The sequence below is a fragment of the Ascaphus truei genome, chromosome 3 (assembly GCF_040206685.1).
Source record: "Ascaphus truei isolate aAscTru1 chromosome 3, aAscTru1.hap1, whole genome shotgun sequence".
Lineage (NCBI taxonomy): Eukaryota > Metazoa > Chordata > Amphibia > Anura > Ascaphidae > Ascaphus > Ascaphus truei.
The window spans coordinates 378,905,027-379,045,967 of NC_134485.1; the positions used below are offsets into that span (position 1 = coordinate 378,905,027).

General features: G+C 40.9%; 1 protein-coding gene and 1 long non-coding RNA gene across 7 annotated transcripts; both read left to right on the forward strand.

The window, feature by feature from the left end:
* Window positions 1-8,633: 8,633 nt before the first annotated feature.
* Window positions 8,634-69,222, forward strand: PSPC1 (paraspeckle component 1). 2 transcript variants are annotated; one of them, XM_075592306.1, is made up of 9 exons: window positions 8,647-9,174; window positions 16,400-16,701; window positions 18,714-18,809; window positions 20,069-20,265; window positions 40,110-40,194; window positions 48,041-48,140; window positions 61,090-61,147; window positions 66,116-66,285; window positions 68,672-69,222. In XM_075592306.1, the coding sequence occupies exons 1-9, from the start codon at window positions 8,800-8,802 to the stop codon at window positions 68,858-68,860; spliced, it is 1,572 nt and encodes a 523-aa protein (XP_075448421.1). In that variant the 5' UTR covers window positions 8,647-8,799; the 3' UTR covers window positions 68,861-69,222. The 2 variants fall into 2 exon arrangements, with proteins under 2 accessions (XP_075448420.1, XP_075448421.1); XM_075592305.1 differs by lacking the exons at window positions 40,110-40,194; window positions 48,041-48,140; window positions 61,090-61,147; window positions 66,116-66,285; window positions 68,672-69,222 and adding an exon at window positions 30,649-31,561 and having other exon boundaries at window positions 8,634-9,174.
* Window positions 69,223-97,382: 28,160 nt separating this feature from the next.
* LOC142490261 (uncharacterized) lies at window positions 97,383-128,270 on the forward strand. 5 transcript variants are annotated; one of them, XR_012800013.1, is made up of 7 exons: window positions 97,383-103,652; window positions 104,201-104,227; window positions 107,622-107,705; window positions 109,926-110,002; window positions 121,420-121,529; window positions 125,527-125,669; window positions 127,937-128,270. It is a non-coding gene; the product is annotated as an uncharacterized LOC142490261 (long non-coding RNA). The 5 variants fall into 5 exon arrangements; XR_012800014.1 differs by lacking the exon at window positions 107,622-107,705 and having other exon boundaries at window positions 97,383-101,105; window positions 103,576-104,227; XR_012800011.1 differs by having other exon boundaries at window positions 98,060-104,227.
* Window positions 128,271-140,941: the final 12,671 nt, after the last annotated feature.

The following is a 140,941-nucleotide window of genomic DNA, read 5'->3' on the forward strand; positions in this document are numbered from 1 at the left end:
GAGGGATGCGCGCCACGGCAGCAGGGGGGAATATATGAGCAGAGGAACCAGGGCGCGGACGCCGCGATCCCTAATTCCTCACAGTACCCCCCCCTTCAGGATCGGCCTCAGGACGATCCTTCCATGGTTTTGATGGAAACTTCACTCGGAAGCGTTTGAGGAGTCCTGGAGCATGAATATCTTTCAGGGGTACCCATGACCTCTCTTCGGGTCCAAAACCTCTCCAGTGTACCAAAAAGTGGACTTTACCTCTTGAAAGACGGGAATCCAGTAAAGCTTGAATCTCGTATTCTTCGTTACCCTGTACCATCACCGGATCTGGTTTAGAAGTGTGGTCCGGAAAGAGGTTACTGGAGATGAATGGCTTGAGAAGCGAGGTGTGAAAGACATTCGGAATTCTCATGCTTTGGGGAAGTTGGAGTCGGAAGGAAACCGGATTTACCTGCTCCAAGATGGAAAAGGGACCCAGAAACCTGGGAGCAAATTTGATGGAAGGAGTTTTGAGATGGATGTTCTTGGATGATAGCCAAACCTTGTCTCCGATCTTGTAGTTAGGTGCCGGACGACGGTGACGATCAGCCTGGTTCTTGGAAGACAATGTCGCTTTCTGTAGTGCGGATTGGATTCTGAACCAAGAGTCCTGTAAGAGGGCAATGTGCTCGTCTACGGCTGGTATTCAAGAGGAATTTTTAGAAATAGGTAGACGAGCCGGATGGAATCCATAGTTGATGAAGAAGGGGGTCTCGCGGGTAGACTCATTCCTGGAAGAATTAAAGGCGAACTCAGCCCAGGTAAGTAATTCTGCCCAGTCATCCTGAGAATTCGAGACGAAGCACCTTAAGTATTTCTCGAGGGATTGATTAACTCTCTCGGTCTGTCCGTTAGATTGAGGGTGATAACCAGAAGAGAAGGAAGATGAGATACCCAGTCTCTTGGTGAAATTTCTCCAAAACTTGGAGACGAACTGTGAACCCCGATCAGACACGATGGATATGGGAATCCCATGGATCCGAAAAATTTCTTTGGAGAAAATATCAGCTAGGGCGGGTGAGGAGGGTAAACCTTTGAGAGGGATAAAGTGTGCCATCTTGGAAAACCGATCCACTACCACAAGAATGGTATTCATGCCATTCGACTTTGGCAACTCCACAATAAAATCCATCGATATGTGGGACCAGGGACGCTCCGGAATAGGTAAAGGTAAGAGAAGGCCCTGCGGTTTCTGACGAGGAGTCTTGTTCCGTGCACATACCGGACAGGACCGTGTAAATTCAAAAATGGTCTTTACCATATTAGGCCACCAGAAAGTGCGACGGATGAGGTCCAACGTCTTCTTGAATCCAGGATGTCCCGCCGAACGGACGGCATGTCCCCAATCCAGTATTTCAGGGATGAATTTGGGTTCCACGTATAAGGAATCTTTAGGAACAACCAGACCGATCGGGAGATTCTCTTGAGATTTGATGATCCTCTCCAGATTTTTGAATGTTATAGCTGCTAAGATTCTTTGTTTAGGAAGGATGGACTCGGTGGTTTTTCTGATCTCTCTTCCGAAGAGTATTGCCGGGAGAGAGCATCCGCTTTGACGTTTTTAGTGCCAGGAATATATGAGAGCACAAAATTAAATCTAGAAAAAAAAAGCGACCAGCGAGCTTGGCGGGGACCTAAACGACGGGCATTCTCAATATACAATAAGTTTTTATGGTCCGTGAGAATAGTGAATGGCTCTTTAGACCCCTCCAAAAGATGTCTCCATTCTTGAAGAGCCAACTTGACGGCCAAAAGTTCCCTATTGCCCACGTCATAATTTCTCTCTGCAGAGGAGAATCTTTTGGAGAAAAACCCGCAAGGATGAAGTTTATCTTGGGAAGAAAATTTCTGCGACAGAACCGCCCCAGCCCCACAGTCCGAAGCGTCAACCTCTAAGGTGAAGGGGAAATTCGTGTTAGGGTGTCGAAGGATGGGAGCAGAGACAAAAGTTTGTTTCAGTGTCTCGAATGCCGTGACAGCCTCTGGAGACCAAGATGAAGGGTCTGCACCTTTTTTGGTCAGTGCCGTGATAGGAGCGACAATGGTAGAAAAGTTGCGGATAAACTTCCTGTAATAGTTAGAAAAACTCAAAAACCGTTGAATAGATTTGAGGGAATTGGGTTGTGGCCAATCCACGACGGCCTTTAGCTTCTCTGGGTCCATGGCCAAGCCTTTGTTGGAGATGATGTATCCGAGAAAAGAAGTGGTAGACTGATGAAAGATGCATTTCTCCATTTTAGCAAACAACCGGTTCTCGCGGAGGCGTGAAAGCACAAACTTCGCATGGATGATATGATCCTGTAAGTTTTGAGAGAAAATAAGGATGTCATCCAGGTATACAATGACAAATCGATTAAGAACGTCCCGAAATATGTCATTGATGAAGTCCTGAAAAACTGCCGGTGCGTTGCATAACCTGAAGGGCATCACTAGATATTCGTAGTGTCCGCTACGGGTGTTGAAGGCAGTCTTCCATTCATCGCCCTCCCGGATGCGGATGAGGTTGTATGCCCCACGAAGATCCAGTTTAGTAAAGAGATTGGCCCCCTGAAGTCTATCAAAGAGTTCGGAGATGAGTGGGAGTGGATAACGATTCTTCACCGTGATATGGTTCAGACCCCGGTAATCAATACATGGTCTGAGAGTACCATCTTTCTTTTTGACAAAGAAGAATCCAGCCCCCGCAGGAGAATTGGAATGACGTATGAAGCCCCGCTTAAGATTCTCACGAATATATTCGTCCATAGCTTCGGTCTCGGGCAACGAGAGAGGATAAGATTTGGCTTTAGGCAAGGTATAACCAGGTACCAGATCAATCGGACAATCGTAGGAACGATGAGGAGGTAGAAGTTCAGACTGTGCCTTGCTGAAAACGTCCAAGAATTCGGCGTATGGAGAAGGTAACTCCCTCCGAGAACTGGATGTGTTGGCTAATAGAAAGGATGGTTGCTTGATAGAGAAAGAAGGTTCCTCTGACCTTGACCTCCAGTTAATAGGGTTAGGAGAAACCCAATCGATGAGTGGATTATGCTTCTGTAACCAAGCCAAGCGTGATAGGTGTTCCCGGGGCATGAATAACATCAAAACCCAGAGTCTCTTTGTGAGAATGAGTAGAAAGGGTGATAGGTCCGGTCTCTAAGGCGATATAAGCCGGGGTGAGAGGTCGATTATCAATCCCGACCAAGGCAACGGGAGAGTCCTTCCTGGAAAGCGGAATTTGATTTTGTTCAGAAAAGGTTTGATCTATGAAGTTCCCTCCTGCGCCGGAATCGACAAATGCAGCTGTGGAGGTGCGGAAAGTCGGTCCTGAAAGGGAGACGGGAATAGTCAATCTTTTGGGAAGTTCCCTTCTGGGAGGGGGACAAGGAGATTCAGTACCCAGAGAGCGCCCCTTCGTACTCACTGGGCTTAGTCGTTTCCCGGAGATGGTGGCTGGTTACGGGTACGCTGCTCAGAAGCTCCGCAATGATGGCACGACTCCCCAGTAGAGCGAAGTTGTCGTGACGGTGCCCGAGGTTGCTGAACTCCAAGTTGCATCGGCTCTGGAGCCTCCAGCGCCGGTAACGGGGAGAAGACGGGTCTCTGGTTAGTAGAGAACCTGGAAAAGGAAGCACGGAAAGGAGTAGACCGGGGAAGCTGACGCTGAGCGCGGCGTACCTGAAGGCGCTGATCCATACGAGTAGCCAGGGTGATGAGATCCTCCAGTAACTCTGGCCTGGTGTGGGAAGCAAGTTCATCCTTCAGAGACTCCGATAGACCTTTCCAGAAGACGGCGACTAAAGCCTCCTGACCCCAATGAGTCTCAGCTGCTATAGTTCTGAATTCCAAGGCGTATTGGCCCACAGGCCGACGTCCCTGTGTAAGCTCTAGCAGGGTATCAGAAGCAGTCTCTTGACATGCGGGGATATCAAAAACCTGTCGAAAGTCCCGTCTGAAGGCCGCGTAATCGCGGGTAATATCAGGGCGTAGTTCTCAGATCGGAGAGGCCCATGTCAGTGCATTACCTGTGAGCAGACTATATACGTAGGCTACCTTTTTCCGGCCAGTAGCATACAACTGGGGAGCCATCTCGAACTGGATCTCGCACTGGTTGAGAAAGCCACGGCAGGCGTGTGGATCCCCTGCGTAGGGCCTTGGAGCCGGAATCTTCGGAACTGAAAATGAAGTGGAAGATAAGTCAGGCTGCGCCGGGGGTGCAGCCGCAGGCGGTGCCTGTAAAGGGCGGTCCAGTACCTGTTGGGAGAGGAGAGCCACTTGATCCATTAAGGCCTGTATTTGTTGGTACATGGCCGTCATCATAGAGTCCACAGTCTGGTCTGCGTCTTGTGGGCTCGACATAATGTTACGCCGGTGCTGCCCGCAGACCAGACCCGTTCCTTTCACTGAGGTGAGGAACGTATAGAAGCACGCACCCGCAGCAAAGGGAGCGTGTCCGGAGTATGGTGATTTGGCGTTGCCAGGCCAGGTGTTATTTAGCTAGCAATACTTGCCGGTACCGGTGTAGAAATGCCGTTGCCGTTAGCCAAAGTCTGGGATAGGAGAATTCCGGAAGGTCGTTTGTCCAAGCAGGGGTCAAGAGCCAGAGAGAGATGTCCGCCAAGCCAAGTCGTAACCTGAGAGAATAAGAGAGAAAACGCCAGAGTAGTAATCCAAGTGAAAACTATGTCGAGCAATGAATGATCGGAAGGACTGGCATTATAAAGTGTGGCTGACCAATCAGAAGTGAAGGCAGACCTGGAGGACTGCGTGGAGCCATCCTGGATAGGTTCCCTTGATTGGCAGGCAGGTGAGGACTCTTGTCTTGACAGGAGATCATATTCCTGTGTTGGGGGCGGGTCTTCACTGCCAGAGCAGTGAATAAATTAACTTCGCCCGGCGCGCGCTGTTCAGGCGCGCGCCCGAGCAACATGGCGGCCGCGTGAGGTACTGCTGGAAACCGGGGACGCCGAGGACGACGGGGAACCCCCAGAACCGCCGGAGGTGAGTGGCGCTGGCGAGGGATGCGCGCCACGGCAGCAGGGGGGAATATGAGCAGAGGAACCAGGGCGCGGACGCCACGATCCCTGATTCCTCACACCTTCGTAGCTCGTAAATGTGTTAAACTGCTGTAATCTAGTCTGAAACACTAAAATTACTAAAAACTTGAGATCAAAGTATGGTTCAAAGTGTATGTTCAAAATGTCCTCCTGCTGAAATGCACGCCCGAAGACGAAAACGCCAGTCTGATTGCATAATCGATAACACGTTGATCCAGCTGCTCCCACGCCTGAATGATACCTTGGTTTTCTAATGAGTTTGTTCAGTTCTCCTAGCGACCATCCTTTATCGGGAAACATTTTATACACGCGTTTTGGACCATAATTCTTGCTCTGTATCAAGCACTTTTATAACGTGCTTATGTTCTTCACCAAACAGCATTTTTCCTTTGTTATGTCCTTGAAGAGGTCATCATGCCATCATCAATTCCAAGGAATATTTATAAGATTATCAAATAATTCTTAAATATAATAATCGACTGTGACAGACCTATAACTGCTCAAATTTTCATGAAAATGTTGTGAGATTTTTAAGATGAAAAATAAAAGGGGTCCTGTTTTTTCTGAACACAGTGTATAATCCGTACGAGGTATAGGCAGCACTCCACTAGAGATAGACTAATATGAGGATTAGGTGCAGGGGGACAGAGGAGGGACCCTAAAACCTCCTCAATAAAATGGAGATGAACACAAGGGTTCCCAGCATACAAAAATAATGAATACTAGACACAGGGTGTATGCCAAAAAAGAAAACTGTGAAAAAAAGAGATGTGCTACATACAACTCTGTGGTCAGGGCGAGGAGATAAAAATGGATGTACAAGCTTGAATGTGAAGCCTAAAAGGCTAAGTCCCCAGTGGCTGCTGCTGCACTCGCTACACACTAGAGCACAGCCCTCAATGGGGCAGGCACCAGTAGGCGTGTGTGCGTACACGCACTAGGCGCAATGCATGACCACCTTGGCCAAAAGATAAGATTTTTGTCTTTTGGCGTGGCGGCCGAGCTTTGGTCACGTCATAGCGGCGGTTCAGCCAATAAGGGCTAACAAGCCACCCGACATCATTGCTGTGCACCCCCCTCCCCACCCCCCCACCCCCGTTGGATCTCCTGCTCTCTACTGCAAGCACTACTGCAAACCACAGGTCGCGGCTGAAACAGGTGCACGCGCCGCCAGACACTCCAGTGCGTGTGCAGCCGTGACCACTGGGGCTGTAGCCTAAGGTGGAGGGAGGAGGGTGGGGGAAGGGAGGTTAATGATACCAGTAGGGAGAGGGAGAAATCACAATGGGAAAGAAATATGTGGTGAGCCGAGGGGGATGAAGAAAAAGAATTGTGCAAATAGCGCTAAAAGCTAAACAATGTATATATATGGTGAAAACAGAAGTTCAAGTGCATCTTTGAAGTAGTCACTTCACTTGGACTTTTATCAGACTGATTCTGGACACATTTTGTAGGCGCCGGTTTGTATTGCTTTTGTTGTGAGCCGAGGGGGCAATGTTTTGGGGCAGTGGGCATCTTCTTTAAGCCCATTCCCACAGACCCATAGGGCCTATGGTACTTCCCTTCAATCCAGCCACACACTCCTCCCTCAAATGGAATTAAATCATTATGTAACACACCAGCGTATGTATAGCCAGGTAAACACTGCACCATAGAATAGAATTAGTCAAATAATCAATCTACTCTGACCTACATACAAACGTGAAAATACCAAGTCACAATTAATCACTATTCTGTAATTTAGCAAAACAACACTAAGGCTGCAGTCCCAGTCAGTACTGCAGCACACGTGCCGGGGGGGGGGGGGGCGGCGCGTGCACAGTGCTTCACCGCGATCCTGGGACAGAGGGAGAGAATGCGACGGAAGGGGGCATGGCAAGGGTTTTACAGGGGCATGGCCATGACCTCATGCAGCTGGTTGCCCTCATTGGCTGAACCGTCGGCAGGGGCATGGCCACGCCTCCGTCGCAAACTGTAAGCTCAATTTCACTGTCTCACTGAAAACCTGTCGCGCACCACTGGGGACATTTGCACGACAAGGTAATAACTGGGACCGGACTGATGGGGGGGCGGTGCTTGAATGCACAGCGCACGCCAATGCGTGCGCTGTAGAAGGTACTGGGGCCGCAGCCTAACACGTGATCAGAAAAAACAAATAAGTATATCTAGTTTACTAGAGAATCAGAACAACTGCCCAGGCTCTAGAGTAAGCACTAGAAATCCACTAGAGAACAAGCAGGGAATAGAATACATAGCACAGCACATTGAGGTAAGTCAATAGGTTACAATTCGTGTCTCTGGGTCAGTGCGGTCCGTCTGGATGGAGTGACGTTGGTCACAGGGTATAATGTATTGTACTGTCTTATTCTTTATCTTTGTGCTTACATAGTCTGACGGTAGCAGAGTTATATTTTACTTCTGGCATTTGCGGTTATGTACAACAAAAGACAAAAATACCCAATGCTACATCCAATGTGACAAAATACATAGTTAAATACATAAATGTTAGTATTCTCATGAGTAAGGGTCATTTAGTTAAACCCTTTGACTAAAGTATTATAAGCCTGCAGCCACGTCACGGCGTGGTAATATGATTATTTGCCCCAGCTGATGTAAACTGATGCTGTGGGGTTCCATATCAATTTCGATGAAGCCAACCGCTCCGTTGGAATAATGGTTAGCCCGTAGAACAGCGGTGTGCAAACTGGGGGGCGTGGTGTTTACAGAGGCCCCGCGCTGAGAACGCGAGGCTCTGTAAACTTACCCGGCTCCAGTCACACGTCTCTATGACAATGCGGCGTCAAATGACCCCCGTTGCAATAGAGAATTGACGTCAAATGACGCAGCGGGTCACATGACGTGACATCACATGACCCCACAGCAACATTAGAGGCGGGTGAGGCGTGACCGAGGAGGAGATAAGTTAGGGGGGGTGGGCGCAGAGCAGGGAGCTTGCACTGTTGCCGTAGAACATAATTTCAGTACAAAGTATACAATGTATGCCAGTTAATCCCGTTAATAGTAATTTAAGGGAGGTAAAGGTGAAGGAATTAAAATCTGTTTTGACTGCTCAACAAGCAATCTTCAAAACACCCGTCACTAAATTAAAAGCAGCAATAAGAGCATCCCTTGGAGTGGAACATATCGCAATAAGATAGATAATATTTGAAGGGGAAAAATCGTTGAAGAGTCTATGCTGACAACTTTCATGAAACAGAAACACTGTGATTCACACAATTAAATCAATGTCACATGCTATTTGTCATCCGATAAAAGGTGGTTTGGAAACGCGTGAATTATGTTTGGGTTTGCAATTTGATGAGTCAACAGACACCAGAAAGAGTCAAATAAATATTTTTATATGCATATTTTTGTTTATCTATTCCAGGACAAAAGATACCCGGGTTGTTGTCGGACTGTAAAACACATGGATACAGAGAGGGGAGTGAGAGGGAAGACTTGTCACGCTCTCCGCCAGCGTTCGTTGACGCCCCGCCTACCTCCCCCTTGTGGATCACGTGACGCCCCGCTAACCCCCTTTGCGGATCACGTGACTCGAAGGGGTGGGAACACTTCCTAGACCGAACGCGAGTGACGTCGCGAGCGTTAGGAAATTTTCCACTGCGCCATTTTGAAGTGGTGCTGAGTGACGGAGCTCCTGCACTCCAGCCAGAAACAGCGAGGAAGCCGTTATTACACACATCTCTTCTACACCTTCACAGCCAGAGTCGCAATGGCGAATAGGAACCTGAAGCAAATACGGATCGAAAAGAACAACAACAACGGCAATAACAGCGTGTCGCCGCAGCAGCAGATGATCCCCGGGGGGAAGAACAACAAGCGCAACATGAATCTGTTCGACGTGGACCCGTCGCTGCTGCCTCCCAGGATGGACGATTGGGAGGAGGAGGAGGAGCGGGGGGTGACCATTGACATAAAGAGCTTCCTGAAGCCCGGGGAGAAGAGTTACACGCAGCGATGTCGACTCTTCGTGGGGAATCTGCCCACGGACATCACGGAGGAGGATTTCAAGAAGCTGTTCGATAAGTTCGGGGAGCCCAGCGAGGTGTTCATCAACCGGGACCGCGGCTTCGGCTTCATCCGCCTGGTGAGAGGACATTGGGGGGAATGGTGGGGATGCCGAGGGGGGGGGGGGAGGATGGCGCAGGCAGATGGTGTGCCATCCTGCAACCTTATGCACGGATAGAGATAACTGTTTTCATGTTACAGCGGCTTGCATATATGCAACGTTTAGACATGGCTGTGTACATGTGACGGCGGCTTGCATGATGATAAGAGAATCTTGTACGTTTGTAGTGATTTTTATGCACAGCGCTAGTTGGTGTAAACTGCGACATTGCGGGGTCTGTTTGGTTCACACGTGTCATTTTAGGCCTTCTATACTCAACCAAGCCATGTCCCTTTTTGTTGGGGTGGGGGAGGTGTATACATAAAGCTGAATACCCGTGGCTTGCGGGGGAGGGGGCTGTGGAGGAATAGAAGAGGGTGGGGATGTGGAGGAATAGAGGGGGAGGGATGTGGAGGAGAACAGGGTTGGGATGTGTATGGCTTCTTTTATATGACAGATGTTAGATGGTGAAATTTCTGCAGGGACCAGTTGGTGCTTCAGCCCACAGTCTGCAATGCTTTGCTTGCCCCTCATGGCCTCGTTGTATTAATGTGGCTTTGGAGCACTAGGTTTGTTGGTTCTGAGTGTACAACAAATATCACGCGGTGAGCACATTCACATAAGTCAGACAGGCCTGCAACTCTGCATTTTGCAATTATCTCTTGGCATACAATGCTTCCACTGTAGCCAGGGATTCTGGTTAATGATATGCAAATGAGCACAATGCCACCTTTTACTTAATGTCCATTTTATTTAACATGGATACCAATACGCCTACTATACCTGTCGCATAAGGCCGAGTATATAGTACTTGCTACTGCGACACGACCGCGTGATGTCAGTGATCGCTTGACGTCGGAAGATTTTGATATTTCCTGCGATCGAGGGCATGTGAGTGGTTAAGCCAATGAGGGCGAACAGCTCATGGCCACGCCGCCCGATCGCGATCTCTGGTCTCATGCAACAGAGTACACGAATCGCTGTGCGACGGCTGACATCACGCGGTCCAGTTTCTGTAGCCCCTGCTATCAATTTAGCCTAACACAGCTTTTTAGCACAGTCTGGGTTAATGAAGTGCATAACCAGTAAACCTACGCAGACAGCTGTTTGTTATAAGTTAAAACGTATACAATCTGTTTTTCAAATGTGGGTGTTTGGGGACATTTGATGACTTTGGTTCATGAAGTCGTTTCGCTGTATATTTTAAATATTTTAGTTTTTTATTGTTGGATCTGCTGTGGAACATTAATTATTTGTAGATGTCGTAAGTTTGGAGAACTGCTGCAGTTTTCCAGGTCTCTTGCTTTTGATGGAGTAGGCCGGGATTATAGTGGCGGCGTGCGCGCGTGACGTTGTGCCTGTCGTTCGATCGAAACCTGCACTGGCTGAAGGAGAGCTGGAAGCGATCGGGAGGTGTGGCGGATGCGTTAGGCCTGGGACATAGTACGGCGAGCCGCGCTGAGCAGATGCACTTACCCCCTGCATCTGTCATCAGCGCGGCTTTAGCAGCCGCTTCCGCATGCGTGCGGAGGCTCAGGTATTTTGGAGAGACGGGCAAATTTAAAATTTGCCGCTCAGGGAAGCGGAGGAGCGGTCACGTGACCGCACACGTCCAATGGGAGCGAGGGACGAGCCCCGCCTCCGATCCGCCTCCCGACACACCTATGCACCGCCCCCAAAGCGCGCTTACTGCCTCCTCTGCCAGGACACCAAAAAGCTCCAGTTTGAGCAGGCGAGGCAGAGCAGGAGCGCTGATCAGCGCGGCCCGAGGCCTTACGCGGCTGGTTCGTCCTCATTGGCCGAGTCACTAACGTGATGCTGACGTTGTGTGGAATTTTTTTTTTTTAAACATTTGTGTGGCAGCTCTGCAGCAAACTATGTGTCTACATTGGTTTACATTTATTTGTTCCAACATCAAGTATAATCGTGGCCTATGGTCTTTAAAATTCTCTGCATCAGTACGCAGCTCAGCCAATCGTAATGCGCGCAGTGGCCTCTCGACTTCTACGCGTTTCACACTTGCGTGATTCGTCTGGGGTTAATGTGTGGAGGTTGCTGGTGTATTATATAGCCCCGTAGATCCAATCACATTAAGTAACATTGTGATTGTATCCACTTTAAGCCTTTAAACATTAATTCAAAAAGGTACTCAGCCGATGTATTTTCTGGCATTAGACTGAACTTCAATCACATTGTATGTACTTACATATGTTTTAGTACAGCTAATGTGCATTACTGTTTGGTGACCTTGCATACTACTGCTAAAATCAATGACCTTAAGATATAAAGGGCATCTCATATTTAAGCATGCATAAAAATATTAATTTATAAAATGACAATGTGAACACTATAAGTGAAAAAATAACTAATATTAACAGTGTCTAAGCAATGTGATGGTGAGGGGGTATCCAGGCCAGTAAATAAAGGCATTATGCTCAGCTGGGTGCCCCTGAGCCATATGGGGGAATTGTGATTGTCAGCTCTTCAACCCAATCATCGCATGTAACTGCATTGGTAATTAAGATGTTTATGTATTTTTACTGTTCCAGGAGTGCCAACCAGCGGAGAGGTGCAGGGCGTGAGTTTCAGGGGTGATTTTACGGTAAAATGTCAGGATGTGTTTGGGTAGAAGGGGGGGGGCAGTGTTGCAGGTTACCCCGAAACATGTACTCGGGAAACCCCCCCAGATTCCTGAGGCCATGAGGAACACAGACCACCGGAAAAATCCTCCCTAGAAAGCAGTTTACAGCTCACTGCCAAATCTCTCTGCTTCAGCACAGACCAGAATAGTAAGACTGGGCAGGGAATTAAATTGCATTCAAAGGTATATGCATATGGCAAGGTTTCTCTGTATAAGTGGAAAAGAAAATGGTTTTAAAAGTACCCAAGGTTTATATTTTTTTATTAAAGTAAGGTTCAGAGGAAGTTATTCAATATGGATAAAAATCCATTTGCATGGGAAACTGGTTACTCCGCCCTCTGAGCTTCAAAGGCCACCCAGGATATATATGGAGGTGTTAACCTTTTGTTAGCAAGGAGGGAAAAGGAGGAACCACCCTGGCAAGTTGTCCCCCTTCCCTGACTTTAAGACACAGCCGGCATGGGGGGAAAATATGGCGTTTGTCACACATGCGCAGTTGCTAGGCTGAAGCTTACAGTGCCAGGCTACACAGGACTTGCAAACAGGTGTGGCTCCGCCTGGTTGCTAGGGAGATCGCTCAGGCGTTTTGATTGGGCTGCAGGTTTTCTGGGAATGAACCCCAGAGGTATTATAAATCCTGACACAGCTCAGTTAAGGCCTGGGACATGGTAGCACAGACGTTGCGCTGAGCACATGACCTTACCCCCTTCATCTGTAACCAGCTCGGCTTTAGTATCCCCTTCCGCACGCGTGCGGAGGCTCAGCAAATTGAAGGAGACAGCCAGATTTAAAATTTCGGCACTGAGGTGAGCGGAGGAGCGGTCACGTGACCGTAACCATCCAATAGAAACGAGGGACTAGCCCCGCCTCCCGTCACGCCTTCGCCCCGCCCCCAAAGCGCGCTCACTGCCTTGCCTGCCAGGACGCAAAAAAGCACCAGCTTGGCAGGCGAGGCAGAGCAGGAGCACTGCTCAGCGCGGTCCGAGGCACCATGCCCGCGGCCTTAGTCATCATGCCGTAACAAGTTTTCATCATGCTGCAAGTTTGTCATACCATCTAAGGATTCATGCAAGAAATATCTAGGCTTCAAGATTTTGAAGTTTCATCACGAAAGAAGCTGTTCCAGCGGAGTAAACAGAAGTGGCAAAATGCGCTGCTGACCAAGGAATGTTTCAAGCTCTCTTTGCAAGCAACTCCCCGCTCCTGGGAAATTGCTACTAGAGATTTCGTTTTGGGAACATTTTATTTAATTTGACCCATTTCCAGTAAGTGTATTTTTCACTGTAATTGTAAACTAAGCTGTGTGTATGTTCATTCTGCAAATTACAATTTATTTTATCTTTTGCTTTGCTCAATCAAAGGATCCGGGTATTTTGGTGTTAAAAGCACTGGTCTCCCGTGACAAGCAACTACATACTACATTCTCATGATAGTTTATGTACTAACATTATATAATCTCTCTATATATATATATATATATATATAATTGATGCAATATTCAAGGTGCATTATGATTGGAAATTTGTTTATTAACCCCATATGTGCATTGCAAGTGCTAAACAGTGCCATATAATAGACACCTTTCAATCCTGTATATTTATTTCTGTGGGAAAAGCCCATGACGTACAGTATAGGATTTTCAACTTTTTTTGAATTTTTTTTTATTAAGAAACCGTCATTTATTTTATTATGTTGGTTCTTGTAATCTAAGTATTGTCTTTTTGTATATTAAAGCCAAACTTTGTGATGCTTTCGGGCTCTGATTGAACGGGTTGCAGGTTTTGTAGACAGTCAGGTACATTTTTGGACACATTTTGCTACAACAAATTTATGCATGCATAGTTTCTTTAATAAACATGGACCTAATATTACGTATTTTATTTGCATTTGTTTGCGGTGGTGGCAGTGGATAGATATAATTTGCAATTGAATAAAGTGTTATTAATATTAACTAATTTGAAAGTACCTTACGGAGGTGAAAGGTGGGTTGGCTAGAGTAGCCATGTGTATTAACCCTGGTTACATATCTGTCACATGCTCACAAGTGTCCTATCTGTGATAGATGGTATATTGGGACGGAGTGAGGAGAGATTACTCATTTGCCGAACCTTTGCTGAAGGTGAAAAGTGGGCCAGCTAGAGACCTGTGTATTAACAATTGTCTGGTACGCACATCACAGGTGTACCGCATGTGATACACATAACTTCTTATCTTTGGCCTAAACTTCCTATTCGGCTTTTTCTCCATTTTCAAGAACCAGTTGGCAGCTCTGCTATAGAATTAAGCTTTTAAATAAACTGTCTACAGAAGGTACTGCATACACATTTCTTTGTGTCGTACAAATGTTGCACTTCCACGTACCAGTGTGTTTGCATGTCTCCCATTGCTATGTATATGTATCTATATCTATCACATAAACAATGTACTCCATTTATAACAAGCATGTAGAAAGTAAGGGTTCTTTTGCCTGGTCTTGTCTCCATTGGTGAAACTGCTTTCTCCTATCGCGGGGTACTTACTGCCTGGCATCCTTGTTGCCAGGGGATTCCCTCTGTCAGATCTCTGGAGTTGTGAAGCGGACTTCACCACTTCGCGCCACTCAACCAAACTTGATTCGCTCACGAGTGAAGGTTGGTTGAGCGGCACATCAAAGAGCGGTTTAAAGGGTACTATGGTAACCTCAGACTAGAAATTAAGAATGCTGATTCATATGTCTTTAAAAATGTATGTTTCTTTGTGGGATTGCTGCATTAACCTTTGCAGTGGTGGGAGGTTCTGACGGCACATGACAAACTCTCGCACTTCCAAATAATATGTTCTTGTATAGCGCTGCTAGTTTTATGTAGCGCTTTACAGAGACATTTCACGGGCACAGTCCCTGCCCTGTAGAGCTTACAAACTATGTTTTTGGTGCCTGAGGCACAGGGAGATAGTGATTTGCCCATGATCTAAGCCGCTCCTGATTTGATCGCTCTTGGAGACTGCACCTGATGAGTGCATGCCCGGATGCAGAATTGTAGGTGTCTGTCATCTATATATTTTTTTTTTAAATAAAAAACCAGCACAAGACCATGAATTTACCTGTCCATAGCTAGTAATCTATATTTTTCTGTTAATATATTTTTTGGATATTTTCAGTCCACGCAACAGAATTTGTGAAGTACCCTTTATCTCCCTGCACAGGTTCCCTGTAGCACTTTAAGCTTTTAACCTTCCCACATTGATGCATTGCAGGCATCCAGTAATTTATTTGCATTTTATTTTTTTCAGCGCACGTGGGCAGGTTACAGTGGCTTGTCATTGAATGACAATTAAGTAGAAACCTTTTTTGCAGCTAGTGTTTTTGTTTGTGTATGTAAAGTAAGCAGACAATCTCTAAAATGGTGCTACAAAAATCTTCGTGTTGAAGCAAAAGAGAGAAAATATAACTTTTTCAGAACAAATTTTGTTTGTGTAACTGATGCATTAATCTGTCGTGTAGATCAGCGGTGCGCAAACTGTGGGGCGTGACCCCCAGGGGGGGCGCGACACTGCCGACGGGGGGCAAGGGGTTTACAGAGGCCCCGCGCGCTTCCCGAAGGCTTAAGTGCCGGGGGAGCTGCTGGGCCTCTGTAAACCTAACTTACCGTGGCTCCGGCGGCTTCCTCCCTGCGGCGCCATGGCAACGCGGCGTCAAAATGACGCTGCGAGGTCATGTGACGTCACGTTGCTATGGCAACGTGACGTCATTACGCCGGAGCGCGGGTAAGTTGGGGTTGGGGGGGGCGCGGGAGTGAGGGGAAAGCCGTCAGGGGGGCGCAGGGAAAAAAGTTTGCGTCCCCCTGGTGTAGATTAATGTTAATCCCAAACGAATGAACTGCTTAACTGGTGCTGTGCAGCAGAGATCAGTTTTGCGTATTTATCCATCCTAAATGATTCTAGTTAATAGTGAGGATGAAAAAATATTATTTGATATACAAAAAATTCGCAAATGTATATTAGAAACTGGTTTCTGATAAGCAATAGAACATGCTAACCAATATTTATATAGTTCCTTTAGATATCCCTTTTTTATGGGGTGATCCTTCCTTGAACCAAAGTGCACTTGTAGTTGTTTGTTTTTAAAGGGTTATATCTGACCAATACTATATATAAAAAAAAGAAAAACCCAACAACCAAATCTGACGCCTATAAGCAGGGATGGAAATTTCCTGGGAGCCTAAACTGAGTTTTGTGGTACTGAGCGACTGGTCAGTCACTATCCCACAGCTGCTCCGTGTGCCCGATCCTGCTCTACTAGCACAACATCAAACAGGATCCGGTGCTGCCGGGAGATGAAACTGGCCGGTAACTCAGAGCGGCTCCACTTAGTGTGTAGTTTTCTGGTGGGGGAGGGCCAGAGAGTGGGCTGCCGTGGCGACAGCGGCTGGGGAGAGGCCCATCTTGCCACCCAACAACTTTTGGCTCCTAAAAATTCTAGCTAGCCCACCCCTGCCAAACAATTGGCTTCATATTTTCTATCCACCCCGTGCATGCAATAAACGTAAGCTTTCTTGTGACATTAACATTATTATTTTTCTTTAGGAATCAAGGACACTTGCTGAGGTTGCAAAAGCTGAGCTCGATGGTATGATCCTTAAAAACAGGCCACTACGTATTCGTTTTGCTACCCACGGAGCCGCTTTATCTGTTAAAAATCTTTCTTCTGTGGTTTCAAATGAGCTTCTGGAAGAAGCATTCTCCATGTTTGGCCCAGTTGAAAGAGCAGTGGTTATAGTTGATGACCGTGGCAGAGCAACAGGCAAAGGATTTGTGGAATTTGCAGCAAAGCCTCCAGCACGGAAAGCTTTGGAGAGGTGCTCTGATGGCGCATTCATATTGACAACGTAAGTAAGGTTATTGAAGGTACTATGTAAGCACAATTATTGTGTTCCTTTAGTGACATATAATTCTCATTAACAAAGCAGTCTTCCCCCCCCCCTTTTGTCATCTAAGAGATAAAAGATCAGTTTCCTATATTTATTTTTTTTGGTATATTGAATATTTTGAATTAATAGAATTGGGCATAGTTGATTGGCGCTATGAATATTCATATCTAGTCTATATAGATTTTGTGTGTGTGTCATTTTTATAAGGAGCCAATTCTTGGCAAACACATACCTCTTGAGGAGCATGTCTGAGATGAGATGCATTGTAAAATCTTCTGTAATTTGGTACAATTTTCAAATGACCTGAAAATTGCAGGGATACCTGGGAAACAAGGGTTCCTAGGAACCCCTGTTGAAAAACACTTTCTTAAATAATGAGCCTTGTTTTGACTTACTTGGGCTTGCTCACATGCATCCTTCTCTTAAACTGTTATTCCTGATGCTTCATACCCTAAACAAGGTAATGAGCATTTTGAAATTCCAATTTAACTCTAAACATGTTTTTTGTATATCCTTTTGTTATTTAAAATATGCAATTTTCTAAGTTTTCTTTTTCAGACTGCTGCTTTAAAAGCAAATCATTTTATTAATTAAATGTATTTTTTTTTTTAAAATGTGCTCTTTGAAGATGCACTTTTAAAGGATTTCAAATCAGAACATCTAGGCCTGGGGGCAGCAACCTGCGGCTCCCGAGTCACATGCAGTTCTTTCAGCACTCTCCTCCGTCCGCAGGTTCCCGTTTCCCAGCTGCTGTGTCTCTCCTTCACTGGGTTGCCGGTAGCTGAGGGCGGCTGGACGGCACTGGTCGGACCTCTTGTGACCTCAGGGCAGCTCCCCCAGCTGCTGGCATGCCTCCTGCACTGTCCCACGCCGAGCCGCTCGTGAGACAGTGCAGGAGGCGGGCCGGGAGCTGTCCGGAGGCAACAAGAGGCCCGACCAGCACTGGCCGGCCCCGCCCCCCCGCAGTTACCGGCAACACAGTGAGGGAGAGAGAGGCAGCAGCTGGAGAGATGCAACCCAGGACCGTGCAGGAGAGAGGCAGGCATGGTGTTGGTTGTGTGTGGTGTTGGTTGGTTGTGTGTGGTGTTGGTTGGTTGTGTGTGGTGTTGGTTGGTTGGTTGTGTGTGGTGTTGGTTGGTTGTGTGTGGTGTTGGTTGGTTGTGTGTGGTGTTGGTTGGTTGTGTGTGGTGTTGGTTGGTTGTGTGTGGTGTTGGTTGGTTGTGTGTGGTGTTGGTTGGTTGTGTGTGGTGTTGGTTGGTTGTGTGTGGTGTTGGTTGGTTGTGTGTGGTGTTGGTTGTGTGTGTTAGTATGGTGTTGGGGATTAATATGCTTTGCAGAAGATAGCCGTGTGTACCATTACAGTGTATATATTATATATTTTGTTTTATTTGGGGGGGTAGTGTGTGCGTGTGTATTTGGTGGTGGGGGTAGTGGGTATGTATGTATTGTGTATTTCTAAATGACAAACATAAAAGCAATGGAGAAAAAACTAAATAAAGGGACTTCATTTGAGATGCATTTTATTTTGATTAAAGTAAGTTTGTCGTATGTTGATGCTTATACAATATATACCTATTAGTGTGTGTACAGTATATGTAGGGTTGTAATATTCATGCATGTGTTGCGGTTCTCTGAATATTTTTGTCGAAGACATTTTTTATAAAATGGCTTTTCTTTGAAAGGTTGCAGACACCTGATCTAGGCAGTGCATTGTAAAATTGAGTGTTGGAATATGATATACATTTAGTGTAATAATTGTATCCAATATAGTATTTACAAAAGTTTCAATAAATAGTTCTGCATTTTATTGTCGATTTACTTATCTTTCTGCTCCTTGAGTGTTCTATTTAACATCTTTTAATGTTCTTAGAACAAAGTGACCAGTGAAAGTTTGCTTAAGTAGTTGATCTTTTCATCTCAAGTAGTATGCCTTTTTGCTAAGAGATTGATTTCTTGCCATTTTATTTAAGAACTCCTCGACCAGTTATTGTGGAACCAATGGAGCAATTTGACGAAGAAGATGGCTTGCCAGAGAAATTCATGCAGAAGAGCCAACAGTATCTTAAGTATGTTGGGTATTTTATATTCTCTGCAATCACCATGGTTTAAAATCATATTGTTGAGTTGGAGGTTTAGAGTAAGAGGTTACATCACTAGTAATATATATATATAGATATATAGATATATAGATATATATCTATATATATCTATATCTCTATATACAAAAATAGTATTCCAATACAGAAAATATATTGAACGTTGGAGCAAGATTCCTTCATATTAAGGGCACAGTTTGTTTAAATATTAAATGAATATTGCCTCTGAAGGGATGCAGATGTAAATAATTTGATAAATAACTATCAAAGCTTTATCACAAGTAAAGTACTGTAAAAAAAATATGCAACGGTGTGACTTTTAGTATAATAATGGAAACTTGATACTCACAATGGTCTCTGCCAATGTACTACAGGTTACACACTGAGATCTTTGCCTAAACGTTGGTCATACATTTGATGATGATATATTAATGTAAGTATGCAGAAAATTGGCATTCGAGCCTCCTATGCTACTATTGTTCTTTTTATCATCATTTGCACCACCTGTGTGTGCTCAGTTGGCTATCTAGATTCTCCATGTACATTAACAGTAGTTTCTATTGTGTGCACTGGAAATCTATTTATTACCTTAACCTAAATCTCAAGAGTGTGGAGTTTTTCTTTAAAAACAGAATGCCAATTCCATCATGTGTTTTTCAGTCTGGGGAGTTTTATTCTTCCTTTGTGTCACTGGTGAAAAGTTTCACAGGTCTTAAAGTTGAAAACCATTGCATGGTTACGCTGAAATCCTTTGAAAATGTATTGTAAGTTTGTGGAACCCCAACTAGTCTATTCTGTGTACGTAAAAATACTATTGCTGTGGTAGATATAGTTACATAGTAGATGAGGTTGAAAAAAGTTCAACCTATGAAAAATTTAGACAGATACTTTCTTATATTTGTATTGACAGTATATTGATCCAGAGGAAGGCAAACAATAAACCCTAGTGAAATATAATCTAATATCTCATAAGGGAAAAAATAAATTCCTTCCTAACCCCAATATTGGCAATCGTCTTTCTTCCTGGATCAACATCCTTCCCATGTTTACTTATATGGTATATCCCTGTATACCTTCCCTTTCTAAAAGATATCCAACTTTTAACCTCTTGCATATTTAATTTAGGTTATATGCCCTCACCGGTTTAGTCAACTGTTTTATGCTCACCTGCCAGCATCATAAGTAAAAAAAATTAAAGTTTGTCTTTTAATTTCATTGTGTTATTTTAGGGAAAGAGAGGAACCACCACGTTTTGCACAACCTGGTACATTTGAATTTGAATATTCCTCCCGATGGAAAGCGCTTGATGAGATGGAGAAGCAGCAGAGGGAACAGGTTGACAGAAACATCAGAGACGCTAAAGAGAAATTGGAGGCGGAAATGGAGGCTGCTAGGCATGAACACCAGCTGATGATGATGAGACAAGGTGAGAACTGTTGTAGTACTGCCGTAATGTGTGACTCTCACCTGCTTATTGCTGCGAATGTTTAACTCATGTTTTGGTATAGTAAATTCAAATATATATCATACTGTCTGGAACATGTTTGCCATGCAGTTAACATTTAAGTCAAATGTATTCTGGAACTAGTTCCGATACCCTCATATACAGACCTAGTTCAATCCACAATGCATTCTAATGTAACATCATTTTTGTAGTCCTATTTTGGTGTTTTTGAGCTTTGTTAGGTTTACATTTTATTATGGTCTATGTACTCTAACATTGATGGTGAAGCTTCATTATCATTCTTTAAGCCCAAAACATCGTTGGATAATCTGTAATTGTCATAATTTTAGGGAAATCCATTCATGCTGAAATTATACAGTTATTTTTTTTTTTATTATTATTTTAGTACGTTTGCAATAAAGTTTAATTGAACATTTTGCATGTTGGAATTTATAAAATGGATGCATCCCATTTATTGCAGATATTATTAATTATTGCACAAATATAAAAATTGTTAATTGTTTGCTTGATCTTTTAACATGACAGTAGTAATCTAGCCCAGCGGTGCGCAAACTGTGCAGGGGGTCCCCAAGGGGGGGACTGGAGATTTTTCTGGGGGACGCGGGCAGTTGCAGAGGCCCTGCGCTGTTCCCCAAGGCATATAAATTAAATGTCGGGGGATCGGGTGAGGCTTCTGCAAAGCTATACTTATCGAGGTTTCAGGCACCCGGTGACGCATCGTCATGGCAACGTAGCATCAAATGACGCCGCTGGTCACTTGATGTCACATGACCCCACATTGTCATTTGACGCAGGTCTAAGGTAGGATGGGGGGGTGCGAGCATCGAGGCAGGGAAGACAGGGGGACGCAGCAGAAAAAGTTTGCACTCAACTGATCTAGCCAACTCAATACAGCTAAACCCCGTTATAACGCGGTCCTCGGGGTCCACCCCGAGACCACCGCGTTACTAACGGGGTCGTGCTAATTTAAAAAAAAATGGCCGCCGCATCAGTGCATATTTACCCCGCGGTCCCGGCTTCCCCCTGTCACCGCGTGACAGGAGATGGGAGGGGGGATTCCCCTCCGGCTTCCGCTTCCCCTGTCACCGCGGGACAGGAGATGGGAGGGGGGATTCCCCTCCGGTCCGGCTCCCCCCCCGCCGCAGCACAGGGCCCTCGCGCCGCAATACAGAGAGAATCGCCTCAGAGAGTGCCCAGAGCTGTGGACCCGTAGCAGCTCCCGGCGAAAGCAGCAAGAACTTCAGAGCTTCGATCGAGCACTGGCGCCCCCCAGCTGCTCCTCTTGGCCTGGCCTGAGCTACTCCCGGTGTCCCCTAGAGGATCGAAGACGTGAGAGGCACTCAGACACCACCTCCACAACCCTGAAAGTTCCGCGAGAGCTGCACTCCTGATCGATTTCTCGTCTCCCCTCTGGCTGGAGAGGAGAGGCACCTCCCAATGGTACCACCCCCGACTAGCCCCCAACACCGCGAGCTACTATGGCTCTCTCCCCGCCCTACCTTCTCGCCGCCGCGGCTCTGAGGGCCGCTCTGACGAGGGAGGGGGTGCCTCTACCGCTGCCCCCCCCCCCCCCACACTTTTACAGCGAGTCTGGCTTCTCTGAGCTCACCCATCCCTGCCCCTTACTATCTCCCCCGTGCCCTCCCTGCTATCCCCTCCGTGCCCTCCCCGCTATCCCCCCCCCGTGCCCTCCCCGCTATCCCCCCCCGTGCCCTCCCCGCTATCCCCTCCCGCCCCTCTGGGCCGTTCACTTCCTCACCCGGTGAAGCCCCGGGCCTCTCCCCGAGCCTAGGGAGGGGATCCGGGAGGAGGCCGCCTTCGGCGTGAGTGCCGGTTGTGTCGCGCCTCAGGGGGATGGGAATATGCCAGATAGGGAGCTCTTACCCCTGTCTTTGGGCGCGGGGGGGGTGGGGGCGGTGCCGGGGACGGGAGGCGCTGGTGGCCGTCCCCGATGGGGGGAGGCTGGGGGTGCTGTCCCTTTGGCCACCCGTGTCAGCGGAGCGGACGGCGCGTCCATGCGGCTCCATGGAAGGGGGGACGTCACGTGGCCTGCGGTGGAGATTCCCGTGGCGACCTCAGCTGTCAGGTCTGTTGTCCTCCCATCTTCTTGAGGGCTCGTGGTCCGTGGGCCGAGAACCTTGGGGGCCTGCTGTTTCTCTCGGGTGGCCGCTTTGCTTCTTGCCCCCCCCCCCCCCCCCCATGCCCCCACGCGCTGCACCGGGCCACCCCCCCCCCCCCCCTGCAGCCACATGCCTCACCAATCATCCCCAAGGTAAGGCTGATTTATGTATATGTGTGTGTGTGTGTAGTGTGAGCAGTGTGTGTGCAGTGTGTGCAGTGTGCAGTGTGAGCAATGAGCAGTGTGTGTGCAGTGTGAGCAATGAGCAGTGTGCAGTGTGAGCAATGAGCAGTGTGTGAGCAGTGTGTGAGCAGTGTGTGAGCAGTGTGTGAGCAGTGTGTGAGCAGTGTGTGAGCACTGTGTGTGCAGTGTGAGCAGTGTGTCAGTGTGTGCAGTGTGCAGTGTGTGTGTCTAGTGTGAGCAATGAGCAGTGTGTGTGCAGTGTGAGCAATGAGCAGGGTGTCAGTGTGTGCAGTGTGAGCAATGAGCAGTGTGTGTGCAGTGAGTGTGTGCGCAGTGTGCAGTGTGAGCAATGAGCAGTGTGTGTGCAGTGTGTGCAGTGTGTGTGCAGTGTGTGCAATGAGCAGTGTGTGTGTGCAGTGTGCAGTGTGAGCAATGAGCAGTGTGTGTGCAGTGTGCAGTGTGAGCAATGAGCAGTGTCAGTGTGTGCAGTGTGAGCAATGAGCAGTGTGTGTGCAGTGTGAGCAATGAGCAGTGTGTCAGTCTGTGCAGTGTGAGCAATGAGCAATGAGCAGTGTGTGCAGTGTGTGCAATGAGCAGTGTGTGCAGTGTGAGCAATGAGCAGTGTGTGTGCAGTGTGTGTGTGCAGTGTGAGCAATGAGCAGTGTGTGTGCAGTGTGCAACAAAAAAAAACCCGGGAAAACCGCGTTATAACCGAATCGCGGTATAGCGAGGCGCGTTATAACGGGGTTTAGCTGTATTTACTTTTTAATGCTGGGAAACCAGAGATTAAAGGAACTATTGCTAAGCAATGTTTCCCCTCATTGATTGGCTCTCAGACTTTTTGTTTAATGATTGCAGTAATCCATGTAAGGTAGATTGAATGGAATACTGCACAAGTTAGTACTTATGAAACACAAATTCCATTCTCTGATCTCTCTAGGAGGGAACTGGAAGTAACAAATCAAATTGTTGAAGCTCGTTTCACAGCTTTTTGAATTACCCCTTAGCAAATCTTTTAAAAGTAATCCTAAATGTATGTTCATTTTTAATATATATATATATATATATATATATATATATATATATATATTAAAAATGAACATAAATAAATATAAATATATAAATAAATAAATAAAATCTGGATATTGCAATCTGCTCTGTCTCCTAATGATGTGACTTTTCAAATGGAGTCTGGAGTTTGGTATCTGTTTTAGTTCTGCATGACACCCGAGTTGAACAGTTAAAAGAAAAAAGCTTAAGCATAACCTACCAAGTATCAGTAAATAAATAAATTGCTTCTGTTTGGTTACTCCATCTATTGCATGGAAGCAGTTCATTTATAAAATTCAAGTCCCCAATTCATTCTCACTTTCACATCTGAAGTCCAAAACGTAATGATCACACCCAAAAAAGACCAAATGTCACAGAGGCAAGGGCTTGCTGAAGTAGAGTGAGACCACAACAAGGGTACCGACTGTGCAATGTCACCAGGTATCTTGTAGATTAAGATGAATTATGAAAATATGAGCTTTATTTGAAAAGGAGCAGGAGGGTACTTTTCTGTAAATTTGGTAAATTTCAGTACTCCAGAAGCATTTTCAATATATTTGTTATTCCTTAACATTTTAGCACCTGAAGAATTTTATATTGCATAAACTTTCTAAGGCCTCGGCCAAGGTACTTGCTTGCTGGCGGAGGCGCGCTTCCGCTCAGCACTGAGCCCCTACAGCCGCAAGGAGAGCGGCTTTAGTAGGGGCTCGCCTACGCTTCCGCAAGCCCGCGGAAGCGTAGGTCTTAGGGAAATGGAAAATTTCCCTGGTTGCCGGAGCGCAGGGCCGGTCACGTGAGCGGTTCACCCAATGAGCGGTTTGCTCCGTGACGTCACTGGCCCGCCCCCTGACGGCCGCAGGGATAGCACCCGCAAGGTCAGGGAAAGCACCCGCTTTCCCTGAGCCTCAGCGTGCCTCAGCATGCCAGCGGGGAGCTTTGTCGAGGCCTTATACATTACGGTGGCTATAATCTTATTGTTAGGTCAGTTTAAAAAGCAAACACAAAAAAATAAAACACTTTCGCGGTGTTAAAATCACATACTGGTTGGCACTTTTCCCAGTGTCTTGCATTTATTCAAGCTACTTAAATAGTTTTTACGTGGGGCAAATGACAGATGTATATGGAGTATGTGTTTTGACCCGGAGAAAATTGTTTTGTGTAAATTAATTTCAAAGGCTTATAAAGGGGGATCCATTGTGTGTTTTTTCTTAATTTTCATTATACAATTTAACGACACTGGGAAATATGATGAATCAAAGCAGCAAAAATGTTTTTCAAATGTGTTCCTGAAACGAAGGACAACCTAAGGTAAAAAATTTGTTTCTAATGTTTGATTTATTTATTTATAAAATGTTACCAGTAAGTAATACATTGGAGTTGCCTCTCGTTTTCAAGTATGTCCTGGGCATAGTTTAGATGATAAATAATACATGGTTACAATACATAGTTACATAAGTGAGCAGGATGTACATTATATACAAGACATTGCATGTACAGTTTGAGATACTATATAATATAGGCGTATGTAACGGTTACCAACCAGATTAAAATGTGAGACCGCTTTAGTTTTCAAAGAGTTGTGAGTCTCTGGTAGATTGCTCCAGTTTGGGGTGCACCGTAAGGAGGAGGAGCGGCCAGATACTTTGAGCCTTGGGACCATGAACAGTCTTTTGGAGTCAGATCTCGGATAAGTGCCGCATGTGGTAGGGGTGAGGAGCTTGTTCAGGTAGCTGGGCAGCTTGCCCAGAAAGTATTTGACTATATGAACTTTGCATCTAGACTCAAGTGATGTCCAATCTAGTTCTTTGAGCATTTCTCAGTGATGTGTGTTGTAGTTGCATTGGAGAACAAAATGGCATATTGAATTAGAGGGTATCAAGTTTGCTAAGGTGGGTTTGGGGTGCCGAGCCGTATACTATGTCCCCATAGTCGATAATTGGTATTAGTATCTGCTGTGCGATACGCTTTCTGACCAGACTTACGGAGGATTTGTCACTGTAAAGTACACCTAGTTTGGCATAGGTTTTGGATGTCCGGGTATCAATGTGCATCCCAAATGTTAAATGTGAGTCAAACCATATGCCCAAGTATTTAAAACTAGTAACAGAAGTTAGGGTGGTATTAGCGTTGGTTCTGATCTGGAGCTCAGTCATTGGAAGCTTTACAAATTTAGCCTTGGTTCAAAATAACATTGTTACAATCTTGTCAGTGTTTAAATACAGTTTGTTTTGGGAAATCCAATGTTCAAGTCTCAAAGTCAGATTGAAGTATGTGTTCAAGGTTGTAGAGGCTTGGATGTGGCTTTGATACAATTGTGTTAGAAAAATAAACATAAGCACCGTTTGTACCTCTTGCCCCGTTTGCTAAAAGGTTCCTGCAGTTCTGTTTATACAGTAATATATTACCCTATTTCCTCGATTCTAAGACGCCATCGATTCTAAGACGCACCCTTGATTTAATAAAAAAAATTGAGGAAAAAAACCCCACTATATTAAATGTGCAGAATTTTTTTTCGGGAGAGAGAGAGACAGGGAGAGAGGAGGGGGGGGGAGGAAGAGAGAGAGAGGGAGAGTTGGGGTAAGAGAGAGAGAGGGAACAGAGAGGGAAGAGAGAAAGAGAGCTGGGAAGAGAGAGAAAGAGGGGGGAAGAGAGAGAGAGGGGGGAGGAGAGAGAGGGGGGGAGAAGAGATAGAGAGAGAGAGGGAAGAGAGAGAGTGGGGGGGAAGAGAGAGATAGGGGGGGGAAGAGAGAGAAGGGGAAAATTGGGGGGGAAGAGAGAGGGAAGAGAGAAGAGAGAGAGAGAGGGGGGGGGAAGAGAGAGAGGGAAGAGAGAGAGGGGGGGGGGGGGGAATAGAGAGAGGGGAGGCGGGAGAGAGAGAGGGGAAGAGATAGAGAGGGAGAGTTGGGGGAAGAGAGAGAGAGGGAACAGAGAGGGAAGAGAGAAAAAGAGGGGGGAAGAGAGAGAAAGAGGGGGGGAAGAGAGAGAGGGGGGAGAGAGAGGGAAGAAAGAGAGAGTGGGGGGGAAGAGAGAGATAGGGGGGGAAGAGAGAGAGAGGGAAGAGAGAGAGGGGGGAAGAGAGAGAGGAGAGGGGGAAGAGAGAGAGCGGGAAGAGAGAGAGAGGGAGAGCTGGAGGGAAGAGAGAGGAAAGAGAGAGAGGGGGAAGAGAGAGAGAAGGGGGTGGGAGGGAGAATTGGGGGGGAAGAGAGAGAGAGTGGGAAGAGAGAGAGAGGGGGGGAGAGAGAGGGGGGAAGAGAGAGAGGGGGGAAGAGAGAGAGGGGGAAGAGAGAGAGGGGGGAAGAGCGAGAGAGGGGGGAAGAGAGAGAGAGGGGGGAAAGAGAGAGAGAGGGGGGAAGAGAGAGAGAGGGGGGAAGAGAGAGAGAGGGGGAAGAGAGAGAGAGGGGGAAGAGAGAGAGAGGGGGAAGAGAGAGAGAGGGGGAAGAGAGAGAGAGGGGGAAGAGAGAGAGAGGGGGAAGAGAGAGAGAGGGGGAAGAGAGAGAGAGGGGGAAGAGAGAGAGAGGGGGAAGAGAGAGAGAGGGGGAAGAGAGAGAGAGGGGGAAGAGAGAGAGAGGGGGAAGAGAGAGAGAGGGGGAAGAGAGAGAGAGGGGAAGAGAGAGAGAGGGGGAAGAGAGAGAGAGGGGGAAGAGAGAGGGGGGAAGAGAGAGAGGGGGAAGAGAGAGGGGGGGAGAGAGAGGGACAGAGGGGGAAGAGAGAAAGAGAGACAGAGGGGGGAAGAGAGCGAGCGAGGGGGGAAGAGAGAGAGGGGGGGTGGGAGGGAGAGTTGGGGGGAAGAGAGAGAGAGAGGGGGTGGTGGGGGGGAAGAGAGAGAGAGAGAGGGGGGGTGGGAGGGAGAGTTGGGGGGAAGAGAGAGTGGGAAGAGAGAGAGGGGGGAAGAGAGAGAGGGGGGAAGCGAGAGAGAGGGGGGGGAGTGAAGAGAGGGGGGGGGAAGAGAGAGAGGGGGGTGAAGAGAGAGGGACAGAGGGGGAAAGAGAGACAGAAGGGGGCAAGAGAGAGAGAGGGGGAAGAGAGAGAGAGGGGGAAGAGAGAGAGAGGGGGAAGAGAGAGAGAGGGGGAAGAGAGGAAGAGAGGGGGAAGAGAGGAAGAGAGGGGGAAGAGAGGGAGAGGGGGAAGAGAGGGGGGAGAGGAGAGAGAGGGGGGAGAGGAGAGAGAGGAGAGAGAGGGGGGAGAGGAGAGAGAGGGGGGAGAGGAGAGAGAGGGGGGAGAGGAGAGAGAGGGGGGAGAGGAGAGAGAGAGGGGGGAGAGGAGAGAGAGAGGGGGGAGCAGAAGAGAGAGAGAGGGGGGAGAGGAGAGAGAGAGGGGGGAGATGAGAGAGAGAGAGGAGGGAGAGAGGAGAGAGAGGGGAGGGAGAGAGGAGAGAGAGAGGGGGGGGAGAGAGGAGAGAGAGGGGGGGAGAGAGGAGAGAGAGGGGGGGCAGAAAGGAGAGAGAGGGGGGGGCAGAAAGGAGAGAGAGAGGGGAAAGAGGAGAGAGAGGGGGGGAAAGAGGAGAGGGGGGAGAGAGGAGAGAGAGAAGGGGGGGAGAGAGGGGAGTGGGGGGAATGGGGGAGAGAAGGGGGAGGGGAGAGAAAGGAGAGAAGTGGGTTAGAGATTGGAGGGAAGGGGAGAGAATGAAAGGTCACACACACACACACACACCACACACACACACACACACACACACACACACACACACACACACACACACACACACACACACACACACACACACACACACACACACACACAGAGAGACAGAGACAGACACACACACAGAGAGACAGAGACAGACACACACACAGAGAGACAGAGACAGACACACACACAGAGAGACAGAGACAGACACACACACAGAGAGACAGAGACAGACACGGGGTGGGGGAGGCTTGTGGTGCCGGCAGCACAGCTGTGAGTAGCAGAGGCAGACAGAGGGAACGTGGGGCATGCAGCAGCCACACACTGCCCCTCACCCGCCCTCCGCCCCACCACCCTCCCCGACTCCCACCCGAAATGAAAAAAATAATGAATCTCTCCTGTGTGGGACGGCACTTCCAACGAGCAGAGCGGAGGGAGGAGGGGGGCTTGTGGTGCATGCAGCCGAACATACATGCTCCTTTGGGGACCAGCACTTGGAGCAGGGGGGTGGGGTGGGTCTTGTGAGTAGCAGAGGCAGACAGAGGGCTTTTGGGGCATGCAGCCACACACTGCTGAATCAATCTCTCCTGTGTGGGGGGCGGTAATTCCAGCAAGGGGGGGAGCGCGGGGCATGCAGCCGAACATACACTGCTCCTTTGGGGACCGGCACTTGGAGCAAGCTAGGGGGGAGCGCTGGACATGCAGCCGATCATACACTGCTCCTTTGGGGGACCGGCACTTGGAGGGAGGGGGGGGGGTTGGTGGCAGAGTCGCGGGGCATGCAACGGGACACACTGCTCCTCTGTGTGGGGGGGGGGGCGGGGGTGGCAGAAACGCAGGGCAAACGCTGAAAGCTGCTGTGGCTTCTGCAGCGCCCCCTGGCTGTTTTTTTGTATGTGTTTTTTGAGTACATCGATTCTAGGACGCAGTCCCTATTTCAGACACGTGAAAAAGGGAAAAAAAGTGCGTCTTAGAATCGAGGAAATACGGTAATTGTCAACATGATTGCTGAGCACAGCATAGAATAGCAGTGGCGATGATGTCCGTGTTTACAAAACTTCAACTGGCATTTTACTTCTGGGTAATAGAATTGTAAAATGCTTACGTTGTGGCAGGGTGAGGTTTGTGAACAAATGCTAATGTTGGGAGTATTAAACAGTTATTGGAAAATATGAAGGCTCGGAGGAATCCTTTGTTAAAATACTGTTAGAGCAGCTAACTAAAAAAACAAACAAATTTGTCAATTTGGCCTCGGGCTCAAAATGATAATTGAGGTGTGTGTGTGTGTGTGTTACTTGAAGGCTTATAGTTTAGCGACAACTTGGCTGCTTTGAAGAATTGAGGGGTGACTGGTATGAAAAGCGTGAATAAAGAAACAAATCTGAGGATTATATTATCACAGAATGACAAATGAGTTTGATATAACAGGTGCACACAGGAGGAAGCTTCAAAACAAAAGCTTCCTGCAGAAATATGGCCTACAAGACATATTTATACCATACTAAAGCCTATGCCCCCTTTATGAGGTGGCTTGTGCGTCATTACATATGCGTATAAGATAAACAAATATGAATATGAGAACATTTGTTATTAAAACAATGAAAACATAGCAAAAATTGAGTCGGCTACAAAATTATTATGCAAGCTTGTAACCTTTCCCTATATACGCTGGTTTCTTGGAAGGGTGTATTTGACCATGAGACCCTCTCCCTGAATGTGAGAAGTGGCTGTTATCTTCTCCAAGGTTTGTGGTTAGCTGAAGGCTTTTCACAAAAAATACTAAGTAAAAGGAAGAAAAAGAAAATGTTCCTTTTAAAACTCTTATTTCATTCCAACTTTTCATGCAGACAAATAAACAAAATGGATGACAAGATCAGGCACCTAAGATGGATGCTATACAAAAATGGCTGCTTAGGTCCTAGTGCTGTTTACGTCAGCACCCTTTCCCCCCCCTTAATGTCCTTTTTTCTCAACTTTGTCACTGGCCTACAGGGAGTCTGTTATTTTCTAAATATTCATAGAAAATATTTGTGACAAAAAAACACTTCAATGTGCATAAAGACCTGCCGAACTGCTTTTTACAATCCAAGACCAATGCACTATATGTGGCTATGACTTGACTAATTAACCTTGGACTCCTAAGACTAATGGCATCCTGTTATTTTAGAATTACATTCAGATGCTGTTCAGAACTAAGAATCGTGTCCTTCAAGATATATACATATGCAAATGTTGTCTTTAGAACTCGAGTCTGGTCAGCAAGCTTCTTCTTGGAACATCAAACTATAGGAGATTAGTGAGTGCAAGTCGGAAAAACGTAATAGGACTATATATACGTTTTTTTTTCTTTCTGTTTTTAAATTCAGGTTTTACTCCGGAGCCAGCAAAGAGTGTTTGGATATGCGGTCACTCTCTTGTACAAATGGCACATGAGAGAGCTATAACAAGGGAATACGGAGAGCATCTTGGTCTAGGTCCCCAAAGGGTTCAAATATCGTGGTTTTTTAGAAGAGACATGGTATGGGATCAACTGTTACCAACTTTAATGCAGCTAGCAAGGGAGATTGGAAAACCAGAGGTACTCTTAATACATTTAGGAGGGAATGATGTTGGTGGCATCAGAGGTATAGACCTAATTAACAAAATGAAAGCGGATCTGTCTTTTGTAAAGGATGTATTTAAAGAGACAATTGTAGTTTGGTCTGAAATTCTACCACGTACAGCATGGAATGATACAGAAAATTACAAAGCAATTGATAAACTAAGGAGGAAAATAAATAAATGCATTTCTGATTATATGGAAAGTGTTGGCAGCCTGTCCATTACATATGTTGAATGTGAAAAAACTTGCCCTGGGTTCTCTAGTTCTGATGGCGTTAATCTGTCAAAGAGAGCATTGGACTTGTTTAACGTCCAGTTGAAAACGTCAATTGAAAGTGCACTGAGTTATCTAACTGGTGTGAAGAAATCTGCCAACAAATGACATATTAGTGACTCACTTTGGACACGAAACAGCCTAAGTAGACATTGAATGGTTTAGCAGTTGTATTTTAAAATAGTTTTCATGGGTTTTCCATCAATGTCTGGAATACAGTAATATCCTCCTAAAAGTATTATAATGGTTACCATGTATGAGGGGCTGACCCTAGCAAACAACTAGGACAATGACCATGTAAAGAATGTGTTGACTTATTCCTGCAGAAGTTCAATATTTGCAATGTTTAATTATTCAGTGATTTATATTGGTTATATGCATTTGTATTAAAAGTTGGAAATGTTTGTTCTAATGTCAGATGGTTTGAATCTAATATAACCCGATAGATGGAGATTAGCAACTTTGGTTGTGTGCTTCTGTGTAATGAATGAGAACTGGGAAAAGCTTCTGCTTCATATTCACACTTGAGCTGTAGTAGTTTTTAATGTGACTGATTAAACGGGGGGTGATCTCATGCCAAGCCACGCTCAAACAGCATTAGAATCATCTCGCCTTTGAGGCAAAAGCTGCATTTGAGGCAGAAATCTGAAAGTTTGAGGCAACATTTGGCGAGTCATTGGTGTAGGAACTTCCTATTCAGGGATATGTGACACCTGCACAAGACCCCTGAAACCATTTTCTGCAATGCTGCCCAGGATATTCCTGGTGGCTGGTGAGTGCTTTGATTTCAGAGAGCAACAAAATTCTGTAAGACTAATTTTGTCTTTGGATATTGCATATCCATGTGCCTTGGCTTAGAAGAAAATGTTTGTAATCGAAAGTTGATGCACTCCAGATTGTAGAGCCGAATGCATCCCCACAGGGTGGTAATTGTCCACAGTATTGTTGATTAAAACCACACACAAAAAAGTGATACATTGGAAGGAAAAGCATGGACAAATTTTGTCTGTGTGTTTTCTACATGTTACACATAATCTGCATGCAAATAAGTACCAGCAATCATGCTGCTGGTGGACTTTTTTTTAATTTATTTTTACTTTTTTCCTTCAAACTTTTCAGAAAGGTTGTCATCTTTACACCCTAATTTGTGTGATGGCTTCATAGCATTTGTTTTAATGTATGATGTAGTCTTCACAGTCTGTTTTTAGCAGCGGCTATGTGGCATGGGTAATTTTATTAGTGGCTCTTCAAATGTTTTGTTGAGCTCAGTTTTCTGCTTTTATTAGAATAAGAATCTTTACACTGCAGAATAATTTCTTTGAGTAAGACCACCGAAAAGCTGTCCCTTCGGTAAACCTCATTAATTTGGAAATTGAAAATCTATCAGGTATATGACATTATGTTGTGCTATAAAAGTTAATGAATGAAAGTAAAAAAAATTAAATGCCAATCAATGCAGCGAATCTGTACATTCTCAATGTGGTCTGCAAGTGGATTCTCGTACTTAAATGATTACTACAAATGTTTCAATCAGAAATGGAACATTCCAAGGCGCCTAAAATGTGAACCTGTTCCCTATGCTACGGCGCAGCACCCAACCGCTCTTGTGGGAGTGAAGCTTGGATATTGTGTTTCATGGGTCAGTCCTGTAAGGCAGCTAGCTAGGTCTTTCTATTCTGTATATTCACAGCACGTGGCAATTCATGCAGAATTAGCTTCTCTTAGATTGAGGATAAGTGAGCCAATGATCTAATTTGGTCAATCTAATTCATTGTTTTAAGGCGCCAGGTTAACTTTGACCATGAGTCACTAGCAGCATTAACGGTAAGTCTGTTCATAGAATGTCAGCCGTTTGAATTCGGAGTGTATACGTGGGTGGTCTCACTTGGCACTACATAACGGGGCTGTCAACAGCCCACCACCGATAAATCATTTGGATGCTAGGTCCTTGCAACTAAGCAATGCAGTTAAACCAAAGAGCAGCACAGAGAATAAATCATGTGATATTCACTCAAACGATCTACTCTGACTTGCAATGTAACTGCCACTGATTCCATCTGGCTACATTTGACACCATTGTCTAAATCAATATTATTTTTCAACACTATTGGCACAATATTTAAGATTAGCTGTTTATATCTTGAATATTTTTTTATATTTCATTGTGCCTGATTTTGTTAATTTGAAATATATGGTGTCTCATCCAATGCATACTGAGACACACACCGCTGCCAGCAAAGGGGGTCTCGGGCTCTTAAATTCCGATTTTTGTATCTTTGGTCCACCCCTGGTTTGTTTCTTTAAAAACTAATTTAATATCCTAAAATTGGTATAACCCACTTGTGAATACTTTATAGTATTGGATTTTGAGATGTGTATTTTGGTACAAGATACTGTCTAGCACCTTTTGGTCACGGCCATTTCACTGCGAACAAATGACCGGTGCTTTACCGTGACTCACCCCGCCGCTAATGTAAGTGTCTAAACTCCCAGCCCATACCCTAAACCCCCTTGCCCAACTACTAAAACCCCTTAAATTAACCCTCTACTGTAACCAGTAAAACTTACCTTGGAAGCGGTCGGCGGCATAGGTTCAGCTGCGGCGGAGGGTCCGTCTGCGGCTGAACGTCGGCTCGCTTATGGTCGCGGCAAAACGGCCATGACCAAATGGTCCCATTCCGCAAGTTACTTGCCTTTAACAGAGTGTCAGCCATGGACTATATCACATGGCTCCTTGTCGGGTGCTACTTGTGGTATGTCAAATGTATCTATGTATATGCTTTCTGAATGTACAGCATCACTTCCTATGTATGGTAAGTGGACCCAGAGAAAGCACTTAGTTTTTACATATGAAATATACTTTAGTTCAAATTAAAACACTGAGAAGGTCTGTGTTGGCTTTACCTGGAATTGCCCAGAGCATCTCTATTTAACCTTTGTGACAGTGGGCTGAGTAAAGCAATTGTGGGATCTGTAGTAGACATACCGTACAAATGCTCCTGTGGGTTCTCCTTTCTGTACCCTTCAGGAGATTGATAACTTTACTTTTTATTTGCAACAGTGACTGTGCAGGGGGAGGGTGGCTTAGTGTATGCCCATTCGAGTATTTAACAGCAAGTGATTGATATGGTAGAATTCACCCTAAATCTTAGGTTACAATTTTTGCAAACCAGGGCTGGAAATAACCGGGGTTTTTTCTTTTTCTTTTTTTTTTGGTTCAAGGGGAGCCTATAATATTCTATCAGGCAAACTGCAAATCAGTTTGTTTTAGTTGCAAATGTTGCCAAGAGAGCATCAGTAACTAGTGACACTGCAGAGCTGCGGCCGCCCACATCCCTACATTGCAGATACTCCAGCCTCAGTCCCATAGAGTAGCAGAAGAGGTAGGACGAGTGCAGGTCACTAGTGTTGAGTCCTGCTATCATCCAGCAGCTATAGTTGCACAGAGGCATAAGTACAGAGACTATGGAAAGTAAGAGCCTCAGGCAAAAAGAGGCGAGACTGGCTTTGTGGAAAGGTAACAACATGGGTTAGGCAGCTCCGAGGCCAAACTAGAAGGAATGAGTGGCTTGGCGGCAGAAAGATATACGGGGTATCCTTTGATTTTTATAACAGGCGTTGGTGTATTTCCTCAGCCGTACAAGATCTTTTGTAACACTTTCCTGATTGATAATTTGTTGCAAATAATCCCAGCAGTTTGAGCTGCAAATTAACAATGTTACCAAAGAAAAAACAGCGCAAAACCTCATGGTGTAGTATTAAAAATATATATTGATAATGTGACAGCAGGTGAGTATCTCGCGTACATCAAATTAGATCATATTAAGCATGGCATGTAATGGACATGTTACCCCATCGGCACACCGGCATGGTACACAACGGTCAGACAAATCGAAGAGGCAGGTCTCTCACAGGGAGCCGTCTTTGGAACCTCAGCTGGTGTGCAGATTGTCAGGTAGGGAGTGGGTATTCACTTCAATCCTTAGCAGCTCTGATACTCGATCAATCCCAGTCAGGAAGACGCAGAGCCCAGTGTGTGATAAGAGCTCGATATGCATATGACCTGTATATGCTCTGCGTCTTCCTGACTTGGGATTGATCGAGTATCAGAGCTGCTAAGGATTGAAGTGAATACCCACTCCCTACCTGACGTTCTGCACACCAGCTGAGGTTCCAAAGACGGCTCCCTGTGAGAGAGACCTGCCTCTTCGATCTGTCTGACCGTTGTGTGCCGTGCCGATGTGGTAACATGTCCATTACATGCCATGCTTAATATGATCTATTTTGATGTACGTGAGATACTCATCTGCTGTCACATTATCAATATATATTTTTAATACTACACCATGAGGTTTTGCGCTGTTTTTTTCTTTTATTTTCATCTAGTGTTTGTGGTTTGTGGAGCCAGTCCATGAAATACAGCAGCAGCAACCTCACAGTTCACTACACTGAATTATCAGGTTTTATATGTAATGTTTGTAACACTGCACCTATATTGGTTTTAAGTTGTTTATTTTTTAGGTATTGCGCATTGAGCTGTTTTTATGTAATCACACAATTATTACCTTATCACTCTTGAGCGCTGTATTGTTCACCTTTTTGTTGTAACAATGTTACCATCGTAATCTAAGAATAAATTGTAGCTGCTGAGTTACACTGACTGATTTGAAACTGAAATGCAGCCATTTACTGAACCCTGGGAAGCAGTATTTTGCTGATCGATCACAGGAGAACTAATCGATCGACAGTTTAGGTAATTTGTTTTCGGTAAAGGAAATCAAATGCTGCATCTATTAAAACAAAAGATTTTTTCTCAAACTGTATTGCCTCTTTAAATCTCCATACAGTATTGGCAAAATAGGTGTGAGATCCCAAACAATTAATACAATCTCAGTGCATTTCTTTTTCACCCTCCTTTTCTCTCACTTATAACATCACAAATCACACAAACATACTTGTATAGCCATATACAAAAATAATTTGATTACTCTCATCCAATCATGTTGCTTAGTTAAATTCTAGATGATAAAATTGCAGATGTGGTGAATGATGCAAAAATATAGGTAGCTGGCGCATCAAAAATAGATGAATCCTTTTATGTATGTATCTGCCTGGACCTCTGCACTGCCTTACACTTTGATAAACAGCACACGTCCCGAAACGCGTTGGTTTGGTGCTACCTAGGGGCTATGTTTTGATCCTATTATGGAATAACATTTTCTATTTTATTTGTGAGCCGCCTCCTGCTTTTTTGGCAGTGCGCTGCCTTTTTCCTATTTTTTCGTAGTGAATGATTCGCCTAAAGAAAAGATTGCATATGAATGTCCTTACTGTAACCGCATGTTTTTTAAGGTGTACAGGGTTACTGTCCAAGTTAATTCGAGAGCTCTCACGTCACCGTTTCACTTCTGGAACCCTATTTCGCTAATTCAATAGTTATAAATGTAAGATGTTTTACCTCCACTGTTTTTTTTTTTTTTTTTTCCCCTTCTCCCCTGTCCCCCCGTCCCCAAACATGAGCAGCTGGAGAATGGGATAAAGGGAACTTATCAATAGCATGGATATGCTCATGAATGCGTTGCTTGAAACGACCATATTTTAAATCGGAAATTGCATACGTGGTTTGGAATATATAGTACTACATGTTTGGATTGATGGCTTACTTTAATTTGTATGTTAATGTTTTTGATACTTTGCTTCACAAATGTGCTTATTTTTCTGAACCCACATTTAAATAACCTACAGGTTTGGGTAGAATTTTTTTTTTTGTGTTATTTTTTTTTTTTTTTTTACACAGATGTCTATCTAGAAACTAACACTAATATCCCTGATATTTTTAATTCTGTGATACACATACTTGGAGATGTTTGGAATGATTTTCCCTTAATACAGGATCACCTTTTAATATGAACCAATTTTTTCGTATAACTGAGATACTTGACGATGTGTAGCCACATGATATTTATATAGGGGATATATGTTTTGTGTATAGGATTTGTGAGCTAACAGCCCTAGAAAGAGCCTTAAGCAGGAAACGCATTAGGACTGTATTCATTGGTTATTGGTGATCTTTCAGCTGGGGTTGGATGATAACAAAAAATTAAAACTCCAATGATAAGGATTTTGCGATAAATATTTAATTGGTCTAAAAATGTTCTCGTTAATTAAATGTATCATCAAAATAATAAATACATTTTCTTTAGATTTACTATAACAAAAGAACCATCATTTCCAAACCCTTTCCATGTCGGCGCTTTACATTTTCTCACCTACACTGCTCCCATCACCCTAAAATCCCCCTCATTCTTCCACCCCATATCCCATCACTCTCACCCGTAGATGCTCCCTCCATTTAAACACATCTAATTTGTAAGAGAGATGCTGGGTGCTCAAATAGTTGAAAGATATGAAGTAAATGATAATGTCCAATTTAAAACAGAGAATAACTCCTAGTAATGGAGTGGGTAACTTAAAGATAAGAGAACAGTCTCCTTCGTGTACATACCCCTCCTGAAGGTAGCAATCCGCATATGAATCCCTCATTGGAGATATAACCATGATTGTGAAAGACAAAAAACTTTCTTTGATTCTTAATTGAGTCCTTGAAAATGTGTAAATTGTATTCCTTACCCACTCCTGGAGTTCTGTGTCTTTATGGGGCGTGACCAGCCACATGTAGAAGGATCCAGGTGAGTGAAACAAAGATTCGGCAGCGCACAGCCAGGGAGCCAGGTTCCAGTGGCAAAAATATATATTTATTGGTTAATCAATCGGGACTCACCAATGGTGATTAACCAATAAATATATATATTTTTAACCTGGCTGTGCGCTGCTGAATCTTTCACTCACATTTAATTTATAAAATGTAAAAAATATATAACACATTTTTTGCTAATTCTTATATATTTTTAGCATGTTATAAATTAGACGTGTTTTTTTAAATTGGGTGAGGGATGAGGGGTGGATGAAGGATTGATGGTGAGAAAAGGTGGAGTGCAGATATGGTAAGTGTTTGGAAATCAAGAGATTAACACTTGTTACAGGCCGCTTCCTTCGTGTGAAAGGGTTAATAAGAGGTTGGAGGAGAAAGTGGTTAAGGAGAGGTGTGATATTTGGGGGGTGGCAGTTGAGTCCCAGGGGGAGGTGGAAAGAAAGGGTGAGGGGTTGAAGAGTCCTGGTGGAGATGGAGAGAGAAGTGGGTGGGAGATGTAGGAGTCCAGTGGTGAGTGAAAGTTTAATCAACTTAATGTGACCTAGATTTCTAGGGGGTTAAGGATCCCAGGGTAGGAAGATGTTAAGAGAAGGGTGAGCAAGTTGGGTCCGGGTGGGTGAGGAGTTAGAGTCCGAAGGAAAAAGGGTTTAAGAATCCCGAAGGTGAAAGGGTGGGTTAAGAATACCAGAGGGAGGTGGGTTAAGAATACCAAGGAGGAGGTAGGGGTTGAGAGCCAATATGGAGTTGACCTTTCATGCTGCACGCTGTCTCACACGGAGAAGAGACGCTCTTCCCTCTTTGCAATGAGAAACGCATCTGGGAGGGAGTGAACAGCACGAGTCTGGTCTGGCAGCTCCTTCAGAGACTTCACACGTGTATCTGTTTTTCAAAGCAGCCAATTCTGACCCCCAACTCTTGACATGTAATAACACGATTAATAAATCATTCCCATATCGGTGTACTGTCAGATTGTATTATAAGTGGTATTACTTTGTACCAGTATATTACCCAACCTTACTCCCACCTATTGTGCTCTTTAAAAAAAAAAAAAAAAAAAAAGACGGAAAAAAATAGTCCATATAATTTATTAAGACATTATTTATTTCATGCCGAGGGATTTGTATATGTAGAGCATTGTCTATGCTATGCCAGCAGTTTACCACATTTTAATGCTGATCACTTCATTTGCATTGAGATTCAATAAAATATCTGTTGAAAAAAAATGTGTATTAGAATTATCAAAAGATCAGTTCTGCCTCTTTTTTATTTTTTTTATTTTTTTTGAGACATACTATTGCCACGATTTCAGTTCTGTTAATCATATCTTCTGCATGCCCCACTAAGCTTTCACACAAAAAAATGTCTACTTACATTGGCAGCTTATCTAAATTTCTCTCCAGTGAATGTTGTGATCTCCCAATGTCGTCTTATCAAAGGACAAAACAGGGAAGAGAACATACTATGTTACTGGGTGGGAGCGGACATTAAGATAGAAATGGAAGTACCCTGTCTAAAGGGGCATTCTTGTTAACAGCTATAATTTCACCCAAAGGTAATTTGAAGGCAAATTCATTTTGATACAGCCTTTTCCCCAAAGGGGCAGTAGCTCAGGGCTCAACTGAAAATGAGAAGGATGAGGGTTCAATAAGGTTGGAAAAGCTGATACAAAGGTTGCTGAGGGGAGGAACAAAGGCAGTCTAGATGAATGAGGTTTGACATGGCTGCAAAATAAAGCACATCCAATTATTTTTTTTGTTTAAAGGGATGGTTCAAGCGTCCCACCATAACATTGGTTTTATAACACTTCTAATAATGTAAACTAAAAAAGGGGGTCTTTTCTATATTTTGTGGGTGTTGACCATCCTAGTACTCCATTCTCCATTCCGTCAGGAACATTGAAACCCTGAGACACCTATCCGCCTCTGGGGACCATGCAGCCAGTTTGAATGCAGTGTCCTAGTCGCTCTGCAAATTGAGTAGCTGCAAGCTCCCCGGTGGTGAAGGGAATGAGACGAGACCAGAACAAACCTTTTAGTACCGGGATGATACACAATTTCTGGTAATACTTCTTTTTTTTTCTCCCTCCCCCCTCCTTGGGAGTTTGTGCTTTACATTACAGAACTAATGAAAAATGTTTACTGCTGGTTGTAATGCTCGTTTAAAAAAAAAAAATAAACACGGCCAGATGAAAAATGTTCACATATAGCTTGTTCAAGGCATTGTGCTTAAAATTTCTGCAGATCTGATGCGACGTCAAGAAGAGCTGCGTAGACTGGAAGAATTGAGAAACAACGAACTTCAAAAACGCAAGCAATTTCAGATGAGGTAAAGTTGGATTTTTTTTTTTTTTTTGCAGGTGTTAAAATTAAAATCCAAACTGTAGACACTATTTGTTTTTGTTTTTTGTTGCTAACATTAGGTATAATTTTAGCAAGCAGTAGCACAAAAACATTCCTTCCCTGTTTACCCTGGCAGTGGGCACGTAGGGCCCCATCCTCCGCTTGGTAGGACAGGAAATTGAATTCTTGCAGGTAGGCCATAAAGACCCCTCCCACTACCTGCAGATTAGTCTCTTTCCTGTCCTACATCTTGTAGCGGGTTTTATTTTGTTAAAAAGGACTCACCTGACTGTAATTGGTGCAGTAAAGCCAGGGAATCTCAACCTCTCTTGTCCCTGAAGCTCCGATCGACGTGCCCTGGTAGGTATCAAGACGGAGGCCTGCACAACCTGGCAGTCGCACGGAAGCGTCTCGGATCGCTGGGGCAGAGAAGCAGGGCTGTTTGGGCAATGCAGGCTCCGTGTATACCGCACAGGTGTCCAAGAAGGCAGAGGTGTGGGGGAGACGAGCCGGCTGGGCGCCTCGGGCAGAGCATAGCGCGTGCACTGCATCCCTCTGGCGGGCACGAGGACCGAGAGCTCGGACTGGGCCGACGTCACTGTGCGTCAGAACAGTGTGTGAAAGGAGCCCTGAAGCAGCCGCAGCATGGAACGCTCGGCAGATAGAAGAAATCGTCTCCAAGAAGCTGGAAGGAGTGTGGAAGCCAGCATGGACACTACTGGAAGTAAAGGGTTGCTGTCACTAGGTGAGTCCTTAGATGAGTTATACAAAAGGATTTGAGAGTGGATTGTAGGAACTAAAGGAATAGATTTTAATTTAAATATTTTTTTTTTTTTACACCTTTAGTTGTAGTATGGTTATACAACCAGAGAAAGGAACTTCTAAGGGGGCAGTAGAGTCTCTGCATCAGAAGAAAAAAAGTTGCTAAAATTAAGTGGGGTGCAGCTTGTGAAAAGCCAGCCTTAGGCCGCGCTTAGTGCCGACGCGATGCTGACGTTGCTGGAAAAATCAAATTGAAGTGACTTCCAGCGATCGCGACCAAGCCGTCACATCGCGCCTACTTCACCTCAACCCCGTTATAACACGATCTGTTGCAACACGAATCCGCTTATAATGCGATGTAAGCGTGGCTCCCAATTTCCATATTTATGAATACTTTACAACACGATTATTGGTGTCTTAAATACTTTATTATACAATTGTACATGATTTCTAACGCGATCCGCTTATAGCGCGATGTGATTCTTTGGACCCCAAGTACAGTGTTAAAAGGGTGTTGAGCTCTATAAGCGCACTCGACGGCGTCAGTACATTTGTTTTGATGCAACGTCACTGTCTCTGGCACACTAAACACAGCAATAGAGGTCAAGAAGTTTTGTGCAGACTGTCTTAAAGCTGCAGCAGGAGAGTCAAATGACCAGATGAGTACTTGTCTAGCTTGGATGAAAGATTCAGTAAAATAGTGTGTGCAGTGCAGCAAGCAGGGAAGTCACCGCGAAAGGGAGCAAGGTCTCAGACCAGCATGGATAAAGTAAGTGATTGCTCATCAGACAAATCAGAGTTGTTACCATATGTCAGCTGGGGAGTGTGATTCATCAGAGCAAGAAATGCAAACTCAAGAATCAGAGTGTGATTTAGAAATGGTGGACCCTCTTATAAAGGCAATGAGGGAAACATTGGAGCTAGAGGATAAGCAAGAAATGGTTAAATCGGATAAATTATTCGGGACAAGGGAGAAGACCAGATGTTTTCCAATTCATAAAGTGATCAAGGAGATGATACAGATGGAATTGTCACAGCCGGATAGAAAACTAAATATGCCCAAAAAGTTTAATAGAATGTATCCATTTTCACAAGAAGAGGTAAAACACTGGGAAGTCAGTCCTAAAACGAATACAGCAATTTCCAGGGTGTCAAGTAAAATTATACCAGTTGAAGATGCAGCATCCCTCAAGGATGTAATGGATAAAAAAAATGGATGGCGTTTAAAAAAGGCATATGTAATTGCAGGTACAGCATGCAAACCAGCGATATCAGTGGCAAGAGCAATGCGGATATGGATTGCTAATATATATAATAAGCATTGGAAAAAGGAGTGAAGAGAACTTCTGTTCTGAAGGCGTTGTCAGAAATCAAGTGGGCAGCAGACTACATAGCGGTAGCGTCACTGGATGCAGTGAGACTGGCAGCCAAGTCAATGGCTTGTACAGCAAGAAGAGCACTATGGCTCAGAAACTGGATGGCAGACATGGCTTCCAAGAAAAGTTTATGTAACTAGCCCTTTGAAGGAGAATTCCTATTTGGGAATAAATTGGATGCGATTTATAAACAAAGCGTCAGGAGGTAAAACCACATTTTTACCACTAGTAGAAATAGAATATATGGTCCTACATTCCATCAGACGGAATAAACAGTTATAGGGAAGCATGAGCATATCGTCCTGGAAAACCGTTTTCAGGGCAACCGTCATGGAGAGTTGGACAGAATAAGCTTTTTCATGACTCCAGAGGGAGAGCGTCATTTGCCAGTGAAAGTCTCATGTTGGTCAGGGTGTCCTGCGACTTCCAGTTGGAGGAAGACTGAACCAATTCGAAGCGACATGGGCCCAATAAATAAGACAGGTGGGTACTACAGATCATTACTTTGGGGTTCCACCTGGAGTTCAGACATTCCAAGAAGGGATATTTTTTTAAGAACAAAATATACTCCGACAAGAAAAAAATAAAGCAAATGAGTTTGATTTTCAAGGATTTATTACAGGCCAATGTAATAACAATGGTTCCTCAAAGACAGAGGAGAAAAAGCATTTATTCCAAAATCTTCTTGATAGCAAAGGCATCATGAGGATGCAGAGCAGTAAATACCTAATTACAGGTAAGAAAATTCATAATTCATTAAACATCATTCGAGAAGTAAAACCAAAGGATTGGATGATATCAATAGATCTAAAAGATGCCTATTTACACATTCCTATAGCAAAAAGACATGAAAATTTCTCAGATTTATAGTAAATACACTACATATACGGCTATGCCGTTTAGACTGGCAACGTGTCCCAGAACATTCACAAAGCTGTTGGCCTCACTTTCTGCCCCACACCTCTGGAATGCTCTTCCCCTCAATACCCGACTAGCCCCCTCGCTATCCACCTTTAAGACCCACCTTAAGACACATCTGCTTAAAGAAGCATATGAGTAGCACTGGATAATCATGGACACATGACACAAAGCTTGGCCTCCTGCAGACGCACTTACTAGTATTCCCTCCTACTGTCTCTGTACGTTCTCCCTACCTACCAATTAGATTGTAAGCTCCTCGGAGCAGGGACTCCTTCCTTAATGTTACTTTTACAGTATGTCTGAAGCACTTATTCCCATGATGTGTTATTTATATTTGCTATTTATATGACATGTATTACTACTGTGAAGCGCTATGTACATTTTATGGCGCTATACAAATAAAGACATACATACATACATAGCAGAATTAAGCAAAAGGGGCGTGGAGATTTATCCATATCTAGACGAAAGCCTGATAAAGTCACAAAAAAGAGAAAAACTGCAACATGACAAACATTGTCGAGTCTTTTCTAGAACAGAATGGCTGGATCATAAATGTTGTCAAGAGCCAGCTAATACCGACAGTCACTAAAATTCCTGGCAGTAGAATTTCACACGGTGGAAGGAGCAGTGCGATTGCCATACTCAAGGACCCAAGATATAATTGAATTCAGACAAGAACGCTCAGAACAGCGAAAACATCAGTAGCAGACTGCGTGGGATTCCTGGGAAAGTTTACTTCAACGTTAAACGTAGTAAAATGGGCAGGTCTATACGAGACCATTGCAACAAAAAAATTTACAACAGTGGAACGGAGATCCCAAGGATGTAAGACAAAAAATATTCATATACCAACACACAAAGGGGCTCATGCAGAGAGGAACGTTAAAAAAGTTTAAAATGGCCACAGATTTGCCGTTAGTGAAGGTGTTATGCAGAGAACGTCGTTAACTCATTTCGGCAAAAAAACTGCAAATTGCCAACTTTTCCTGGCTATTTGAAACTCGCCATACTAATGCACATATTGGCGTGTTCCAGCGATTCGGAGCTTCTGGGATACCACGCTATATTAGCATGGCGAGTTTCAGGTTCTCGCCACGAGTTTGGCGAGTTTTACAGCTCCGAAAAATTTTCAGAGCACTTTTAAAAATCGCGCCATTTTCTCCCGAGTTTAAGGATTTCTGGCTAGTTTTTTCGCCAGAAGATGGCGCTATTTCCTTATCTATGCTCTCTGCATGAGCCCCAAAGAGAGACCTAAGATGGTGGGAAAAGACACAGAACCTATTAAAAGGACATACGTTGCACCAGAAACAATGGGTAACAATCACAACAGACGCGAGCAGTGCAGGTTGGGGAGCCCAATTGGGGGACTTACTGGTACATGGTTCTTGGGCAACCAAAGAAAAAGTGATCATCAAACCTGCTGGAACTCAAGGCAGGGCAGGAAGCATTCCAAAGCCAAGTAAAAGATGGAAATGTACAAATAGTCAGACAACAGAGCCGTGATAAAATATATAGCCAAACAAGGAGCCAAAGACTGAGTCTAACATCAGAGATTCTATGATGGGTAGAAGGCTATGTTATAGATATACAAGCCGTACATATTCCAGGTCCGGAAAATATTACAGCAGATTTTCGTAGTCTAAACCTGATTCACCCGGGAGAATGGTCGTTAGACAACCAAGTGTTCCACAGGTTGGTAGAACGCTGGGGAGAGCCAGAGTTAGAACTGATGGCTACTCACTGAAACAGAAACATGGCAATAGACACTCCATGGCATCTTCCAAATATCAAGGAACTGATGCAACAAGGACCAGTATTTCACCCAGACCTCAAACAATGGCGGCTTGGAAATTGAGTGGGAGACATTAAGAGAAAAAGGATGTTCAGATAGAACAATAAAAACTTTGTTGGAAGCAAAAAAAAATAATCTACTTCAGTGTACTGTCTAATTTGGTTATGATTCAGAGACTGGTGTGTGAAACAGACAAGTTTTTTTTTCCCTCAATACTGACACACTAGTAGAATTTCTACAGGAAGGGTTTGATAGAGGACTCTGCCTCAGTTCATTGAAAGTGCAAGTTTCAGATTGTCCGCACTATTAGAGAAGAATCTAGCGACGGAGAGACTTCTTATTCGTTTCTTACAAACGGTCAAGAGATTAAGACCACAAGTCAAGAGTAGAGTGCCGTCATGGGACCTGTCACTTGTACTGGATGTTCACTATGCATCCATTCGAACCTATCAAATACCCTTAAAGTTGCTATCGTGGAAGGTGACATTCCTGATAGCTATGACACCAGCAAGGAGAGTGGGAGAATTACAAGCTTTGTCTTGTAAAGAACAGTTTCTGGTCATCCACTAGGATTAAACAGTGTTGCGACCCGTATATCACTTGTTGCGGAAAGTAGTTTCTCAATTTCTTATGAACCAAGAAATTGTAATTCCTTAATTTTGCCCAAAACCAGGTAACAAGAAGGAAGAAAGATTGCATAACCTTGATGTATTAAGGCGCTTGAAAACCCATATTGAAAGGGTGCAGGACATAGTCAGATACACTGTTTATCATTCCTGATGGACCAAGGATGGGGCAAGCAGCATCCACAGCCACTATGTCCAATTGGATTGTATCAGGAAAGCATATGAAAACAAAGGACAAAATCCTCCTTTAAATGTTAAAAGCCTACACAAAAAGAGCCATAGCCACTTCATGGGCATTTAAGGCACAGGCATCACCAGGAAAAATCTAAAAAGCGACAATGTGGTCTTCAATTAACATGTTTATGAAGTATTGGATATTCAGGCTTCAGCTGACGCAAGCTTTGGCCGAAAAGTGGTAGTCTGTAGTAAAATAAAGTGGAAAATGTAATCAATAAAATGGTTGAAACTGATATTGGCATTTGGGTTTTGTTTAACCTCCCTAAATAATACTGCTGTGGTATGTCCCTACGGTGCCCACTGCCAGGGTTAACAGGAAAAGAGAAAATGTAAACAACTTGCCGTAATTTTCCTTCCTGGAACCATGACAGTGGGTACACAGTTACCCTCCTTCCCCCCTCCCCCCTATGTATTCCAAATATATATCAGTTGTATTTTTCAGCTGAGAGAATCCAAAGACTAATCTGCAGGTAGTGGGAGGGGCCTTTATGGCCTACCTGCAAGAATTCCATTTCCTGTCCTACTAAGCGGAGGATGGGCTTAACCCCTACGGTGCCCACTGCCCTGGTTCCAGGAAAAGAAAATTACAGTAAGTTGTTTCAATTTTCTCTTGCGTATTTTCTCTTGCGTATTGTTACAGGGCATAACAATTATGTTTTAGTCATATTTACTGATGGCTTTTGGAGAACCATGACCAGCTCACTCCTTTATGTACATAAATGAATGCCACTTTCTGCTTTTTAGTTGTACACTGACAAAAGGTTTTATGTATAAACTTTCATGTTATATTTGTGTGCACACTAAACAAATTGCATATAGGTTAACTTGTGGTTGCCTTACGGCTGTACATAGGTATTTTCCAACATATGGTAATTTTACATTTTTATTCAATGTCGAGGTTGGAGAAACTACTTAATTACTTAATGGACATTTCTATGTTCGACCTAAATATACCAGCCACTACAAATATGCTTAATATGAGTTTAAAATATATTTAACCTTGTTTGAAAGCCTGACTATTCAGTTTTTAACTTAAAATGGAGAAACTCATCAATGCCAAAAGATATATATATATATATATATATATATATATCTATCTATCTATCTGGTAAGAGAATGTGATAAACGCAACTTAAACTTCAACTTTCATATTTCGAAACCTTTCCGGAATAAACGAGGAAAAAATGTAGTCTAGTATATTTTAAAATGGTGTATTTAAAATTATATCAATACTATTAAATATAGCACTGTCCTTAATTTTATTTGGTCTTCTGCATAATTCCCACCTTTTTTAAAGGGTATTTTATACAGAACCGTGAATTCAACTATAGTTAAGCTTGAAAAATACATGAGGTTTGGTACCTGTTGTCCTAGAGGCTAAAAATCAAGTAGTGTGGTCCTATGTAGAAGAAATTAGCACACCACTTTATTGGTATGCCAGTCCAAGTATAGAAAAATGACTTGATCTGTGGAGTTTTTCAAAAGCGCGATTGTGTGGTTGTAATAGTAAATTCAAACTTTATTACAACAAAATATTTTATTTTACTAGAAGACAGATATTTTCTATGTGTTTTCCGTTAAAAACAGTGTGGAATAGCACTAAACCAGAAATTATATAATCACCAGCCTAGTTTCATATAGTCATTTTTTTTTAATTTCATTTTTTTTCATCATGAGGTCTAGTAATACAACTTAAAGGGTATTTCACCCGTAGAGCCCCGGTGAGGCTGCAGGGCCAGTGCCACTGCCCCTTTGGCACTGCAATCCTGATGACGGACTGGAAGGAGTGATCACCTTCCGTTCCCCCATCAGTTCAGATCGTGTCCACCCAAAATGTGATCTGCCCTAGTAAATTAGCAGGATTTTTGACCCCAATGATGTAGTAGCTGTGTCTTGGGGTGCCCAAAGGGCTCTTAAAGATTTCGTTTAAAAGATTATTCCAATTCATTGCAACATTTTCCTACTGAAGTTTATGAAACGTGTATCTACTTTCATCCTTTTGTAAAACTGAGGTCATAACTCTTGGCGTGGCCATTCTTTGGTCTGGTTGATTGTAGAATAGAGTTGGCACCTTCAAACTAGAAGTACACTGATTTTTAAACTAAAATATTTTAGACATGAAGAGGAGCACAGACGTCGTGAAGAAGAACTGATCCGTCAACGTGACCAGGAAGATTTAAGACGGCAAGAGGCATTCAAGCCCTACATGGACACCGTAAGTAAAATAATATTGTAGTGTTAAATTGTGGAAACGAATATAGCACATCATTATTGCTGAGAATATGGACTGTCCACTTGCACACATTATACGTACAAAATGCTATATTGAAGTGTAGTCTTTTTTTTAATTTGTTTTTATAAACTACGTTTTTACTTTCAATTATAATTCCTTCTCTTCCCCCCTCTCTGTTGCATATGGTTGTAACAATAGACTTTCATACATTTGGACATTGTACTGTATATTGCATTTGTTGTGAATAATCCTGAGTTGTACTTCCATTCGTTTATTTTCACTGGTAACTACCGGAGAGCAGTTATCAAATATCGTTTTGTTTTTTAAAGACTTGCAGGATTTTGAATTACGAGTCAATGGTTTGTCAGTGAAGCTAATTGTGTGCAACCATGCCAGTTTGGGATGCTTCTCTTCTTTCTCTCTCGCCGTCCCTCTTCCACCCCCACATACACCCCATTCAATAGTCTTTCAGTGGCCACAATTGTAGTTACTTCTCAAATATAGTGCTATTCAAGCAAGACTAACATGCAGGAAATACACGCTGGGTATTTAAAGTTTGAAGTACTTCCCTGGTAAGGGGTTTCCCCAGGAAACCAGAACATTGGCTTTATTTAGTATCTTAAACCCCCATTCTCCCCCCCCCCCCAAAAAAAACCAGCAATCTAGTCTGTTGCATCTAAAACAAAAAGATTGGTGTAGTCTCAAATGATCATGTACATTTTGTTTGCCCAATGAAATGTTACCAGTTATCACAATTGAATTAAATTGATATTTTTACCCATATATTACTTTAAGTGGGGAAATACAGCATCAGTGAATGGAAACAAATATTTTTTTATTAGACGTTGGATAGAAATCTTGAAGTGTAGTTCATCATGCTTGTATGCGAATTCTCATGCAAGAATCAGACTGATTAAAAGTGTGTGTGCCCAGGTTGATTATTCTGTTAATACCGTTTCAGTTCTTTTGGGTACCTTCTGTGTTTGAATTTGTGTAATCAATTTTAGTTTAATTAAATTAAAAAAGACGTTCAAACTTTTTTTCAAACAAATTTGTAACCTAGTACTAAATTGTTTATAAATTACATGTTATCCACACAACTTAAACTGGATCAGGTTACATGCATTCATTATTTGAAGTGCAACATCTGACCTGATATTCCTTTTAACATTAGTTTTGTCCAGTTGTAAGAAATTGTAATATTTCAAAATTGACTCTAACAAACATTCTTCCCCATAAATAACATTTAAACATACTGATACAGCATGGCTTGTATCATTGTTATAATCCGTTGACCATTTCGTGATCATAAACAGTAACAACTGTTTTTCAATCGTAAAGTTTTAATAACTGGGATCATTAACCGTTTATAACGTTTTAACAACTGTTTGTAAATTATTCCTAATAAGTTGGTCGTATTGTTTATCAAGAATATAATCTCCATTTGGGTTTGGCAAATGAGCACGTTTCATTGTTATTTAGCTCTGCCACTGTAAATGTCACATGAGATCATAGCATGTCTAATGTAGATTTTTTTTTTTTTTAGTTTTGGTATTATCCAAAATCTACACTTCAGTTTTAAAGATTTGTTCTAAACTTGCAGGAGGGAAAAATACTCCTCCATTGTGAAGGATATGATATGACCTCTATTTTAAAGACTCCTTTTCACAATCCTACTGATGACCAGATGACAGAATGTCAATTGTTCACAACGATTGTAGGTTGAGACACGGGTGATGTTTCAATCCCTTTGTATTGTGACCGGTTTTCTTTGTATCAAGTACATTTATTTCACACCTTTTCTTTTTGGACCTGACAGGCCAGTCATTTTTCATTGAGGTGGAAAAATAACACACTATTTTTCTTCCAGTTCAGTCTTGGCTGTAATGTTAACACTTTCAGAAACCATTGAAAATGTATATTTTTCTGATGTAATATATTGGGAGGGGGCAGGGAGAGTCTCATTGCTATTACTTAATTTTGGTGGTGGGCATGTTAAGAAAAACAAGTAATCTGTGCAATTACTATTTGTTGGGGAAACCTTTTCAGTTTGGGACATTGACCTTGTAAATACAGTTTTATAAGCAGTAACTAACTTTTTGCCGTTTATAAGACCTCATAGGAAAATTATGTTCTTTGGTGTAAGAAATATATATTTCTATTGAAAAGCTAACTGCATTAGTTTTAAATCGGCAATCCTACTGATGATTCATATCATTTTCTTGGTTACAATACTATAAAAAAATGTTACAAAAAAAGGTGCAACCAGGAGTGCTGCTTTAAGCACTTCTGAAGTTACAGTAATGCGAGAACCTCATGCTTGTCAGTAAGAGCTTAACATTTATGCACATGTGCATGTCTGCAACTTCTTTCTTACCACATAACCCCTGTGGTATATTTGATATGTTATTTCCCCCGCAAAACAATGAGGAGACAAAGTGTAAGTTGCATTAATGTAAAAATGTTCATTCTTCTTACGTAATCATGTTAAGCATTTCTCCCTCCCCCTGGCATATTTTTTCCGTTTGCTCACTTTTCATGTAATGTAGTTTACAGCTTTATTTGTGTTTATAAATGGTATTGCATAGAAGGTTCATTTTCTTCATGAATCACAGGTTTGCTTAAGGATGTATCTTAACAAAGGGTTGTGACTGTTTTATTGTGTCTTCTAACTGCAAGTTGTACTTTTTTTCTTTTCTAACAGGTCATCTCTCATGTTGCAAAGTAAAGACCAGCTTACTTAAGTTGACGACTAATATTTTTTTGACAAGGCCAAATGAGCAAGATTTAGATTCTTGGTCTGTTAGTCACCTAATGTGTTGCATACAAGCGATCTTGACTGTGTGGGTTCCTCCTGCATTATTCAAGCACGGTTTTAATATTTTCTCAGGGAGAAAAATATCTTTTTAAAGTGATGTGGGATTTATAATTTAATCTATTAGTAGAATTTCATACATACTGTTTATCAAGTGAACGTAAATGGAACCAACACCGTAGCAGCTTCTGTATACTTGAACCTTTGATATAGCTTTTTTGTTTTGTACCAGAAACATACAATTGCATAATTTTATCTGCCAGTCATCATGTTCTTTTATGCGTTAGTGATGCAGTCAGTTTAGCTCTTTCATATAATACATGTCCAATATTTTTGGTCCTAATGGGCAACATTTTAAAGTGTTTTGTAATCCATCCTGGATACTAGAATATAGCTATGAAAGAATTTAGACCATATTACTAGTGCATACATCTTGTACTTTATTAATTCAAATACATTTTCTTTTCTCAAGTATTTTTGCAATTAAACATGGCAGTTAATTTGCTATATACATTGTGGCCTTTCCAGCTTGTTGCAGGTATCTTCCAGCATATGAATACAGCAATCTGTAGAAGTGCATTTTTATAGACTTTGCAGGTTGGCTCAGTAGGGGTTTCTCTCCCCCTCCCAATTATTCCTAAAAGTCTGTTGGGCATTGTTCCAGCTGGCATCATTCTAGCAAATATCATTTATGGACTATAAATAACCCTTTGATTTAAATGGGTTATAATGTAAATGCATACATAATACACCACCCCAACGAGAGCCGTCATTCTTAAAATAATGAAAAAAATCAAGCTTTTGCATTTTCTTCTTTTGGGAAAGGTAAACCTGGTAATATTGTTGCTGTTTTGAACCTGCATTGTGCATTCTTTGATGAAAAAATTCAGACACTTGATAAAGGCTATACGATGTATGGCTTCATGATAAAACCTGTAGCACACTGATCCTCATCCTTTCACTCTTACAGGATGGCGTCAAAGTTGACATAATTCTTGTTTTTGTGATGTGCAAAAACATAATGTTATAAATATAAACATATGCACTCTGCATAGCAAAGTTTGTGCCGGCTTCAAATCTGTAAAGATACCATTTTATTTAAAAAAAAACGAAACGCAATATTGAAGGTCTTTTTTTTCTTTTTTTCCCTCCATGTTTGGTTTGAACGAGTTTTGTAATTATTTTCATTGTCTCTCTGTTGCCAATATTCATCTTAACCTGGGTATTTATACATGTTATATTCAGGTTTGTACTACAGTTTCTTAGGCACCAATGGACAGACTTCACAGTAAAACCTCTTCAAATGAAGAATCTGGAAGTTTCTCAAATATTGGAGGGGGGGAGGCAAACTTCCATGTTTGCCATCCTACTAATTCACATTCTAGTGACAGTGGCGAAAGTTTGTGAACCCCAATGATAATTACTGAAATTCCATAGTTTTTCAATGATCTTCTTGAATCAAAACCATGTCTCTTGAAACAAAATGTATGAATTAGACAAACTGAGAAAGGCTAGGTCCCTGCTGCAGCCGGCGGCGTGCGCCTCCCACCAGCTCCTTGCCTCCCTGGCTGTCACAAGTGTCTACTTGCTCCCTGGTTCACTGCGTACTGTGACACGTCAGCCAACAGGGGCTTCAACAGGATTGTGATGCACCATTGCGACACGTCACATGGTGCGCCAGGGTACCAATCAGAGGCCAGGTATGTGACATCATTTTCACACACAAGGAACTCCCCTTTCTTTACTGGGCACCCGTGTTAGCAGAATTGCTATTGAAAGAGACATACGTTCCAAGACGCAGTGCCACAAATGACACAAATACTTTCATGGGTGTGACATTTAGGACTATTAACACGTGCGTTGTATTAGTCTCGGTAACACTGGTATTTAGAGATTCATTTATCTTGTAATGTATTTAAACCGTGGATAGGATGAACTGGGGTCTGACCTGCTGTCGTGGCCACACCCCCCGTCATGGCCGTGCCCACCCGACCCGTTTCGGCAACCCCCCCGCGCCTAAAAATGATCCCTGCATATCGCGGTGAAGTGCCATGCACACGCCGCGAGGACACAAGGGGGGTGCGCTGGCACGTGCATTGGGGCCTTAGCCTAAGAGTCAGGGTACGTACAAAAGAAAGTGAAACCGTGGTTTTATCCGCTAAATTAAAAGGGATAATTCGAATCGGGTGTTTAAATAATTAGAAAATGAAATTTGATGGGTGCTCCTAAATGAAGTGAAGAATCTATTGCATGTGTGTCTAATCAAACAATCAAGTGTGTAATCTGACAGAAGTACAAAAACTAAGTGCAATACACATAAAGGCCAAGTGAATTATTTACGTGGTGAACATCCTGACTAAGTTGAACAAGCGAAACGCATTGTCTGTGATTGTGGCTGACTACATTATCCCTGTGAGACGCATTCCATCCCTCTTCCACTCCCATCACATGACGACCAGAAGTTGCGAACTGGATGTATTAGACAGAGCTGCTGGAGTAATGGCGGCGGCGAGAATGCGGTTTTCCACAACATGATTTTATTATATGCCTATTTTTAATACATACTGTGTGTTCTTTTTTAAGTGCTTTTACATATAAAATGTTTTTGTATGGTTCACACTGTTCTTTATCTCTTCGCATTGAGATCACATTTTTCACCATATGAGAAGCAAGACGTTTGATATTGTCAAACTTGTGTGTCACGACTTATTTTGGGATCCCATTAACCCCTTTGAATACTTGGCCACAGTTTTTGGAAATGCCTGTTTTATATTTGGAAGAATGTGAGTGACCACCTCTAGGTTTTTCATTGGTAGTCCACATCAAGCTGGGAACTTATGACACTATATTGTATTTGTTTTTTCATATATTTGGTGAAATCTGCGCTCCCCCCAAACACCCCCCCCCCTATAAAATAATTAGGTAGATCTTCAGGGATGAGTTTACAAGGCCCCACCCTATATAAAGATCAGAAACTTTACGTTTGGTCTTCACCATACAGGTGTGTAGAAACAAGTCATGCCACGATCAAAATAAATCTCTGAGGACCTCAGTAAAGCAGTTAGTGTGTGCTCAACAGTCTAGGAAGTGTTACAAAACCATTTATAAGGAATTGGTGCTCCTCCAGACAAATGGAAAAAGTTCAAGACCACAGTCACTCTACTAGGAGCAGTCGTCCTACCAACATTTATCCACGAACAAACCGGCAAATCATTCTGGAAGTCGCACAAAATCCCAGAGTAACATCCAAAGATCTGCAGGCCACTCTCGCCTTGACCAAGTATTCATGACTCAACTATTAGAAAAACTGAACAAGAATGGTGTTCATGGAAGGAAATACAGGAGGAAACCCACTACACTCTAAAAAGAACATTGTTGCCCATCTGAAGTTGGCAAAAGAGCACATAGATGATCCATAAGACTTCTGGAACAATGTTCTCTGGACAGACGAGTTAATGGTAGATATAGTTTGGCCTCAATGAGACGTTTAGCGAAAACCAAACACGGCATTCAAACCAAATAACCTCATCATAGCTGTCAAGCATGGGGATGCGAGTGTGATGGTTTGATGCTGCTTTGCTGCCTCAGGACCTGTACAGCTTGCTATTTACACAACCTTTAAGTCTGCATTGTATCAGAAGATTCTAGAGGAGAATGTTTATCCATCCGTCCATGAGCTGAAGTTGAACAAAGTGAGTCGCGCATCAAGACATTGTTCCAAATCATACAAGCAGATATACACGAGTCACTGCAGAAGAAATTCCGTGTTTTAGAATGGCCTTGTCAAAGTCCAGACCTAAACGCCATCGAAATGTGGCGGAATTTGAAGCGAGCTGTCCATGCATGGATGCCCTCAAATGTCAGAGTTGAAACAGTTCTGTAAGAAGGAATGAGACAAAATTCCTCAAAACAGATGTGAGCGACTGACCTGCAGTTACAGGAAATGCTTAGTTGAAGTCAAGGGTGTGCCTGAATCTAAAGGTTCACATACTTTTTCACACATGGATATTGAATGTTGAATCATTTGTGGATAAATAAACGTTGAAAAATGATCATGTTTTTGTGTTTTGTCTAATGACATTTTAGGGTTGAAATATGTGAAAATCCTAAGGAGTTCACAAACTTTCTCGCCACTGTAGCATGTACCCGTTGAAATTTGTAGGGACTGTTGATGTAAGTAGAAGGATATAACTCAGTCTTATAAGATTTATACCATTACAATCATGGGTATAATTGAAATGACACTGCGAAAGAACATATTGTGAGGTTGTGACTCACATTATACTGGGGGTAAAAAAAAAAAAATTCTGAGCTATTGCAACTGGACTAACACAGCTATTTCTACTTCATTCAATAATGTAAATTTGATATCTATAGATATCTCCAATAAAGAATATTGCTTTCACATGTCTTAGACAGGTCTCCAACCCTGCCTATCAACCATTATCACCTAGCATACAGTGCTTCCACTGCAGCAAGAGATTAAGGTAAATTACATGCAAATGAGCACAGTGTCACCTTTTGCCTGAAATCCATGAACATGGAACCCATATAAGCAAATGCTCTGCTGTTCACACAGCCATTAAGCACAGCATGGGATTAGATGCAAAGCCAGTCCAACCACTCAGACAGGTTTCAACCTTAATGGATCTCATTGTGTGCTCATTTGCATGTCATTTACCAGAATCTCTTTCTGCAGTGGAAGCACTGTATGCTAGGTTATGGTTGAAAAGCAGGGTTGCAGACCTGTCTACGACATGTAAATGTGCTCACATGTGATATTCTTTATTGGCTATATGCTAACGGTGGAGGTTTTGTCCCCTTTTTCACCCACCATGACTTAGGCCTGGGACATAGAGGGCTCAGCCACGCTCCTGCTCTGCCTCGCCTGCTCAAAATTGAGCTTTTTCCTGTCTTTGCAGGCGAGTCAGTGAGCGCGCTCTGGGGGCAGAGTTGAGTCGGAGGCGAGGCAGGGCTAGTCCCTCGCTCCCATTGGATGTGAGCGGTCACGTGACCGCTCACATCGCTTCCCCGTGTGGCAAATTTGAAACTTGCCTGTCTCGGCAAAGTTTCAGAGCCTCCGCACGCATCAGCGCGCATGCGGAGGGGGAAACTATAGCCGCGCTGATGACAGATGCAGGGGGTTTGTGCATCTGCTCAGCGAGCTTCCATTCACTGTCCCGTGTGTGTGGTGTGTGTGTGTGTATGTATCAGGCATTGAATTATCTAAAAGCCAATCAACTCATTACCACACTTTGGGGGGGCGGGGGGAAGAGAGGAGAGTTTAGACGGCTGACTAAAAAAATAAGTCGGCTTATTCAGCAGATCTGCAGTTGGTGTATTTCGCAAAATAATTGCAGAAATTGCTGTGCTAACTTGTCTCATTTGTGTGTTCTATCATTGCCTGTGATTGCAGACCCATGTAACTTCAATGGATTATTTTCTATTGAGATGCAGTTGTGTAAGACATACATCTCTGCATTTCACCTTCTTGGGCAAGTGACACAAACGCAAACCCACATGAATATGAAAAATATTGTATTGATTTAAACAAATTAAACTGCTGTTACAATATGTATGTAGTAAGGTATTACATTACATGTTACAATATACTTTAGTTATAAAATAATGTTACATATTACATGTTCCGTACAGATGCATATTAACCCCCTCTTGTGACTAGATCTGTAGTATATATAATCCTATAGGGATGCTGCAAAAGTCCCACAAGACATATACAATTGATCCACAATATAAAAAACGACTTTAGCATTTATGCTTGATAGCTGGAATCAATGAACTATAAGCTGTATTCTAATCAATCCGTATAAACGTATATGAATAGCCAGTATATAGTGGTATAAAGTATTGGGTATTGCGTGGCAACAGGTGGTATATCGGTTAGTCCTTGGTCACATACTGCAACTCCGTTTAACTCCTCCGGTTAACCCGTCTGCTCCAACCTAGAGGATTCATTCGTTTGTCAGCATGTTTGGCTACATGCCTATTTAATCATTTTTTATTTTTACCTGCTTCCAGCCCTAACTTTTCTTGCACTGCTCACTCTAATCACCTTTTTCCCGCCTGTGAATAGCTTGTGTTCTTGAAGTGTTCCTTCACTGCATCATTTGTATCTTCCGTCTGGGGATTCTGTCTGTCTGCAACGTATGTTGGGAAGCTGCTGGTCTCTTTCCACCTAGCCTGCTCTGAGCTGTAATAAAAGTGTTTTTTTTTGTCTTTCTCCCTGCACATAATCATGTTACATTCTTATTGGTTAGGAAGAACTCAATCAATCTCTTTCCAAGCCAACATGAAAACTGGTTTAATGAGGGAGAACTGGTTTTGTGACCTATTTGCTGCCTGTTTTATGTCCTTATTGTTCTCATACAGCTTGTTAACAACGTATTTGAAGTTTATTTTCTCGCATAACTGTTGGAGGATGTCGATATAAGGACATACATGTACACATGCAATTCTATACTGTGTACATAGAACTATACACAAACGCTCACCTTGGTCAGAAGGTTTACCATTTCAAATCAGTTTATGCTGAAATTAGACTTAAATTCTTACAATTGGCTTTGTCTGACCTTATTTATTCTTATTTTGGTATTTTGAGTAATGCATAACTATTAACTTAATTTTATCAACTAATGTTTGTTGTGGAGGGGGGGTGTTCATGAGTGTTAGTGTTATAACATCATTAATGACTTTAATTTATGACTTAACGGTTTAATTTACCTAGTTTACTGTTTTTGATATACAGTAATTTTAATATTGTTATGAAAGATGGACTGTGACCATAAGTGTCAGTAAATGTTTTGTATACAATATAGCTCTGCGATTTAAGCATCTATAATGTTTGCATTACTTCGTCAAATGCGTGGTTCCAATTTGAGCTGTAGTTAACCATCATTAAAGAAAAAAAAACCTTCCTCTAAATCTAATCATGAAATCCAATGTGAATAGGTAGTAGTTTCATTTGTTGTAATAGCAAGTTTTTCAAACTTGAATACATAATGGATTTATTTCTGAAGGATCGATCTTTATCTTGTGTATGAAATTGAGTAGAGAGATGGTAATATAGCACACTATGGTAGTTGCTTAACATGCAGAATTTTCTTTTTCAGGATTAATACTGCAGGAAATTGTGGCGCTCGCCTTTACTTTTTAAAATGTATTTATTTTATATGGTTTTAGCAACTGGTGTCCATGCAGTATTTTGTTAAATGGACTATTGAATTGATTTGTAATGTTATGAGACGTGTAGAATTATGCTTAAAAATTTGGATAAATGTGGTTTCATAACGTAGCAAAATCTAAATACATAGGATTTCAATTTTAGAGAATTGGATTATTTTCCATTTGGAATGATCGTACATTTAGAAGAATGTTTTGTAATTATTGGATCTCTTAACAATGAGAAAAATATTTTAGTTTTACATAATCCAACACACAATCTAGACTGCTGATTTTAAGGCTGGTGACGACACGACCAATACAATCTCAAATTGACAAGTGGTTGAAAATTAGAAGCAACCAACATCATATAGAATTTACTGAATTTAGTTATTAAAGCCATCTCTCTAATTTTTCACCCAGTACAATCCCATGGCACTCTTCCATTTTGCATAGCACTGTTTGCTATGAGTGCTTACTGAATGACTCATAAAATGAGCGTGAGTACTGTCTGTTTACACTAACCTAGATGTGACCAACTCTCGTGTGAAGGTAAATATAATTGCTCACTGTACCCTTTCAGCAATAAGTAGACAGTCTGATTTCAATATGTTCAAGCTGTCTTACCAACTTTTATTGGGAAAATAGTGCATTGCTTCTGTTTTATTAATGGTAGTTGATAGAGCAAAATTAATGTACATTAGCACCTACCATCTTTTTAAAGAGCTAATTGCAGAATAAATAATCATTTTAAATTTCATCCTTCTGGAGTATATTTCATGGTAGTCTTAACCATCTTTTAGAATTTCTTAAGGCTGAAATGTGCAGAACCATCAACGGGAAAATTAGAGAAATGAAAAACCCATTTAAAAAAAAAAAAAAAAAAAAGCTCAAATACCTATACTGTAAATTTTTTGCAATGAATAAAATTAAACACAATGTACTTTCCCACATATTAAAAGGTGGTAAGATAGCATATACATATTGAAATACGACTGTAATTGCTATATGGGTACAGTGAGCTATTATATTTACCTTCAATCAAGAGTTGGTCACTTTTTTAGGTTGTTGTAAACCGACATCTTGGTAATAAACTAATACATTCTTAGATGCCAAGTTTGAGTAGTTACCGGGTATGGATTCAATATTGCACGTTCAAATGTAATTAACTACAGAATTGGTCGCTCTAACAAGAGAAAATATATAATTATAGGTCTTATTGGTTGAGCCACTCTTTCAATATCCTCTGCACATCTACCTTGAGCTACAAATAAGGCTCTTGAACTGGTGGGGCTTGGCGTATCCCTTGGACTGTTTGCTTATGCCAATTTCATTGTAAGAAAAATAGGAAACGAATCCCCTGAATGGTGCTTCCGATATAATATGGAATAGCTTTATAAAGTAGGAGTCCAGAACCATAAGCAATATAGCGGTAATAGTGACTACTGTATAATCCATCCATGATGCCCAATTACGTGTATGAATAATATCCAAAGAGTTTGATAAAGCGCCTACCATGCGAGAAACGCGTCAGAGGACCCTGCTGTCTATGTTTCGCTATTATGCATATTAAATATTATATTTTTTATTAGTACCAGCCTCTAGCCCTATTTTCTCCAATTTCATTGTAGTTCATGAAGCGAAGTGCAATGTTTCACAAATTCACTTATAGTCTAAGGATCATATAAACCTATATGGTGCTGGTGTTACAAAAGATGCATGTAAATTCAAATATAATTAAGCCTTTAAATGCATCCAAAATTATTATGATACTCTTATGGCCCCTATATTCCTCATTTCTTTCCGGTTCTGACCCCTGTGAAAATCTAGTTAAAAAGCCCTGGCTACAGTATAATTTGTTACGTATCCGGTTTCTTTGAAGATTCCCTAATGTATGTATATATTTGCAAACTTGTAATATTCAGTGGTCTAGATAGCACGATTATCAAGCCACAGGCATTGTAACTTAATGCATAATTAAAATTAACACTAACACAAATGTTCATTTTATAGCTATGACATCTTATTGTAGTCCATGGGTATGACATGAACGTATTGCAGCTGTGAATTAATGTTAATATTTTAGAAATTTCCATCCCTGCCTTTAATGTTAAACTATTATACATGTATTGCTGTTTTCGTTTGTATTACAAAATTGACAAGGTTGAGGGTTGCAGAAGCCGACATGGGTTACTTTTGTGTCATATACAATCTGTATTATCTCTGTGTAAATATCCAGACCATCATTGGTTATGGTTGGGGAGCCTCGAACAACTGTGGGTTTTCATATTCTAACAGGATGTTATGTAGACCTATGCCAACACAGGGCATACATGTTATACTCTTGTATACTATACTGCATGCCTGAAAGTTGTATGAGCCCGATTTTTATATTTAACACATTTCTTCCCTATTATAGTCCTGAAGTATGACAATGGGATGCATGTAATTTAACAGTATGCATAGAATGCTGCAAACAAGTACGCTTTCTGCAATAGATTTTATTTTATTCCCTGAAATTCAGGAAAATCGTATACAAGAAAATGACTTGGTGTAAAGTAAGCATTCCCAGGCCTGTTTCATGTGGGAAATGTTCAGTGTTCCACCCATGGTGCTTTATTGTGATCTGTTCCAAGGCTGCCATTTGTGTTCAACTGGTGTGCAATGTATGCATTTTATTCACCTATTGCAGGATTATATAGTCTTGATAACAAAAATGTTGGGAGATCTGTGTGATTACCAACAAAACACAAACGTACTTGCATTATTATTCTTTTCTTTGTATGTAGGCTTGTCTGAGGAATATTGTTCTAAATAACCTGTATGGTGGTATCTGTTTTACCTTCATTACAAACCATTAACCGAAACTGAACTTTTTTTTTTTCCCCGGCACTAAATATTTTTTAGGTTGACTACAAAAACTATGTTTACTTTCAGAGAGAACAGGATATGAGAATGGGTGATATGGGCGTCCGTGGAGCAATAAACATGGGAGGTAGGGATCCTAAAGAATAAAAATTAAACTTAACTTCATTCTTTGAGACTGTACACTTAATGTCTTTCCTTTAAAACCATGACATTTCAGCAATACTTTACGTTTGGGAACGTGCTTTTTATGTGAAAATCAAGCATACTGGTTTTGTCTCAATAAGGTAGATCTAAAAGGTCTCCTAGCAAGTTAATGTATTCAAAAAAATGGTGTATATTGCAGCTTTTATATATTAAGCATTTTTTCTACATGTGAAAAAAGGTGGGTTAAAAAAATAATATTCTCCTTCTACATACTGTGTACATAGTTATTTTTATTGCGTTCGTTATAGATTTTATTCAGTTTCTATTTTAATGTCTATTTGAAGCCTTTTTTTCTTTCAACGTTGCCTAGTAATCAGAATCTTAAAGTTTTGGTTTGAAGTAATTCCCAGTATTTGCAAACATATGTCCACTGCACAGGATGCTTTCTCTCATGTGGTGTTGGTGCAAACCTCTTGCTGCTTGTCTTCAAAATGGGGCGATCCAAGTCCCTCTGCGACCAAATCTCCAACCAAAAGGAGAAAAGACGGCTCTGAGCTAAAGGGTTTTTTTTACACTTCATTGCTGGTGTGGATTTTACATTCTTACTACTGTATACAAAATGTGTTCAATAATCACCTCGATGCGCCTTTGTCTTCTTTTGGTTGGATTTTTTTATAGTACAGCTCAACCCCATTATAGCGCGATCCGCTTATAACGCGGTGTAAGCGTGGCACCCGTTTTTTAAAAGCCAATTACTAGTATTTTTATATAAAGCTTTGCTAACGGGGACACACACACTACTCCCCTGCACATCACCCCCACCCCGCCTGCACATCACCCCCACCCCGCCTGCGCATCACCCCCACCCTGCCTGCGCATCACCCCCACCCCGCCTGCGCATCACACCCCCTGCCTGCACATCACCGCCCTACTAATCCCATTTTTCCCCCATCCCCCCACCTTTCCCCCCTCCCTCCCTGTACCTCTGCCGGTGGAGTGGAGAGAAGGGTTCCTGGTCGGACACAGACACACAGCTGACATCCCGGCCCAGACTCCGTAAGATTTCTCCTCCACCCCCCGCCCCCCCCCCCCCCCCCCCCTCGCAGACTCACAGCTTCTCTGCACAGTACACAGATCAGCTGCTGCTGCAGATGCCGAGTAAGTGCTGTGGGGGTGCCGCTGCGATGCCGGCTTCAGGAAGAGCTGGGAGAGTTATCCCAGCTCTCCGCCTCAGGCGGATGTGGAATCGCTGATCGCGGCAGCCATTTTTTTATCGCGATCCCGGTTATAACGCTGTTTGTCTAGAACTTTTTCTGTTAAGGAATCATTTGCTCTAGTCTTTTTCTTGATTTTAAATGCAGCAGTTCCTTCCATTTACGGCAATGCAATTATTTAAGCTGCCAATCGATCCGTTCTCCAGTGATGGATCGGTGAAGATCCTGCTTTCCTGGGCAACTAATATGTCTCCCTATTTCAGGAGAAAGTTGTGTGAATTCCTAGATTGCTGCTAAAGCAACCCAAGGAAGCTTACTACATAAAAAATCATTACAAAAGGGTGTAAAAGGTGAAAAAATACAATAAGTATTGTCTAATACTGCACTGGTTTATTAAAAAAACAGGATTTTGAATGAAATTCTTTTAATAGGCATGTATTTTTATACGAAAGGTGAAAAGTGGCTCACTATTGGACAAACATGAAAGTCAAATATAGTGAAATTATTTTTCAACAATTGAGGGAAATAAACGGTGTCTAATTCTAGGTTACATTACTTAAACCTAAAATAAATGAAATATTACATTTTTAGTCTAATGGCGAGTGTACACCAAAGTGAACTGAAGTGTCAAATGTATAAAGTACGTGAATTACTGGAGTGTACGGTCTGGACAAATAGTCTTTGGCTCAATGCAAATAAATTCCAAATATTCACTCCCTGTCTGTAGCGCCTAACATATGTTTAGCATAGTTAGTCGAAAAATGTAATTGCATGAAGGTTAAGTATTGCACGTACATAGACATAAAAATATAGACGCAATTACTGCCTGTCAGTAATGTTTCAGCGTGCACATTCGCAGGTAGGCAGCACTTGTCCAGGGCTGTAATGTCTCCACAATAGTTACTCTTCCCTTCGAATCTGGGAGGCGCAAACAGAGCGCTGCGGACGTCAAGCAGATATCACCCTAGTTTATGCCGGTTGGTGCAATGTGGGCATGTAAGTATCCGGTGAAAGTCGTACTCTGGGAGGGAAGTGGCTGGAGGCGTCGCCATGAAACGTGTAAGATTTTTTGCCTCATTGCCCAAGTGACGGATTTGATACTGCAGCTTAAGCCCCACTGCGTTTAATTTATTGTGAGCATACTTTGTTTTGTACGCCTCAGCTGTGATTATCGAGGTTGGGAAGATTCATCTCCCCTCTGTTGGAGTACAACGGTGTTAACTCATCTATGTGCGCTCTTTGCACCAACTGGTGTTACCCACAGTGGGACATCTGCTGGACTTCCGTGACGCTTCGCTTGCACATCCCTCTGATTATGACAGGCAAGAGTGACTATCGGGGAGACACTACAGCCCTGGACTAGTGGTGTCTACCTGTCGATTTCCCGCTCATTAGACAGGCGGACTCCTTGTTCAATTTGCGTTTATTTTTATCTTGATCTACATGCAATACCCTATTTTTGCAATTAAATTTTTCTACATATTATACTGAGTGGTAAGCCATTCTTTTTCTATTTTCTCGTATTTTTATATACTGGAGGTGAACGATTACATCTCATGTACTTTAATACCGTAAGGTTTAACGGCGCAGTCCCACATAAAACACAATATTGTTTTAAATCGCGTATAAATGTAAGCCGCTTCATTTGAAAGATTGAATCACCTTTAAAGTGAAACCTTTACTTTGTTTTTGTGGTCTCTTTGTATTATGTTATATATATGTATTCTGATCAGATACCCCCTTAACTTTAAAATAATGGCATTATTTAACAGCGGTTAAATACTGTCTTTTTACTGTCTTTTTCTGACTCATAAAACTTTTTTTTATTGGGGCCACCTTGTGATGTTTTGCTTTTGATAGGGCTCCATTTTTCATCATCATTTCTGGATTAATTAACAGATGGAAAGAATACCTGTGGTTTACAGTTAATCTGAAGAAAATAGGTTATATGAGATTAGGTCAATTATGAAACTTTAACAAAGTACTTAAAACAAAATTTGTAAGGTGCTAATCATTTGCAGCGACCCCCTTTAAACCTGTGCCTGCTATTAGTATATCTGATTTGTGACTGCTCTAGTGCACACACACACACATACACACATACACACATCCTTATTCTTGTAATTTTGTATGAAGATATTGAAAGAAGGGGGAATAAAGTAACATTTTAGCGACTTCATTTGACTCACCATTGTTTAAAATAGATGATGTGTGTTTGATCTCTGGTTTGGATCCTGATCGCAAGTAAATGTAACTTACATTTTACCAGGTTCAATAAATATAGCTGCTGGGGCCACCAATAGAAAGCAGAATATTCTCTCCCAATTACATTGTGACTTACTATTGGCTACCGGAGCTATTACAGGCAGTCGTAGTCTCTGGAAAAGGAAGCAGCACAGTTGAACTCCATGGGACCCCATGAAGCCACTCAGTTTAATGCCCCCTTTTCTCCCTCTTCCCCACCCCCACCCCCCCCCAAAAAAAAGATCAAGCAGCACAGTCCGCTGCTTAACCAGTGTTCTCTGTATATTTAGGAAACCTTCTCCTATGTCATTTGAATGCATTTTACAAATAAGAAACTGTTTTTTTAAGATACTGGACTTTTTTCTAAGTTTTAGAAACTTGTATTTTGTTTTTTGTTTATAAGCTCTTTGGAAATTGTCATTTATTTTCTTATGGTTGACAGTCTTGATTTTTTTGATCGGGGGATTTCAAATGGTTATCTAAAGCTTCAACACCGTAGATAATAATTTGATCACTTAACACAGCGGTTTCTTTATTTTACCTTGCTACCAGACATCTACTTTTTAAAACAATTGGATTGAAGATATTTTTCAGGATCTCCTAAAAATGTGTTTTATTGTATATCTAAACACTGCTTTATAAATTTGTCGTCAGTATTTGAATTTTATGTACATTTGTTTAATATGAAAACTAACTCAAGCATATATTTCACTTTCATTATTACTTCATTGGTCTTTGTTTCACAGTTTTTAGAGACAGACTTTATGCCTAACATTTCTGTTAAATGTGTCTTGGATTATGAAACCAATAATAGGCTTGTATTATGTGACTGAAAGCTTCACCCTTAATTGTGATCTATTTTAAGAAGGTGTGCCTACTTACAAAAGGTCTCTATACACATATAATACATTAATTTGGCTGTATCTTAAGGTAAAATAATATTGACAGTCATTTCATGGTTCTTGTTGATCATCATAATCTAACTTTTATATCTGTTTGTATACATTACTTCCTTTCACAAATGCAGTCTAATTATTTGCTTATTCTCCAGTACTTAAGACAATAATTATCATTGATAATGGTCTCCTGCATAAGTTTATGTACTGATGGAAACCAAGTTAGAACCTAAAGATCATGGAACCAATTTGCAGCACTGATTTTAATGCAAATGGACCGTCAGTTTTTATTTCTCTATATGAAATCTGGCACCAGGTTAAACAAAAATGCGCCATGGTGTCTTGGTTATTATTGAAAGGATAAATATTTTGCACCTTTAATACAACTGATGCAATGTACAGTCTCAAAGAATGAAAGTACTTTTTCTATAACAATGTATTTGTAAAATATCATTTTTCCGTAGTCTGTATACATGTAATGCTGCAGCCAATTGCTTTGCTAGTCCATCCAGCATTGAGTTTATATAAAAAATATATAAATTGTGTAATGTCTGCAGCAGACTTAGAGCGGTTCTAAGTATAGATTGTTTTACATAGATACCTATAGCCCAGCACCTGCTGGTAGCCAAGGTCCTCCTCCAATGATGGGGATGAGTATGAACAACCGAGCAACCGTGCCTGGCCCTTCAATGGGCTCTGGTCCTTCAATGGGCTCAGAAGGAACTGCTGACCTGGGAGCAACAATGATGCCAGATAATGGAGCAGTGGTAATGTATTTGTAGTATATTTTTCTTTTTACATTGTTGGCATTATCTTGAGGTGATCTGAGTTGTCTTCACACTTGGGCTGCATTCAATTTGCTGGAAAGCTACTTTCTTGTGCCTAAGAGTTTAGCTGTATTCTAATAAAAGGGGGCAAACATCTTCTCGGACACAGCAAAGCAGCTTCACAGCATATTGAATAATGACCTGAGCCAATGGTAAACAAATTCATCTGTAGCTAAAAGAGAGCCTTCAACAGAAGAGCTACTTACAAAAAGGGAATAGCGATGTAAAATGCGAAGTAACTGTGTATTTGAGATTTCTATTCTTGTGTTATTGTGTGGAAAGAGGATGCTTTTCTACCCTAGTTAGCATCAAATTAAGAGCACATGGTCGTGCATAAAATTGGCACCATAGTAAATAAAGTAGTCAATGTTGCCATCTAATATTCTGCTGTATGCGGTCAATTAAAAAAAAAATTGGTCTGGATAAGAACGTTTCTAAACGTAAAATGTAATAGTAATATTTTCTACAGGTAAATAGACTTTTTTTATTTTAATTTTATTTTTTTTAACATTGGTAGCAGAAATCAAAATAACTTAACATATTCTCGGTATCCTATATGAAGATCCATATAACACATGCTCTGCAGATCTATTTTATTTGCGTTCTTTGCAACATAATGTTTTAATACGTCTGAGTAGCCATAATTGCACATTTTTTAAGGCCTACTTACTTCATATTACGCCAAGCAATGCAATTGTGACTAAGATCTTAAACATAGCTGATTTTATCTCATTGACGCTACCTTCATTTGCAGAAATAAATGTTAGTTTCTATCATACTTGTCAATTGTTTTAAGGCTAGTGTAACTAATAATTTGATGGTTTTTGACCACTTCAAGAACAACCAAAAAACTGATGTTTACTGGACAAAAGCACAAAGTAGCTTTGATAGCGGCATGCTTACTTTTCCAATCCAAACTATGCTGCTAATAAACAGCAATCTTTTTTCTGCTTTGTGATCCTTATGAAATGAACTCTAAAGTACTACAGATGTGTGATTTGAAATATATTAAGTTTCTTCATAAAAGGATCTTCAAATTTATTTATTTTATTTGTTTTCTGAGCTGTAGAATGTTTTTACTTTTAATTGCTGGTAACTTCGCAGGTTTTCTTTTGTGGAATGAAATGGGAGGTCTGTTTTTTAGTCTAACAAAATAACTTGTTTGTAGTGTGTTATGCTCAGGCTTCTATATCTTTTATAATTCTTATTACTTAATATAGTAATTCTAAGAGGAAATGGTTGGGGAGCCAAAACTAAAGCTTTCAGAGCTCGTGCCCAAGAAACTTCTCAACCAAAAATTTACCCATAATTGCTTATATTAATTATGCAGAATACGGTTTAACAATTTCGATACACTGCTGGCAGCACCATAAGAAACCATACGGTTTCCCCCTCATGGCGGCCATGCTACATGAACACATCTGTAGAGGAATAGCCGGTGCAAACCAGTGGAGCTACAGAATATGCTGTTTGCCACCATGGAGATCTGAATGAAAATATGTTGCATTAGTCATCCATATGACCCTTTGCCCTCCCCGTCTCAAAATATTTTAAAGATGCAGTTCCCTATGTGTGTTTAAGTTTATTTAAAAAATAATAATAATAAAGATTTCTTCTCCCTGCTGTACGGAGGTGTCAGTTTTCACCTAGTTTCCCCCCCCCCCCTCCCACTTTGACCCCCCTGGACTTCAAAGAGCTTTATTTGAGTGTCTCCAGATGGGTTTCTTGGATATCGGTCTTTGATGCGTGCATGGTTAACAAATCTGTATTGTCTGGGGTTGCGTAAATTACGTGAACTATACTGCAGGCATTCTGCCTTTTCAAATAAACTTTAAAGCAAAACAGCTAGGGAACTGCACCTTTTTAAGTTGCTTAAACATAAAAAAATGTTTGCACAATGTAGATCTATGCGAGTCTTAAGATGCTGCCAGATAAAATTCAAATAAATATTCTTGTGCTTTCTGTCACAACTCTTGTTAATTAAGAGAGCAACTGCATTCCCTTCATTATTGCTATAAAAATGTTTTGTTAGTCTTTACCCTGAGTAGATCGTAAGGAAAAAACTTTCCCTATGACTGCTTAAAAGAAGCACCTGTGAAAAAAGCACAATTAATAGATCAGTCAAAGTATATCTCTTTATTATTATTTTTTTATACTCTACGTGTAGTTTAGTAACTAATGAAATTGCTCCTTTCTTCCTTCTATGTATGATACGACTCTGCCGGACTGTCTTCTGAACTTCATGACTGCGCTTGGTGATCTTTTCAAATGTTGTTGCCAATATTTTAATCTTAATGGACTGCATATTGAATAAATGCTCTCGTAGCGCAATGATAGATTCCCACAAGCAGCTCAATCACAGATGGGCTCCCCCATGGTTAACAGAGCAGGAACTGAAGCTGCTCAGCCAACAATAGGTGGTGTAAATGCAGTTGGTGTTGGAGGACCTGGTGGCTTTGGTAGAGGAAATCAAGGGGGAAACTTTGAAGGATCTAACAAACGCCGCCGATATTAGTAATCATTCCATATTGTTTAGAAAATGTTAAGTGAAAACTTCCAATGGAATGCCTTTAAGCTTTTAATTGTTATTTGAACCTATTGCTTTTTGCTGTATATGTAGTATTTGTAGAACCTTTTTGTTATATAGAACATCATACTTTTTGTGTTTTGGTCAAGAATGTTAGATTTAACCTGCATCATTGTGAAAGTTGAATATGATTGTGATTTAAACTAAATTTGTGATAGTGCTGTGAAACGTGCAGTTGTATGATCACAATAAAAACAAAACTACATGTTGAAATATGTAATAAAGCCATTTTTAAAGGTAGGAATTCAGTGTGTAGCCTTTATAAATAAAATGAGATTTTCATTCTCGAAGCTTGAAGTGCAAAAAACTTTTTTTTTTTTTTTTCCTCCTACCCATACCTTTTCATCTAAGAAATGTATATTTTTGGCATCCTTAAGATGCTGTCCCATGTAACGTCGGTGCGCTAGTACTAAATTACGTGGTCTGGAATTTGGGGGAGGGAGGGGTAGAAATAAAGTATTTTTAGAATACAATAAGTAAAGTATAGTAAAAAAAAAATGTACGTAATGTTTGTGAACTTTGCAAATCGGGATTTGTGTTCTGCTTGTTTTGTAGTACTGCATGTTCTGATGATCCCGTACTTAACTTTCAAATCTTCCAAGTTGGTCAACATAATAATGTGAAGTAAGCAAATCGCTTATAGCGGAGCAGATTTCTTGACATGACATGAAGTCCCAATGTCTTTTAACCATTTTGTTTTTAGTGTCTTGAATTCTGTGCTTCTAAAAACTGGAACAGCTTACTGCATTTGTTATCCATTTTGGATGTAATTTTGATACAAACAGATTTATTGAAGGATTGAGGGGCACATTTTGTGCTCCATAGACTGGCTTGTGATAGATTAACAAGCAAATTGTGATAACAGCCAACATTTTTAATTGATGAAAAAATTTAATTGTTGCAAATTATTGGTTTGATATCTAACTTTTTTTTTTTTTTACTTCCGTGAATTGTAAACATCTTTGTTGGGGAATTGAAGCCTTTCCAGATGTTTTGTAATAACCACAAGAATGTTCTTGGGGGACTTATGGGCAGCAATTACCCAACATGGTTTCTTAGTACAAGGGCATATGAGACCCGTGCAATATCCAAGGAAATCATCCCCCTTTTTTTGCCTATCACAGGTTAAAAAATCCTCTTGGTCCACAGAAGACTGCTGATAAACCTGCCAGTGTCTCATTTCTTGACTTGCAGCCTTAAAGTATTTTAATTAGATTGCCACAACCCATTATAGTCTGTGTGTGTGTGACAAGATGGTGACGGCTCGATAGCTGATCGGCACACCACTCATCTCTGCATCCTTGTGATTTAATTGTCATCACCAGCCCGTTGGAGCATCAGAAGTCTAAAGTCGCCCTGGAACAGATTCAGACATGACTGGGAAGTTGCAGAGAAACTACTGCGACTTTGCGACATAAGGCCTAATTTTCCTCAGTGGCCTCTTGCCAGCAATATGCTGGTAATTTTAAACGTTATTTGAGTCCTGCATATTTATTATAAGTGAATCTGCTGCTACTTTAACTTTCCTACAGCCAGACAAAGATGTCCCTTGCCAAAAAATAGCAGGACAAGTATTTTATATTAATGTCACTATTTCATATATTAAAGCGGACATTTCTGAGCTTAAAGAAGTTCCACAGCAAATTACTAAAATCACGCAAGCTGAATAACGGTTATATAACATCGAGGAATGGGAGCCTTTCCTGTCCAATTGTCCTCCAATCGTTTGAGAAGGAATAATGTAAAATGAGCTTCCATAATCAGTAAAGAGGTAGTAGGTAAAGATGGATAAAAATGATTGTCCTCTCCTGGTTGAAAAACTCAGTTATTTTAGACCAAGTAGAACTCAAAATTTTAAAAACCTGGAACAGTGATTACATTTGTTTTCATAATTAAGTAAAGCTGTTCCAAACCGATTTTGTGGGGTGGGGGGGGGGGGGGCGGGGAAGAGAATCTTTCCTGCTACTTCTATTTCAGAACCATTTAAGGGAGGCTACCCAAGAAGAGGAAATATACATGAATGTACTCTGCTTTGCTGGAGAAAAGGATTGACCATTTTTTGTTTTTATACCTAGCCACACTGCATCCAAACAAATGAAAGTCCAAACTTCTGCATTTCGCTGGGTGAAGCAGAATCATTCCTGAACAGATCAGAAGTGCAGATGTTTCTTAAAGTTCTGAAGAATTAGGGAAAGTTGCATCATGAAGTAACATGAAAATCTTAATACCATTTTTGAATTCTAAAGGGTACTACATACGTTCTTGCAAGTTTAGTCTGCATTTATTCATCTTTTTCTCGCGTGGTGTAGAAATTTCCATTATATTTTGTGACCTTGTTGAACTATTGCTTCTAAACCGTATGAGGACATGGTGTTCATCACAACTACATAATGTTTTTATTTCTTGCCACAATTCCATGTGTTAAGCATTCTCTGACTAGAAAGCTGACTGCATAGAGCATTCCTATATATGTAAAAAAAATAAATGTAAGATTTGTTTCTCGGAATGTTGAAGGAATAAATTACCTTTACCAAATGGTGTATATGGAATTATCTGCAGCAGCTTAAATCAGACCTAGTATTTTTCCAGAAAAAACATGGTATTGATGCTGAACACAGCAACCTAAAAAAAAAGGGAAGCAGCAATACTTATTAGGAGAATCCCATATGAAGTTCTGGAGGTAAATGCAGACACTCTGTAGATGTATATGTCTAAAGCTAAACATTTGCAGCAAAACAAAACACTGCTCCTCTGCAATATTTATGCTTCAAATAAGCCAGGCGCTTTTTATTTTTTCTCCTCCCTCTGACATTAACCATATATTGGTTAAGGTTGGACAATGGGTAATTGAGGACATTTCAATATGACAGCAAACGTCTTGTGTGAAAGAATGCAAAAATGAGGAATAAGGTTGAAGGACAAAAAAAAAAAAAAACTAAGTTCTTGTTTGAAGGCAATATCTGATGCATCAAAAAGCAATAAAACATAGTAAACCCAGGAGTACTATACAGAGTTGCTAAAGATTAAACCACCCTATCAACGGCTCATGCCACTGTCTGGTATTGACTTTTTCCTCATCGCCACTTTACTGTTTTAAAATGTTCTAGACTTATGAAATTAGAGATCATTGCCCAGACCATGCACCAACTTGATGCAAGTTGCTATTTCAGGAGGAATGATGGCATACTTCAAATTGGAGATTCCCCAATTTTTGTACCCAAAACTAGAGTTTTAAAGATTGTCAAGGATTTTTTTTTGTGTAAAAATGACAATTCAGGTCTTTTAGAAATATCTAAAAAGCGGTAGTTATTACAGAGGCGTCATATAGAGGCCCATAATGACTATATTTCTTTAAAAAAAGGAGTAACAATCTCAAATTAAAATTATGTAGATAAAAAGGTAGGGACTTGGTGCTAATCAATAACTGGAGATACAAATGTTACAGTTTTGGAAATAAAATCGGGAGATTTCATGCCATTTTAGTGAGAAATAATAAAGTATTTATATAATGACCATTAAAGATAATGGTGTGTCTTATAAAAAAAATGGTGTGTGTGCCGAGCACGTACATTTTAAGTGAAACGTCTTTCTCTGTCACTGTTTGGTCACAGAAATTGTATTTGTGATGGTGATTGTTTTAATTAAAAATCAAAACACCTTGACTTAGAATGCGTGTGTTAGCTATTTGCACTTCTATATTTATAACTGGGAATTCCTGTGTCCTGCTGGTGCGCCGATGCCTTCTACCCATGCGTACTGAGCCGACGCCTGCTGCGCGTGCCTACAGTGCGCAGGAGACCTGTGTGCCGGGTGCAGGAGGCATCTGCGTGCGCGCCGACGGCCAAGACAAGGCATAGTGTTTGTGTGCATGCGCGATGGCGCGCGCCTATTAGTACCGTGACGTCACTCTCGTTACGGTTTTTCGTTACAACGCAATAATTTTTTCCCATGAAAACCCTGTAGGCGTCAGCAAAGAAGTTTTACTTCAATAAAAGCTATTTGTGGGGTAATATTAAGTTCTCGACTATCACCAAAGAAGGCCTTGATACTTGATCTGCCCCTTTAAAGGCAGAAAATGTCTCTAAAAGAAAGGTGGGGGACTATATCACAAACTTTATGGCCCGTAGACCTGATGGTTATTTGGCAGAGCACTATAAAATTGTACAATCCCAAATACTAGTAGTATTAACTCAAGAGCAGATTTCTCCCGGACCCCTCCCAACCATTTTGTGCTGCAACAATCATACAATCATTCCCAAACTGACAAACAATATCGTTACTAAAATAATTACGAAATTGTCAGGAAATTTTAAATTTGAAAGCTATTATTCCTGGGCTCATATCTCCAGACCAAACTTGGATTTGTGTCATCTAGGAACCTGGTAATGAATATCGAACAATTTTCACTCCCCCACCCTCATCAATGCAGAGAGAGCATATTCAACATGGGGGCCTGGGACCCTATTTCTACCACTTTGTCCCCATTAGGCTTTAGGGGGAATTTCATGATGGAGTTCAGGTTGATATATCCATCTGGATCTTTCTGATACAGAAAGTCGAAGTCTTGCTCTTTACAGACATTTTGTCCATCAATCTTCCCTCTTTCAATTTTTCAGTTAATGGGAATAACATTTTGCACTTGGAATCAATACTAATCACCTATAGCTTCTAAAATGTCTAAATCCTACTTTTCTTTTCTAATGTTGGAGTAGTTTATGCTTTGAGCAATGAAGTGAATGTTTTCAGCAGAAATCATGGAAGACTGAATTGGTGCTGCCCAGTACAATAACCTCGGTGCTCCAAGTAAATGACCGTGGGGTAAGAGAAAGATGGGAAACCCCTTCATGAGCAGACCGCTATTGACCATCAACGTTTCACTGATATGTTAATTAAACCTCTGCAGATTTAATATGTGAGCAATTGGAAGAAAATAACGGTTTTAACTCATTCCTTGACTTCTTTGGTAAAAGAAAACATTTTCAACCTAGGACATTTTATGTATGGTGGTCAGACTTGATTGTGCCCTTTTTATTCTATCTCCTTTCTGTAACTAATTGGAATTGGGTAACCTGTGAAATGTTGATTTGCCCAAAACGGTGAACATCTCCAAAAAAATATAATAATAAATGCACATATCAGAAATGTTTTTTGCAGTCTTTGAGATCTCCATTAGCATAATGTTTCTGCGACACAACAGGCATGCCTGTTTAGGTTTAACTTGCCGATTGTGTGGTGTGGCAAAAGTTGTGGTATGAAGAAAACAAATATATTTTTCAAATATGTTTTATTATACAAAAATGTCAATGCTTAAATGTTATGTTACAAAATGGCAATCCTCATCTCTAAAAATGGAAACCGGTGGGTCCCCCACAGTTGGACCATACTTTGACTCCCAGTTCCTGAGATATTTATCTTTATTTGCCAGTGTTTCTGGCCCCTTTAAGGAAATCCAATAGGGTTGCCAGTCATGCTTTATTCCCCCAGACTATTAGAAAGTGGCAATGTCATCAGAGCACAACATTGCCGTTTCCTTTTAGACAAATCCAGCAGCTGTCTGTTTTCATTTTACTGGCACATAAAGTAAATATCTTGGGATTCAGATGGTCCCCAGGCTAGGAAATGGGAAAGTTCAGCTCCAGGTGACCTCCAGTTTCAAATTCTGCGTGCACGCACACAAAATATATTAAAATGGGATTGTTGCTCCAAATAGAACCGGGAATATTTTTTTTCATTAAAAGAAACAGAAACCCAGAGCTATACTGCATATACTGTAACTTTTTTACTGTTGCTTATCCTGTTGGGATCCATCATCGCACACTTTTTTTTTTTTCTCCTACTGTGACCAGTTTGGCATTAACAGTATCATCTGTATTCAGGCATATTCTAGTGGTTTTACTGTGGACAGTCTGGCACTGAGTAGTGATTAATAGTTGTGTAAGCAGACCCTCGATATGCCACAAGACTATACACTGTTTGCAGTGGGAACCTGGATGTTGAGAACTTACGGCTTTCCATCTGTTATTTAATGTGACTGGTTTACGAACAACAATAGATATTGGGAACTTTATTATCATAATCCATGTTAATATAAGTTTGTCATACTGTATATAACCTGTTGAAGCAAAAATGAGCGTAAAAACAAAGGTTTTTGAATATTCGGCTTTTATTTAACAATTTTTTGCTTAATATTTTTCCATTTGTATGCTTTGCATCAGGGTTACATCAATTAATTTACTACTGACCAATCGTGTGTGAAGTGCAATCTGTTAAGTTTTATGTATTAATACTTGAAATAAGTAACCTTTTTCTACGACTGGCATTTTTTAAACTACTTTTGTTTAAATGTATTTAATTCTATTATTTGATCTCAAGTTCAGCTTTTGGGTTTCTGTTCTTCTTTTATGTAAAATGTATAGTTCATGTGCCTTGCTTGACCACCACTATTACTTATGGCTTTGAAATCTTGAGTATTATAATTTATACCCTTTTTAATGGAATTTTTTTCCCTATTTAGAACTGTTAATAAGCCATCAAATCAAACAACATTGTTTATTTGCAATACAAATGTTATTGGTGCTTTTATTCTTTAGAAAAGAAAAACGTACAGTTGTTAAACCAGCGTTTCCATTGCAAATATAAATCTGTATTCATATTTATTGTGCTTGAGTTTTTGCATTACACGTTTTATTGCTACGCATAAAATATCACTCTGGTTTATAAGTTTCAAACCACTCTGACAGGGATATAGGGCCCTACTCAATATTTTTTCTTACGAACATTTTGGCTCAATTTCAGATGTGATGTGAAATCCAGCATTGTAACTACTTTTATTGTTAATAGAGCTGTTATGAAATAGTAACAGATGGGTACGAGTCACCTTACTTGAGTCTAGTATTGCACAAAGCTGTACTTTATTTTTAGTAATGGAATCTATGTAATAATGATGTAAAATCAAAGACTATTGTCCATTATAATTCTGATTTTTTTATAGTTGTTGGCGGTTTCCTAAATAATACAAGATATTAGTAACTCCTATATACATAATTTTTAAGAAGGGAAAATGTTCTGTTTTGAGAAACCTATTAAACATGCACATGGTTCTAAATACATTTGAGACAATTGGTGCTTTGGGCATATGGTGCAACAAAAATTGAAATTGGTCAGAGTATTATTTGGATTAGCAAGTAAACTCTCCTGTATACCTTGCTAATGGAAAGTATTTTATGCCTTCTTAATTAAAAGGCCCTTTGCTGGCCTGCTCTTCCCTTTTTATTTTGTTTTGTACCAGTTCATTTACAGTATGAATAAACAATTCATAAATGACATGGATATTAGGCTTGCAAGAGTAATCATGTATTGTTTTCATACCATGCTTACAACCCAGTAATATTTGTCATGGTAATGAAGAGTATTGCCTTATGCTTGAATTTGCATTTCATTTTTCACTTCATTAAGCGTCCAAAAATTGTCTTTAAAAAAAATTTGGTCAATTTTGGTTTTTGGCTATGTAACCTAGGAATGAAAAATACTTGTGGCATAGCCGATAAATAATGCAGTTACTTTTTTTTTAACGCCAAATCCAAATTTCAAACACATTCTGTATTCTAGGCTACTTATTTGGAGCTACAGGTAGTCCTCGCTATCCAACGTTTCACTTTACAACGATGGCATATCCAACGCTTTACAATGCAACCCTATGGGCCGATTTTCGACGCCGGAATTTGTTATCTGACGCTCTCTGCCACTGATTAACATGGGACCCACTTAACGGTTTCACTATCCAACGCTACTTCCAGAACGGATTCCGTTGGATAACCGAGGACTGCCTGTACTAGTTCTGATGAAGGCTCTAAAATGCTTACCATATGACAATTTCTATCTTTAAAATGTATCCCAATTGTGTAAGTTAATGTTCTGTTTTTTTATAACAGGTTTTCTTTATTTGCATGAGATTAAAACTGTTTAATTTGCTCAGATTTGGTTGGTCAAATGTAAATTCTGGGTGTAGGATCCTCGCTACAAAGAAAACTGTCCATAGAAAATGGTTTCCTTGGGGCGTATGCGCGACAGTCGAGGGAATGGACGCCTGAGCAGAGAGTTCCGTTTTCAACGGCATTAATTGAGTGCTCAGGTTGTAGATTAAGCGCCCATTTATCAGAGTCAATAATAAATCTACACAGTAGAATCCACGGAGATGTCCACTAGGTCAAAATCATAGTGGCTTACCTCTGTATTAACAGAACTTTTCCCCAGGCGTGAAATGGCTGGGGGGGGGGGGGACACCGGAGCGCCATCAATGCCAGGGGGTTCTGAATCGGACGAGGAAGGGTCTTAGGCTAAAAGAGACCAACTATTGTTTACCTGCACAGATCTAAAAGAGTTCTGTAGGGAGATAGTCATTCTTCCAAAAGGAACTTGCAGATCTAAGGAAAGATGTTAACAGCGTGGGGGAAAGAACTGATGAGCTAGAGAAACGAATGGACTCTCTGGCTCGTGCCTTGTAAAGGAATGAAAGGGAAACTGCCCAGCTAAAAGCCCTGATTGCAGACATATGTGATAAACCGGAAGATTCTGAAAACGGATCGGTGGAACAAGATCCGACTAAATGTGGTTCCTGAAACTGTTACTGATCCGGAGGAGCGTGTGTCAAGATGGCTGGCACATATGCTGCCAGACAAGACAGATCTACTCCTTCACTGTTGTCCCTGTGCTTTGAGAGCCAAACCCCAGCCAGGGAACCCCCCCTGGGGGTATTATCATGCTGTTCCACTTCTTTCTGATCAAGGAAGCTTTGTGCCAAGCTACTAATTCCAATGAGTTTGAAGGGGTCCGGCTGATGGTGTTCCAGGATATTTCTCCTACCACGCTGTTGAAGTGAAAAAACATGGCCCCCATATCTAAAGTTCTCAGATAAGGGGACCCGTCTTCCCTTTTGGACTTATGGTGATAGAAAATGGTGTGGCACATGGTGGGTGGGATAAAATCTGACGGTGACCTACACCAACCTGCCCTCTGCGAATGAGTCCTCTCCTGGTCTGGCGTGGGGAGAAGTGAGGGCGGCGTCGAGCTCCCGGAGAAACAAGCTCACCAAATGACACAGTATTGGTACCAAATGAGGGCTTAAAGGGGTCCTGCCATTTTACACAAGATTTTTTTTTTTTTTTTTTTAAGTTTTTACATTAGTTAGCAGTTGCAGTACCTACCTGACCACTGTGGAGAATGGTGCATGCAGCGGCAGCCATTTTTACGTGAGATTATGGAATTCCGGGAAGACGAGAAGCATCATAAATCCCCAACATGGCGGAAACCGAACCACTTACAGCAATCCAGTGAAGGGAAGCAGAGGTGCCATCAGCCCAGAGGACGGCAGCGACGGTTATGGAGTTTACGGGAGAAACATCGCAAGAGAGAAAGTGGAGTGGGAGGCCAGGGGGTGGGAAGGGGGAAAGGAGGAAGACTGGTCCAAATCTTCCCAGGAACTGTAAGTATGGTCTGCACAGAGGTTCAAAGTAAACAGAGGGAGGGGAGAAAGAGCCCGGAGAAGGGGCATAGTCGAAGAGCCCACCCATCTTACACTGGATAAGAGGCGAGCAGAGACCTGGGGACGCAGTCTCCTGGGGCGAATGGGTGTCAGCTGGGGGGAGACTGGTTGTCTGGATGTGGCAACCAAGCAGTGGAGTGCCTGTGACTTCGGGGGGGGGGGGGGGTGAGAGATGTTGGGGGGGTGAGAGAGGATGTCGGGGGAGGGGGTGAAGGGAGAGGGCGTCGGGATGAGACGCAGGGGCCCGTGCCAGCGACTGATGTGGTGACGCCTACCACAGGGTCTGCTGGAGGTTAAACGATCAGGGGTAGATCTATCCTAGCCTAAAATAAAGCAGTGGAGCGGGTGGGTGACCGACAGCCTGGAGCTAGTGCACTGAGGGGAGGGTGGGGGTTGGAGAGGGAGAGTAACCCTAGTCTGAAGCACCAGGCACACTATCATAAGCTAGCTTCTCTCGGGAAGGGTTTGCTCCGCTCCTATAGGAAATAGCTACTGGGGTATATGTGTAGTCTGAAAGATGTTAGTGCCCGCATATGAGCTCAGGAGCTCAACAGTCTGGCACACTTCAAGAGGCTTCAGGGGAGGGGCGATTTGCCGCACAGCCCCGCTCCCGTATGAAATATCACCCCTTACAGGAAAAGTAAAGCTAAGTGAGAAATTTAGCAAAAGGTCTAAATAAAAACTCCCAAACAATTCTTAATCTTTCAATAGACTGAGACCGTAGTGGAGTATTAATTAGGGCAAGAACCCCTGGAGGGACACAAGCTAGAGGTAACACAGGCCACAAACTGCTACTTGATCAGGACCACAGATCACACTCATCCTGCACTAGCTAACATATACAACACACGGTCTCGAGGGATTTGGATTCAGGTGTTACATCTCCAATGGTGAAGGGAGGATACACTAAAGTGAAGTACTTTGGTTGTAAGGATAGTTGAGGATGTTTATATGTATGTTTAAGACTACCTGTTTTCAAATGTTGCATGCCAATTTAAATAGTAATTATACGTTGAGGTGCCCGAGTTGGAAACTCTCTGGCTTCCTACCTGCGTCTCGTAGAGTGTACTTTGGTAGACTGCCAGGCACTCGCACAAGTCCCCAGGACTAGGAAGGTCCAGTACTACCTGGATTCCCGGTCGCCCCACAGGGGTGTACTGGACCCAAAACCCACACCAGGGTCAAGGGAACCAGCGGGGTTGCAGACCGAATCGGGTTCTCCTATGGTTTTTCCCAGACCCCACCCTCCCCCTCCTTTTCCCAGCTACCCACCAGTGGCCGGGTCTGTCCGTCATAGGCCAGTCTTCTCTATTTAAGCTAATAAACATAAAATCTCCAGCCCGGGTCAGTAGTTTCTCTATCAAAGCGCAATGGGGGTGACTATTGTATCCCACAATGTAAAAGGTTTTAACAACCCAGGAAAACGACGGGTAGCCATTACGGAATATAATAGGAAACATGCCGACATAGTCATGTTGCAGGAAACTCACTTTAGCAAGAAAAGTTTCCCCAAGTTTATAGATAAGCACTTTAGTCAATTTTATCTGTCCTCCGCCGGTGAAAAAAAGAGGGATAGCAATAATCTTCTACAACAGATTACCGTTTAAGGTAGACACAAACAAGAGAGAATGGGCAGGTTTTTGACCCTGATGGGATCAATCAATGGTCAGCCTTTGACATTAGTTTATATCTATGCTCCCTGCAAACACGATCCCTCCCTTTTTCCATTAGTATTCCAGACCATAAATAAAATAGCCATGGGCCTCCTAATAGTTGCAGGCGACTTCAATATGGCATTAGACCCTAAACTAGACAGATCAGGCCACCATGGACTCAGAGCTAGAGATAGTTCGGCTGTCTTGACTTCTGGACTACAGTTAAACCAACTTGTAGACATATGGAGGGAGCTCCATCCCTTGGGCAAGGACTACACTTCTTTTTTTTTTTTTCTCTCCCTCGTACAGTAGAATCAATTTACTACTTTATCTCAAGCAGACTGGTCCCGCAGATCTCCCACGCTGTTATCCATGATATTTCCTGGTCTGATCACGTGCCAATAGAGCTGAGGTGCACACATCTCAACCTGGACAGACCAGGAGCGAATTGGAAACTTTGAGTCTCTGCTGAAGGTTCCTGAGCTCTCTCAATTGGTAAGTGACGAGATTGTCCATTTTTTTCAAAATAAGTAAGGGAACCGTGGAATCACATCTGACACTATGGGAAGCACACACAGCAACTTTAAGGGGTACCCTAATTAATATGGCTATGTTGAAGAGAGAAATTCTAAAATCCTACTACACCCAATCTAAATTGATCTCTCAGCGGAGCATAAACGAAACAATGACGTATGCATTCCCTGTACTGCTCTTAAAAAACAATAAAAAAACAAGTTAAAAAAAGGAAATAGGTTTCCTTTACAGCACGATCGGCTGGATAAGATCCCACAGTAAGCGTCTTTAGGTTACAATTACATTTAATCAGCCCAAAGTTTTTCTATGTAAACTTTATTGCAAAGTTATCAAGCATATAACTGGTTGGGATAAAGGTAATTTTGTGGAGATTACTTGGATATTCCGACACTGATTTCCTAGAAACTGCTTTATAACTTGCCCCATATAAATTACATTTAATGGCATTATTTTCTCAATGCATGAAACATGGCAAATCTTAGAAATAGAAAATAATCTGTTACATGCATTTCTCTTTATTGCATTTCTAGAACTTGCAGTAGAAGTGAGACGGTGACCCTCATTTTGTAGTGTGAATAGCGCTGATCACACGGACCAGCCGCACTAGTCCTTTCAGAGGTTTTTTTTATCAGAATGTACGAGACTAATACTGGAAGTTGGTGCCACACATTATTGGCCATCACAGGCAAATCTCACGGGAATTTTTTTTTTTTTTTTTTTTTTTTTTTTTATATATATAATGTGGTCTAAGCTGTAGTTATTAATAATGGATGTTAAAATGGCTGGCACCATGAATATAACCATTTTTGATCCTTACAGTATGAATTTATTTTTATAAAGAAATGTTCTAATTATGAGCAAGATAATTGTATAGATAAACACACTGAATGCTGGACTCTAGTGAGTGCTTTTGGAGAATATTTTGGTTAAATAGTTTCTTTACCTCAACTGTTATTTATCTAATACAGAATGTCCACATTGCCTCCTCACTAGCACATTTTTAATTACATTTTTCTCTGCATTTATTTATTTTTAACTCTGGTCATTGTTCTTTAAATCATAGCTATTTAGGCATAATACAATCTGTAAAAAAAATTCTACTTGGTGATTTGATAAAGCACCATCCAGGGCAGGAAACATGTCAAAGGATTTTGTTCATCTTGATTTTTTTTGAGTTATGCTCATTAAATAGTAATTTTATCTACTTGCCTCCAGTCCTTCTACTTTTTGCAGTTCCTCACCTCTTTGTTTTTTCGTTAGTAGTTGATGTTTTAGGTACTCTCATACACCACGACATCTTAACTCAATATCTTGAGATGGCATCAGAGCATGCATGTTGACTTGTGTATTCAACAAAATGCAAATTGTGCAAAGGTAATAACGCCTCCAGTAACTTCCCTTGGTTAAAAAAATAAATAAAACAAGGCCAGTGTGGTATGTGTTTCAGATTTCCTAAAATCTAAAATTGCCAATTGGTACTGAGTGGTTATCAAAGTGTGCATTCTGAGCCAATAGCTAGAACTCATACAATTCCTTGAATATGTATTAATAGGTGGTCATACAAAGTCTTGTCTGCTGCTTATGTTGTCGTCCAGCATAAAGGGGTCTTATGGTTTCTGTTTTTCAAATGATTTGCTTGTGCAGTCATTTTCCCTAAATATTGGATGTGTACTTTGCTGCGATATTTGCTAAAATAAAATTAATTGAACAGGAAGAAAAGTACACAACTGTACTGCAAATGCTGGAAGAAATATTGCAAGCAGGTTTTCTGGTCTAAATATTTATGCAAATAAACATCCATTGAGGCATAATTGTAAGATATAGGGATATCGAATCTGAATATAAATACTACACACCAAATCTGCACAGGTGAAACAAGAATCTTTTATTAAATCTTGAAAATCAAGTTCTTTCTATTTAAAAAAAATAATAATAATTAACAGTGAATGTTTTTAATATTTGTATGGATCAGAGTATTTTTCAGTGACTTGCAGAATCCTTTTCGAGGTGCATACTTCAGTGGTTACAGTCAAGTCACACTACTTGCAAATCTGCTTTTGTTGAGGAGCAGAACATTATTTTACAAAAATATGAAAAGTCATATGAAATTTGTCAATGTTGCCAGTTTAAATTGCAAATGATATCCAGCTCTCGTTACTGGGAAAATAAAGATGGGATGTATGCATTTCTATGCCATGGTAAATAGCCTGTTTTGAGATTCTGGTCAATTGACTTGTTTTTGACACAGTTCTGGAAAAGCATTATTATGACTTGTGTTAATGTGCCTAAGAATAGAGGGACCGCATGATTTGGTTGATAATCTGTGAGGGTAACTTGGGAAGCAACATTGTCTGCTTCTGTCTGCTTTCCCAGACTTATGAATGAAACTCCAGTGGATCATGGTTAACAACATAGCAGAACAATATCGTCTTAAAAAAAAAGTACATGCACACCACATTCCGTAATATTGTGAATGTATACATATGATTATATAATTACCTGGTATGTATATTTGACATTTACAACTACCAGCATAAATATTAGGAAATACAATGTTACCATTTCTTTTCATGAACTGACAAACCAATACAAATAAAAAGGGACAATAACCTTTGTGTGCTTCTCCCCAGTATATTTTACCTCATCAGACCGTGATGGTTCAGTTGGGGCATTTCATAGCACAAAGGTTCCCTCAATGCATATGTTGTAAGTAAGCAACTAAAATGTATTTTCAGTCCTACTTGTTTGAAAATGGGACTTTCCACTATTGCGTCATTATGAAATTCTCTGATAGTTTGAGAGAGATTTGTTTTTCAGCATATACTTGTGCGTTTATTAACCTCTACTGTAATACAAATTAAGATGTGCTTTTATAATTGGCTGGATGTGAGGCCCCATCTCAACCCTCAGTGTAAAAATATTGTGGTATTTATGACTTTGTAGCTGTGTTTTTGGGTCTAATTTGCAGCGCTTAGAAGCATACTATTAAGCTTAAGTATGGGAAAAACTGAATAATGTTACATAGCTTTGTGGTTTAAATTTATTGTAGGTGCACTAGATTTTGAACTATGCTCATAAGGTGCCCTTAACTGTAGCTCTCAGTAACCAAAGTTGAATTACGCATATCCGTTCAAGGTTAACAATAAATGTAATCTTGGTAAATATTTTTTTTTTCAATTTCTTTACAATCATATATAGCCATTTGTTCAGTGAAATACGGACTAATGATTTTTCTGAAAATGAAATTATATTGACAACTGATCAAACAAAATGAAAAAGGAGCCTAATCCAATGTCTGTGTTAAAAACGTCCATGGTAATAGCTAATGTCTAAAATGGCTGTGTTCTTTACATGATAATATGAAACTCCTGCGGCCAGGATGGTATATAAATTCTCAAATGAATACAAACTCTTTTATGCAAATGAAATGTGGTGCAACTCAGGCATACACTGGGAAGTGGGACCGAAGACCTGCACCCATTGATGGGGAGCAATCTCAGATTTAGCATATTTCACACCCTGAATAAAGCCTTAAAGCTGCAACCAGAATACTAGGTTTTGATGTATAATGTTCCAAAGTTCATGTAGTTCAAGTTCAAAAATCACCTCGAATTGTGAAGTTGTGGACGGTACACGCGGGTTCCCTGTTGGCGTGCTCCAAGCCTCATACAGAGAAGCCAACAAATTGAGAAAATTACAGTGCACAGCACAAAAAAGTAGAAGTCTGGAGTGCAAGCCGATGCGGCTCAGATCATTTGTTGGCACATAATAAAAAGGGTAAGTTACACTCTTATGTGTTTCGCTCCTAGCCTGGACCTTTGACAGTGTACTTACCCTTTTTTATGTGACAATAAATGATTTAATCAGCAACTGCCTGCACTCCAGTTCTTACGTTTTGTGTGCTGTGCACCACCATTTTCTCCATTTGTTGTCTCGACTCAGACTGCAATTTACAACACATCAAAAACATTTGTGATTCTTATGCAATATGCAATTTTTACATGGAACATGTGCCATTTTTGCTTTTGGAGAGAAGGTAAAAAATTTTTTTTTTAATGTAATAGAAAAGCATTATTGTTGGGAAATGTACATAATGCACCCGTAATCATTAATCTACCTAATATCCATTAAATATTTCAGCCCAATATGTCTAATTTACTTGCTATCCTGTTTGTGAGAAGCAAGCAGTTTTGATTAAGGCTGAGTCCCCGCTGGCGCTGAGCGCGCTCATGCTTAGAACATGAGTGCCGGGTGTCCTGCAATTTACGCATGCGTGGGGGAGAGGAGGAGGGGGGAGCAATTGCAGGCTATCTGAGCAAGCGGGAAAGTTCAATTTTTTTATTTATAAAAGCGCCGAGCGTGTGCCCGCGCATGCGCGCGAGCCGGAACTTGTGTGTGTGTATATGTATATATACAAGTAACCGCGCCAAGCACCGCCTGTTCAGTACCAGCAGGGACTCAGCCTAATGCTGCATATAAATGTGACGTGCTTGGATCCATGTAAATACATATTTGTGTGTGAAACTGACATTGGAAAGGATTTCCTTATTTAGTCATCTCCATTATTTTTTGTCTTTCTTGCGGAAGTATCTTCGTGCAATGTTTTGAATTGTTTGCACAATATCAAGGCATTTCACCCTTCCGTTTATTCTCATGCTATTCTGAATATACACAATCACCTAGAGCCTCTACCATAATTAATGACTCAAGTATGGAGCGTTTCAATATTTTCAGAGGAACCAAGCCTGTTGTTTCTTTTTTGTTTCTTTTTTTGCCACTGTCCATGGAACAGTTGGCAGAACCGATTTAGTCAAGAAAGTTGCACTATATGCCGATGTGGTTCTCTCTCTCTCAGAAGGCTGCTGTCATCTATTCATCACCTGATGCTAATTATAGATGGATATGTGTCTGGCTTCAAAATAAAATATAATACGTCAAACCTGTTGTGTCTGGGAGATCAAGATCACGTGTTACACAGATACCACCTTTTAATATAGCACAGTAAAGTATTACATACATGGGGTGGAAATTTCTAGAAATATTTCCAAAATCTCGACGTTTAATTCCATACCTATGTTAAATAAAATGGTGAGTTGGACAAGTGGAAAGAATTGGTGGTGTGGAAGGATCAAATGACGCTGTTACCAAAAATGTGATACCTCATGATAGCACTGCCACAGAATTTCTTTGAAAGACTGAATGGAGACATTTTTTTTATTTTTGTGTGGTCTGGGGAGAAAGTCTAGGATCAAGAGAGACAGTCTCTGCTTGCCCAAGCTATTAGGGGGACTGGCACTTATTTTTAAAATTATTACTGGATGGCACGTCTAAAGGGTATATTTTACTGGTACCATAAGCCTATTAATGCTCACTGCATAATGCTTGAAAAGCTAGCTATTCAAGGGACCCCAATTTCCTAACTACTTTTTCTTGAGGCATAAGGAGAGACTACCTTGGCACGAACCGGGTCCTGCTGGCTCAGCTATTAAATACTGGTATAGGTTGAGGAGAACTAATTGTGCAGAGAAGAATGGTTAACTCCAATATCTAGGTCCATATTCCAGACCGGAATTCAGAGATTTACTGATCTATGCAAAGAGGGAAAGTTTTATACTTTGGTGACTTGTTTATATAAGGACCATTTATGTCCATGCAACAATTGTCTGAAAATCGAGGCTAGGATCCCATTCTATCAATATTCAGTTGAGACATGGAGCAACTAGGCCAGAAAATAAAGCTGCATTCCTCTGACACAATCACTGGAGAACAGTCTTCTTTAATAGTACTAAACAACTAATCTCTAGAGTACAGTATACACAGAGCTAAATGTAATACATGAAACCAATGCAGGACCCCTTTTTTAAAAATAGCATACTGACCTATGTGCCAAAATAGAGTTCAAGGACTGGCAGGATAACGGACTGGATATGAGTAAAATATCTATATTCTACCATATATATTACTCACCAGCCACCCTCTCTAAAATGTACCATGATCTGCCAGACACCTTTTGTAAGTTCTGTGGCACTAGGGCGGATTTCTTCCATATGTGGATGATGTGCCCCAGAATAAATGGGTTCTGGAATAGAATCGCTTGAGAAATCCAAAATATTACTCGGGTGGAATGCCATTTAAAGCTGCAGTTCAAGCAATATCCTATGTGTTATTTTTTTTTATATATATATATAAATCAGTTCTGTACTATGAGAAAATACTTGTTGCATTTCCTTCTTTAAAACAACCATTTTTAGAGACATTTTTAATGTATTCTAATGTAGCAAGCATTTTTGTTTCTATAGCAAACATTTACAAAGTCTCATCCTCTTCTGAGACAGGCTCTGGCACACCCCTTTTTCCCCCTCTAGCAGTGCACAAATTGTATCTAGTGCTTGCCTGGTCACATGGTCTTCCACACAGAACATTGCATCTTGGGTAATCTTCTGAAGCCCTAACAGTTATTTAAAGAACCCCCAAGCCGAATCTTCAGCGATCGATTACAGGAGAATGGATCGATTGGCTACTTAGCTAATCACTTGTCAGTGTGCAGATTGTAGTGATGCATATATTGAATGGACATCTATTTTTATTTATTAAACTGCAGCTTTAAGCCCTGCGTGTGTGTTGTTGGAACGGTGGCCCGGAGGGAAGCCCAGTGCCCAAGGATACAAAGACTTCTCAACCACGTATTTAGCAACTACGGTATTGATCGGACAGGGATGGAAATCTGTTATTCCTCCTACGATCAGTTGCTGGAGAGCAAAACTATAGGATATGGTCAGGATAGAAAAACTGATTTATACATTTATGAATCAGTATGGGAAATTCATTACAATTTGGGAACCGCCATTACAATTTATCTAAAGGAGGACCCTCTTGGGGTCGCTGCCACTGCGTGCAGTCACTTCAAGTAACAGGGATATGTTTGGTAAGTCGTATGCGCTCTCATTCGGCAAAAAAATTATTTTTGGACTGTTAATGTTTTTATTTTCACAAAGTTGAGATATTTAAATGTTTAATAGTTAATGCTGACAATTTATATCAACAAACATCAAATGTACAAGTAATTGTGCATTAACTAAAACAATCATTTTTTATGCAAGTCCATAAAAATACCAAGAAGCACAGTGTTGTTCATCTGTTCTGCATACACACCGTGTATTGACTTTATTGCATACTAATAAAAATGAATGGAAGGGGGGGGGGAAATATACCCTTGAATACTCAAGTAATGGACATGGTATGATTTAGTGGAAGAATGTATAAACTATGAGCTATGGAGTTAGGTGCCTGGAAAAAACATAATCAAAATGACGGTGTAAACTAAAAGCAATTGATACAAATATATAATGCCACAGAGTTCTAAGGAATAAAGCACAATCATGGTATTTCTTTTATATTCCAGTTTGAAGCTAAACTTCCGTTTTTTTGTTTTTGTTTTTTTTAAATTTAAGTATAAACTTTGTTGTACTAGGTCTTGATTTGCTAGAAATTAATACTGTCAAGTTGTTTGAGTTGGGTTAAAAGGGAATCTGTGTCGTAGAGAAAAAAATTGATCTAGAAATCAATGGATCATCTTTCCCGAAAAGTGTGATTGTCTTGAGGTATACACTGCTTATATAATGCCTAATGAATGCAAAGAAATGCATATTTTTTTTTTTAATATTGTACTTTGTCCTTAAATGCAGCATAAAACAACCACTTTATTTGGGATGTCCCCCCAAAAAACAACTAGCTTCATGCCATCATTTTAATTAAAATGAAGACTCAAAATTATCAAGTGTCAACGTTCATCAGGATAATTCATCAGTAATTGTTTCTGATGTTTTTAGAGTTTTTAGACTCTAGAGCAGTGGTTCCCAAACTTTTTCGGTTCAAGGCTCCCTCAGGCGATCAGAATTTTTTCAAGGCTCCCCAAGGCGATCAGGATTTTTCCGCGGCGCCCAAAGTAAAAACAAAGTTGTATATACATACCTAACAGATGCAGTGCACAGTTGGTGTCTCTCTCAGACACTCTGTCTCTCTCACACACACTCTCTCTCTCACACACACTGTCTCTCTCTCACTCATTCAGACACACTCTTTTACTCTCACTCAGACTCTCGCTCTCTCAGATATATATACACACACACACACAGAGATATATGTGTATATATATATGTGCCGGTGATGCGTGGGGGGGGGGGGGTTGGGGGGTATGGCTGAATGGCCCGGTCCCTGCACGGGGGAGGTCAGTGCTGCGGGGGCCTGTGCCACGTGGGGGGAGGGCCGGTGTGCTGCGGGGAGGGGGGGGTGTGAGGCTGCCGTGCTGCTGGTTGACCTCTGTCTCCCGGTGCTGCTCCTCCAGCTTGCGCGCCGGGCCTCCCTCTCTCTTCCGGCGCTGCCAGGGAGACCCGGCGCCGGCTTCAGAGTTTTATTTATTTTTTTAAATTAACCAACAGCCCTTGTTTCCCGCTGATGGCGGCCCTGATCGCGGCGCCCCTCTAGCCAAGCCGCGGCGCACACTTTGGGAAACACTGCTCTAGAGCTTTTGTCTATTTTAAATGATCCAATGATGTTTGTGGTATTGTAAAAGGAAAATATAATGGAGTATAGATTTCATAATAGCATCTTTGGTTAATTAGTCAAGTTAAACCTGTAAATGCAAACCAAAACATTTTATTTTATTCTAAGACAATGATCGTCAATCTTAACTCCTGAATGCTCAATATGTGTATGTATACAAATGTAGCAGACTTCAACTTCATTGTTCCTGCTGATAGCACAACACAAATTGCGTTTTAATGCTGAATATCATCGGATTTATCGGATTTATCGGATTCAGTGGCGGTAATAACGCAGAAGTGCCTGCAGCAGGCTACACCAGCAGGCGCTATGTGTGTATACCGTTGGTCCTTGCTATCCGTTGTTTCACTTTGACGGATGGCATATCCGAAGCTTTACAATGCAATCCTATGGGGTGGTTTTCCGACACCTGAATGCCTTATCTGACGCTCACCGCCACTGATTAACATGGGATTCACTTTTCAACGGTTTCACTATCCAACGCTACTTCCAGAACGGATTCCGTTGGATAACTGGTGTGTGTGTGTTATATATATTCTATCCATGGCTAATGTACCCTTTTTTAATATTTTCAATTGCAGCTTCACTTGTTTGTTTGTCCCATTGTTATTAAATACTGTGCCTTTAGATAACTTATTTTACAGAGGTACCCCAGCACAGCATGATTTATACACTGAGTAAGCCCTGATCAGATGTTACATACAGGAATATTATTCGAACTATATTGTGTGCTCATACAAAATAAGACAATGAAGTTAAACGGGGATGTCCTGGTTAAAATGTATTAATTGCCATTCTCCACCCTTCCCCAATTTTGTAAATGCTTTTTATCTACCTAGCTGTGAATACTCAACAAATGCAGTACGTGTTTATCAACTGATCTTTATAATGAAAGCTAAAAATGATATAACTTATTACATTGTCAAATGCTGTAACTGTATGTGCTCTGCATATTGTATATTGCTAAATGTGTGCACCTTTATTTAAAATGTGTTATATTTTTTTTTTTTTTTTAACCAAAAAAGTTTTTTTCTTGTGAACACTTGCTTATTTATTCGTGTGTGTGTGTGGTACTTAAAACATGGTATTAAATTCTAAAGCCTTGCCCCTTGTGACAGCACTGCAAAATTATTAATATTGCATTAAACAGTAAGGTGATTTATTTGTTGACTTTAATCATGCATATTCAATAGATGTATGTCTTTTTTTTTTCTTCTTTCTCTTCTTCCCCAATCTCATATACTATGTATACAGTTCTTGGATTTCATTTGTGAACAGTGCCAGAATCCATTTAATCTTGTCTATCTTAAAGTTTGACAAGATACAGATATTGTAATGTGATGGTACATCGGTATACATCATTTATTACTGAAATATTGCTGATGCTGGGATCAAACAGGGTTTTATGTGAAGTAGCTATGGGATAATCCACTTGCCCTCCTGCTCCCCCTCCTCTCTCATCTGCAGACATGAAAGGAGTTTGGGAAGGAAAGGGGAGCATGTCTGGCAGCTCTGAGTAGTCCACAGCAACTTCATGGAAAATGTGCCTCTCAAGCACCTTTCCCTTCCCCAAATCGGGTCCTGGCTTCTGTCCCATCACTCCCCAAATCCCAGCTCCAGTACTACTCTTAACCCCTTGCTCACCATCACCTTTATAACGCCGCCTTTCATCTCCCATCTCGCGTGCACCACATCTTTGTATGTAGTTTTATTTACATAGCTTTTCAAAATTACAATGCAAGGTAAAGTATAATCAATGGGGATAAATGCAATAGGTAAATGACAATATAAGGCAAAGGGAGACCCTGCCCCGATAGCTAACAATCTTCATTTAATCTTTTTACGTTTTGACCATCATGCATCCCTCCCTGCTTTACTTTTATACTACCTGTACCCCTCTCTCCTTCATGTTTCAAACCAGATGACCCATGCCACTGCCAGAGGGAGGGAGAGCGCATAATTGTGTGCAGGCGGAAGGAGATGGCATAGATGTGTTTTGGGTCAATTATAAAATATTTGAATACTCATATGTTAAAATGAAATGCCTATAATACATTTTATTTGTTAGCATTTAAAAATTAAATGAATTAGTTTAAAAAAAAAAATTTGCAATGACTTGCTAACGGTCATTTGTTTTTTGTATTATGTTTTTAATTGCAATACATGTCTTTAATATTACGCTATCATTTGATCGCCACACGCCAATTTGTACAAGAAAGTTAATGTTTTTGCATGAAAATATTTTTAATCTTGTCATTTTTGGTTGAATTGTAAAAAAAAAATAGTTTTGTTTTTAGAATTATTGGTGTTTGTAACAACGATATGTAGTTCCAAGCCAATAGCAGTGTAGTGAACAATAAGGGATTCTTATGCTTTCTTGTATTTATTTTTCTGTGAGACATTGCACACACAGCCTAAATCATAATTTTGTCTATATTTACAACAAAGCAAATAACGTTCCATCTGGTTTAGTTAATGTTTACAGAGGGGGGAAATGGTGTGCAGTGGCCATCATATTTTTATGGGTTGGTTATATTTTCTAAAAGACACATTTTAGGATGTCCCTTTCAACTACAGTACCTTCTAAAAGAGAACATTTTGTTGACCATGGAAACTGTTTTTAGTAAAAACAAAAAAGGGTCAATATACACAGATGGTAGAAATGTATTATTGCGATGCTATTGAAAGTCACTCATCAGTCATTGATGGTTTAGGGGTTATTGGTGACATGCCTTTTATGAAATGACATCCACATAGAAAGCATATCTGCTATGATAAAAGGGACCCAGGCACCCATCCTTTACTCTGCACTCCTCGGTGATAGAAGCACTCTCATTCCCCGGAGGATCGGTTTCCCCCCTCCTTATACCTTTCCCAAACTCTGATGTTTGATGGCAAGAAGACGTATTCTAGATGTTATCATTTATTTTAAAACTCATTTACGTTTTTACAAAGTTACAACTAAATACCTTCCATATGTTTCTCAAGTGTGTGTTTGCACATGCGCGTGCCTTTTCCTTCCTTACTGAACAGATATGTAACACAATGAAATATAGTTGGCACGATAAATGTGTTGGTCATTTTCATTTATACTTGGTGTATGTACTTGGTTCTTGTTTTACACTTTTTAACACCATGTAAATTCGCCCCATTTAAAGCAGCAATTCCGCCTATTGATTTCTTTTACAGAACAGGAACTGGGGCTCTTCCAGACTTGAACTGCACTTTTTTTTCTGGAAACTTCCCAGGTTCCTGAGATAATTACCTGTTTGGAAATTACCAAATCTCATAGATTCTGCACACGAATAGGAAGCAGCAAATTCATCAGGCGTGTGATTCCTATTAGAGGACCATGTATATCCAGGAGGTAACACCAGTAACTGAACCAAAACAAAAAATCAATCTATTACTAAATTGGGCACCATTACTGCTTTAACCTGTTTAACATGCCATTTTCCATAGTTAACCTTTCAGTGGCATTGATGTCAGAACATTGTTTTCCTTCAGCATGCTCTGCACGCTTGGTCTGTACATTAGTGTCCTATCTTGGACCCGGCTGTCTGCGTCTTCTGGGTTATTTTCTGCTTCAATCTTGTACTAAAATTACTTTCTAGACTCTACAACACATTAGCATGGTTTCACAGTCATCTCTATACTGATATCTATATTTGCCGGTCCTACCTTGGCGCTTCACCTGAAGTGGCATGTTTTATTTATTTTTTTCTCCTTCATGGCACCAACTAAGTTTTGCAAATTTGTTCAAAGTATAACCACCATTTTTCTTCTTTCCCTACCAACCTCTTGTCAGCATTGTGTGTACATTTTACTAGTTTCTCATTCCAGTTATTTCAGGTATTTGTAAGCCAGGCATGGAAAAATGGCAGGTGCCTAAAGCTGTGATGTATATGCCGGCTGCACTGTGGTAGGATGGGGGTGAAGAAGAGAAGTTTGTGTCACAGAGCGGTCAGACATGCCCCCTTCTGTCTGCAGCACAGCAACCGGACGAGATTTAGGGGTTGAGGGAAGGGTCTGGCAATTTGGTCGGAGGCCGCGTGCAGCAGCTGCAACGAAGCATACAGATATCTCCTTTGACCGAACAGCAAGAAGACCCCTGTACCTCAATTCTTAAACCCAACCAGGAGATTACCTCTTGCATATCGTCACTGTCTTGCCCTCAACTCCCTCCCCACCTGCTTAACAAACCCCCTTAACATACATACTCCCCTCCCCCACAATACTCTATCCACCCACCGCTCAACTTCTGGCTCCTAGGTTAGCTTATATTTGTGTCCACAGATGTAAACTCCATAGCTAAACTCTGACAGGTTCTGCTCCATAAGATTATTTTTCTCCTTCACATTATTGTCTTTTATTCCCCTTTTTCGCATCCTCGCCCTCATGTCTGAAAACTTACTTGTTCTTCAGCACTGTAATGCCTTCTGTATCTATTATTCACATGTTCTTGTGTTTCTTAAAACATGCACTGAAAAGACATGATGGAGGTTAATGCAACTCTTCTGTGACCACCATACTCCTTTTCCCATAAGTGCCAATACCCTAACCCAGTGTTTCCCAATTAAATTTAGTCGTGGAACCCTTTTATATTTTTTTACAACAGAATGGAGCCTTTAGTGTTCTTGGTTCTTGGTTCAAGATCAAATATCTTTAAATTTAAAGTTACATTTTTACAGAGGGAAGGCACCTACATGTTTTGTCCTCTTTCATGTCCCATAAATAATGCAACCGTCCTGTATGCATGCCCGTGATAATTATAGAATCAGATTCTTTGTTTATTAGTAGTATACAAAAAATGTAAATATACATTTTAATGAGGAGTGTAATATTTTCTTTTTTTTGGCATATTCTTATATCCGGTTTAATTGTTGACAATTGTACTCTCTTGTCTGGAGCCGCATCAAGTCGGTTTCGATACTTCGTTTTGGTTCCAGAGTATTGCGAGAATCCAGTATCGCACAAGTACGTGCTGATGAATGGCAACAGTACTTTGATTGCCCACCGCGACAACTCGGGGTATTTGTGTAAATCGCCCCAAAAAGCAATACTTTTTAACTTCTTAAATTGTTTGTGCTAGTTGACAAGTAATATCGATCAGATTTTCAAAATCTACATCACAAAACCTGGCTGGTTTATCTTGTACGAATGGATTTTGAACCCAGTCATTATTTTTTTTAATTCAAGGACAGAAAATACTGATTAATAGACGTGTGTAAATTGCGAAGATGATCTGCAATGTCGCTGTAAATTTGTTCAAGTTCGGATTCTTCAAGAATATCCTTAAGTGTTGGAAAAGAGTCCAAATTATTTTGCTCCACAGCTGAGATCCAAAACTGCAACTTACGAGACAGTGAAAATATTTTCTCTCGCATTAAAAATGTTTGTTTTTTCCTTGGAGTGATAAACATACTTCATTTAATTTTGTGAATATGTCGGCAAGATATGCAATTTTGGATAACCACTAAATGTTTGTTAATCGATCAGAGAATTGAAATTTATGATCCAGAAAATATGCCAACAACTCGTGCCGCAATTCAAAGATTCTAATGAGGACTTTACCTCGTGATAGCCACACTGAATGCAAAAGCAGGGCCAACTGGTGATTATCCATGTCTTCACATATAATTTTCAATAATCGTGACTGTAATGGTCGACATTGAATAACATTAATAATCTGGACCGCTTCGCCTAGCACTGTTTTAAGTGTGATTTGAAATATTTTTAGCTACCAGTGCATCTTTGTGAAGAACACAGTGACTATTGGTGCAGTTTTTAGCTACAGTTTTATAATCGTGTCACGGCGCCTGCCCCTTTTCCGACCATTGCTTTGGCGCTATCACTGCACACATCAACACATTTGTCCCAACTTATACTGTGCGTTCATAAAATTATGGATACTGTTAAAGATGTTCTCACCAGTGGTATGAGTTTGTAAACTTTTGCATAGCAGCAAGTCTTATTCAAGCCCTTTGTCAAAATCATATCTTACAAAAACCAGTGGACTCGTCTAATTGCAGTGGGTACCCATCAAATTGACGCAGCCGAGAAATTAGTTCTGTCTGGATGTCATCAGCAAGATCACGAATACGGCGCAAAACTATTGTTGGAAAGTGGCACAGCTTCAACCTTTTTACACAACTCCACTTAAAATACACAACACTATATATTTTGCACATGGTTTTATTAGTGATTCCCAAATTGTGTGTGCTCCGGCGAGTGCTATGCAATAACTCACTCTAGGTTTAGGGGGAGAGCCATGACCGTGGGCTCGGGAAAGGTTGAGGGGGAAACCTGTCACAGTGCGTGTGGGCGGCCCATCTTTAGGCGGAACCCCTGGGACTGCTCCACGGAACCCCATTTGGGAAATGCTGCAATGTAGTGATGAGGTTTGAGTGAGTGTGGAAAGGGACTTGGACCGCCTTCCAGTCTCACCCTGTCACTTTTGCTTGTTCTGTTACATGTTCATCACTATCTGCAAACCATACACACCCTCCAAGTAGGCACATTCTTACCTATTTATGTTTATACAAATTACATGCATATTTTATTAAGTTATTTTGTTTAATGCTTTGAAAAATGTTCATACGTTAAATTTTAGCGAGGTAAAAAAAGTAACAAATAATACAAAAAAACACTTTATTCTCAGAAACGTTACAATATGTAAGAAAATAAATGTGGGTAGAATTTCTAGTGACTTATATAAGAATAAGTACATTATGCACTAGAAATAAATACTTCTCCAAAAACCCTTCAATTTTTGTATATAATTTAGTTTTTATTTTGCTAAGCAATATAACCGCTCCCTGAATTCACTTACACTTAAATTTATTTAGTGTCCATGGATACACCTTGTTAATCCTTATACATATAACAGACCAATAGTTCTTGCTCACAAAGCAATGCAACAATAGCAAAAAATGTTGACAGAACTTGTGGTAAGCAAATATATTTGGTCAGAATAATTGTTGTTTTTGTTCTTGTATAGCGCTATTAGTTTTACGTAGTGCTTTACAGAGACATTTTGCAGACACAGTCCCTGCCCCCTAGAGCTAACAATCTATGTTTTTGGTGCCTGAGGCACAGGGAGATAGTGACTTGCCCAAGGTTACAAGGAGGCGACACCGGGAATTTAAACCAGGTTCCCCTGCTTCAAACTCAGTGTCAGTCTGTGTCTTTACCCACTGAGACGCTTCTTCTCTCCTTAGACCCTGGCAGATAAAAATGTTATTTGCATATTTTGTGGGTGGAGGGAGTATTATTGAAACAGAGTAAAGGGTAAGTATTTATTGAAAGTACCTTGTGCAACAGAAGGGTGAGTTAGCTAGAGTAGCTGTGTGTTGCATATATGTCACGTGCTAACAATGGTCCTGCCTGTTACTAATGGTAGAAGTTTGTACTCAGGGCTGATGCAGCCCTAAATAATATCGGTGCTCAATGAAAACATATGAGTGTGTAAATTTGGTACTTGGAAGATCCTTTGAGAAAAGATTTATGTCCATAAAATGAATATGTAGCCCCTCCTCACGTCCACCAATATGTAATAAAGACAATAAATAAATTCAAGGCAACTGGCTAATCTTGTATAGCACCAAAAACGTGCCTACTTTGTACTCACAGTTACCCGTTAGCAAATCCTAGTGGGGAGGAAGGGAACGAAGCGATGTGAGCCACACAGTTCCAAGCTGTAAGCACGGCTGATGAAGAGAAGCCCGGTTGATGCTAAAAACCTCTTCAATGGGCTGACCGATGTCTGTCAGCCCCTCCGGTTCAAGTTCCGTCTGCGTCTCCTAAACACTGAGTGTGTGACGTCGTGGTGACTGGAACACCGGGAAATCAGCTGGGCACCGCGCGGCTTAGCTTGTGTAGTTCCCAATGCATTGATAGCAGGACGCACGAGGTGTAAGGTATATCAGATGATCTTCAGCACAGCGTGCGTCCATGCACATATACAACTGGATTAAAAAATCCAGAGAGAAAAGAACTGGAGCACAGCTTGCCAAATAAACTGATAGAAACAGGAATCAAAGAAAAAAGTTTATTGACTTTAGAACAAGTACATGGGTAGTCCTGGCAGGTACTCTTGGGACATGGGAGAGTACCTGCCAGGACTACCCATGTACTTGTTTTTCATTCAATAAACTTTTTTCTTTGATTCCTGTATCTGCCAGTTTATTTGGCAAGCTGTGCTCCTGTTCTTTTCCCTCAGGATTTTTTTTATCCTGTTACTGATTGTATATTGGGACAGATTGAGGGGAGTTAGTTAATTTTGAGGGACCGTTTGTGGAAGGTGAAAAGTGAGTCAGCTGGATAGCTGTGTATTAACCCTTGCCCCATGTGCAGGTCATGTACTAACAGGTGTGCTGTATGTGACATGACAGATGAGTACGTACACAGTTACAGCACGTGACCTACGTATGGGACAAGGGTTACACAGCTACCTAGCGGAAACACTTTTCCCCTTCGGCAAAGGTCCTTCAAATTAACGAACTGTCACGAACCGCAAAGTTGTGAGCTCGTGACTTATGCAACCAGGATTAATACACACAGCTACTCTAGCCAACTTGCAAGGTACTTTCAAGAGTTCATATTTACCCTTTACTCATTTGCCATAATACCCACTGCCACCACCCAAGAAATATGCAAATAAAATGTCAGCCAGGGTCTAAGGTCCCTATTTATTAAAGAAAGAACTGTACACTTCACACACATCTATTGTAGCAAAATGTGTCCAAAAATGTAATTTATTCTTTGCAAAGCGTGCAAACCGTTCATTTAGAGCCCAAAGCATCACTTATTACCTGTTTGTGTTATATATATATATATATATATCTCAACAGTGCTTAGATTAGGGACTAATATTACAAGAACATAATTGCAGACCAGTTTCTTAATAAGAGAATTAAACATAAACTGAAATCCCTATACAGTACGTTGCCATATGTCAAAAGTCCTTTCCCAGAGAGGACACTGGAGTAGAAGAGAATTCACGTGTTCTGATCCCAAAATACACCTCTGTTGAATTGTAATTTTCTATTCATCCGGGTAGGTCCGGATTGTAGATCTGGGATGGGTATCCTCCCTAAGTTCCTACACACGCTCTAATACTGAGTTGTTTGGTGAGAAGTACGTTTGAAAAAATCGAAACAAATATAAACGTATACCCAGTTTTCTTCGTCTAAAGTATAATTTTCCATTACCTGGAAAAGCAAAGCATTAAGTTAAGGAATAGTAGTACGGTGCATAATGCATCAGTGCGTACTCAACGTAGTGTCTTAATGAGGAATATACTAGACATGTTTTAAAGTGATTGTTTGTCTACCAATTGTAACTGTCCAAAAGAGCAAACTATTTTGCTACAGTTCAACTGGATCATCTATGACCATTGTATATCGGGATAAGGAGCGGCTCAGTGAGTAAAGACTGACTGGCACTGAGTTTGAAGCAGGTGGAACCTGGTTCAATTCCTGGTGTTGGCTCCTTGTGACCTTGGGCAAGTCACTTTATCTCCCTGTGCCTCAGGCACCAAAAACAGATTGTAAGCTCCTGTGCCTGCAAAATGTCTCTCTAAAGCACTACGTAAATTAGCAGCGCTATACAAGAACATGCTATTATTATCCTTTAAAGATGCAGTTCAGTCAATATCCTGCATGTGTGTTTTTTTTAATAAATCAGTTCTGTAGTAAGAAAAAATACTTTTAGCATTTTCTGTTTAAAAAAAAACAACTTTTAAAGACCAATTTTCTTGTATTCTATTTTAACAGCCATTTGCTAAGGCACTGCCCCTTCATGTCCTGTCACAAGCCCTGGCACACCCCTTTGTCAGCCCTGCCCTCCCTCTAGCACGTCAGTGCAGGATTGCTCATGAATATTCATGAGCTTCCACTGACAGACAAGCAGAATATAATCAGATCCCTTCACTAATTATGTCACCAAATTTCGACCTATCAATACATGGAGAACGAATTGACCTGCGGCTATACCGTTCTTTAGGTAATTAGAGATTGCACACATAAAACTATTGAAGTAAAAAAATAAATTAAAAAAAAAAAAAGACTGAACTGCAGCTTTAATAGCTTGAAATGCGTACTACAGTTTACAGCCGTTGTCCTGCAACTGAGCAGCTCAATGTCTCTTGCAGGTAAGGACAAATATGGCTGAATGTCATATTTTATATTCAACTAAAACCAGTAGCAATGTATATATCCAAAATAATTACTTTTTCCCCCCTAATTTTAATATCAGTGCTTTGTAATGTTTTCTTTTATATTGCAAAAGTGGGACCCCCATCCCCCTCCCCTCAATAGTTTATTTGAAATGTAACCATTTCTATGTTGAAGTAAATAAAGTTGAAATGCATGTTCTTGTGAATACAACAAGATTTTAGCAATATTTTGGAGAGAGCGAAGAAATAGAATATCCTATATCAAATACGACGTGTCGCAGTGCATTTACAGTACTTCAGCCAAGTGGCGCAATAATTTAGTAACAATGCAAAACATAAATTCTATGCCAAGATTTCTTTTCATTTTTTTATATTTATATTGTTTTTATAGAGACTGTATTACAAGGGACATGGTTTACTTGAATGGCACCTTCACTAGAATGGGTGTGGTAAAACCTTTTTTTGTTTTGGCCCCTTTACATGCATCCTCCCCCCTTACAAATACCTACTTGTTGCTGAGGTAACATTTCTTTAAACGCCATATTTCTCTAGAGCGGATGAGAAAATATTAGAATATGATGTTTCGTCCTTTAGTGTTTGATAAACTTTAGCCTGTGTGTAATTGTAATTGTTACTACACTTTAAACTGAAATTTGTGTGCAAATTAAAATGAGTCATCCAGATTAATTTTTGTTGAAGTATCATCTGTCACTGATTTACGTTGGTTCTGTCCTTTTTCAAAGCATTGAAAGGTTGATTGTTTTGAGCTTAAACTAAATGGTTTTAGCCAAAAGAATGTCATGTTACTTGTACATGTAAAAATTCAGTGAAATTCTGCAGAATAATTTACTTTGGCTAATGTTACTTGTAAATAAAAGGACACTGCTTTATTTCTGTATTTTCATGGTATGTGATGCTTCTGAACACCTGGGTTATACGTAACTAAACTAGCTATCATTTTTAGAAATGGTTTTAAGGCACGCATCTGTACTATTTTTTCGTGTTACTGCAGAAGACTGAAGTATTCATTACTTGCCGAGGTTTTTCAAGAAATACATATTCAAACCTTGATGAAGATAAAATGCGCAGCTGTTAAACTGTTCCTGGCACAGCTTGTCATAACATTTTGAAAGGAGAATGTAACCCATTATTTGAATGTAGAATAGGGACTTATACCTGAACAAGTCTAAGGTATTGAGAGGCTTGTACTTGATACTATTAAAAAAATACCACTTTCTGAGCATGTAATAAAATATCATTGGATACCTACAAAGGTTTAGTCACGCAAAGTAAAATAAAATGAGGTTTTGTTGGGAATCCTGTACTTTCCAGTCTTATCGTTCTCAAAACCAGTAACAAAGGGTAACATTTTTATTGAAAGGTTCCGCAAAGTATTGCCACAAAACCATTTTGGAAAAGTGTCGTAAAAAATCATAACAAACCTCTTGTAAGGTTTAACTTTATTTTGCTCTTGCGTTTTGTGTCGCATCCATAAATAAGGCCTTGCAGTGTCCCTTTTTAGATTTGCTTCCTTAACGGGTAACAGGTAGAGGAAATACTTGATTGACATGCATTTTACTTTTCAGGATTCCTGTTGATAAGGAAAACCTAATATGCAAAGAAATGAAAGTCAAATATGCTTTTAAAGATGATACATTTTGTTTATGCAACCAAATTAAATTATGTTTACAAACTTTTTCTGAGGTAAGTGTACAAATACCTCTTAATGCAGTGAATAATCAAACAATAGTTTTTTTCTTTCTCATTCAAGGGAAAAAAATATGGACAAATTTCTAACCTTGTGTGTTTGTGTTTTTGTTAATGACCTATATAAGTTATACTTGCCTTTTTTGAGTGTAATGGTTTGCAATACCAATATTCTCCTCCTGCCCAATCCCATGTCCTCTCACCATGCACCCTCAATTTGTGTTTCTCCATTTCTTTTTCTCTGCCCTATCTGTCGTTGCTTCCTCCTACCGGTGCACCTCCTTTTACTTCCATGGGGGAGGATTCTGCATGTGTGATGAGCTGCATGACTCCTCTGAATTTGGATGGTCTGAAGGTGAACAGCCATATGACACCCTCATTGAGTGCTATCACCACAACTCGCCGTATATGGATTAATGGAGGGAAAGAGGAAGGATGTAGCAGTTGAGCCTGCAAATTAGTGCAAATTAATCGGCAGGAAGGCCCAGCCATGCCTTTCAAGTGTTAGGCCTAGTCATGTGGGGCACAGCACCAATATGTCAATTTAGTGAATGATTTAATGTGATACCATGCACCCATATTTAGTGAATGAGGTCATAACTACTTAAAGGTAGACAACCCCATTTTAAGAGCCTCAAAATCTAAGTGTGCAATACAGATGCAATACAAAGAGGGAGGGAAGAGCAAGTTATTTTTTACACTGATTTACGATGCTGGAATGGATTAAAATGTTAGACCTGTCCAGTTTATTCTGTTACACTGTAACAGCAAGAAAGTGACAGATTTGGGCTGTTCCAGATCAGACCGGATACAGCAATTGGTAAAGTGTCATAAATCATATTGCATATCAGAGAGCTGCCACCCGGGAAGATCTACCATTGTAAATATTTTAATGCCTTAAGTGCTTCCCATCATCGGACCCAAGACTGACCTATTGTTTGGATACTGTCAAACCTATTGGTTACATAAGGAACCGTATCAATTTTATGGTTCGATTTACAGTACATTACAATTGTGGAGGTGTTAGCCCTTGGTCGACGTGATCATTTTGTGAATTTCCCTTTGACTGCTGTCCCTAATGCAGCTACATGAGCATTGAAATATTCTCATTTTGCTGGTTCTCATGAGGGTAACTTCCCATTAGAGTCGAGAGAAATTATATATTTTAATCTTTTTGAGCTGGAGGAATGACACCACCTCTCACCCCCAAATCTCCTTGGATATGTGGGAAATATTATGATTACAATTTTATTATTTGCTGCTCAATTTTCCCCTGAAAGGATATTTTCTAAAACCTAAATCCATAGATTGGGGGTAATCCACTAAATGCAATAAGCCGTTTTACTTAACTGAAGTTTTAAGTATCGCTTTATTAGGTTATGTTAATTTCATATTAATTTCCTATTCTAAATGTGGCAAAGCTAATGTTGTGTAAATTTAGCCACAAGAATGGACATGAATAATCGTGATGCTGTAGACCTCTGAAGTATCTTCTGTAAAATGACCATTTTATCGTAGTAGAGGTAAAAGTCATTAACTACATTCTTTGAGTACTGTGGAAAAGGCGATTTAAAGGTTCTTTTTGACAGAAATCTGTAATTAAAAAGGAAAGTATTTTGATATGAAAAGTTCTGAAGATTAGGTGTGTATAATGAATCCTTCAAAAAAAAATCTTTACTAGACCTATATAAAAAAAAAAAAAAATGTTTCACCTCTACAACGGTGGTGCGGTGTCATGAAGAAACATACCGTTTTGTATTTCTCCATATTTATTAAATATTTTAGGTTACATTTTTTCAATTGTATTTGTATTGTAATGTACTTAAAATATAGTGTACGTAGGTGACGTGTAAGGAAAAAAAACACCAAGATGCATTTTCTTCACTTTATTCGAATTTACAAGAAATTACATATTTTAATGTTTGGCGAACAATTTACTGAAAAATGACTAGAAAATTATTAATCACAGGTCAAACACAGGAGAATCTACTGCCTAAAATATCAATCTTAAAATGATTCTATTGATGTGACTTACAGTGCTAGCATCAAATCTGGCAAACATTCTGCAACATGGGGTGACAAAAATAGTGTGATGAAAGGATTCATTGTAAATTTAATTTTCACTAACTCATAAGCATTTTGAAACCTATTAAGGCTATATTTTTAAATGGGTGTATCCTGCCTACAGGAAACATGTAGACCTTGTGCCTGACTAAAGACGATAATATATCTACTGCCAATTTGGTTACATATTTATGGGAAGAGTGTACTGTTTAATGATGTCCTGTCTGAATTAATCCACTGTCTCATACCTATTTACACTTATCACTGTTTATGTATACAGCATTTAATTTTACATAGTGAATACTTCCATAAACTAGAAAGGGTCATTGATGGATTATAACCAAAAAGTCTGATTTCTGTTGACATGCCTTTGCCTCTTGCATTAACTGTCTTTTTCCTGTAGCTGATGGTTCTAGGAAATATAATGCTAAACTGACTGCCGTATATTACAAGAGTTTTTTGTGGAGAATTGTAATGTGGGTAAGTGAAGGACTTTTAATCATCTTGTGCATTTCCTTGATGCACATATTCCATTGTGCGTTTTTATTCACGTTTGAGAATTTTGCTTTCAAATGTCGAAAGGGACACATAGAGTAATCTCCCCTAATGTGGCAGTAATGGTAAAAAAAACAAACTGAAGTTTGTACACACTAACTTAATAGTCTTTGGTTTGGTGGATAATTAGTTTTGGTTTTATATTTTGTGATGGTTCTTTCATATACAACTTTCATTTGAAATACTTTTTTGTATACAGTAGTTTGTGATATTATATTGACCTAGTGGAAGTCGAACACTAGTGACTGACAAGAAGCAAATTACCATCTTCCTCTTGTTCATTTATTAATACAAATGTCGGTGGTAGAAACAAAGTCCCAGATTTCACAACTGCAATATCATTATAAATTGAGGTTGCAATTGTTTTTCTTTTTTCGGGGGGAGGGGGTGTTAGTTTGTATTTATTTTTATTTGGGATTTCTACTAGTATTCTAATACCCATTTCAATTTTTTTCTTCATAAACAAAAAATAGATGTGTACATTAAAGTTTGTGTAAACGGTAAGTCTACCTAACATGTTTATAATGTTGATCATCTAAACCAATAATAAGGGTGCAACATATTAGTCCTTGTCACTAAATAGTCATTGTCTACTGCTACTGCCTCAGAATATGTGGTGTCATTTGCAGGCACTGGAAGAATGCTAATTGTATGTAACTGAAACATTATCCCAAATGGAAACTACTTGAAGCTGCTTTAAATTGGGTAACCTCGAACTCCTTTTCAAGAGGTGATATTTGGGCGAAACTACTTATTAATAATGCAATCATTTTCCTATGTTGATGAAAGGGACATGGAAATAATAATTTTTTGTTAAAAGTTGAAAAAGTAACATATATATATATATATATTGTGTATAGCTTAATATTCAGGCAGCAACTGTTACTATTTTTGTTTAATTGTTTTAATTTGCGCACTTAGTATTTTTATAGTTTCTATCTATATATATATATACAAAAACGTATAGACAATACCATTCTGTGGCTAACTACATGCTTTTATTTGTGCGAGCTTTCGAGATACACTGATCAGTTCTTCTGGCAGTGTTGATAAGGGGGAGGACTGGGGCGCTCCTGAGTCTAATTGGATGAATAGTGATTCCTTCAAATAGGAGATCAAACCAGAAAAGGATAATATAAAAGAATAAATACAGAAAAATACTGTCCCCAAGTCTTTGCTGCTTCTCGACCGAGAAAGAGAGACTTCCCAGAGTCCTCGTACAGTGTGGATTAACAAGATGCGGTGAGCATAAAAACAAAGAATGAGAGAGATTAATTAATGAAATTTGAGATTGAAATAATATAATCCGGATAGACCGGGAGGGGAAGGGAAGGAAAGATGAGATTTTCCGGTTAGACAGGGTGAGGAGTAAGGGAATGTCCATTGTAACACCGCCGGAAGAACAGATCAGTTTATCTCGAAAACTCGCACAAATAAAATAATTTCGTTAGCCACAGAACGGTATTGTCTATTTGTTTTTGATCATTAAGCTTGGCTTACACGGTACAGATTATATATACACACACTCACACCCCCCCCCCCCCCCTCTTGGTTGATCTCAACTGAGATGCCTCCACCACTGATCGCCACGGTTCCCCTGTAAAACACATTTTATATTCTTGGCAGTTTGGGGCAAAAACTACAAGTAGGGACATAGCTAACCAATAGAAATACTTTTTATGACCTGCAGGATTGTAGCGGCCATATTGTTCTACTGTCCAGTATTACTTATTCAGGAGATTAAAAATCAAATGTATTGGCAACTGTGGGGTCCTTTTGGCCCTGGGAGTATCACAGTTGAGATCTGTGGGATCCTGGAATCTATTAGGGGATAACATTAAAAAAAATAAAAGTACAGGGGTTCGGATTTAGAGGGCCAGCCCCACATACTGGCAAAAAAATCAACGACTCAATGTATTCTGCTTTCGTAGAAAGATTTCATTAGACTTTAAAAATGTTTTAACAATTTGTTAACATTTCAGATTTCTGTTTAATCTGGTAATGATTACATATTTACTGTACAAACAAAGAAAAGAATTATTGCCTAAGGAATGTCAAATCTAAAGCATTTGGTTCCAATGGATTTTAGTTCGAGGGGAGGGGGTTATCGGTCATACAAGTAGACAAAAATTGAAAGAAAAAATGGCAGTGCAAAGCAGAAAAAGATGAAGGGCTAGAATGCAGGACAAAGCGCCAAAGCAGGAGCAAAACACATTAGAAATATCCTTGCCTTCTAGCTCCATTTTTTATTGTTTGACATGTGTGTGACGGGAGCGCAGGCCAAATACATATTTATATTTAAGGGATCAGTCACAAGGCAAAACAGACAGTAAAATAAATTGCGGTTTATTTGGATAAGACCTCGGAAACACACAGAAATACAAGAAACAGACAATATACACACTTACTGGGGTCTGGGGAAGAGATCTACCCTTTCCTAGTTGCAAGGCGCCTATTCAGCAAAGGCTTACCTTGATAGGACCTTGGTTCTGGGCTTCTGGACCGAAATCCAGCCTGCTGGCTAGGCCTCCCCATGCTTCCATGTGTGAATAGCTCTTTCACAGAAGCAAATGGAGAGAGGCTTGCCAGCAGCTGCTTGTCTTCAGATTTCCAACAGGAAAAAGAGAGAGAGAGCTGCTTTTACTGCACGCTCTTATATAGGCTGTATTCCTATCTAAATCATTGAGGAGTGTAATAGCCAATTAAAGCAGGGATTGAAATTACGCATTCCCTGATAGGAGGGATAAATTCAAAACTTGCCAATAGAAACCTTGCTTATCAGTTTTGACATCCGGGGCTGTTTTTTTCCCTGGCTCCTCTGTGTCTACCTAAAACAGACATCCTAATCTGAATATCCTGGTCACCAAATGGTTTCCCCCCCCCCCCTCTCTGAACTATGGAATCTATGCAAACTAGCTAGCATCTTCCATATGCCTGTGCTTTCTATATAGAACCTTATACAGTAGTAAACATTAAAACACAATATAAAGTACACTTCCTTACAGAATATACTTTGGGGAACCTTATACTTATAAGGGACATAAATTGGGGAGATATGGGCTTGGAATCCCTATCTGAGCTGGGGCATGGAAATGCTAATCCACATGTAATTCACATGCTAATTCAGACTGCCTTTTGTCACCAACCTGGGTTTAAATCACAGGACAAACCAAATGCATTGCAGTTTTAAAACACAGAGAACCAATATTTAGACACAAGCTTGCATTCCCCCATCTGCACCTATCATGTGGGGTTCTAAAACCTTCTCTTCTCTAAGACACCAGCTAAGAATACCTTGCTGGCAGGCAAGACAGGTTAAAATATTCCCCCCCTTTCCCCTCATGTTCCAGACGTCCCTGCCCTGCAGCTATTTCTAATAAGAGGCCACCCATACAAGGCAATCCACTTACAAGCTGACACAGGCAGTTGCAGGCCCATGAGGCAAAGGGAATACACAGATAACGCATTAACTAGCCCACTGGGTTTACACAGTTAACCCCACATACACAGTTCCTAGTTTATAACCCTATGTGGGGACAATATAAAAGGAGAACAAAAATTACAGGCAACACAGTAAGGTACAATATTAAACCCAGGAGCTGACACTCTCAGCCCATACCATATGGTTTCAGGGGCAGCCAGCCGGGCTCCACCTTTATTAAGGAAGGCCGGCTACGCCGACCGCGACAATGTGCTAAATAAACAGATTTTCATTAAACATCCTGCATTCGAGACTTCGGCTGTGCACCACCATGTTTTCTTTCTATTTTTGTCTGCCAAACCACACTGCAGGGAGCACACCATCGGAGCTTCAATCGGCGAAGTTTCGTGAGTACTGTGACTACCCTTTACAGACTGGGAGCCATTTTTCATACAAGATTTTCTGTTTTGAAGGTTTATGCATGTTGCTATAAAATGCGGGTTACTCGGGGGTCAAAGATAGGATATCTGAGGTTATTGACTTGTTGGCGACTACAGGTACCAACCTTTCTCGATTTTACTATTTAGCTTTTAATATCTTGAGCACACACTCGCCAATCAGACATTTTAGATCCGCTTTTATTAAAATACATTATATTTTGACTCCGAGCCATCTAAGAAGGAACTCTGCATATCTTCATTATAAACACATGCATTTTCAGACTCGTGGATGTAGTCTCATATATGATGTATCCTATGCTGCCTCTGAAGCACTGAGACTGATCTTTTCTTTCCTTTGAGTCATATACAAGTAACCTGTTAAAGCAGCAAAACGTCAATTTAAAAAAAAAAAAACAGTTATGTAGTATTGGATAGTACATTTTAAAATTCAACTCTTAATGCCATTTTTAAAGCGTTTTCAAAGCATCCTTTGATTTCTATAGCCGTTTTTAGCCCACTACCCAAGCTTTACAACACTTTCCTATTTGTAATAATTTGTTCCCAAACTTCCCAGCAGTTTGAGCTGTAAACTGTAACAATAGATAATGTTTTACTTTAGCAATATAAGGATACATTGTAGATGGTGCTGAGTTACACTCACTGAAGCAGCCATTATGTTAGTCACACAATCAGGATTTTTACAGATTTATAACAGGAGCACCAAACGATTACCAGCTTAGGTAAGAATGTAGAATGATACATTGGCCCATGCTGTACATATACAAATGTAAAAAAATAAGGGGGAATGTAGTATTGCTGCTTTAACCATGCCACGTCCAATAGTTAAAACATTTTATAATTAAATAAAGTTATTAGGAAGTAATACATTGAGAGTTACCTCTCCTTTTCAAGTATGTCCTGGGCATTGAGTTAAGTTGACAAATAATACATGGTTACAGATACAGTTACAGTACATAAGTGAACAGGGTATACATTATATACAAGACATTGCATGCACAGTAAGAGATAATTTATGTTATATGCATATGTAACAGTTACAGACCAGATAAAAATGTGAGGCAGCTTTAGTTTTGAAAGAACTAAGACCGGTGGCTGTGAGAGTCTCCGGTAGATTGTTCCAGTTTTGGGGTGAACTTGATGTGACTGTTCATTTAAGAATAGCATTTTAATGCTGTACAATTGTAAACATCCTCTTATTAAACACTAGTTGACCCTGTAATGTTTCTCTAAAGTGCTGGTTTCTAGACCTACTTGTATTTGTGTCATGAACAATGTACCACTTAGAAGGTAAGCGCTTTGTATTGTTCCATTGTATGTTTGTTCTAAAGCACTGTAAGGTAGTGCTGCATTAACATATAGAATAACTTTTACAATAACATTTTACGGAATAAACAATAGCTGGTGATAATCCCAATTAGATTCCACTATTGGAAAAAGATATAATTTCTGACTGTCCATGTGCAAAAACTCTAGTCCTAAATCTGACAATCTGTATTCTGCTGTGTAGATTATTATTTCTTAAATTATTTAGTCCATAACTGGTTTAGGTTTCTTTGGGTGAAGGTCACATACCTTCTAAATGGATCAAGTTTGGGTGATATTACCACTGTCATTGTGATCTGTCCGTCATAGCTGCTGCAATTTCACAACACCCAAGTTTAATCATGGGATTCAATAAATGCCTGTCCTTTACTGTTATATAGATTAAATGCTGTGATGTTGTGGTCGGTGCTTTTTATATGTCAAAATCTGCTGTTCTCTGCAGACTTATAATATGTGTTCGAAACTGACTTAACCTTTACGGTGCCAGAGCTGCCAGAGCTCAGTCACTTCTGGTCATGGGATCGCTGCTGATGCCACTTAAGATAAAAGAATAGTTTAGATAGACTGTACTCCTGTTTAAAAATGACAAAATACTAAATGTTGATGTGATTTAACTAAGGTTACACATATTTAATTCTACCGATAACAACTAAGGTCCATAATTAAAAGGTTACTTCTGATTACAAACACAGGTAACTCAACTATTTGACAAATAACTACACACCATATGATATCATTAAGTATTAAGGGTAGAACAACAGTGTTCCAAAGTATTCGAGAGCTAATGATGTTCTGCATGACTGTATAATGCCTTTCAACAAGACAATTATGCTATGAATAGAGAAGCGTAAAAATTAATCCATTGTGGTAGAACTGTAGAGGTGAAAGAAGTCGTACTAATTACTACCTTCATGAACACAATCTCAAAATGCTATCATACCTAGCCTCTAAAAATAAATCCATCATTTTCTTTTGTGCATTTCTGCATTGCAGGCCGTCCAGTGCTGAAGTGATTAACATAGAATTCTGGGGAGTTTTCTAAAGTGCTTTGGACAACCGAAACTTGAATGGTAAATGGCTGCTGTGCCCAAGGCATGCTTTGGTGTGGTGTTTAGTCCATTTATGCATTCAAATATGTGCTGAAGTTACTATGCCCACCTCTACCAAGCTGTTAAGTTCTCATACGGTAGTAAATTACATGGCTTATTCTTCAGAAACTTTGTGCTACAGATGCAGCGGACATTATTTTAACAAATCACGGCGCCATTTTTGTGTGCACTGCTGTACTCCACGCGGCCAATCGCCCCAGGCACACGTATTTATCGCGGTTGCTTTGTTTGAATTTCATGGATTGTGTGCAATTAAATGCAATGAATGAATTGTAATGTGTGCAGTACTGTGCTACTGTGTCAATTTCAGGTGTTTAAAAGCCAGAACACTAAGATGCCATTTTATGCACTCGCCTCTTAAGGCGGTACGGTTGGAAGAAATCCCACGCCATGACATGGGAATTTCGAGGTATACACCACGTGATTTGTTAAAATAAAGGCCGCTGCATCTGTGGCTGTGCAAAATTATGTACATGACGAAAGCAAATGTGCAATCCTATAACCTATTTTTACCAAAATACAGTATTCACTGCAAATGAACTTCCAGCGTATTTATGAAACACTTTCATCAGTATTATGTACATTACTTTTTTCATTCTCCATATTTTTTGCCCAATTTACATATGCAAGTTCTACAAACTGCACAGCATATGGTCTTGAGTTCTGGGAACACTGGGATCTTCAACTAGCAGTTTGTTAATCGTAACGTTTGAGTGAGGATGCCACTGCATACTCTTAATCACGAGTAAACAGTGTTCTGTGGAATCTATGTGACAAATATTATATGTTCTATTTGTAATTCTTCCTCTTACAGCTGGGGAATAGGACTCTGTTCTGACAGGAAATACTTATTTCACTGACAGGGAAAATACTTATGCAAAATGGACTGTCGATCTCATCCCCGAAATACACACATGAATAATACCAACACCAGTTGTTGGTCAAATACAATTTATTGGTCACTTGGCTTCGGGTATATTTAGTATCTTACAGCAATCCGGATACCGCACGATGCCAACCAGGGACCCCCACCTCACTATATATGCTTGGTAGTTCTATTTCTGTGATCACGTTTGTCCTGCACGCAGAGCCGAGCACACTCCCAGTCTGCCGCATCTGTTCACAGCAAGCGCAATTTAATTTAAGCCTTCGTAGACATTTTAGTAAGAAACAAAAAGTTAACCCATTATACGCCTAGGCTATCTGAAACAGGACAGAACAAACCTTATTCTCCTTACAGACCTTGTGTGAAGCATTGCCTGTGTTGTGAGAATGTGACAAGAATAATAAAATAAATCACAGCACTTCGTTTAAAAATCAACACCATTACAACTAGACTTCTTGCAGTATTTTAGCATCCCGATTACCCCTCGTGTTCCAGGGCTTCTAATCTCTTCTTCCTGGGTAGCAAATTAGATACCCACATACTGTATCACAACCACAATTGTTTTGCTTTAGCAGACCCTGGTTTCCTAATCTCAATAACTCAAAACTCAAGCTTTGGATAATTATCTACACTTCAAAATGTCAATGCCTTGCAATCCTTTAGTTTTTCGAGTTGTAATTTATTCTCATTTGCAAACATGAAGAACCTGTGGTGTTCGTATCAATATTGGACACCATAATACTGGTGTTGTAATCTAATATATAGCATTTTTACTTTGTCAAACACAAGTCCTGTGGACATCTGTTACTACACTGCAGCCTGCACTTAAGGACCAAAAGGAAGCTTTTGCAATTACATGTTTTAGCTGATTAAGTCTGGATAATTTTCTTCACCGTAGGGGAGTGCGGTATCAAACCAAAATGAATAAAGGCACAAAATAATGTAATACAATCTTCAATTGGAAGGGTATTGTTGTAGGTCAGTACAAAAACTACTTATCAAATCCTTATTAAATGCAAAATCCAAATGGTGTCAACTTCTATGGAGATGATCTGGTAGTCACCAAGATGCTAGCCATTCTCTTAAGCATAATAAAACAGGTAAGTGTTTCTGGAATTTGCAGCTGTGTTTGTATCGCACCGCCTCCAAACTGGTCTGCACACAGGCGTCGGCGTCTCACGTGACTGCTTGGTGTTCCAGATGTGTAGAAGGTCCCGGATGATCGGTCGGTGATGAAAAAGCACCACTCTGTCTCTCCGTTTCACAGACTCACTGTGTTTCACCACAAAGGCTTCCCAAGAGTCAATGCTTGGCTTCTACCAGCACCCTAATATATATATATATATATATATACCCCTTATACTGTAGTAGAAGAATGGGGATGCACAGCAGAATGACCGACCCAGGGCTGGAGTGCAGGCAAAAGCTTATAACTTACTTTATTGGCACATGATTGAATACAAAAGAGGGTAAATACTCTAACGCATTTCACATCTTATCACATCTTATCTGGCGCTTTGTCAAAGCACCGAACAAGGCACAAAACGTGTTACTGTATTTACCCTCTTTTGTATTTAATCATGTGTCAATAAAGTAAGTTATTAGCTTTTGCCTGCACTCCAGCCCTGGGTCTGGCATTTTGCTGTGCACCACCATTCTCTGTTTTTTTGCTTTCATTGCAGGAGCACACCAATGGATCTCTTCTCAGCAAGGATCTTGTGAGTACTCAAACAGTTTATATGTTCAAATGGTTATTCAAGACAAACTAGACCGTTTATTGCATTTCCATGGTGGGAACAAGATTAAGGCTTTTGGGGATAGGGATACGGAACATCACAGTACAACCCCTCAAACAACCCCTCAATTTGGGGGAAGTATCTCTAGTCCCATAGCCCTATTTTCTTGCCCAATTGAGACATCACTCTGTGTGTTGCATTGCACCACCAATTCAATATCAAGAGATGTTCTCACAAAAGAAGAAATGTATACATTATCCTGACTGGTGAAAAAGTTCTTTATTCATATACAACCAACATAACAGCCATTTCAGACAAAACTTTTTGTGTGTTGTCCCATTTTTCTGCTACATACCCAATCTAACTGATGTGATATCAATAAAAATTATCTTTGTGGTTGTGTATTAACCTATCATAATAGCACTGTATTCTATGAATCCCAGGCAAATTTAAGTGAACAGTAACTGTTTGGGACATGCATATCTGTACATAACCGGCAAAATCCTCAATCATATACAAATGCAAAGTTTATTGGTCATATCCATAGAGTACAGTATATCTCCCAAGCTCTAAACGGGTGATTGTAAGGTTATGTGCATATTGTTATGCCAGCAGTAGGTTTATGCATTTGTATATGATTGTGGGTTTTACCAGTTATGTAGATATGCCAAACAGTTACTCTTAACTTGATTTGCCTGTGATTCACGGAATACACTGCTATTATGATAGGTTAATACACAACTACCCACATCATTTTAATTGAAAACAATCACTTAAGTTATGAGGTGTGTGTGTATGTGTGTGTGTGTGTATATATATATATATATATATATATATATATATATATATATATATATATATATATATATATTAGGGTATTGGTAGAAGCCGAGCATTGACTCCTGAGGAAGCCTTCGTGGTGAAATGTGTTGTCTGGTAGACAGCAGCATTTTTTTCCTCACTGTCTAATCATCCATGTCCTCCTACACATCCGGGACACCGTGGTCACGTAAGACGGTGAGGAGATCCGAACACCGCTGCGAACTCCTGAAACTCTTACCTATGTTTTATTATGCTTAAGAGAATGGCTGGCATCTTGCTGACTACCAGATCATCTCCATAGAAGTTGCCACAGTTTGGATTTTGCATTTATTATTAAGGAAAATGTGAGTAGTAGTAACTACTGACCTACTGTACAACAATTCTCTTCCAATTGAAGATTGTATTACACCATTTAGTGTTTTTATTTCTTGTTTTTGGTGTGATGTACACTACTCCCCTGCGTTAAAGAAATATCTGAAAGAAGAACTACATAAACGGTTCTAGGAGGGTTTGAGCAGCAGTATCAGTGTATTATTTTATGCACATTCAAATGAAAATGTGATTGTATTCATTTATTCACATGTATCATCACATTAATATATGCACTAGTATTATCATAACTAATTATCACTATCATTTACTTATTTGTAATCTTAATTGAGTTTTCGACTTTGTCACGTACACTGGGTGTGTTTTGCACTTATATGGCATTGAGAGGCGCACCGAATTGTATACAGTACTGTACTGTGTTTAAATGAGTCTGGGTAATGAATGCCTTTTTAAAATTCCTCTTTCCTGTTTGTTCTCGCTGTGTATTGAAGCTGTATGCAGTGTTCCTTCAAAGTTTGCTTTTCTGTTTTAAAGGTACTGTACCACTGTACCAAATTGTGGCGATGCAATAAAGTAAATGTGTTTAGTCATGTAGCACTAATTCTACCACATTCTTTTAATATCTTTGCAGCTACAGACTGACAAGCCTGACTGTACATAGCATGATACACCAGCCTAATAATGATCATGGAATATGCAACACCTACTGCTTTTGCTAGTAGCTCATCTGCAATCCCCTGACTTCTGGGAACCAGATATTTGTATGTCCACCACTGGACAAAAATCCTAAAGGCTATAATAATACAGTGCTTTCTATTAGTGGCTGCCCATGACTATATATTTGTTTTTTTGGAGGGGGGGGGGGGGTCAAAAGCAGACACACAAGACAAAAATATGGGTCGTAAACATGTCCTTGGAGGTCTGGGTGCCACTGAAAGGCTCTAAGATCATCCCTCGTTCAGATCATAAGAAAAATAATTGGGGGGGAGGGGGTGATCTGCTTTTAGAAACCACGCAGCAGCAATTTTTTTAATACAATAATTTGCACAATCCTAAAGTTGTTTTTGTTTTTAAGAAAATCACACTTTATTTTTAAATCTATATTTCCACAGACCCATCCACACACATCCCACAACTGTTCAATGTTTCAAAAGCTTGATATATATATATATATATATATATTTTTTTTTTATATATATATATATATATATATATACTTTTTATTATGACAACAAATGAGCTTGATTGCAGGAAATCAGACATATAAACTTATATATGCTTGTTTTAAGGGTTTTTATGTTGATCCATTTTTTATGTTCTTTCGCTAAACAATTTTCCTGCTTTCACCAACATACCTACTGCCTAGAGCAGTAGTTTTCAACCTTTTTTTGGTTTGGGAACCCCAGAATTCAATTGTGAAATTCTGGGGAACCCCGTCTCTCGCCCCCCCACTGTGGCCCCTGTCTCACCCCCGTCACTCGTGTCTCTCCCGCCTCACACATTCCCCATCACACTTGCACATACACACACATACTCCCCCTCTTAGGCTGAGTCCCCGCTGGTGCTGAGCGCGCTCATGCTTAGAGCATGAGCGCTGGGTGTCCTGCAACTTGCGCGGGGGGAGGAGCAAGGGGGAAAGTTTAAAAATGTTATTTACAAAAGCACCGAGCGTGTGTGCCCGCGCATCGTGTGAGCCTGAACTTGGATATATATATGTGCAAGTAACCGCGCCAAGCACCGCCCGCTCAGCACCCTCGGGGACTAAGCCTTACTTACACACACACTCTCCCACTTAAACACACACCCCCTGCTGAGAGCGCACGCTCTTACCCGATCATTCCTCTCCCTCCTGTCAGCTGGAAGTTGAGACGACTTCCAGCACTGACCGCAGCAGAGAGAGGAAAGATAGCAGTGACCGTGCGGCTGCTGCTGAGCTCAGGAGCCGCTGGGTCACTGCTTTGTGGGGTGCCACCGGGCCTTTAGCCCCCCTGGCGGCCGCAAAACCCTTGAGGGGTGCTTGCGGAACCCCGGTTGAAAATCACTGGCCTATTATAAAACAATATGTCACATACATTGACATCCATTATAATGGGTTCACAGTGTGTTTTACATCTGTAGTTGAATGCTTTATGACATTCATTTAAATATCACTTTAGTGCCAGCAATTATGCCTTCTGCACTTTCGATGATTTTGCCATTTAAACAGAAATAACCTTAAAAGTTCTGTTCTTCAGCTTGATTATTAAGTGGTACTTCCAATATCTCTGATTGGTGATCAAGCTGAGGGGTATCAAAGCCTCTGAGTTATAGCAGAAGTTAAGAATCACATATCAGAGTTGAGATATTGGCATTTGAATGAATAAACACAGGCACTCACCATAATATGTTATAAAGACAAAATTTCAGCATTCTAAGCCATTAAATGCTGGGACTTATAGTATACATCACGCTTTTAACCAAATTACAAATACAGTAAAGACGATCCATTTTTGTTCATTCTCGGAGTGTGCAATCCCACAACTCCAACAGACTTAATTTGGGCACCTGCCACTCACAGAGCCAATGGTGGATCACCAATTTGAGGAAATTGAACTTCATAACATGAGTTCAACAGTTGGACATTTATGCCAAACAACTTTAATAGTTTCACACATTCCCGTGTTTAAGAAAGTTTTCAATGAAAGTCCATGTTATTAAGCTGTTATGAAGTTCATATTCTAGAATCTTCAGATCAATGATAAAGTTTAGTGTATTAAAGACCCCGTAATTTAGAAGGCCATGCCTCATGTATATGTAATACCTGCTGGCTTACAGGATACAGAGGTGTCCGCCGATGGTAGTGGGGACATCAGGACAGGATTCTGAGGTAGATGACTGGTCTTTATCTCATTTGGTGTCAGCGTTTCCATCTCTTGCCGGCTCCAGGAATGTGAAGGCAATACCTGCAGGAGAACTCGCACTACTTCCCCAGACAGAATGCACGCCCAGGCAGAAGTATATTTGATATTCTCTCAGCATACAGTACTGCATGCACTGGTAACTTAGGCCTCCAACCTCCCAGATGGTCCCTGGATTCACACCCCCAGCCATGGACACCAAGTCCGGTCCTAACGCTTCCCTTACTCCCTGATAGAGTAAAGGGTATGGTACTCACCCCACTCCCCCAAGGGGAGGGGACAGACGATGCCAGAGCTCTGAACACCTCTGCGTGAGACCAGTCTCTCAAAGGGTATAGACAACTGAAACAATTTGGTGTGCAGCCCTTTAAGTACCGAGGGGGAAGGTCCAAGGTCTGAGCCCCTTATTGGGCAGAACACAGGCCTTAGCTCACCTCCTCCCCTGTCACTCAAGGGAGCTGCTGCTGGTGGGGAAACCCCTGGATTGGTCCTGACCTGCCTGTACTGTTACCAGGGCCTGTGTATCAGGGAGGGCAGATTAGTAGCCAAAACAGATATATATATAAAATATATATATATATATATATATAGCTCAACAAATTTATTAAAAAAAAGTCACTCGCCCCCAAAATAAGGCACTCTGGCTGCGCCCCCCCTCTGCCCTGCCCCCCAAAAATATAACTCCCCTCCCGCTGTCAAATGTGTGTGTGTTCAACCTAGCCTTCCCATGTTTACTAATTTGGTATATCCCTGTATACCTTTCTTTTCTAAAAAGATGTCCAACCTTGTTTTTAACAAATATATTGTATCTGCCATCACAGTCTCGATGGGTAATGAATTTCACATTGTAACTGCCCTTACTGTAAAGAACCCTTTCCTTTGTTGCTGGTGAAATCTCCTTTCCTCCAACCTTAAGGGATGACCCAGAGTCCTTTGCACTACCCATGGGATGAATAGTTCTTTTGAAAGCTCCTCATACTGTCCTAGAAAATATTTGTATATAGTTATCATATCCCCTCTTGGACGCCTCTTTTCTAATGTAAATACATCTAATTTAGCTAGCCTCTCCTCATAAGTTAGATTGTCAGTCCCCTTTATTAATTTAGTGTCTCTTCTCTGCACTCTCTCTAGTTCCATAATGTATTTTCTAAGGAGTGGTGCCCAAAATTGTACTCCATATTCAAGGTGTGGTCCTACCAATGCTTCATAAAGGGGCATAATTATGTTTACTTCCCTTCCATCCATTGCCAGTTTAATGCAAGATAAGATCTTGTTTGCCTTTGCAGCTACTGCTTGATTTTGGGCCCCATTAATAAGCTTGCTGTCTACAAGCACTCCTAAATCCTTCTCTAATGTTTCTTCTAATTTATCCCCATTTAATTTGCCTGTTTATTCTTGTTTCCCAAATGCATAACCTTACACATCTATATTAAACCTCATCTGCCATTACCTGCCCAAGTTTCCAGTCTCCAAGCCTTTCTGGAGCGGCATTACATCCTGCTCTGATTCTACTACCATACACAATTTAGTGTCATCCACATATATATATATATATATATATATATAAAAATGAGAAATGGCGGGTGCACTCAAACTTAAGACTATATGAAAAAAATAAGACAGAAAAAATATATACTTAACAGATAGAGGCACGCAGAAGGACAGGGAACACCAACCAGTCCAATACACAGCAAAAAAAGGGTCCGCAGCACTCTCAAATAGACAATTGTAGTTTAATGAAACATCAGGAAACCAGAGCAACGTACGTTTCGGACCAACATGATCCTTGCTCGAGCTACAGTAGTGTGTGTGTGTGTGTGTGTGTGTGTGTGTGTGTGTGTGTGTATTTATATATATATATATATATATATTAAGACTATCACTTGGTCAGCAGGATGCGTTTGATGGCTAAAGGCGAGCGGCGGCAGCAGCAGCATGAATGTATTCATAACCATGTGAGTAGCAGGAGATAAAAGTCTTCAGTAAAGTCACTGAAGAATTTCGGGTCGGACCGCAGGGGCGTGCTCCTACCCGGCTTTTCTCCTGCTGCTCACATGGATCTGAATAGTCCTGCTACCCTGTATCAGTTCACGCTGAAATACAAGCCAGGGCCATTGAACATCGGAGCCGATGCTCTGTCGTTTCTCCCCTCCCCCCCACTCACACTGACAAAAACAGTTGCTGGACACCCGAATGCTCATGCTTGTAGAGTTGGTGACGTCACCGCTCAAGCATGAGCGCGGCACAGGTGAGTGAGGGGGATGAGAGGGGACAAATTTTGATTCTTCCCCCCCCCCCCTCCCCATTAGAGGAGAGGAACTACATCTGTGACCAGTGCGGACAGACCTTCAAACCGGCGCAAGCACCTAATTCCTTAAAAGTACTTTTTGAACGGGGGGGTGGGGTTCTTGGCGAGTGACTTTTTTTTCCGGGCGAGAGCCTTTTTCTCTACTTTCTCGAGCCCTGTATATATACATGTAACGGTTATTCCCCCACCCAATCGCAGATATAGTGTGAGTGCGGAGAACCTACTGTTACCGGGTGTGGTGCTTTACCTGTTAGGCTCACAGGAGGGCTGAGCTTCTGCCACGGGGAACCTGGGGCAAGTATATTAGGAGTAACCCTGTACTCGGTGCAGCGCCTCCACCTGCGATGGTTCCCGGCAGAGCGGGAATTGTTCCTCGCAGGACACATACAAATACTCAGCACACCGTATGTATAATAACCAATACCTTTACTTGTGCATAGGAAACATATAACATCACCAGAACAACAGGTGTCCCTCTCTAGAGGAGACACTGACTACGGCGTCTCACAGGACGCTCCCACCTACACCGGGTGATCCCACCCCGTGTCCAATAATCCCCACACAATGTCCCGCACTCTTACAGAGAGAGGATATGTGTGACTGCGCAGTCACTAGTGAAGCTAATAGGATCGTTGGTGCACTTGTTGATAAGAATTACCAGCCTGCAACTGGCTTCACAAAGGATCCGATGAGAGAAGAACACCGGAACCACCATCCAGGACAATCCCACGCGGAAAGCCTCTGCAGCGGAGGTCTGAGCCCAAACCGCTGGATGGAACTGCAGCGTCCGCTGTGTCCCTAACTGACTCGGTGAACTAAGGTGATGCTCGCTGCTACTGTAGGCCGTCCCTACAGCACAGCAACCTTAAGTGTCTTCAGGGGAAACTCATAGGGGCCTACAGGGTGCCTGTCCTATGCAGGTGGGTCACTGACCTCCTGGACCCCACACTACCTCTCCCGTACCACCCAGGTCCCCTCTGACTAACTTCTACCTAATACTCAACACCTGCAGCAACGCACTGCAACCTACTTGGTGCCTGCAGCGAACGTGCTGCACACACACGATGCCCTCTTGTCAGCACTCACAGCACTGACAGCCGTGACACTGACAAGACGCACACATACACGAACCTAAGGGCAGGGTCCCTAACCTGGGGCCGTCCCTTATTAATTACCCACTAACCTGGCGGGGATTTGGGCCTGTCTGGGACCTGGGGAACCTTACCTGGTGTAGGAGCCACCTGCTCACTACACCCTTCCCCTTCTTGCTTCCAGCTCCAACTGCCGTTGCTCAGCGTGCGAAATGTATCTAGTTATGGCTCCAGGGCAATCCTTCAGCCCTATTGGCTCCCTGGCATCACGTGGGGCGCTGCTGAGGCTCATGGGACTTGTAGTCCCTTCCAAAAGCCTTCCCTGGTAGGCTAGGGTTTCGCGGGCTCGCCTCACGCTATTCTCTCACATGCGCAACTCTGCCGGGCCGTCGGGACTCACTGCGCATGCGCGATCTACAGTAAGATGGCGGCGCCCTGCTCGGGAGCCGCCGGGGACCGCTGGAACGCCAAGCGCTCCCTGCACTGGCCCCCACCCTCCAGAAGTGCCGTCGGATCCATCGAGTGACCCGCGGCAGCGGAGAAAACGAGGGAGGGGTCGCGGGGCAGCAGGCACGTAGAGGGGACCTGGCTACATCCATATATATTTGTGTGTGTGTGTGTGTGTGTGTGTGTGTGTGTGTGTGTGTGTGTGTGTGTGTATATACCCTTGTGCAACTTCACATTACATTCTCTGCATCTAGAGAGAGCAAAGTTTGAAATGGATATAGTTTAATTCTACACAGCATTTTCAAAATATTTTCATACTAATACATTGATTTCTCTTCTGAACTATAATTTCTGTCAATCTTTTTTTTTGAACACTAACAGTTAACCATTAAATGTACATTCTATCAATTAAACAATAATAACAATATGTATACAGTACAAAATACAATATATGAAAAAATAAAATGATAAATACATATACAATATCAATATTAAACAATACTGATGTAACTGTGGAAAATAAATATATCAAGTTAATATAAAATGTGATGTTTATAAGAAAATTGTGTGTGCTTATTTTTAAGTCATATGCTGTCTATTTCATACTCCAATATATATAAAACATTTAGGCTGCTATGAACGCTATAGAAATTCAAACATTTTATTGCATATTAATATTGCATTTATGCCTAAGTAATCTCTGTTTTTTTCACAAGCATAAATGGACATGGTATTTGGTGTATTGAAGTAATTGATTATGCAACTCATGCATTTAATGTTTTGTTGATTTTGGAATATTTAAAACCTACAATTCATTTTTATATTTTTTATTTGACAGTTATTTCTATTTTATATTTGTAGGAACGTGTTAAGGTTGTGAGTGGTGGATGAATATGGAAATACTTAGCCAATGTCTACCTGCATTAACTCGTTGGTTCTCATAAACAATCTACAACGACCGTTCTTTACAGGTAAGCGAAATTAAGCTTTTTAATAATACTACTGTGTTATTTCAGTTGCCTATTTAATAGAAAGTCACGGTGTTTATATAATTTGCTGCTAGGAGGTGTGTGTGTGGGTGTGGGTGTGGGTGTGGGTGCAACCAATTCTCCAGTTTCACACCAAAAAATTAGCACTCACCCCAAAACCATCACACGACGCCCCAATTATGCTGCGACCACCAGGATTAATTTAGGGGCTCACACCTCAGGAGCCCTTGGTCCCCCTTATTCTACAAAAATATGTAATTAAAACAAACACATTAGCAAAATATGTCTGAAGATGTGATCACTCTCTCTTCAAAAGCTAGGTTCAATTAGAGGTCAGGCATTTATTAAATATTAGATTTAATATAAAAGGTGTGCAATGCTTGCTACAGAAAAATGAAGGACGTACAATGCATAGATGCAGACAGTTTACGAAATACAAAGAAATAAAACACAAAAGCTAATTACAAACAAAGGATATTGGATCCTTCAAGAGACCATGAAATAGGAAATATGAAATCCACGTGTTATCAAATATAACACACCTGGATGAATTCTGTTTTAGTGACTCAAAACCATGGATTTTTATACCCAAACCTTGCCTCTGTGACAAAGATCAGAGACATGAGCCCGCGTATCTTATCTCCCATTCATCACTCTCTTCCCTGTGGCTGTTTTATGGCCGACTTTTCAGGGAGAGGGGGGAGTTATTTAATTTAGATTTAATCTGAGCGTATAAAATATCCCATAACACACTCCCTGTAACCACCAAATTAATGATACCGGTGTCCCTGTGTTCAGATGAATCTGATGCACACACAGACACTCCTATATGATAGTACTACTGGTACCCTTGAGAGGGAGACTAATTACCTGGTATTTGCAACACAGATATCTAATCACATTCCATATGATTTATAAACGAGTACTTCTGCCCGTTACAGATTTATACAGGATATTATGGGTTGTTCCATGCATTGATTATTATCTTAGTCTGTAATGGTAAAATAATAATGTTCTTTTGAAGCTTGCCCCAGCAGTTTCAATAATACCCGGTGGAGTATCTGGAAACCGTTGTGTGTCAGTATAATGTAAGCATCCTTTCCTTAATAGTTTTATGGCCACTCAAGTCAGGGACCCATAACATTCAATGTTAAACCCACAAGACACAGAACAATTGTTCTTTTAAAACTAAGGTTAACCCCTTGGTTGCTGGACTGTTCACACATGCTTTATTCTTGCATGGCTTTATAGTGGCACCATGCTTTTAATATCTGTGTTAAAGGGCCAGTCCTTCATAGAACTAAAGTTTACTAATGACTGGGACACGTCAGGGGGTAATCTATACCTTTTTTCTACCAAAATATGAGTGCAGATGCCATATCGAGAGTAATAACGGCTGCTGCACCTGTATAAGTATTGTTACACATTTTTAATGTCAGTATGTAAATATGCTGAGCTGACAATAGGGAGAAGTTTGATTTCCTCTGACTGCTTCATTTTGTGTTATGTCCCAGGGTGTTTAAACAACCATTACCACAAGCAAGCTCTCCTTTCTCCCTCCTCTTTCTTTGTTGGCTGTCTGGTAAAGGCAGGTTGCGTAACAATGTATGGAAAATAACTTGACAAAGATTCTCCCACTCAGAAGCTATAAGATATTACATTTTGGGATTGATTTTCACGGAAACAAGTAGCCAAATATTTGCTTCTAGTGTGGTTAGCTTTGTTTCAGGAAGCCAGTTAATTGTTTACAAATGTTTTTTGGGGTCGGGATCGTTGGATTGTACCCATGTTCGTTATGTTCAACTCCTGTACACATAATTTACTTGTCAAATGCCAGTTAAAAAATGTTAATGCGTTGTTTTAGGTGTCCTTTAAATACTAGATCTTTAAAAGGTGATATCTGTCTCAAAATATAATTTTGATAGGGACCGGAAACTAGAGTACAACTAAAAAAAAAAGGTCATATCTATTTGTCCTTCCCTACAAAACATTCCAAGCTGAGGCAGGCTCCAGGCATAGAGGGGAAGTCTAGGTTTGTGACTGCAGAGGGTCAGCTTTGCCTCCCATAATTGTTTTATGACTGTGTCAGTCTTGTATCACAGCAAATCTCCCAGAGAAGGCTCAGATGGTTTTAGCAACTTCAGGCATTCCTCTTTTACTGGCTACCCTTGAAGATGGAAGGCGAAGAGCAGCCGGGAATGCTTTTCTGAACTGCTTTCCTCCCTGCCCTCTGACTGTGAAGTCAACTAAAGCATGATAATTCCGCTGAAAATATGCCATCACGGGAAAACCTTAATAAATACAGATTTAAACAATGTTGAACGTACAGGGGAAAAAAGAAAGGGACAGGTTACATCAAGGAAACAGGAGGGACATTTTGGGGTACATTAATATTTTTTTTAGGACAGGAGACAATAATGGAAAAGGTGTTGCATCAGAGGGACAGTGGGGAGAAGAATGCAGACGAGACACAAGAACGGGTATATTGGGGGACAAAGATGAAAATAAAGGAGCAAAGGCGATATCAATTAAAATATGTTGAGACCACAAATGTTCATGGAGGATTAGAATCAGAAGAAGGAGAGAGATACAAGGGGAAAAGAACAGCAAGCAACCAACGTGGAGAGTATGGCAGGTCCGGTCTATCACTTAGTGCACAAGGAGCAACAACTATGGGAATGCTCGGAGCAGATAGGGCAGGGGGGAGTACGGTCTTTTGGAAGTACAGTTATTAAAATGTATATGCACCCAAAAAAATGCTATAGGAATTGTAGGAAAGTAAGGAGCAACTCCGCTAATAGGTATTTGCCTCGAGCCCTGCAAAATCTTTAGCCACCTCTGACATTCCAGAGATCAACGCTTGTAGTCCATCATAACAATGAAAGATTTACTGTTCAAATCATAAAATAGATGATTATATTTTTTTTTAAATTGAATATTTAAACATGTATTATTTATAGCACCAAGCCAGGTACGCAACACTTGACAATTTTTACAAACATTCCAATACAGGGACTATAATACAGATGGGATAAGTTCTCCCAATGTTACATTTGTGTTGATGCAGAGAGCCCCTGCCCCAAAGATCTTACAATCTAATTGGCATATGGGGAGACTATCACCGCAGGAGTATATTTGAATGCACTGGTTAATGTGTGTAAAAGAGCATACTGTATTTTAGCGAGAAGTGGTCATCCAGAATGCACCTTTAACACTGGATGAACTTTCTGTGCTTTTTGATTTCTACATGCTCTAACATTGTCATTGCTTATTGTATTGGCTCTGCAGAAGGTTACCATGGGTTCCACAAAAAGAAAATATGTAATAGCAGACATTTTACTTTTTAAGAAACCAATTACAGGCATACCCCGGTTTAAGGACACTCACTTTAAGTACACTCGCGAGTAAGTACATCTCGCTCAATAGGCAAACGGCAGTTCACGCATGCGCCTGTCAGCACGTCCTGAACAGCGATACCAGCTCCCTACCTGTACCGAAGCTGTGCGCAAGCGGGGAGACTATAGAGCCTGTTACAAATGTGTTATTTACATCAGTTATGCACGTATATGACGATTGCAGTACAGTACATGCATCGATAAGTGGGAAAAAGGTAGTGCTTCACTTTAAGTACATTTTCGCTTTACATACATGCTCCAGTCCCATTGCGTAGGTTAATGCGGGGTATGCCTGTATTCTAAATGTTGTAACTTTGTAGTGTTTGAAATTATGATATGCTCTATTACAGCCGTATACGTTTTAGGTACATTGCAAATGTATGCTGGGGTGCCAAGGAGTTATTATAGATTTTTAAAGGGTTTCCCAGTTCTTAAAGGTTAAAAACTGTCAGGTTGTATCAAATGCATTGCTTTTCACCCATTTTTCTTAAACATTATAGTTTTTACTGAAGCATAAGAAAAGACAGCAGGAACACAATACTTGACCTAATGTATATTTTTTGTTTCTGCTTCTTTCTCTGTAGGTACATTAACTACACTTATTTGATCTCTGGGCTTGATCTACATAAAAGCAAATGCAGTTACAGCATCAACAAACTGTGCGGTGTCTGTAGGTGTTCTACATTGGACTGATAGCCGATTAGCTTGTATTCAGGCCCGAATATGGGTAAGTGCTTTTTAACTAAAGGCTGCAATGTGTGTAGAACACATAACTTAACGTTTCTACCCCTTTTGCTTCTGAGCTACGAGTCATTACTAACATGGCTCCATTTTCAACCACATGGCAAAAAGCTAAAAAATTATGATTGGCAGTGCTGCTTCAATGGAAGAACTGTTTCCCGGTCTTCCAAACCTCGGGGTGTATAAGTATCCTATGATTTTTGTTGACACTACTTTGTAATTCAGTAGACTGCCTTTTATTGAAATTTAGATTTAAATAATTTCTAAAAATCAATGAAAAGATTTCTATAGAAGAAAAAAGGCCTGAGTCACTGTAGAAAGCATGAATAATATTGCTATTAGCTAGCAGCAACAAGTGTTTTGAAAAGAGTAGGTGCTGGTTTAAGGTTTTTGTTCAGAAATGTACTCCATAAAATATCAACATTGAACCAATATTAATATGAAATACATGAAAGCTTTTACAGAAAGGATCAGCGCAGCAATCTGTGCTGATCTATTAACATGAGCGAGAAAATGGAGATCTCCGTTTGCCTTTTCCCATGCTTATGTTAGTTTGAAAGTCTGATGCTCTGTTCATGAGATATACACATTTGAAATATTAAGTCTCCAGCAGGGTACAATGGAGCTCTGTGCAGTGTAAAGGTTATATACAAATAACCGATCCCCGAAGGTGTCACGGAAAGACCCTAATATTATGCACACAGTCCATGTATAATCTAATAAGAGAAAACAGGCGAAATAGCCTCAGGGTATAGAGCCCTATTATAACAAGGTATAGGAACCAAAGAGCAATTGACACAGTCCCAGGCTGATATTTAACATTAAAATGAAAATAAATCAATAAAGTTGTATTAATATATATAATGAGCAGTGTGATTTACTATATACAGTGAAATGTTACAAATCAACAGTGGTGAGGTATTGAATCGGTGCAGATGTATGCGTGTCTTTCATCCAGGTAAGTATAGGTACTGATAGAGGAAACTTATCAGACCTAGAAACATACATAACACTGCCAGATGTAGCTCAGAAGGTAAGTAGGGGTTAACCTGTTATGTCCGATGAGCACTTGATAGAAGTGGTATTCGTGATACCTAGGCCAGGGGTCTCCAAACTCAGTCCTCAAGAGCCGCACACAGGCCGGCTTTTATGGATATCCCTGTTTCAGCACAGGTGGCTCAATCAGTGGCTCAGCGCTTGACTGAGTGCTCTTGAGGAGTGAGTTTGGAGACCGCTGTACTCCTTATAGCCAGAACCTACATGTGTGTACATATGTCACAAGTATCAATCCAGAATAGTATATATGTCGGAAGGTGATATAAAGTAACTATGCTGCCAGCTTCTCATAGGCCGTCAGTAGAAAATCACTTTATAAAAAACTGTGTCCCACTTATAGGCAAAAATGTGTCTCCTTATAGTAGCAATAGAGACTCCTCAGTTAGTACCCTTAAATCGTTTTAAGGTGGCGTCGGATGATGAGTCGGCGTAACTATTCCTTCCACAACAGATCTGGTTTTATGGCGGTGTCTTTCTACCATCTGTGTTCCCTAAATGTGAATTACAATATGCGGGACACACTATACCGATGCGTGTCTTCATTCCTGTAGCCAGCTAATCAGACTGGTTTCCCTTTTTGAGCCCTCAAAATAAGCAGTAACAGTATTTGAATCTGCGCTATTGGCTGCTTTGATTACAGGCTAGCCTATGGGGTATTAACTTAGAGGAGTCTCTATTGCTATTATAAGGAGACACATTTTTGCTGATTCAATACCACACCACTGGTGATTTTTAACATTTCCCTGTATATAGTAAATCACACTGCTCGTTTTATATATATTTGGTTCCTATACCTTGTTATAATAGGGCTCTATACACGGAGGCAATATAGCCCGTTTTCTCTTGATTATATAGGGACTTTCTGGGACCCCTTTGGGGATCATTTATGTGTATATATATACGTTCATTTTCCCTTCATGCACCTCCTACCTACTTCTGGATATCTGGCCACTCCCAACATCTGTCATTGATATTCAGGTGAGCGGTTAGGTCTTTTGTATAGTTTATCAGTGTAAAGGTTACCGTGGTAACATAACACGCTAGTGTAAGAATCGACATTTTAAAGGGTTTTTTTTGTTTTGTTTTTAGGGCAGGACATGCACAGGAGGCAAGGTGCTAACATTATACAAGTTAAACGGATATAGGCTTCTGGGGGATTGCTACCTTAACATACCACTTTTTGTCTTCTCCCTACAGGGCAAAACTGTCTGACAAAATACATTTTCTCAATTGAATGACATATCCGTGGAGAACAGCAGGAAGTGTGGACGTGGTTAAATAATTTTGCTTAAACTGCAGTTTTCAGTGACAAATATCTTCACCTACGCAGTAAAAAGCTGAAACATCATTTAAAAAAATCTAGCTATATATGTATGTATGTCTTTATTTATATAGCGCCATTAATGTACATAATGCTTAATATATTAGTATATATTAATTTTAAACCTTCAAATGTAAATCAGAAATGGTTTTGTAGCCTGTGTATAATGTTATGGACCTGTGTACGCAAATAAAAGTACATTTTACTTGACTTGGTTTGAAAATCTCAAGATATTTAAAGACAAAAATGCAAAGAATGCAAAGATGTAAGTGACATCAATTAAATAGGATAGAAGTAGAGGCCAGTACATTTATAGAAGATAAAGTTCTGAGGAAACATTCAAATCTGAAAATGGATAAGGTGATGGGCATTATACATGTAGGGATATGCAAAAAGTGCAGGGAGATGCTTGCAATAGCAGTAACAGAGCTATTTATACCAGTCAGTATTACCGGCTCCAAAGGGTTAGAGTTTGGCATATATAGCCCCACGTCACAAAAGTGAAAGTAGGAAAGAGGCTTGAAAGTACAGGACGGTAGTGGCTGAATTTAGCATAGGCTGCACTTGATGGACATGTCTTTTCTTTCAACCTAATCTACTATGTAACTGTATTGGAAACACAACAAAAGACACATTTCCAATACTACATCCAATATGGCAAATAATATAGTTACTTATACTTAACTGTATGTCTTCTCATAAGTAGGGTCATTTAAACCCTTTGGCCAGAGAGATATAAAAAAACAAAAAGTGAAGGGCGCTCCTATGATAAAGTTTACTAAGTGATGTGAATACAATTGATAAGCCAAACTTATGGACAAAAAGCCATAACAAAGGATAAAGTGCTAAAACAGGAGGTGAAAAATATGAAGAAGAAAATATATACGCCCCACGTGCAGCAACTGAATAAAGTGGAAAAAAAAAAATTCGTATGTGAAAAATGCAGCTCTTTAACCCTGCAGGAAATGTTCCAATATTCTCCTTGTGAACGATCTACAAACGTCGGGGAGCGCAGATTTCCTCCCCAAAAATTAAAGGAATACAATATAGAGCAATATGTTCTTAACGGAGTGTAAATCTAAAGTAGGAGTCTGAGGGGGACTCACATTTTCTCAATGCTGTAGAGGCACTTCCCAAACTGTGGCAAATCTCATGATAAGGTTAATGGAATAACAAATGTGCTCACAGGCAGGGTGTCTCCAAACATCTGTCTCTTCAACGTGGTGTGTGAGAGATGCAATCTCAGTAGAAAAAGAGATCAACACAGTGCCACCCATACAACAAATATTTTATATTTAAAAGTAAGGCACGTCAAGATGTAAACTTACAATGTATCCATAATAAAAGCGCAAGTAAGAAAATGACAATAGAAGTGGTGTGAGGTCAGTCCACCCTATGGGAGGCCCATATGGCGACGCTGAGAGGTGAGCTCATAGGGTTGACGAGTAGACGAAAGAGAGAGAGGGACACTAAGATTAAAATGCTTCAATTAGAGTTGGCCGCCCTCTCTGCCCTTCACAAAAAAAACAAGCAAGCACTGACGCTGAAAGTGTTGCTTGATACTAAAACAAAACTACATTTACTACTGGCCTCCCAGGCTGAGAAGGAGCTGTCATGGTCCAAGCGGAAATTCTTCGAAAAAGCGAACAAGCCAGATACCCTACTTGCCAATAAATTAAAGGAAAAAACACACAATTTTCATATCCAGGCAATTCGGACGAGGGAAGGTGACCTCACTTCTGACCCCAAACAAATTGTTGAAGAATTCAAAGCCTATTACGAGACCCTATAGGACGGGGCGAAGGTCTCTCAGAGTGAGACCACTCGTATACAACTAAAAACATTCCTTAAAGGGGCAAAATTGCCCAAATTAAGCAGAAGTGGTGTAAGGTGTCCGCGATCTCACCACTGTTCTGGCATCCTTCACAATCTGTCTCGGGCTCTTCCGGTTTCGTGACCTCTGGCAAGTAGAGCGAATGGAGGGGAACGGTCAGGCGTCTTTCTAGTTCACTGCAGCTCCAGCCACTGACTATGCGTTTCGCTTGTTCAGCTTCGTCAGGAGTCCTAGCTCTCTCATTGGTGTAGAATGTGTAATAAAAAAATCTTCTTGGAACTATCTCAATTTTACTGAAAGCACTAATTAACAGACCTTATCTCGAAATGGATGGGAAGGAGGGGACATATAAAAATGTAATTGAATAGTAATATTATACATCAAATTATACAATCTATAATATTGATTCATAGTATACGTGTTTAGCACTGTTTACATTTACAGAGGAATGATAACATACCAAATTCTCTCCAAAAAAAGTTAAAATTCATACCTAACTATCTCACTAGAAACATGAGTTAGGAGGTTGCTGAGCATCTAGATAAACGTAATGTTGGCTCTTTTTTTATTTTTTACATTTTATTTGTAGTTTTCAATGGGATACAGAAAATAAAAAGGGAACATTCAGGACCACATCTAGCAGTTTTCACATTTAAATAACATACAGGCCAATCTTGCCAACCTTTCAGTCAAATTTGTACTGCATTGATGGAGTCAAATTAACATAACTACCACTAACACATTTAATGAATAAACAAACCAGACAAATACATAGGGAGAGGGGAGGAGGGCAGGGGGGGGGGGGGGGGGCGCCTCCTTAGGTTTTTAACTTGTCTGTTCTCCAGTACCCTTGTTCTATAGGAAATGCTCATTGTTTCAGGCATTGTGCGTACGACCTTGGAGGGAACGGTTGTTCCTCTCTATATAAAGGATAAGTCTCTATTGTCCCCCTTCTCCCACAAACCAGTAATGTTGACTTTTAAAGAACAGTCAAGGGAAACATAAGAGAACAAACAATGCATTAGTAAATACACACAATGATGATCTATAGGGGTCAGGATGTCAATATTTGGTACCTCAGAGTATATAGAATTTTCCCTAGAAGGTTATGAAATAGAGATGAAGCTGATTGTGATGGGACAGGACCTATTAATCAGACAAAGCATCTGATTATTGGAGTGCTATTGGGGAATTTTTGTCTTTTGTTGTGTACATTTGGTCACACCCAAACGCACTCATTTTGAGACAAATTTATATAGTTACATAGTAGATCAAATTCAACATGCTAAATTTAGACGACTGATATGATGTGGTTGGTGTTGGGGTTAGGGCTTGCAGGGATTGTGTATGTTTGTTTGCAAATTGTCAAATGGTAACAGTTGTTTGGAGGTTAGTGACCCCCTCCTCCATGGGTTTAAGCTTTTTAAGTAGCAGGTTTTTTAATACACCTGTGGAACACTGGTCTGAGACATTTCTCCCTCCATTGCAGAGGTAAATGAGAATTTTCACAAGTTGTGGGAGGACCTGCAGTGGTCATGCTGTGATGTGGCTGCAGGCTCATAATGCTTTGACCAAAGAGTTTAACTAAATTACCCTTGCTTATAACCCATAGTTAAATACCTATATATTTTTGGGCATGTTGGATGTAGCATTGGGAATGTTTGTCTTTTGTTGTATACATTTGCTTACACCCTATAGCACTTCTTTACACACACACACACACACACACACACACACACACACACACACACACACACACACACACACTAGTGTGTGTGTGTTACTATCAAAAGGGAAACGCAACAGAGGAAAACCTCATAAAAATAGCATTTATTTGTGCTTATGGACAAACAGTCAATTAGAATGTGGACAGTTAAGGATAAAAGAAAAAAAATGCTTATCTGGGCTAGAACGAAAGTTTATGTGGATGCCGAAACATCTGAATTGCCTCTCTCCTGTGTCCCAGTAGAGCACAAGCTGGTGGTAATAAGGGGGGTATATAAACACACAAAATAACGTCGCTGCACCAAACCAACAAACATGAAACAGAGAGAAACGCTATCTACCTGGTGCAAGGGGGAGAGAACCACTTTAAACCACACAAATAATCAAAAAGATTATATAAAGCCCCCTATAATTGCACTCAAGGTAGGTGACAAAATGAATGGAATGTCAACTAAAGTATAGGCCAGTGAATAGCCAAATCCTGGTATAGGATACACTGCCAAAAAGGTCACACTACTGAATGAAAAATAACAAAACTTTAATGGTGTATACTATAAAAACCGACGAAACACTATAAAAATGCAAAACATTGCATAAATAAAATCCCCAAATGTGTTGGGTAACGGTGCTCTGTGAACACTGTGTATCAAATAGCTATAAAGTATTAATCGCTATATGTACGGCTGCAGAAATACTCAAAGTGGGTGCTGGTAGTCTAATAATATACCTTACTAGGCCTCTAAAAGTGACCACCAACTGTGATAATACTTTGGCTCTTTGTCCTCAATAGGATCAGGTCAGATAGAGAACCCCAGTATTGCCCACAAACATCAGCAAAATACCCCCAGCAGCACAGATCCCCACCGTTGATCAGATCATGCAAAAAGCCTCAGCATGGAGGGGGGCCATCAGTATGTTAATACCCCAAACATAGGTTGTTGAAGTAACCACAGTGCACAATACAGCGTGCGCTCAACAGGGGATCTGTGAACCAACTTAATACAGGGTCAGATCACATAGAGGGTGTTAGCTATGCCCGCTTGAGACACAGTGTAGCTCTAGGTAAAATGCATCACAAAAGCAAGAGGACATCCCCCTAAGGAATATATACAAAGCGGGTCCCGGTTGGGCACGATACAACCTGATAATCTTGCGTTATCTGCAGCCTGTATGCTCCGTATGCAGTTAGGAGCCTCCGTTACTCCAAGACACAAACCGCGCATGCGCCAACGTAATGACGTCACGGCGTACCCCGACGTACGTTTCGCGCGTCACCGGCTACCTACTCCTCCCCCTTGAGAAAGCGCGTGGTGATGCGCGAAACGTACGTCGGGGTACGCCGTGATGTCATTACGTTGGCGCATGCGCGGTTTGTGTCTTGGAGTAACGGAGGCTCCTAACTGCATACGGAGCATACAGGCTGCAGATAACGCAAGATTATCAGGTTGTATCGTGCCCAACCGGGACCCGCTTTGTATATATTCCTTAGGGGGATGTCCTCTTGCTTTTGTGATGCATTTTACCTAGAGCTACACTGTGTCTCAAGCGGGCATAGCTAACACCCTCTATGTGACCTGACCCTGTATTAAGTTGGTTCACAGATCCCCTGTTGAGCGCACGCTGTATTGTGCACTGTGGTTACTTCAACAACCTGCGTTTGGGGTATTAACATACTGATGGCCCCCCTCCATGCTGAGGCTTTTTGCATGATCTGATCAACGGTGGGGATCTGTGCTGCTGGGGGTATTTTTCTGATGTTTGTGGGCAATACTGGGGTTCTCTATCTGACCTGATCCTATTGAGGACAAAGAGCCAAAGTATTATCACAGTTGGTGGTCACTTTTAGAGGCCTAGTAAGGTATATTATTAGACTACCAGCACCCACTTTGAGTATTTCTGCAGCCGTACATATAGCGATTAATACTTTATAGCTATTTGATACACATAGTGTTCACAGAGCACCGTTACCCAACACATTTGGGGATTTTATTTATGCAATGTTTTGCATTTTTATAGTGTTTCGTCGGTTTTTATAGTATACACCATTAAAGTTTTGTTATTTTTCATTCAGTAGTGTGACCTTTTTGGCAGTGTATCCTATACCAGGATTTGGCTATTCACTGGCCTATACTTTATTTGACATTCCATTCATATTGTCACCTACCTTGAGTGCAATTATAGGGGGCTTTATATAATCTTTTTGATTATTTGTGTGGTTTAAGGTAATAAGGGGGGCTCAGAGTAAAGATGTGTTGCGGCTTGGTGAGCTGAAGCAGCTGGTGTTGAAGGCAATAGAACTCAGTGTTGCCTCCCTCCTGTACTCCGTGATCCGCGGACTGATGGTAAATGCAAGAAGATGCAAGCCAATGATTCAGCTCAATCAGCTGTTCATATGCCTCCTCCTCCTGTGTCTCCGGTCTCGGAGCAAAATGATAGAGATAAGGCTCCAAATGCAGCAAGTGCCGGATATCTGCGGCAGCAGCTGTTCCTAGAGCCAAAACACTGCAGATGGCTCAGAATAGGAGGGAATCAGCTGTGGGGTTAATCCGGTCGCTCCAATCATTTAGGATAGTAGCAGCACAGGAGAATACTTTCAATTAACCTCCAACGGCCACATAAGCAAATAACAATAAGCAAGGTTTAAAAGGTCCCAGTGGGGTTCACAAAGCTCCACAGAGGCAGCTGACACAAGCTGTATTGTATACCATTTGTATTGTCTGGCAATGTGGGGGAATCCCCATTTTAACGTCGTACGCGTTTCGTGACGTCCCTGTCCCTTCATCAAGGGATAACATACATCAAATAAACAATTATATATATATATATATCTGGCAAAGACAGGTGATCATCCTATCCATTGAGTACAGGTTTCAGTGCATCAGATAATTAGCATACAAAATTGGATAAAATACAACTATTATGCATTAGTTATATGCCTGAACCCACATCATATTTGATTGCTAAATTTAAAAGACACAAATGTATATATAGCCATGGCTGGTCCTGGCTATCTTTCTGCTTCCCTGTCACATAAGCCCTAGTAGCTACAGGCAGTGATAGGCTATCCTGTGGGTTTAACTTCCCCCCACCCCCTCATATGCCTCTCTGAGTGTCAGGGGTGGAGGTGAACTGAGTCTGTGTACAGACAATCATGGTGCAGACTCTGCCCTCCTCCTCGGTGCCTTAGGGAGGAAGTGTTCCAAATTGTATTCAGTCCAGCTCAGCCCCTCCTGGGGTTGAGCCATGCCTTCAGCTCCTCCTGGAGCCTAGTGCAACCCAAGATCTGTGCAGAGCACAAGGGCTCAATATTGCAAGAAGGCCAGCATCATCCAGAGGTCTGGGACCCATTCTAAAATATGATGCATGCGCTGTAATACTAACTGCAGTGGCTGCTTCAATAAAGAATCCTTTTTATATACCCCTGCTTAAGTAACAGTCTATTGGGTAGGGGTATGAGAGAGAAGTCTGTCATGGTGGGGTCTGTCTCTAGGAACCCTGGAGGCTGCTATGATTGGAGGTGCTGACACCACGAAAAGAACCTGAAGGATCACCAAAAGCGTGTCCTGTTTCCCCTTACCATTACGGACGCTCATCTCTCCTGGACCCTCACAGGTAACAAGCACCTCAACACCTGTAGCTTAGGCAAGATCTCCAAAAGGGGGAGGAGAAAGCAGTGCTACATATACTGTATTTAAAAATATAAATAATTAAAAAGTGTCTGTGTATTAGCAATAAATGCAAACAACCACTAGGATTGTATAATAGGAAGGGAAGGGAGGGATAAAATACAGCTTTATTCAGTAATCTGGGAAAATGTGAAATGAACCCAGCACTGAGGGGAATGGTACAAATAAAAAGCAGAACAACGCCTAGGAATATCATAAATCTAGTAAACTAATACACCATAACTAGATATAACAATATATAATGAATAATATCAACCTATAGTTGTGTTAAAGCCAAATTAAAATGTTGAAAATATATTTTTTATAATAGTTATAAAAATGCAGCCAGATCTATATCTAAATTTAGACCAAATGGTTGGAGAGTTTTTGTCTCATGAATCCAGTAGGACTCTCGCTGGCGCAGCTGTGAAAGTGATCACCTCCTCTCTTATCCATTAATACTACCTCAATGCCCTTGATTTCTAAACCACATGTTTTTTTTTTATTATGGCAGTCCCAAGAAATGTCTGGATAGACCATGTTGCTGAAAACCTGCTTGGATGTTTCTTCTATGTTCCAGAAATCTGTTTTTTAACGATCTGCGTCCCTGTCACGGGGAGAGGGGGCTAGCCTGGTAATAAAGGGGTTACCCCCCCAGCCGGCCACCCCTACCATTGTGTGGGAGGCGAGGGGTTAACTGTAATAATGGTTAATATGTGTCTATATTCCCCTGCCTCCGTACAAAATGTATTCCCCTTTGGTATTAATGTGTTCATGCTCGTACAGTGTTTACACCAAGCACCTACACTGGGATCAGGTCGGGAGGGAAAGCGTTAACTGTGTTTGAATGTTTATGATCCTTTGTTCTCCTTCCCGCCTTTTCACCCACCATTTGCCGGCACTGTCCCATAGGTCGCCTTTGGAGCTCCCTAGGATTCAATGGAGATTGAGAAGGTTTTGGGCCCCATACCTAGAAAGACCAGCAGATGGCGCCCGAGAGTAAGAGCGCAGCTTACCCATTGAAATGGATGGAGCCATGCATTTCAATAGGAAATAACTAGAGTCCGCTTTCTAAGAACTAAGGGATACATTATAACCGTGTTGGATGCCTGACAAACCGCAGTATCCGAGTACCGCTACTGTTTCAAGGAAAGGGCTTTGATAACTAAATTGCCGTGGGAACTCGGTCGCGGTCAAGTTCAAAACATATTAAAATATATAACTGGTTCTGGGGCAGCTAGCGATGAAATTCTTTCTGCCCCTAGCTCGTGGGAACCCCCTCACTCGACCCCAACCGGGTTCGACGGGCAATGGCCGTGAGAAAGGGTCGCGCCCGCCACGAGGGTCGCCGCCATTGACCGCAATGGCAAAAAAATGCCGCTAGGGTTTAAAAATGCTTAAAACCTGATATTCCTATCTCCGGTTCGTTGATAGCTAGAGGGCTGAAATTTGGCCACCATGCCGGCACACCTCTGGCATGATTGCATGGCAATTTCCAGCCCTCTCAGATCAACCGAATGGAGTATAGTGAACTGTATAAAGTGTGGTTGCCGCCATTGACTCCAATGGCGGAGAAATGTGGTTTGTATAACATGATGTTTAAAACCCAATATTGCTATCTCCGGTTCGGTGATACCTAGAGGGCTGAAATTTGGCCACCATGCAGCCACACCTCCGGCATGATTGCATGGCAATTTCCAGCCCTCTCAGATCAACCGAATAGAGTATTTTGATATGTATAAATTGTAAGGTTTACTGTATTTCGTGCCTACTTTAAAGCCCGTGAAAGTTACTGGCCCATGAGGTATGTTAATGGTCAGAGGGCGACAGTGTGTCTACAGGGAAACCACTGAACAAAGGCTCACTCCCCTGGATTAAGTATGCAGGGCGGGGAAAGAGCAGGACATGGCTATTCAAGTTAAGTGTCATACTTCACACCTCTGGTCAGTTTCCCAGTCCAGAATCCCAAATGGCAGATTTGCAGACAACAACCTTTTAGTGTGGGGTTCAGGAAATGGAACTCTGACTGTGGGAATGTGTGCATGTGCCAGCCACCTGGGGGCAGGTACCATACTGCTTCCCACGTTAACTGGCAAAAGGTAATTGGGTCCAGGTAATTGTTATCCAATCCCTGAGTCCCAATGTTAAGGGATAGAGCCCAAATCCCATATAAGTGATTGTAAACTCTATGCCCAGTGTCTTCGTTATTCTACTTGAATTGTTCCTGTTGCCTTATGAACTGCTAGCCTGAGTCCTGGGCTATTTCATCTGTCCCCTTCCCAAGTAAGTGTATATATTCTGTTTGTTATTTGCTCAATACTGTATGTCCACCTGTCTTCTAAGGAATAAAATCTCTTTATTATATCACAGTCTCATTCAATTCAACCCAGATTATTTGGTGTATATTATAACCCTGAAGTTACCGTGACAGTCCCACATATTGTTTACTACAGGAGCATTTCAAAAGATAGACTACATATTGAGTATTACAGTTTATCAATTCTTTAATGTAATTTTTTTTGTATGCATTGATGCAAATACCTTATTTTTTGTATCCATAAAGAAACAAGAAACACGACTGAAGGAAACAATGGAGTAAAGTATCTTAATTACAACTGCTTATAAGATTCGAGGCAGCATTTATTCGTCTGGGGAGATTTGGCAAAGAAACACGTTACCAAGCTCAATAAAACCAAGGTGGATCAGTAGATATGACTGACTTGGTTGACAACAAAGCCATTCACACGATTCCTGAAATAAAATGATTACATGCCTGTTCAGACTTTAAATTCTAGAACAGACAATCAAACTGGAATTCTAATGTGTAACAACAATAATAGTGTAATGCAATGTGCTAAATCGCCCATTTGAGCCTTTGAAACCTATTGGCAAAGCACATGGTCCCTATCCACTATGACAGAGGGAAGGCACCTTTCTGTTATTAAATCCAGTGCAGAGTTTAGACAGACTATTTAAGTTGTCGGAAATGCGAGCAGGATGGGAAGGTCACATGGAAAGATATTACTGTAGTGCAGATGAGTATTCTAAAACAAATCTGGTGCAATCACCAACAAGACCCAGGTACATGCTGGGTACATGCTGCAACATTTCAGTGACATTTCTTCAGACAGACTAATGGCCCATCGGATTAACAGCGGGGGTCCCTGGCAGAGTGTGAGAGAGGGAGTGTGAGAGATGGCGTGTGTGTCTGAGTGTGTGTGTGTGGGTGTGTCTGAGAGTGTGTGAGTAGGTGAATGAATACAAACACCAACCCACAGTCAATAATTCTTGGCTGGAGGAGTCTGTTTCATAGATCTGTAGGGGCCGGGTAATGTACACCTATTTTGCCTTGCATCCATTTCCTCCTGAGGATTAATAAGCTCAGTTTTAGGTGTAGTTATCAGTCTTTTATTTTTGTGTGCCATTTGTTAATTTACTGACTTGTGTAATCAACCTTGCATAAAATAGAGGATTGCTACTAGTTATTAACAATCAGTAACATTTTCATGCTTGTTAAATTCATATTGTGAAAACATACTTCAATTAGCAACTCAGAATGATGGTATTCATTCATATCTCAGAGTAAGGAGCGTTCTCATTGCTCAACCAGTTTGTGGCGCCTCTTTGCTGGACACTAAAAGCCCCCTTTCAATAGCTTTACCTCCCTCCCCTCACACAAATTCCATTTGAGCACCCCCATTCCTCCTCTTCATTCCTTTTTTCTTCTTTGCCCTTCCTTTCTATCCGCTTCCTTTTTTTTTTCCCACCGCCCCCACACTGCCTGTATATCCCTTTTCCATCATCTCCTTTCCTTTCCAGTTCACCAAAGTATACTCTGCTTCCTAATAGTGAAGACCGCAAAGGTATGTAAGAAATGGTATTCTCCATGGTTATGTGAGGAGCAACAATGTGTCCCACAGATGTATGAAGAAGAGCAGCGAGGTGTCCCAAGGATGCAAAGGGGTGGACAGCAGTGTGTCTCTGGAAATTGGAGTATAGTGCTGTCACATAAGTGAACGTTGCATAGGCTTACTATGAGCACATGATGTTCTAGACGCCACAGTGGGGCCTGGGAAAGAACTAGGGCAGGGCTATTCTTCTTGCATCCACAGGCCAAATTCAGCCTGGAAAAAAAAACTCTTTAGAAAATTGGTTGAAGAGCCCTCATGTAGGGTATGACTAGGGGGGCTGTAGGTGATTAAGATGGGAGGCTGATGACAATGGGTTGATTCAAGAGACAAGGAGGCATGTACTGTAGCTGAACAATTTAGTGGCAGAGTAGAACCCTATATTGTTTACCTGTGGGCCCTAAACAGTGCAACACAACGGAAGTTAGCTAGCTAGCTTTTTTTTTTCTCTATGTATAAGTATTATGAGTCAAAAGCCCTTATTCAATATGATGTCACTTTCCTACGCAATCTGAAAAGTTCATAGAGCTGAACGTTTGTACAGTATTGGACAGCTGCGTCACAGCATATTGAATAAAGTGTCTTGCTGGCCACCTTGACAAACATTCAATATATTATTTTGGGACTCTGCCCTGAGCTTTGTAACATTGTAATCACTGCAGAAATTTAGAGATAAGACTTTTAAAAACTATGATACAAATGTTACAAAAAGCAGAGGCTCGGATAATGGATTAAACCAGTGGAGCGCAATCTTTTTACCCTGCGCCCCCCTGACGGCTGTCCTGTTCTCCCCGCGCCCCCCCTCCCTCCATCCTTACCGTGGTTGCTGGCGTCTGGGCATCATAATGTCACGTTGCCATAGCAATGCGACGTCACATGACCCCGCAGCATCATTTGATGCTGCGTTGCCATGGCGACGCATCTCCAGGTGCCAGCTGAACCACGGTAAGTAAGGTTTACAGAGGCATTCGCGGCTTCCCCGGTATTTAATTTAAGTGCCTTCGGGAAGCACGCGGTGCCTCTGTAAACCCTGTGCCCCCCGCAGTTAATCTTGCACCCTACCTGGGGGGCGCGCCCCCGGTTTAAAGCAACTACATTGGTGAAGAAATGTTTGTGAAACCCTTAGATTACGATTCAATAACATTTTAGGTTTGAAATATGTGAAAAGCCTAAATCCTAGTAATAGATGAAGATAACCTGTTCAAACAAATGACACACAGACATGATATTTTTTCACACATGGATATTGTTGAAAAAGTATGTGAAACTTTATATTCAGTAGCTGGTGGCGCCCCCTTAAGCAGCAATGACTTTAACTAAGCGTTTTCTGTAACTACTGCTCAGACTCTCACATCGGTTTTGAGGCATTTTGGTCCATTCTTCCTTACAGAACTGTTTAAACTCAGTAACATTTGAGGGGTTCCTTGCATGGACAGCTCGCTTCATGTCCTGCTGCATCATTTCGATGGGGTTTAGGTCCGGACTTTGACTAGGTCATTCTAAAACGCAGATTTTTTTTCTTCTGCAGACATTCTTTTATAGATCGGCTTGTATATTTAGGATCATTGTCTTGCTTCATGACCTACTTTTGCTTCAGTTCACTGACGGATGACCTGACATTCTCCAGAATCTTCTGATAGAATGCAGAATTTATGGTTGTATCAATAATGAAAAGCCATTCAGGTCCTAAGGCAGCAAAGCAGCCCCAAACCATCATGCTCCCACCACCTTGCTTGACGGTTGGGATGA

Coding starts and splice junctions, on each gene's coding strand:
- PSPC1 (XM_075592305.1), top strand. CDS start 8,800: ATGGCGAATAGGAACCTGAAGCAAATACGGATCGAAAAGAACAACAAC. Junction 16,702..18,713: donor GGCGCATTCATATTGACAAC/GTAAGTAAGGTT, acceptor ATTTTATTTAAG/AACTCCTCGACCAGTTATTG. Junction 18,810..20,068: donor AAGAGCCAACAGTATCTTAA/GTATGTTGGGTA, acceptor GTGTTATTTTAG/GGAAAGAGAGGAACCACCAC.